Source organism: Lutra lutra, chromosome 11, assembly GCF_902655055.1.
Source record: "Lutra lutra chromosome 11, mLutLut1.2, whole genome shotgun sequence".
Classification (NCBI taxonomy): domain Eukaryota; kingdom Metazoa; phylum Chordata; class Mammalia; order Carnivora; family Mustelidae; genus Lutra; species Lutra lutra.
Genome location: NC_062288.1, coordinates 62782913 through 62890430, shown reverse-complemented (window position 1 = coordinate 62890430; position 107518 = coordinate 62782913). Strand labels below are relative to the sequence as shown.

Genomic DNA, 107518 nt, shown 5'->3' with positions numbered 1-107518 from the left:
ACCAACCAGCACCCTGATCTTAGACTTCCAGCCTCCAGAGCTGTGAGAAACAAATTTCTGTTGTTTAAAACCCACCCAGCCTATGGCATTTTGTTGTAGGAGCCTGAATGCACTAAGGGAGTAATCGTTAGAGGACTGCAAGTCAAAAGCACAACAAGAGAGCACTTCAAACCTGATTATAGGATGGTTATAACCAAGAAATAAAAAATAAAGTGAACTGAAAAGTGTTGGTGAGGACATGACATGAAGAGATTCCCACTTCATACACTGTAGGGAGGAATGCAAAAATGGTGCAGCCACTGTGGAAGACAGTTTGGCAATTTCTTGACTGGTTAAACCTAAAACCACCATATGACCCACCTGTTCCACTCCTTGATACTCATTCGGAAGAACTGAAAACAAAGATATGAATAAATTTGTACACGATGCCTGTAGCACTATTCACAATAGCCAAAAGGTGGAAATATTGTGTATCCATTAGCAGATGAATGGAGAAACAATAAAATATAACATGGACTATTATTCAGCCAAAAAAAGGAATGAAATTTTGTGTATGGTACAACATGGGTGGACCTTGAGAACATTATGCTTGGTGAAAAGCCAAACACTGAAGTACAAATATTATATGATTTCACTTACATGATTACTTAGAAAAGCCACATTCAGTGAGATAGGAAGTAGAAGAGAGGTTACCAGGGGCTGAGAGGAGGAGGGAGGATTGTTAAAAGGCACTGAATTTTGGTTGGAGATGATGAAAAGATTTGGGGTATAGATAGTGGAAATGGTTATGCAACATTGTAAATGTATTTAATGTCACTGAATAGTACACTTAACTATTGGTTAAAATAAGTAATATGTTATATATACTATGCCACAATAAGAAAAAGTTAAATGGGTTGATTTTATCAGAGGCTTTTATAATGAATTTTGAATTGCCAAAAGGGGGAAGCATAAGATACAGTGACTTTTTATTTTTTTCCAGAAAATGTTATGTTAATTTAGTGGAATATACTCTGGGAAATGTTGATCACAAATCTATAGAGGAATTTGTTAACTTGAGACTTTAATCATATTAAATGATGTTCAGTCTCTCCCACAATAAGAGTAATGCAAATTAAAACTATAATGGGATACTATTATTTTCATGAAAGATCATTATTTTTAGTTACTGGATTGGTGAATACCAAAATTAAGATAACACCATGTTGTTAAGCTGTGAGAAAATAGGCATGCTCGTAACATGTTTAGAATATAAATTAGTAGAAGTTCTATGAAGAATAATATGGCAATGTATATCAAAACACAAATGCATATTCCCTTTGACCAAGTAATTCCATTCTAGGAATTTTAATAACATATATTTGCCCATATGTGAAGTAATGGACATACGAGTTTACACACTGCTTTGTGGTTTGCAATAACAGATATAAGAAACAAACTGAATATCCATAAGTGGGGAGTACATAAAGACATTGTAGAGTATCCATACAATGATATACTATGTAGCTGGACAAGAAAAGAAAAAGACACTCATCTTGTGCTAGGTAATCGGGGATTAATTCATAACAGACCGAATCTCTCACTAAGAACAACTAAAATAGCTGGATTAACAAGAAATTTGAAGACCATAGAGAGGTACCAAAGTGGCCAGCAGGTGAAAGGCCAAAGTCCTGGATAGAAGGGAAACAGAGATGCCTCAGGTGGTCTGCCACCCTGCACAGGGTACAGGAAAAGAAGCTGGGAGATGAGCCAAAAGAAGTGACTGAGAAACCAGGGAAGCTGAGGGGAGCTTTCAGCAAACTCAAGATCTGGTGAGAATGAAAGTGGAGTAAGAGCTGCTGAGATGCCCCAGGGCTGAGGGTCTAGGAGAAAGGCAGCAGAGACGTGTGGGACTGACAGTGTGCAGCTTTCCTTTGATGCACTCACTGTTGCCTCCCTGCTTTGCGGGGCCAAGAGAGTTTTATTTTGCTCTGTGAGCTGCACAGAGTGGCAGCCAAGAAGTGTAGAGTTTTTGGAGAATTTCTTTTTACTGACATTCGGGGCCTTCCGAGAAAAGAACTATGATAAACACCCCAAGTTTTCCTTTGGGATCCCTGAAAACCACATGCTAGGAATTAAATGAAAGCAGAGATAGACCAGGCATTACAAATCACTGGGTAGAAAAACAGGACAATGTCTTGAATAGGGACATCACCAAAGAGGATATCCAAATGGCTAGGAAACACGTGAGAAGAAACTCTATATCATTATTCATCCAGGAAATGTAAATTCAGCAATGAGTCAGAAGCACACACCTTTTAGAATGGCTCAAATTAAAAACACTGATATTAAGTAATCACCAAGTTTAGGCAAGAATGTAACAACTGGAATTTTGATAAACTGCTGGTGGCAATGTAAATTGTTACAATCACATTGGAAAACTGGCCTTATTTGCTAAAGTTGAATATGTACATATACTCTAACCTAGAAATTTCATTTCTAGATTTTACACCAAACAGAAAAAAACATGTACATATGTTCACCAAAAGACATAGACAAAAATGTTATATTGGTACTTTTTTGACTATTGTCAATAGTACCAAAATAACATTATTGTCATAATGTCAAATGAAAAAGCACACTGCCCAAAAAGTAGTATGTGATGTATGGTTTCATTTACACAAAATGCAAAAACCAACTACTGATGATTGTGATTGATTATAAAAATAGCCACAACACGTTGAAGGCCTTACTTTGAGGTGGAGAATCACCCCTTGAAATTAGGCTGGCCTCCCGACTTGCTTTGACAGATACAACGTGACCAATGGATATATCCATGAAGCCTGGGCCTTGTAACAGTAATAAGCTGTTACAATTCTGCCCCTAGAAGGACAAACCTGACTTGGCCCCTCGGAGGGCTTACATGGAGGAAACCTGACATCCCAGTCAGAAGTCAGCCAGCCCCCAGGCAATCTAGGAGACACCTGCAGGAGGGTGCTCTCACCCCAAGATTAGCTGAGCCTCGTCTAGATCAACAGAAATTCCCAGTTGAGCTGAGCCAAAGCTGCCAACCCACAGAATTGTAAATGACTATTGTCTTAAGCCACTAAATTTTGGAGTGGTTGGTTACACAGAAGATTTAACTGATACAGAGAGTCATGAAGGAAGTAGCAGTAGTGATTGGGAGATTGGCTCACAGGGGCTTCTGAGGTGCTTATAATATTCTATTTCCTGATTCAGATGTTGATAACACACATGCATACAGTGTTAAGATTCATTGAGCTGTGATATATATATATATATATATATTCATGTGATATATACATTCATGTTCTGTGATATATAATTATTAATCATTATATTAACTACATAAATATTAATATTAATAATATATTATGACATATATTCTTAACATTATTAATAATATATTAAAATATTTAATTTAAAAAGTAAAATAAAATCTTCATCCCACTGAGGTGGGATAATCTTTTAGATATATTGGTAAGAAACTGGAATCCTTGAGGTCAAACCTAAACTTACTGTTCATAATCAATTGCAATCTTTGAAGAAAATGGTGCTTCTACAATAAGTAGTTTATGTCAATGCTCACTGTGAGATTTTTTTTGAAATCCAAAAATTCATGATTTTTAAATTTTAGGGGGAAAAATTAAAGCTAGGATTATCATTTACTCATTAAATTTTTTTAAATGAAGAATTTAGTTTTGATGTGCTCAGCCTAGTGGATCAAACAACAACAAACAACAACAAAAATATTGCCATATCTAGAACAGGTGTTTTTATAATTGTGATACATTAGTTGGAGCTTTTGCCATGCACACTGATTCTCAAAGCCGTGCTGCTTTTTAAAACAAACAGAAAGCTTTATTGAGGTCTGTAGGAATCGCTGATCTATAAATATTCCTCAACCAAAGTTCTTCAAAGACCTAAGCACTTTGCAAAGCCTTTGCAAAAGCCAGAATGGGAACTCCATTCCAGCTTCTCATTCCTGCCTCCTCTGGTGTCCAGAAACAGAGATGGCCAGTGTGTCCATCAAGAATCCATTCACAGCCCCCATCTCTTGCCCATCTGTCCCTCAAAACTTAGCTGAAGATCTCTCTCCTCTGTAAAGTTTATCTTGATTCTCCAAGAAACATATGCTGCTGTCCATCCCCCCAAGATAGCAATTGTCTTAACATATTATAATGGTCTCCCTGGTAGGCTGTGGATAAGTTCATGGAGGCAGAAACCATGACTTATCTGTGTAAGCCTAGAAGCATTTAAATGTCGGGTCCTAATATAAAATAGATGTTTTGTCAATATTGTTTAATGAGTGAATTTGTCCAAGTTCTAGGCTGAAATGAGAAAATATATTACCTTTGCAAAACAGAATGATTCCATACTGAAATATTCAAAGTGTGCTTTCTTTCCTAAGGATGCAAACCAACGTAAAACTTGATATATGGCAAAATAGTTGCTATTATATAAGCCACACATTATCTGAATCAAGCAGTTTGATCTTCCAACAGTGGGCACAAGACAAACAGTTTCCATCTCTTTCTAGGTTTCACATACACTGTTAGGAGAAGCTGGTAGGATTAAGCACAAGCCTGAGTTGGCAAGAAAGCTAGCAGCATGCTGGCGTACTGAGAAATCAGTAAAGAGGGTAGGAGGGTTTCTCCATCTCATTACCACTGTCAATGAGTTGTAAAGGAAATGGAAGATGAAGGAGAGGGACCTAGACCCAAAGCTCCCCTGCAAGAGGTCTCATGGTCTGCCCCAGAGGAAAGGCCACTCCCCATGCCTCGTTCCCCTCAAGCTGGAACCAGATGGTGTTTGGGGCTTGCCATAGTACCCACGGCCTCCTGCAGAACCCCAGCTGTGGCCTATCATTGGGAAGCCGCAAACTTACCTTAGGAATTTGGCCAGGAGATACCTGAGGCTTTCATCAGCTGCAGGCATCTGGCAGTGCTCCCCAAAGCCCCTCTGATCTCCCCTGCAGCCTCTCCCTGATCACCAGTAAAAGGGATGCCCATCCAAGAACCATGATTAAGCACCAGAATTTAACACACCCTACTTCTTTGTTATTACTCCTGGGCTCACCCTGCTGCTTCCAAAGAATTACACTGGCAACCCAGATACCTTACTGCTCTTTCACTGATGCATGGGATCATACAAGAGCTCACTGGGCTCCAGATTCATTCATATAAAGAACAGGCAACCTAAATCTTGCAAAGTACTTGAGCCCCTGAACAGCACAGGCAATGGCCATACCTGTTGAGAAATGATCCGGGACACTTCCCACAAGCTCCAATATGGCACGGTGTGACTATTCAGCGCGGTTTCCTCCCCATCTCCCCTCTTAATTTACCACTCCTTCCTTTGCCCACCTCTCTAGTATATTTCTTAGTTAGCCTTTGTATCTACATTGATATGTCTGTGTAGACACCATGACATGTAAAAAATATAGAAGTTTTTTTTGTGTGTGTATGTGTATTTTAAATTATATTCATGGCATTATGCTGTTAATCTGTTCCCATTTCTATGTCACCCCATAGTTGAAAACTAACCATGTTGCTACATGTAAACTCAGTCCATGACTGAGTGGTACATACCACTTTTTGTCTATGCATTCCTCGGTGATCTTCAACTCCTTCAAACCGTGCTGCTAGGAATGTGAGCTGAGTTGGCTTCCTAACTTTGAAGTCAGCCTTGGCACAGAATCATATTCAGGGATGTCCTGTTTTAACAAACTGAAATAATTGAAAGGCTGTTTAAGTATTTAAATATATTCTTTTCCCTGTTTAAATCTCTTTTAAACTCTCACCCAAACCTGCCTTTAGAAATTTGGGTGTGTTCCACTGCTACCCTCTCCCTTTTCTGGGTCATTCTTTCCTCCCTGGGTTAGTTTCTCTTCTGTTTCCAAAAGAACACATCCTTTAGTTTCTGGCTCCTTTCCGGCCCCTGTCATCCCTATAACACCACCTTAGCCAGGAGCCAAGTAGTGAGAGGAACAAAAGGGGAAAGGCTGATATTAACCTTTTCCCCAGACTTTTTTGTTTTCTTGACTCTCCATTAGCTTTCTCTGTAATAAATGACAGTGCTGACTAGGGAGTTTTGCTAATTACTAATTACTGTCCTCTCTTTTGTCCAGTTGAGAAGATATTTTAGAATGACATGTGACCATTGGTAATATGCATGAATTTATTCTTGGTGACTTTAAAAGAACTGAATGCATGTCCACTTGACATACCACAACAGATAACCCAGCCTTTCATGAGGAGCCTTGACACCAATCAGTACCTACCCCACTAAGTAATACCTGCACTGCCCTCTCCCATAGTACTCCCAAGGCCCTGACTCTGCTCTAATACTACAGCATAAAAATTCTTACTTTCTAACATACTCTATACAGTATGTATTGATCAAGTTTAGGTCACTGTCTGACACCACTTTCCTCCTTAAGAGCAAGTTTCTGTGTCCACCACATTCTCTGATGTATCCTAAGCACCAAGAATGGTGCATGCCTAGCGTGGAGTACAGATCTTTGAGAATGAAGGTATGAAGGAGTGGCTGATTTCCACTGCTTCCTGGCCATTGTATGGTTCTTTTTCTGGGACACTTTCACAAATCCTGCAGAAAGTTCTTCTCTGGGAATGCCAGCTTCTTCCTCTCTCAATTTTCCTCCAAGTGGCCACTCATGGCAACCTCCTCAGTGCTTGCAATTGGAGGGGTCCTTTCTGCCAGTTTCTTCATCTGGAAGGAAACTCTCCTTAGTGGAGTTCATTTTCAAATAACCTTCAAGCCCAGTCTCTGTCAAGGGACCTGTGATTGATCTGTGGGTACTATGACCCCAATGTGGCACAATTTGCTTTCAAGGGCATCCTCTTCCCTTGCTTGCTGCTAGGCAGATGTCTCCTACCACCTTTAAATTGAGTCTTCAGGCATGTGACCCCACCAGGTCCCTCTGCCTCCAGGGTTCAAATTCTTCAGCTCTTTCTAAGGAGGTGTTTGAAGAAGAGAGCACACCCTCCTCTTCCCCATGGGGGTTGGAGACAGTGGGAACGATACTAAATTCTAGAAAATGTCTCCAAAATTCTATCACCTGGCCTCCTCATCTTCTACTCATACATTCAAGGAGCCATTTAAAATGTTCAGACATCACCTTTTGCATGTCCTGTATATCTGGGACATACTCATACTAAAATTAGGTATTATTTATCTGAAATTCAAATTTAACTGGGGCATGCTTCATTTTACTTGGTAAACTTACATATAGTGGGTATAGACCTTGTGTTGAAATAAAGACTACTTAACACCTAATTTTCTTCTTTGGCCTTTGAGCCTCAAAGAAAGGGCAATAATACCAAATAAGTCCATCCACAGAACAACATGCTAAACCACATGGCACTCACCATGTATAATTTTTCTCATATGGATCACTCTTTGCTTCCTTCTCTCACTCTATATCCACACAGCCAGGCTATTCTATTCATTTTTTAAATTCATCTAATAGAATGGATTCATCAGATGCAATTTGATGCATCTTTACCTAAAGTTCATACCTTTAGGAGAAGCTATATTATACCTTTTTATGTAGTGGAGGCAGGCATTCATCATACAAGACTTCAGAATTGCTCAGGCAAATTTCTCTCTTTTGTGGAAAATTCTTTGCCCAAATATTCAGAGCATTCAAACCTGTTATCATTTGAGAACTGGCCTGGCTATGCCTGACCTGAGGTGTCTTTTGAAGAACTTTCCAAGCAGAAGTCCCTGTCCCCTCCAGGGCAAGAAATGAAACTGTGGCTTCTTAAATCAATGGATCAGCTTTAAGTGACACCTGGCCTTTCTCAGTGTCTCATTACAAATTCTTTGAAGACACACAAAGATGAAAATTCATAACATCAGTGAAAGCTAGAACAATGAATCTGCTTCCAAAACTAGGAGAATCTGGCTCTAACACCAGATAACTGTAACTATAATCAGACTCATAAGCACCATGCCACAAGGGGGGACACCTTGTGCTTTTCTTCTAAAGAGAAGAAATCCTGTACAGCTGAAAGAAGGGAGAAAAATCTTTTGTTTCTCCTCCACTGCATGATGCTTTGTTGAGAAACACGTGAACTGCACCTACCAGAGAACTAGCTGGCTAGCCCCTCACTGAGCTCATGTTATTTTTTTTTTAGGACAGCCAGATGGTAATTTCTCATTTCAGTCACTCCCACCTCACCCCCATCTACATCCAGAGACTTCAACTCTTCAGAAAACACCTGGGCAAGACTTGGGTTGTGGGCTACCAGCATAGTAATCTCCATAAATAAACACTATGGGCCTGGGAGTAGATAGAAATAGAAGCAGTGAAAACCAGGGCTATAGTTTTCCATGTGGTCCATCTGTTCCATGTGTTGGAGAGCCAGCGATGGACGTAGGAGTGGATCCCATTTCTGTCTGAGGGAGCAAAACTAGACAGGAAATGTGTGAGGCACTGGGCTCACCAACCTACCTACCATCTGTGACTCCAGGAAAGAGACTCAGCCTCTGCAGAAGTGGTCAGAGCACAGGGGCTGGGGGCCCCTCCCATGGTGGGTTTCCTGGGTGAGGATGGAAACAGTGAAAAGCAGGGGGACCACCTACTGGAGTACTCAGAAAAAGAATATGTCCAGACATTTTAGCTCAAGGAAGTAAAAGAAAAAGTCCTAAGTTGTTTGTGTTTCAAAAGATGATGAGATGTGATGGAAAAAGAAGGTTAGTGAGCGAATAGACCTGCAAGCAATAAGATGAGAAGAAAGTAGGGTTTACTGAAGTTGAAAATGCCGTAAGGAAACCAAAAATTTCAGAAAGCAGAAATAGCAGAATTGGCATTGACATACTGAATAAGTAATGTGGAGGACAAACTTGAGAATTCGTTATAGAATAAAGAGGAAAAAGACAAAAATGGAAATGGGAAGAAAGACAAATGATGGATACAGAAATTCAAAACAGAGATCTAACTGAAGATCTAGGTGAAGCTCTACATGGAAATATCGGTGAGCCAATTAAAAAACCGATGGATCAAAGTTCAAGAATTCTGTCTATACAGGACAGCACAGCAAAGTTAACAGGAAGGACAGAAGTTGAGAGAAGATTGTTGAATTGCTTAAACTGACAAAGAGATTATCACCCAGAAGTGCGAAGATGGATGAATGAATGAATGAAATAATAAACAAACATCCTGACCAGAAAGTGGGTAAAGGATGTGTAAACTTAATTCATTATAAGAGGAAACCGAAGTGACTAATAAGAACATGAAATGAAGTCCAGCCTCACAGGAAATCACAGAGATGTAATTCAAAACAAGACTCTTCACCTGTCCAGACAGCAAAAACAGGAAAGTTCAATTATATGTTAAAAAGTGCTGGGGTGCCTGGGTGGCTCAGGCAGTTAAGTGTCCAACTCTTGATTTTGGCTGAGGTGGTGATCTCAGTATCATGGGATCGAGCCCCAGGTTGGACTCTGTGCTCGGTAGGGAGTCTACTTGAAATTCTCTCTCTTTTTCTGTCCCTTCCCTGTCCTCTCTCTCTTTCTCTCTAATAAATAAATAAATCTTAAAAAAAAAAAAGTGCTGGTGAGGATGAGGAGAAAGGATGGGATTATAGATGACCTTCTGGAGTGCTGTCTGGCCGTGAATAACATGTGTGGTTGTCCTTTGATGCATGACTATCAGCAGAACAAGCAGGAGATGATGGAGGAGGAGAAAGACACTGGGAGAGAGGGACACAACGAGGAGCAAAGAAAATAGAAAAGTCTTAATTGTTGAGGAAGAAGAAAGTAAAAGGAGGAACAGAATTGGGAGAAATAAGCCAAAGCCGCCTTTGTTTTCTTTTTATTTTTCTGTACTTTTCATCTTTAATAATGAATTTTATAATATGTATGTATTATACATGAATTTTATAATACATTATACATTCACATCAAAAAGAAGTTATTTTTTAAGCATCCATAATCCCACCACCCGAGGTTTATAACTACTGTTAACATTTGGTATATTTCTTTTGGAACATTTTCTGTGCATAAGCACTTTCCCAATCATTAAATATTCTTCAAAAATGATTTCACCATTTTTAAAGATTGCATAGCATTACATCAATTGAATGTACCATAATAATTTCTAATGTGTTCCCATTATAGAAAATATATGCTATTTTCAAATTTTAAAACTACAATTAAATAGTTTTTACACAAACTTTATTAGCATTCCTGATCACTTTATGGATATGGAATGACTGTTCAAACACTTTTTTTGTTTTGTTTTGTTTTGTTTTGTTTTGTTTTTTAGAGGGTGGGAGCAGCTAGAGGGAGAGAAAGAATCTTAAGCAGTCTCCACACCCAGCATGGAGCCTGACGCAGGCCTCGATCTCACAACCCTGAGATGATGACTGGAGTCAAAAATCAAGAGTCAGACGCTTAATCGACTGAGCCACCCAGATGCTCCCCCACTCCCTTTTATTAGAGAGAGAGAGAAAGAGACGCTGCTTAAACATTTTTCAGTCTTTTTATTCCATATTATCCTTTTATCTTCAAAAACAATTATAGCAGTTAATACTTTCTCCTATCTTGTCAAATCTCCATGTATCATAACCAAACTTATATTTTTAAAAGTTTATGCTAAATTAACAAATGGGATCTTATAACATTGTTTGAATTTGCCTTTTTTTATTGGTAGTAAATTGTAAAATTTTACACTTGCAGGCCATCTGTTTGTTCTCCACCAAATCTGGGTGAAAGCATCACCTTCTCATGGGCCAGTGACCACCTGATACAGAATTAACATCTGCAGCCTAATCTCACCAGTCCCCATACTCCCCACTCCCTTTGCCTTTTACTTTGCCACAGAAATTACCACCTTTTGAATACTCTAAAATGTACCTATTCATTGTTTTTATTCTTCATTTTCTGTGTGTCTATCTTCTTCTACTTTTATGTAACTTTCTCAAGAGTAAAGATTGTTGTGTTTTGCTCATTGAAATACCACAAGATTCTAGAAGACGGCTTGGCCCATGGTAGGCTCTCAATAAATGTCTTATTTTGTTTAATGAATATTACCAAACTTTCTTTAAAAAGTATTTAGTCCTCCAGTATGTGAGCAGGTAAATAAGCTATGGTACATCCTCACAGTGGAACATTAATCTATGATAAAAAAGAAATGAGCTAGTAAACCATGAAAAGACACAGGAGAACTTGAAATGCATGTTGCTAAGTGAGAGAAGCCAGTATGTGAAGGCACCATACTGAATCATTCCCACTGTATGACACTCTGGAACAGGCAGAAAGTAGACGTAGCAAAAAGACTGATGGTCTCTATCAGCACAAGGGAGGGAAAGAAGGGACGACCAGGTGGAGCACAGGATCTACCTGTATGATACCGTACTGGTGAACGTATGGCATTACCCATTGGTCAAAACCCTTATAACTACCTAACACAAAGAGGGAACCCAGATATAAACTACGGACTTGAGTTAATAATAATGTATCAGTATTGGTTCACCAGTGATGACAAATGCACCACACCAATGCAAGAGGGGCTAATAGGAGGACCTGTGAGAAGAAGGGGAGCGAGGTGTATGAGAGCCCAGTACTTTTTATGCAGTCCTTCTGTAAGCTTAAAACTCTAAAAACTAAAAAAGAACAAGTATTAATTTTAAAGCAAATAAAATGTCTGCATTTTCTCCTAGTTTTCCTATGTTTTGCTTCTTTTACCTGTAAATCTTTATGCCATCTGGGAATCGTCTATAGCATGAAATGAGAAACTAAATTTAATCGAGAAATTATCAACCAACTTCTGCAGCAGCAACACGCATTCTTACATTTATGTGTGACTCCATTTCACATTAAGTCTTATGTATAAAAATGCTTGTAATATTCTAGTCTCTCTTGGATTATTCTTGCAATGTATAGTAAGGTTTTAAAATGTATAACTTTTAATATATTTTAAAAACTGACATTACTGGTTTCTTCTAATTGCTCTTCTTTATTACTTTGGTTCTTTGCTACTTTTTTCCATTTATCTTCCAGCTGAGCTTCAGAAACACTTTCTCAAGTTCTGAACTGGGGTTTTAAATAGCATTGTGTTTAATCGATGGCTTGATATGTTTTACAATATTGAATGATCTCATGCAGGAATGAAGCAGATCTCTGAACTTACACATCTTCTGTATATTCATTTTTCTTAATTTGGGCTGTTTAATTCATATATATTTTTGTGAAGTTTATTTCTAACTTGTATTTTGTTAGTCTGTTAAATGTTTCCCATATTCTTCAAAATTGATCACCATTATTCATGTAGTATATATAGTCATTTTCAATATATTTATTTTTTAGCTTCAGTTATATTTCTTGTTAGTTTAATAGGTTGTCCCAGTTGGTGCTCTTGTATTTTCAGAGCTGACTCATAGTCTGCAAAATTGTCATCTTGTCTTTTCGTTTTTGTGTGCTTCATCTTTTTCTTTCCTTTTTTTTTTTTTTTCCTTTTTGGTCTTACTGCATTGGCTCACACTTTGCAGAATAGCAGAATAATGTAAATAATCATGAAGCAGATGCCTCCTTATTGCATTTCCTAATTTAAAGTAAAAGCCCATGCACAAGTAGCTGGTGGTGTTGCTTGGAATTAGTTCCAGCAGGTACTGTGTGTTCATGCACATGCACACACACACACCAAAAAATATTAAAAAACATATAGTACACGAGTTTATTACTTGAAAAACATACAGGAGCTATTAATATTCTAATGAAATAGTGACCTTTTTTTTAAAGGTTTTATTTATTTATTTGACAGACAGAGATCACAAGCAGGCAGAGAGGCAGGCAGAGAGAACGGGGGAGAAGCATTGAGATTTCCACTAATGATAAAAGCTCAATGAAGCTCTGATGGAGGCCTCCCCAATGCACAAACCTTCAGTCTCGTGGGGGACACACACAGTAAAGACAAAATAACAGCTCTGTGGAGTAGAGTGACCAAGGAACACAGAAGAGGGGAGACTAATCCAGGTGAGCAGGTTGGAGTTGGCAAGGAAGTTCTTCTGGCCCTAGCAATGGACTTCTAAAAGGTATTAACTTGGCACTCTGGGGAGGGGCTGGGGGAATGGCGGCTGACAGCAGAGATGGCTACTCCAGGCAAAGAAGGAGAAAACATGCGGCATAGCAGAGAAACTGCAATAATTGAGACGTGAGCCATAGAAGGTTCTTGAAGCCAGGGAGTGACACAACACCGAGTTGTGTTTTAGAAATCCCCGCCCTGCCTGCAGGAGAGAGAAAGGGCATGAGGCAGACAAACCTGGCACCCAGGAGGCCCAGTCAGCAGGCTGATGTACTATCAAGGCAGAGGCGGCCAGCGTGTCTTTGAAAAGGATTAGGGAATAAACCAAGCCATTTCTCTGCTTCCTTCAGGTTGTATTGCTGCTTTCATTCATGTGATTAAAAAAATAGATGCCTTGGCTATCTTCTCTCAGCTGTCTGTAGAAACGCCTTCCAGAAACCTTGAACACAACCCTACATTCATAGCTTTTAATTTGCAGTCAGGGTAAGAAATAGGACACAGAGGCCCTTTGTCTACCACAAAATTTCTACTGTGTTTCAATGTCTCTTATAGACAGAAACATGTAATAATTCATGTCAGAATTAAACCAAAAACCTATTTCTTGGGGGCGCCTGGGTGGCTCAGTGGGTTAAGCCGCTGCCTTCGGCTCAGGTCATGATCCCAGGTCCTGGGTTCGAGCCCCACATCGGGCTTTCTGCTCAGCAGGGAGCCTGCTTCCTCCTCTTTCTCTGCCTGCCTCTCTGCCTACTTGTGATTTCTCTCTGTCAAATAAATAAATAAATAAATCTTTAAAAAAAAAAACCTGTTTCTTACCTTATAAAATTTTATTTTTTATTTTATTGTATTAAAGTAAGATGTGACTATTATATTTTGCTCTTCTTTCCTTCTTCTTTCTTAGCAGTGAGAAGCTCACTGCTAAGGTTTTAACTCAGTTATAATAGACTTTCTTAGCGTCTCTCCTCACCCTTTTACCAAGTTTTTGCTTCTTAGTCTTTTATTTTCTTTTTATTGTCAAATTGTATTTTATTTTTCTAAGATTTTTATTTATTTATTTGACCGAGAGAGAGAAAGAGAGAGCACAACCAGGGGGAGCAGCAGGCAGAGGAAGAGGAAGAAGCAGACTCCCCTCTGAGCAGGAAGCCTAATGTGGTGCTCCATCCGAGGACCCTGGGGTCATTACCTGAGCCACAGGCAGATGCTTAATTGACTGAGCCACCCAGGCCCCAAAACTGTATTTTTTAATATGATAAACTTTAATCCTTTACAGAATATTTTTGAGAAGTAAGGATGAGGGGAGAGAAAAATTTTCACCTATCATTTTTTGTGGGGAAATGATAATAATAATAAATTATTGTTAATAACAAATATTGTCCTTCTTTAAGAGTCAGAGAAGTTAAGTAACTTGCCTGTGGGCACATTCATTCACTATTCTATAGTGAATTTTGGAACCAGGATTTACATCTATGTCTTCTGGGGCACCTGGGTGGCTCAGTTGGTTAAGCATCCAACTCTGGATTTCAGCTCAATTCAGATCTCAGAGTTGTAAGATGGAGCCCCACACTGGGGTCTGTGTTCAGCATGGAGTCTGCTTGAGATTCTCTCTCTCCCTCTGGACTGCCATCAACTGGCTCCCTCACTCTCTCTCTTTCTCTCTCCCCCTCTAAAATAAATAAATAAATAAATAAATAAATAAATAAATAAAATCTTTAAAAATAATAATAAATGAATTAATCTATATCTTTGACCCCAATCTTACCCTATTCTACTCTATTCCTATTTACACTATGCCTCATAGGCAGGAGAACTTGAAGAGGGTGAATTGAATCTATGAGGTTTTAAACTCAATTATTACTGAAATTATAAAGGGGTACCTAGCTGGCTCAGTCAATAGAGCATGCAACTAGATCTCAGGGTAGTTAGTTTGAGCCCCACGCTGGGCATAGAGTTTACTTAAATCTGTCAGGGGCACCTGGGTGGCTCAGACAGTTAGGCATCTGCCTTCAGCTCAGATCATGATCCCAGGGTCTGGGATCGAGCCCCATGTCAGGCTCCCTGCTCAGCAGAGAGCCTGCTTCTCCCTCTCCCTCTGCCTGCCACTCTCCCTACTTGTGCTCTCTCTCTCCGTAAAGTAAGTAAATAAAACATTAAAAAAAGAGAGAAAACTGTCAGTTTACACAACATATACATGTATAAAATCATCACATTATACTTTAAATATCTAACAACTTTATTTGACAATTATACCTCAGTAAAAGTGAAAACATTTTTAAAAATAAAAATAAATAGAACAATTCCAAAAGGTATAATGACAGGATGAGAAAGAGCATGGCTAATGAAAATTTATCCAAAAAAAAAAATGTGAGAATAAAAAATACTAACAGAATTGAAATTATTTAGCCTAAATCAAAGAAAAGTGAAAAGTGATTTCAAGCATATAAAATATATGTTTGTTGGGCTTTTCTAGGTAGATGAGGGTTTTCCAGTTTACTTCAATAAGGAAGATGTGGTCCATATACACTATGGAGTATTATGCCTCCATCAGAAAGGATGAATACCCAACTTTTGTAGCAACATGGGCGGGACTGGAAGAGATTATGCATATAAGACATGCAGAGAGAGTCAATTATCATATGGTTTCACTTATTTGTGGAGCATAACAAATAACATGGAGGACAAGGGGAGTTAGAGAGGAGAAGGGAGTTGGGGGAAATTGGAAGGGGAGGTGAACCATGAGAGACTATGGACTCTGAAAAACAATCTGAGGGTTTTGAAGGGGCGGGGGTGGGAGGTTGGGGGATCCAGGTAGTGAGTATTGGAGAGGGCGCAGATTGCATGGAGCACTGGGTGTGGTGCAAAAACAATGAATACTGTTATGCTGAAAATAAATTTAAAAAAATGGTAGTATTGAAGTTACATTTATATTGAAATGACTGTTTTAGATATGTTGGGGTAAATAAAATACATTATTAACATTTAAATAAATAAATAAATAAACAGGGTTTCTTATAAGGTTGAACGCAGAAACTGAAGAATGCAGAAAACAGCCTCCAAGTCACACCCATGGACCCTGGATCAACTTTTAAGACACAAGCCAGGTTGAGTCACCTGGTTTCCCTTTCCTCTCCATGGCAGGTAAACTTCTGATGCTCCTTCCAGGGACCTGCCATTATGGCCACACAGCCTCACATAGCTGCTATTTGCTAAGATGTCTCCACTACCAACAGACTCTTCCTGTAGTCTCTGCCTCAAGGTTTCTGATGACTCACGGATTCTGGTCACCTACTATCTTTGTTAATCTTGAACAATGGCTGATTGAATCTTCAGCTTCTAACCAGATTCAAGCATCTCCATTTGGCAGAGGTATTTGTCAGGTCACCTGGGTGACTATTCAGCCTAGATGGCTGGGGTGGCTAGGTCACCAACCCTGGGCACCTGGACAAGATTCCTGGATACAGAGCTCTCCTTTGCATCCCACTCTGAACACTGTACAGTCTTCAGAAAGAGGTCCTGTTCTAGGTATTTTTAAGGGACACCAGAGACAAACTTTGTCCAGCTCAAAGATAGAAATACAAAAATAGTTTTTAATGGCTAAGGGAAAGATGTAAGTGAAAAAGAAACAAATTCTTCATAATAATGAGACCTGATAAGCCATACAATGAGACCCTAAGGGGTGTTCAAAAGTCTTGTCCCTAAAAATCAGTGACTGTCTGAGTGACATTATTGAAGCCTACCTTGTAGGATTCCAACTAATCCCACATATCTATAGTTTGGTCATATGATAATTATTAATGAGTAGAATATGTATCAAGTATTACTCAGAGGCATCAAAGTCCCATGCCTTTTACATGTGCACCAACATTCTGAACTTCCCCATATCCAGCACATTTCTTTCTCCCCTTACCAAGCAAGCATCCATCTCTGAGCCTGGGTCCTCACAGGGGATCAATGCTGTGGAATGTGTTAACCTGGAAAGCAAAGTAGACCCACTGTAACAGCACTGTCAGTGGCCTCCCCATATCCCTTTGTCCCTTACCATTTTAGTGGACAATGGCACAGCTTCCTCCTGCAATACCTGTATCTCTGTCAGAGGGCTTTCTCTGACTGCTGAGGTCCACTCTGCCCAGGCTCAGCAGACCAAATTAGTGACCTCATCCCATACTAGTAGGAACAGACTTCAACTAATTACTGTGCTTATTCCAACCCTTCTGCCCCATGGGTGGCATGACTCTGAGGGATGTATTCTATACCAATCCCCAGTTTAATGTAATAAGATTAAGTTCCAGGTGGCAACTTGCTTTCCTGCCTCATTTCTCCACTCTCCTACCACTGTTTCCTAGGATTACTTCCCAGTAAACTACTTTCACTAGGAATCTTTGACTCATGGCTTACTTCCAAGGGAATCCAAACCAAGATACCAAATGTCACTTCCGCCCTTGTATTTTACTCAACGATGGAGATATTAACTTGTTATTATTGATTACACAGATGGTTCCCAGCACTGGGAGTGACCAATCCTGGTCCTATTTGTATAGGACTTAAGGGATTACCAGGACTCGGGACTTGCAGTGCTGAAATCAAGTAAGTTCTGGGCAAACTGGGATGAGATGATCACCCTACCTGCAGATTGCCTGCCTGTGCTGGTGAGTTCATGCAGCAGTTTCCTTCTTATGGGCTCTACCTTCATCACCAAAAGCTTCTGAATAGACAGGAGGCAGACAGCTGGAGGTTGCTCTGAATCAACCAAGGACGGAACAGTATCATTAGCATGTGGGTTAATTAGCTGGAAAAGAAGCAGAATTCTTCACCCATTGTGCACAATAGGGATGCTGAGGAAGGAGAATAAAGGGCTCGAGAGCCTGAGTGGACCAAAAGACTTGCAATCGTTGCCTTGAGATAGGGACAAGTGGTTATCATCTAAAAGTTATTCATAGCTCCTCGCTGTGCCTAGCACAGGGATCTCACATTTTGCCAAAAGTCCTGCAATATTTCATGGGATGTGAAAAAGCAAAGATGTTCATTAAACTAAGTGTCACTAAGTGTAGTGTTCAACTCTTAAACACATCAAGGTATGTTAAGGTCTCTTGTGGCATTAACTAGCTGATTTTCTTGCTAAGTTCTGCCACGGGCTCTCAAGCATATTCTTTCTAATGGAAATAAAACATAATCATGAACATCACTTTCATGACATATCAAGGCTCTATGGCCAGGAACATCAGTCCAATACCTGGCATGTCCCAATGCTTCCATAAGGATACTTGGGTTGTAATGATGTATGAAAACATTTTGTAAACCATAAAGCATCATGTAAGTTGATTAACCCATAATTCATTCATCACACATCATTGTAACAATTGAAACTATAAAATTTTATATTAATGTGCTGGAATCATTTTAATTTGGACTGTGAACAGGGATTTTTTTTTTCTTTTTTATCACTCATTTCCAGTCCTAGAAATGTGAGTGGCACAGATCAGGTAATCAACAAATGTTTGCCTTATGAATACATAACCAGAATAGTGCTGCCTTGTGGGCTGAGATCTGTGCATCAGGCCCTAGTGACCCTCTGACTCAATGCCTTTAGAAATACTTTCTTTATGCTAGTTTTAAAGAGTGTATTTCATTACAGTTCTTGAACTGTACTACCATCTACCTCATTACAAAGACTTTAAACTGTTCCTTCTTTCTTTCAAAGGTTAATCTATGTTAGATTACTTTTAATGCTTGTGCCTTAGTGGATGCTTTTTCTTCCCGAGGAACTAATATGTTTCCTCCTTTTTGACAATGAAAAATTATGCATGCCATTTTCCATATTTCTCTTTTTGCACTGGTTTCTAGCAAGCCCAGAAACCAATTTTATATGTATTTCTTTTTTTTTTTAAGATTTTATTTATTTATTTGACAGAGATCATAAGTAGGCAGAGAGGCAGGCAGAGAGAGAGAGAGGGAAGCAGGCTCCCTGCTGAGCAGAGAGCCCGATGTGGGGCTCGATCCCAGGACCCTGAGATCATGACCTGAGCCGAAGGCAGCGGCTTAACCCACTGAGCCACCCAGGCGCCCCATGTATTTCTAATCAAATTTAACTTCTTTTGTTTAAAAAAATCCCTTTGTCTCTTAATTTTAAAGAATTATGTTTCCTTAAAGAACATTCCATATGTTTCTGGGAGATGGAATATAAACATATTTGGTGCCATGAATTTTATGAACTTAAAAGTAAGTGTCTAATTTACCAAGGCATTGTTCTAGACTTGTGGTAGTGTCATTCTTACTTTGCTCTGCAAATTTTAAAAGTTACCATGTACTGTCTACACAACCTGGTGGTAACTTCACTTTAAGGTTCATGGAATCAATGAAACTTGCCTATTTCAACCAAATTAAGAAACAGTAGTGTGGACTTACTTAGGCAATGGGAAGGTTATTTGGAATATGTTATTCCAGGTACAGTCAAAATCTGATCTAGCTAGCTCCCTGTACTACCTAATTGTTTGGACTAGTTTTTGTTGTTGTTGTTGTTGTTGTTGTTGTTTTCCTACTGGATAAGAAATTGAAGCCCCAAACCCCACATGGTGAATAAAGTGGCCAAACCCGCAGTCTGGTACCCTGTGGGTTTGTGGCCAGTATGTGGCCTCTTAAAGAATAATTTCAATATAGATGATGGGGCAGAGTGATTAAAAACATTGAGTTTGGCTTTTGAAAAACTCTAAACTCTGCCACTTAGTGCCACTTGAGCTCACAAATAACTAAGTCAGTACAACTCCTGTACAAGAAAATGGATCCATTTGATCCATGTAGTGACCTTGGCCTTTTCCTTAAGTGTTAACCTCTCCAAGGCCAATTCCCAAAATAAACCAAACTTGCTCCAGTGAAAGTGGGTCTAGCTTCTGACAATTATTGCAACTCTACACTCCTCAGGGTTGGAGCCCTTTCTATACCTGTCTTTCCAATGAACGCCTCAGAGACCAGGGAGAAAATGTCAGCCTGATGGGCACACCTGCCAGGTATCATCAGTCATGGCTGGGAGACTCGATGCCTGACCACTAGTTTGTTGGGACATATTTTCCTGCTCTGATCCTTGAGCTCTCTCTTCCTGACTAGAGTCCATGGCCACCAGTGGGTCATTCAGCCAAGTCCCCCAGCACGACGCCAATCTTGGGGCTGCTACCGCTACAACCTGCTATGGTTGTCACTCTCCAGCATTTCTCAGAGCATACTTGTGACCCACTGGGCACAGACTCTCTGGGGACATAGCTCTGAGCTCCAGCCCCAGATGGTGGAGATTAGGGGAGCGGGATGTTCTGACTTACTCACATACAGTTTTGCACCAGGTTTGTGACTGATGGAACAGGATCGACAGTATGAGGGATACCGTGGGACCACCTACCTACACTTTACCCAGGCCAAAATCTCCTTTTCATTAACTCCTCCAAGAGGAAGTCACCTCCCTGGACTTTCTGGGTGACTGACTCCCAGGCTGACATGAGAATAGGTCTCTGTGGCCCCTGGATCAGTATACCTACCTCATCACATTACAGCTGTTTTATTAGTGTATTATAATTATAGTTATAATATCAATAATTTACTATTATAATTATGCATCTATGTATTTGTCTCCTATCTTAGATTGTGAGCTCCTGGAGTACAGGGACTATATCTGATTCATCCCTTTCCCTCCATTGGCTAGCACAGTGCCTGACAGACAGGAAGCAGGCAATACATGTGGGTTGAACTGCTCTGATTTCATAGGAAGGAACAGGACTATAATTTTACAAGGGTTGTTTGTCCATGGTGAAGGCCTAAACTAATGCGTAACATTGGAAGTATAGTTTCAACAGAATGGTAAAATTGTCTAATTGTTACAGTGAAAATTAGGTCTCCCCCCGGGCCTTCCCTCAAAAAATACCTTAGTAAAATTATTTTATAACTAAAATCATTACAAGAAAACTTACATTTCCCACCACAATGTTACGCTATTGAGGAAGGCGCATGAAAAACCCTCATCACCTTTCATAGGATTCCAATAGATAACCCTTTTCCATTCTAATCCACATCCCTTTTATCTTCAATTTAAAAAAAAAAAGGAGGTGAAAAGTTAAAGTAGAATAATATTGCTGTGTACACAGTTTTTTTTTCCTTCCTAGTGTTTTTCTCCTCAATGCGCGCAATTGGTAATTAAATATATTTCTGCTGGTCTTGTGGCCATATGCCTACAATATGTAAAAATACATTTGCGCTTTTTTCCCTCCATTCCTTTTGTTCCCAGTGCTGACTGCTGTCAGAGTGAACGGTCCAGATTCCCGTGTGCTGGTATCCATGGGCTCCGTCTTGCCAAGCTGCCAGTCTGGAGCGTCACACCTTACTGCCTTTAAAGATTGCCCTGCAGAGATAGAGGGAAATGGCAATTTTTACATGATGCAGTCTGGCGACCCAGGAGATTTGAAGTCAGAACTGGTGCCAAGATTTACCCAGGAGAGCAAGCAGAGGCAAAAACAGAGAACCTGGGCCAAAAGGAAAAAAAAATAAAAGAAGAAAGAGGAGGAAGGCTGGGGGATGGGGAAACCCACTGTCAACTCTCTCTGGGGGTTCTTTCCAAAGGCCAGAACTTAAGGCCACTGAGTGGGTGATGGTTGTGTTATTAGGAGTATGTGGGTCCTAAAGAAAGTCAAAGGGAAGAGGTCGGCTTTTTTTGCATGCCCTAAATTGTAGTAGATTGCAGAATGTAAATGAGACAATTATTACACCAACGCTCATCAAGCTGGGCTGGAAAGACTTCAATAGCCTGATGAATATGCATGCAAATTTGTTAATTAAGTTAATTATTCTGCTGAAAATTCATTTGTCTTCCAAGGACATTTTCCCAATGATTTTAACATGCTAGCGCCATTAGTCATGCTCCATGCTATTTAACATTACTTTTTGTCCACTTTCTTTTCCCCCCACTTTTTTTTTTAATATTTTAAAGTTTTAAAAACAGTTGATTGGTTCTTTTAATTGACCCCTGCAACGTTGGAAGATGCCTAGAGCCAGCTCGGTAGGCATCCTCGGAAGCGCATTTCAGTTAAATATTTCCTTGATATATAAAATGTCTGCAAAGTGTCACATTGGTGGGGAGGAGAAGGGGTCTATCTGGGATCATTAAAGCCAGAATTCGAATCGTTCTCCATAGTGACTGTAAGAGGTAATCTGTCCCTGCTGTGGGCGATTTCCCCAGCTCTGAGTGTCATTTGATACATGGGTTTACCTTGCTGTGGGAATGCGGTGATTCCAGCCTTCTCTGTCTTCCCGCTGCAAGGCGAGACCCAGCGAACATGTGTGTTCAAACAGGAACCAGTACTGTGAGACTTTTCTGTCACCCATGAGGGCCCAAACCTGTAACCATGGCAACAAAGGGGAATAGTGTGTTTAAAATCACATCTAAATGGCAAATTGAGATATTTGAAAGAAACGGTTGGGTTTAATTTTGTTAGCCAACAGTAGCCAAAAAAATTGTAGCATAGTATTTTTCAAATCTGCACATTATTTTGTTGGGCAAAGCAGGTTTATTTAATTGAGACTTTCGTTATGGGCCTCAAAATTAGAATCTTTGTGAGTCGGAGTGAGCTTTATTCAACCAGATTCTTGATCTTAAGGCGCATAGACACGTACGAAGCAGCCTATAGAAATCTTTCAAAAATCTATGTGTAGCGATTATTACTTCCATCTCAACTCAAAAATCTGGACATGTAAATCTGATAAATCTGATAAATGCAAGTGTTCTTAGTGAGACAGTAGAATAGAATACTTGAAATCAAGACTTGCAGAAAATCAGAGGACTATGGTTGCCTGTGTACATTAGACAGTCATATTAAAAGAAGAAAGATTGACCAATGCATCACTCAGGGGACTGCCATATGCATTTTAAAGATCTCTCTTAAGGTCATTTATTTTCTTTGGAAAGAAGGTAAATTCAGATTCTACCCCCACACACACCACCATCAGTCATCCTAAAAGAACTCACTGATACTGTTGCAGGTTATAACCTATATCTTCAGTTAGGGTTGATCAGGCCAGCTTAGAGCCCAGCTAATGGAAAGGGGATTAAATAAGGAAGACAACATGATTTAATTGAGAGTTAAAGAAAAATTAATTGGTATGCTATCTCTTTCGAGCCATCCGTATATATTTTATACAGTATGAATGGCACTATGTGTCACATAGATCGTCAACCAATTAAAATGATATTTTAAACCCTGTAATTTCTATAATTCCATCTGTTTTAGAAGGTTTAATTAGCAAAGTTACAAAAGCCAAATATATTTGAATATTTTGAAAGCAGGCCGAACAGCAAAAACTGAGAAGTTCCCATAAACACTTAACCACACAACCATGTACATTCATGAGACTATATTTCAGTTAAAATAATATGTGTGGATTTTTCTAAAATTTACCAGCAGCAAGTCACATCCCCCCCAAATTATGATCATATGTTAGGCTGTGTAAATTAATTCAGGGTTTTTTTTTTCCTGTTTTTCATCAAACTTCCAGAGATTTCTTCTGATGAAAATCCCATACCTGTCGTTTAACCTAATTATGGGCCCAAAGGAGTGACAGCTACATAAAACTAACACTATTGAACTTTCCCTTAACTATTTTTTCGTAGGATTATAAGAGAGGCTTGTCATTTTGCAAGTAGAAGGGACTATTTTTCAGATATATCCAAAAACATATTTCAGCTACCAGTAACCTATTTTTGAGAAATAAGAGCATAAATAAGAGATGACAGGTTGTGTCATCTTTAAAATTGGAACACAAAATCCAAAGCTACAAAGTATTCAACCCATTTCTGCACTATGAAAGGAAACTATTATTTCGATCTTTAAAATAATGGGTCAAACATGAGATCTTGCTCTGTTCTTTGGTTTGGATGCTGTGCTGAGCAGCTGGGCAGGGTTCTGGGCCTCATATGGCCGCAGTCACCAATGACTGACAGAACGATGGTGACAATGTGACGTATAATATTCTCTTTTCAAAACGCTTGCCATGCCATGATTGTGACTCAGTGGGTGTCCAGCTCTGTCTTTCCTTTCTACGGGATTTCTGACATATAACAAGATGTAATTAATTTTTTTTATACGCTTGTCTTTTTCATTACCAGAGATACAGTGAGTGTAATTTATTATTAATTCTGCTCCTATTCCATACTACCTGAGCAAACTACTTTTGGTTCCATTTGTATTTGTGTTGTATGCTTTTAAGTCAGAAAAAATGGCTAATAAGGAAAACAGGGACTCAAATCTCACTGTGCTGAGGAGATATATTGTGCTGGAAAACTGCCATTTATTGAGGATCTACTACATCATTGTGTTTCATGGGCATCATCTCCTTAATCTTTGCATCTGTCAACCAAGAAAGGTATAATTATCCTCATTTGACAAGTGAACAAAGCAACACCCAAAGAATTTAAGCCCCTTGCTCCATAAAAAAGAAAGAAGTGAAAATTTCCAATAAGTGAGCAGCAGGAGCAAGATTGGAGCCAGAAAACATATCCAAATTGTTTGTTTTACCCCAAAGCTTTCAAGTGTTCTAATATACCTGATTACCACTACTACTCTTCAAAAACTCATCTTTGGAAGGCCAAAATATACGCAACACTTAATATTCTTGTAAGATCTCAGGATTTACTTTCATCACCAAGTACAACCCGGCCCTCTCAGCTTCATTTCATTGTATCGTATTGCAGGGTATTAAGGATGGACTTCCTATCTTTTAAGAGGATTACCTTTTCTACTTGGATGTATTTTGAGTTTTAAAAAAATGGGGAATACTCCCAAGAAGGAGGTTAAATAGATTTTGTTTGTAAATAGTTGAGCAGTTGCAGGAGGCATCTGTTCCTCTTCTGCTTCACCTGTGCTTCTCCTTCTTTGGATCTGCACTTCCTCCCCACCTGCCATGCGGCTGTCCTGAGGAGGCTGCATCTCCCCACCCTGTCCTTTTCATGGGGCGGTGGGTGCCTGGAGTCCTGAGAGAGGGTTAAATATGTCAGAGGGAAAAGGTTCTTTCTCCTTCTAAAATGATGAATAGGGAGGGTCTATGGATCTTGACTGCTGTGAGCAGCGAGATTTTTCTGAGAGAAACCGACATAGAGGGAAGCAGAGGAGAAAGAGGGAGAGAGAAAGAGGAAGAGAGAATCAGAAAGTTGATATCAGGTCAACTTGTCTAGGACTTCTCACTGACAGGAGCCTAAAAGTTTTCTCTCTCCCTCTCTTCCTCTCCCTCTCTCTCTATGTCTCACTATTTTGACTTGGATAATTGTCCTAATATAGACATCTGCAAGAGTCAGAAGGAATAGTATGCACCAATTGACTTTTCTTCATTCTGTGGTATTTTTATTCAAATTTTACAAGGGCAAAGTGGATCAATATCTCAGAAGATCCATATATGTTGATCTTAAAAGTGTTGTCCACCAGCCCATCTTTAATTATCTGTGTCACTTTAGTCACTGATCTGTATTTATCAAATATTTCAGTAGTTATGAGGAATCCTCCATCCATCATAGCAATGTATCAATTTGTAATTATATGCTAGAGTTGAATTTCTATACTAGAAAGATTGGCCATGAGACAAAACTGAGTCTTTTTATAGTCTGGGCCTGTTTGGTAACACTTTGAATATGACATTTGGCAATGATCATTGTGAAATGCTATCCAGATAATTGAGACCAAAGAATCCACTCCCAGGCCTGACTTGCTTAATTTGCTTGCCTATGCTAATGAATGTAACTTTTTAAAAAAAGTCTTTATGTTGTATACATACTTCCAAAGTCTTAAGAAGGGCCTGGAACTCTACTGTACCCTTGGGAGTTAATGTTCTCAGTCAGAGATATTTGAACCATTTTTTGGTAATAATTTAGAGAAACTTACAATTGATCAAAAGACTAAGTTAACATACTACAGGATCTCAGAACCTGCATTCCGATAACAGATTTACAAAGATTGAAAGCCTGGTTCTACCACTTACTGTCATTGATGTGACTTTGGGCACATTGCTTCAGCATTTTGTTCCTTGGTTTTGTCATGTTCAAATGAGGACAATAATAGTTTCTACTCCACAGAGTTGTTGTGATTGTTTATGGAGTTAATAATTGAAAAGTTCTTGAAACAGTCCCTGGTACATAAGCTAGGCTCAGGAAAAATGAAGTCTTCTTATTATTGAGTTTTTAATTTACTAATAGTTTTTTTATAGGTGGGAGAGGGGCAAAAGGAGAGGAAGAGAGAGAGAGAATCTTAAGCAGACTCCATGCCCAGTGCAGAGCCCAATGTGGGGCTCAATCTCAAACTCCAAGATCATGACCTGAGCCAAAATCAAGAGTCGGACACTTAGCTGACTGAGCCACCCAGGGGCCCCTGAAATAGTTTCTTTTAGGGAACTCCTTCTGCCCCTTGGGCAGAATACGCAGACATTAGTTAGTTAGTTAGTATAATTAATGCTAACAATGTGCAAAATCCTGGCTAAAATTCTTCCTATTTCTTAGTAGCTGTATTTGCAAGAATTATCCAAATAATTGACACCTAACCAAATCTATTTGTCTGCTGTAGTTCTTGCTTACATACCAGATGTATCTTCAAAAATTCTAATTTTTAAAATCATCTTAAAAATGTATCACATATCCCCTATATGCAAGGTACTGTATTCAGTGTTTCTGGGGTTTATATAGAAATTTGTCATGGAGCTTTCTTGGGCATGTGCTACAACAATTGGGAGAGTGGCAGGTGGTAAGGCATACTTCCAGAGGGGCACTTTCTTCGGGTATTATAGTGTGTTATCTTCTGGCCTTAGAGTATCCCTGATCAGAGCCTAGGGTCCCTGGGCCCCTTCACTCAGGATAAGTAGACCATCACCAACACACTTCTGCACAGAGGCCACTGGCTTGCCTGGCTGATTCATATGGGCGTTAGCCATGGTTTTGTGTAAGTCTAAAGGCATCACGAATGCTTGGGCTCAACTACTTCTTGTTCTACCAACTTTCATCTTTGGGATAGCATCTCTCTCCATCTTGATTGCTTACTGACCAAAAATACCAAAAACACACTTAAAGAAGATATCCAAAAGCTTTCTCTACACTTTTGACATTTGACTTCACTGTTTTGGGAGCAGGGGAGATGCTGAGTTTACTTGATCTTTCTACTTTCCAGAAATTGAAGACCCTCTAGTTATTCGTTATTCTTTCATGCATTCTGGATGAGCTTGACTAGATGACAAGAAAGGATTTAACCTTCCCAGTTCTGCAGACTCACCTACTTGGCCAAAAGCTTCCAGCTACCTTCTTGAAGTACTTGGCAGTGTTGGTGCTCTTTCTATCACCTGGTTTAAACTGTGTACTTAAACTGCTTGTTGGCATAACTTTGCTCCCACCTTCTGTCTAAGACACCATACCCTTACACCCCATCTTAGCCCTCCTTTCCCCCAATTTTTTCCATCTCTCTGAACCAAGGCAGAATGACACTTCCACGACACATCAGTTCCACACCAGGCACCTCTGAGACAGGATCTTATTCTCTCAAACTTCCATTTCTCCACCTCCACCACCAAGAAAGGTAAGGAAGGTAAGCAAGTGCCTGGAATGGGCCAGGCTGAGCAGTAACCTAGAGGCACAGAGGACACGCTGAGTACCAAGAAGAGAGGATGGAGGAATGCCGTCCTTGATGGGGCCAGCCAGAAGCCGTCTTTCCTCCACGCGGCCCCAAGGACAGCACTCTGTGGTGCGCAGGGGTCTGATGGCCACTGCTAGATGGCTCCTTCCAGTCAAGATCACATCTTAGACAGTTTGATGGTTTTCCAGCACCTGTCCCTTTGCTGGGCACACAGGAGTTCTCTCAGTGTTTTCTGAACCATGGATGGAAACTCTGAATAAACTTTCCACTTGTTCAGTATCATTCCAGTTGTTCAATGAAAACTTCAGAACCCACTTAGTTTATTCTTCTCTCAAAGAAAAGCACAGGGCTGCCTTTGACTGGTTGTCCCCATTTCTGTGGGTCCCCTGGAAGGAAACCTGTATCTTTTTCACACATGCCTATTTTTAGTCATTTTCTCCAGAATCTGTAATGTCTCCCTCCAGCTCCAGCTTACTCAAACACAGACGTTACTGGATAGAGATTCTAACTGGAAGCTAGTTACTACCTCTCCCACTCACCTGGTTAGACTTTTTTACTACTGACTTGCCAGAGCAGGAGGGTCACTGACTCTGTCCCCTGACCTTGGCAGAATGACTGTCACCTAGGAGCCCTTACAGATTCCTTTCCTGGAGGACCATCTGCATGTTATCTAGGGAATAGACCTTATTTTCCTTCTATGATGCAGTAGATGATGTTCTCTGTTTTAAACAAACATCTATAAGAGACAGTCCCCTCTCCCAAAAAAGAAGCCCCAAGTAGAAATACAACCCTGAAAGATTATGGACTATGAATTCTTTCTGGGGGAGATCAATTTATACAACTAAATCTCAGTCTTTTCTGTTTCTCTTATGATGAAGGGTTGCCTTTTGGTAAGGAATAAGATTTTTAATCATAGAGCTAAACATCATGGAAATCCAACCCAGACTTTTTTAAAAGCATGGTCTTCTCAAAAGAGAAATAGTAATAACAGTAATATTAATGGTGACACCAACGATATGGCAGGTTATAATGAAATGGATTAACTTGAATAAAATGCTGTGCATTGTCTTCTCTATTCAAAAAATATATATATATATATTTACACATACACAAACACACACACACACATATATGTCATGGAGAAAATGTGGACTGCCCCCTCATACGAGGAATACGTTAGGAAATTTATGATGTGTACACACAAAAAGGCTAGAATGCAGTGTCTAAAGTGAGACAGGCTGCAAAAGCCCCCATGTTAGGGGTTGAACTGCATCCCCCTAAACTTCATATGTTGAAGCCCAAACCCCCAGTACCTAAGAATGTGACTGTATTTAGATATAGGCTCTCTGGAGAGGTAATTAAGTTAAAATGAGGTCATTAGGATAGGACTTAATCCAATATGATGGATATCCTTTTAAGAAGAAGGGATTAGGACAGAGACACACACAGAAGGAAGAGCAGGTGAAGACGTGAAGATGCAGGGAAGAGACAGCCACTTGCAAGCCCAGTTGAGAAGCTTCAGAGGAAACCAACCCTGCCTGCACTTTGATCTGGTACATCTAGCCTCCAAGTCTGTGAGAAAATACATTTCTGTTATTTGAGCTGCCTTGTCTTTGGAGTAACGTAATATTATAGGTAAAAGAAAAAAGCATGTTGCCTTGACCAGAGCACTGGAAGTATCCTTCCAGCTGGAAGCCTTGGAGAAAGCTCTATTGAGGTGACTTGATAATGGCCTTTGGAGTAGAAGATGGGCACACAGGGCTGGAGTAGCTGGCTGCTTTTCACATGTCAAGCACAGGACTGTGGAAAAGTAGAGGTGCCAGCTGGACAGAGGGGAAGAAAGACTGAATGCAGGTTAGAACCAACATAACAAGCTTGGATTTTTAGGCTGAATGCAAAGGAAAGCACTGTAACAAAATCACAGTTGTGCTTGAAAATGGTTAACCTGGATGTGATGTGATGGTCAGTTGCAAGAGAGAGGCGTTTTGAGTTGGGGCTGACAAGCTGGCAACCCAAGGCAACAGAGTACAGTGAGGGGGTAGAGAAGGCTCAGAAGAGACAAACACAGAACAGGTAAAATAATCAGGACCCAAGAGATGGATTTGCAGTGGGAGGCAGGGGGAGGAAGAAGAACTGAAGAATTGAGTGATGACTGGAAGGTTCTGATTTTTATGGTCCGGAGGGATGGGATGATGCATAACTACGGAAGTAGGAAGAGAGTGGCAAAACAGGTGTAGGGAGGATGATGACCAGTGCAGCTTTAGAGCTACTGAGGACCAGCAATTTGAAATGGGTCGGAAATACACAATGAATAGACATATATATATGTACACACACATGTCCTATCGACACACAGTATTTTTTTGGAAATGTAGAACATATTCCCTTTTGGAAAAGTTTGCTTCTATGTATGCTTGAGACTTTTACAGTCCTAAAAGTAAGGGTGAAGCTATAAGTTTGGAAGTTTGGATCATCACTAAAGCCATGAGAAGAGATTAAATTGCCAGCGAAATAATAGAAAAAGAGAAGAGAAATTTGGGCAAAGCCCACAGAGGGCCTTTACGGGAGACAAGTCAAAAGAAAAGCAAGTGATGCATTCTTTGGAGAGCTAGAAGGAGGGCTTCTACCTGGCAGAAAACCTCTACTTAGCTATGGTAGTTGTTCTAGAACCTTGAAAAAAAAATCCTCTTCTTGTATCCTCTTTTTTAAATGATTAAAATTTTCAATGGAACAGATGAAAGGGTTTCTCTGGTTGTAAATAATAAAGTAGATCCATTTTTACTTGCATCATCAGAAAACAGGAATCTCAATTTCTTCTCAGCTATAGTAAATCTAAATAGAAATATAAAAAATCAAGCTATCTCATGACTACCAGCTATTACTTATCTCAAAATTTCCTTTAATGGAATAAATGTGTTTTCATAAAATTTGAAGAAACATATATTCAAATACTGGCTCATAGAATATTTATCTTAGAAGCAATCCAACCTTACCTCTTTCTCCCAAGAGGCGGAATTTAAATCAAAGAACTCCATGGAGTTTACGTTACTAAACATTGGCTTGTCATATGTTCATTCCATCAATGATAACATCAATTGATATAAATATCAAAGGTTATAAAACTCCTTTCTCTGGCACATTGTCTGGCCTCTTCTCTGATTTTTTTCTGAATAAGGTTGCCCAGGGCATTTACATTTAGAAATATATCCCCACTTATAACCATATTCAGGGACTGCCTAGTGTCCATCCAATCTGCAATGGGCAGAGGGACAGAATCTGCCCCATGCTATGAACATAGTTGTTAGGGGCTCACAGTATGAAGGTGATGCACATGAAGAGGTGTGCTGAGAACTCACAGGCCCCAAAAGAGAGTTTTCCCATTGATTAGAGAACTGTCTTTAAACTCTTCCTTGTCATTCCCCAAACCCCTGGGCTTGAAAGAGATAATGATATTTTATAGGAGGGGATTTATGAGCAGTTGTAAGCTTTATAGCATACTGAGCCTTCTGTGCATTTTTGGCTATTATAGAATAAAGGCAATTTACACTTAATATCAATTAGTTTAAAATTAACTTACAAATCTGGGAGAGTTCAACTTTTTTATTTTGAAGATCATAGTAATGACATCTACTTTACTTTCTAATGAATGTTAAATTTTAACATGAAACTAGTCTAAGTAAACAATCAAATAAAAGCTTTAGAAATGACCCTTAAAAGTCAAAGATTCAGATAGGATTATACCTAAATAAACTCAAACAGACGGATTTCTATCATATTGAAAGCTATTCCACAAAGAGGCTTTCTAACATCCTTCCTGAGTGTTTGTTTATCTGATATCCAGAAATAATTAACTAACCAATAGAATATCAATTTAATAAATTGAGTTTATTATTCCTATTGTACCATCTTTGCTAATTGTATCTATCAATCATTTGCCAACAACCACTTAATTGGAATTTTTGAATAAACCTTTAAAGCATTTATGAAATATGGATGTATAGGAAACACAGATTATATAATGCAGCTGAAGAAAATTTATCAGTATTTCTCTTTTGCAAATGGAAAATCATTGGCTAGTAAAAAAAAAATAAAGTTTTTATTTGTTTGGTCAAATTAATTCACAATCATTGACCTATTTATGTCTATGTATCTCCTTCCAAATAAGATATGAAAGGTACAGTCAACAGTGTAAATTCAATAAGTTTATTACAGAAATAGAAAACCAGAGCCAGGACTGAGTATAACAAGGAAAAATGGAATGGAGATAAATCTCAACAGCAAAACCAAAAAGCTGGCTGTTCTGTTTTTTTAATAAATCCAAACCAGTGGGGTTTAGGGCATGTTCCCCCTAAATCTGGCACCTTGGCATTCTGAATATTTTAGGCTGAAGGAATCTGAGGAAACAGCAGATGCCGGAAAGTCATTTTGGTCTTTCTCCACCCTTCTCACCAATCAGGTCATAAAACCTTCACAGGAAAGGAGACCTCTCTACACCTGGGTGAAAGAAGCACCTTATCGTTGAAAACGCCATCTTAACAAATAGGCCTTGCTAAATTTCCCCCCAGCTTACTATACTCCCTTTGTACTCCTTAACCTATATTCCTACATGGCTGTCCACTCTTCATCCAACCTAGCATAAATATACTCAGGCCCAACTCTTTCTTGGGTCGTCATTTCCTTATGAAATTTCCTGTGTCACACAAAACTTGGATTTAATAAATTTGTGTGCTTTTCTTCTGTTAATCTGTCCTTGTCAATTTCATTTTCAGATCCATCCAGGGATGGACCTAAAAGGGCTGAGGAAAAAAATTTCCCCCCTACAAAACCACCAAGCCAAGAGAAGCAAGCCTCAAAATACACTTGCTAGTGTTCAATTATATAACCATGCTGACCATCTCCAGGATCTGGTTACAGGAGTTTGAAAGGATTTGCTCTCCATCCGCCTCCTAGGGCATAATACTGGTGCCCCTGGGGCTCAGAGATGAAAGTGCAAGTTATTAGATTGAACATCATAATCATACCATGATCGATACCACCATTTCTTCCTGTATGAAGCCTTTCTGAATGTTTTATATCAACGAGGAGTATTTTTGGCAATAATATATCCTAAATGAAATTTGTGTGAAACCATACTATCTTTTTCAGCAGTGTACAGGCCATACAGTGTTTCTGATTTTAATTCTCCTTTTAAAAACAAATGGCAACTTTGAACTTGACGATGTGTCTACCAGCATTGGTGACTTGAAGGCAGAGGTGTTTAATTATAGCGGTACAAGAAATTAACATGCATCTGTTCTACAAAGACTAAGTTAAATTTTTATCATAAGTGCACTGATGTTACAAGAATAAAATGGCAAAAAGGTTTGCTGGAGAGGCCGTTTGCATTGGTGGTGGGAGATGGGTAATTGGGTCAGTCGAGTTCATATATTAAAGAATTGTCTGCCAGCTATTGCATGGGCTGTCACAGTCTGCCTAAATCAAGCATAACTGTAGATCTCCAGAAAGCTATTATTGATCAAAATAAAAATCCACATTTTATTTAGGTTCAAACAAAGAGCCAAGGCTAATATCAACTATATTTGATCACCAAGTGTGTGCTAGTTGAATATTCAGTTTTACTGTACTACAGCTTATTAAAATAAAAGTCTTGGTGTCTTTTGAAATACAGATAGGTTTGATAATTTATCTCAGTTTGAGGACAAAAAGTGAGGTTGGAAAGAATGAATGTTTCTTTGATGATGTTGCATATCTAGATAGAAAGAAGAAAATAAAAAGAACAAATTTATAAAAATAGTTGAACCTCATCACAAAAATTTCTGACATCCATAATCAATCAACATTTCTTGAAGATACCAGATTTTCTCCATCATCTATTTAAATAGCTCAAAAATGGTATCACAACGGACAGACTCCCTTGCGAAAGAAACAATTACTTGATAATATAGGTTATTTTAATGGACATATCCCTTTAAACAAAGCCATCACATCTGTTCCGCCTTCTAATTACAAATGCAAAAGGAATACAATTCACCAATGCCCCATAAAAAAAGTAAAACATAAGTGATTTAAATGCATATGTATGTTCCCTAGTCAATGCAGCATGCAATCTGCTATGTTTTTTACATGTTCTGGGCACAAATCAGATGGAAAACCTGTTCTCTGACGAACTGTGACTTCTTCCTGGATAAGTTTGATGCTGTATCAAAGCAATGATTTGCACAAATAGTTTGCAGTGTACATTATAGATGTAGCAAGTTTTCCAAGCTAAACTTTTCCTGGCCATTGACATTTTATAATCAGTATGATGGGTCACACGTTCTGATCCACACTGAGTATTAAAATATATTAATCTAATGTGTAGAAGAGATTTTCACTTCTTTTCATTTCTTTCTGTTTCTTCCTAAAGGAGGAAAACAACACAAGTATTTTCATAGTGTTACCTAGTGGTCCCTGCTCATGGGGGTGACTTAATGGCATTTGCCACTTCCCAATGATTATTCAAATAATTATATGTAGTTCTCACATTAAATGGTAGAATAGACATTGGTATATAATAATATTATTTTCTTCTCAAAGAAAAGTAACTTCTTTCCAGTAAAAGTAGTCCCATTTAAAGATCACATTTGAATGGGGTTCATTTTCTGGACCTCTGAGTGGGGCAGGAAAGCTGGAATTTTATTAGAGCTAGAGGTCAGGAGAGCCAAAATCCTGTACTTTATTAGGACAATGCAGCATACTCAGAGTGCTGTGTTATCAACCTAAACTCAATTTAATCTCAAAGGTTAAGAAAACGTTATTGTATCTCTTCCTCAATCAAGATTGGATTCATCCAGTTTCTTTCACTCACTTTTCTCCAGGACTGGGAGTTTGGTGGCATGTAGATGGGCCTCAGTTCTTCCCCTGCTAAGAAGGAGGCATCTCCAAAGCGGAGGTCGCCTTACCCATGAGTGTGTCCCATTACTGAGAATAGACCCGTTATAAGGAATAAATATTAGCTGCCAGTATTTTTTGAATGAATGAATGGATGAATGAATGGACCTGAAAGTATGAATAGGGAATTGACTGATCCTGACAAAATGCTGCTTTCAAAGAGTCATTTTATGTGAAAATAGTAAAATAAGTGTTAATACGCTCTTTCCATCTGAAGGCAATTTTCCCACCTTGTTAATTATTGCTAAATATCAGAAGACCCTATTAGTATCTCTCTCCTAGAATTCGTTGTGAGGATAAAATGAGATAATACATGTAAAGCACTTAAAACAGTGCCTGGTCCAAAGTAAGTGCTTGGTTAATATCGGCAATAATTATTTTGTTCACTATAACAAATAACTCAGACAGAGTCTGGTCAATTTCTCATCCCATAGAAAATTAATTATATTAATTATCAATTTTTTAAAACTTGAATTTAATGGCAGCATTGGATAGCCAAAGTTTTAAAGGTACTGAATACACACCTGCACAAGCATACACAATTAAAAGGCAACAGATAAAGATCAGGGTAAATTTTATCAAGATATGACAGAGAATAAGAGTTATTAAGAGTAAAGCCTTCAGAGCTGACCAGTTCTGCCTTAGAGAACCAACTTTGTCTCTTCCTCACTGTGTGAGCTTATATTTAATTTAGCTAAGTCTCTGTTTCGTCATTTGAGACATGGGGATGATAAAGAATACCATCTCCTAGGTTTGTTGTCAGTGACTAATAAGGCAAAGTGCATTGCCTAGATCATTCTAAGTATGCCATAAATATTAGATATTATTATTATTATTATTATTATTATTGCTACCACTCCTGGAACCAAATTTCATCACAGGCTGTCAAAGCTTTTAAATTGAATTCTGTCATTTTCATGAGCAAGAAGAAGAAAGTCCTGATGGGGTTTGACGAATAAGAACCCCAAAGTAAATTATTTCTCCTTCACATACACAACTGACTTCCTTTGATATTAATATGAGCTCTCTATGTGCATAGAAATGAGGATAGACCAAATGCTCTTCACATCTATTTGGCTTTCTAACTTCAAAAGCAGAACTCGGAGGCAATCTGCTGCTGCATGCAGTCCTCACAGCCTCCTGACTGGGTTCACTAATATAGCGTCAGATGGAAGCTCTAGTATTCACACAGCAACTCTGCATCATCTGATTGGCATGAAAGACTTGTATACACTAAATATTTTCTTTCCAAGCATCTTTACCATCCTTTCCATTCTCCTTGCAACACCTGAGTGTCATGAGCATTCCAACTGTCGGACTCCAGCAGATATTCTTCTTAAAACTACCCAAAATTCAACCACATGTTACCACTACCCTGAAACATAGTCCAAAAAATTATGTCTCAACTCAAAAAGTCGCCACGTGGTAACCTCTTTGACATTGGCCATAGCAACTTCTCACATGTCTCTTGAAGCAAGGGAAACAAAAGCAAAAACAAAGTATTGGAACATCATTGAAATAAAAAGCTTCAGGGCACCTGGGTGGGTCAAGCAGTTGAGCATCTAACTCTTGGTGTTGGCTCAGGTCCTGTTCAGGTGGAGAGATGGAGCTATGCTTGGGGATTTGCATTCAGTGTGGAGTCTACTTGAGATTCTTTTCCCCTCCCTCTGCCTCCCCCTCTATCTGTCCCCCCCACTCACTCTCTCGCTTTCTCTCTCTAAAATAAATAAATGAATAAATAAAATCTTAAAAAATAAAAAAAAATAAAAAGCTTCTGCACAGCAAAGGAAATAATCAACAAAACTAAAAGGCAACCTTCAGGACAGGAGAAGATATTTGCAAATTACATATCTGATAAAGGGTTAGTATATATGAAGAACCTATAAAACTCAACACCCCCAAAATAAATAATCTAGTTAAAAAATAGGCAGAAGACATGAATAGACATTTTTCCAAAGAAGACATACAGATGGTCAATAGACACATGAAAAGATGCTCAACATTACACAGCATCAGAGAAATACAAATTTCCCTGCATGGCTATAGCAGCCACTCTGGAAAACAGTACAGAGTTTCCTCAAAAAGTTAAAAAATAGAATTACTTTAGGATCCAGCAATTGTACTACTCAGTATTTACCCAAAGGATAAAAAAATACTGATCCAAAGGGATGCATGCATCCCAATGTTTATAGGAGGATTAACAACAATAGCCAAACTATTGGTTATCAGGCCCAAACGTCCACCGACTGATGAATGGATAAAGATGTGGTGTATATATATACAATGGAATATTACTCAGCCATCAAAACAAATGAATTTTTGCCATTTGCAGTGTTGTTAAATGAGCTGGAGTATACCATGCTAAGTGAAATAAGTCAGAGAAGAAAGACAAACACCATATGGTTCACTCACATGTAGAATTTAAGAAAGAAAACAAATGAACATGGCGGGGTGGGGGAAAGAGATGAAAACCAGGAAATAGATTTGTAGTGATAGAAAACCAACTAATGGTTGCCAGAGGGGAGGTGAGCAGGGGAATGGGTGAAATAGGTGATGGGGATTCAGGAGGGCACTTGTGATGAGCACTGGGTGTTTCAGTGTTGTATGTTAAATGTTGAATCACTAAATTCTACACCTGAAACTTTACACTGAAATATTATACAGTATGTTAACTAACTAGACTTTAAATAAAAACTTGGAAGAAAGAAAGTTTCCATTAACTCTCAGTGACTCTAGAATGCAGCCTAAGTGCTGGGTCTTCTTCATTTGCCCCTCTAGATCCACTCTCTACTCTGCTCTGTCCAGCAGTCTCACCTCCACAGAGGGGCTCTTGCTCTCTGGCTTCTAGTTGGGTTTAACCAAAGGGAAATCCCAAAAGGTCCTGATGAGGACCTTAATTGAAATGTGGGGGAAGAGAGAGCCACCTACCCTTCATTGCCAGAATATGGTTTTGGCACCATTTTGGCACCAGAGAAATGGCTGCGTTTCTCTGCCTAAGGTCACAGTTCTTGCAGGCCTCCTTTTCCCATAAATGTAGCACTTTCCAGTTTCTAGCTACAGTTTCTCCTCTTGCCCACTCAGGCCCCCTGAGGATTGCTTCCCTTTATTAAACTTTTCAATTTTATCCCATTTAAGTGTGTCATCCGTTTCTTGCCAGGATCTTGACTAATACATAATAGTTCATGGCATGTGCTGCCATCATGAATGCTCAAATTATCATCATCCCCTAAACATTTGCATAAGAAGACCTGGATGATGCTTTGTGAAGGCACTTAGAAATGCATTGGCAAGAGAAGCACCCACATCTTTGAAAGTCCCTGAGGTGTTATTATTAGGAGGTAGGGGTAGAAGCTGGCATTGAACTTCCTGATTTCAATGGAAATAATGGAATCTCAGGGTGGTAGGAATCATATGGCAGTGCTTAATCATATGCAATTAGCCCCAGTAAGCCAGGGAAGAGTTCAGGAAAGCTAAGTAGGAAGAGACTGCCTTCAAGTGGAAGGGACAACTGTATACTTCATAAGGGTTCTTCTCATTCTCTTGCCCTCTGTCATAAAACAGTCCAGAGGGATCTTGAATGCCTTGATATTCTGCAGAAGAGCACACTGGTCCCGTTCATCAATGACGTTATGTGAATTGGATCTTGAGAATGGGATGTAGCTAGAACCCCAGATGTCTTAGAAAGACATAAGCATGCCAGAGTATGGTAGAAAATCTCCACAGTATTTCAGGGGTCTACCACATTGGTACGATTCCAAGGGTACATAGACTGGGACATGGCAGGATATCTCTTCTACAGTATGAGACAGATGTTTTAACTGACCCACTGTCCACAAAGAGGCATAAGGTTTGCTGGGCCTCTTTGGGTTCTAGAAACAACATAGGTGTGTGCTGCTCTGACCCAAGTTCTGAATCTCCTGTGAGGCTGTCAATTTCTGTTAAAGCTAGGCTGCCATGCAAACTACTTACGCACTTGGACTTTATGACCAATCATATCCAACTGGACCGGAGTATCTGTGTCAGATAGGGATACTCAGTGGAGTCTCTGGAAAGCCCCACTACAAGCAGAGCAGAACACGTCCCTTGGGGGTTGTTTGGGGTACAGCCATGCCATGTTCTGGAAACAATGATTCTCCATTAGAAAGGCAGATTCAGACCTGCTACTGAGCCTAGTAGGGACCAAACACCTGACCATGGGACATCAAGTGATTACCTGTCATGCACTGGGTATTATTTGATTGACCAAATCAGAAAAAATGGATGTACACAGCAGCAACCCATTGTCAAGTGGAAATGGTTTGCTTAAGACTAGGCCCAAGCAAGTCTGAAAGAACAGGGGAAGAGCACAGACAGGTCACTCAGACTCCCTTAGTACTTGCTCCTCGTACTGTGCTAAAGAACTTATCATAAAACGAAACAGATCTACTTTATAAGACATTCTCTATTCTGTGATTAGGTCCTTCTACTTTATTTTGATTTTTATTTATTTTTAAATTTCTTTTCAGTGTTTCAGAATTCATGGTTTACGCACCACACCCAGTGCTCCATGCAATATGTGCCCTCCATAATACCCACCACCAGGCTCACCCCACCTCTACTTTTTAAGATGAAAATATTTTTTATTTGATTACATAATGGTAAGAAATACTAGGGTTTGTTTCCTTTATTATTTGTTACTCAATGTTTATACTTGGCAAAATATAATATGACTACCTTCTGTTCATTTCTGGGAATTTTATTAGTTTGTGAAAGACAAAGTTTAGAACCCACTAGTGTATTGGTTATCAACACTGTAAGACCTAGAGATAGTTCCAACCCCAACTCCACCACTAATATCTGGAGGAAATTTATTTACCCTTCCTGGGAGCTCAGTTTCCTCAGTGACTTCCTAGGGTTTGGGGCAAATTAAATGAGATATTCAGTAGAAAGTGTTTCTTTCACCCAGTATCTGGAATCTAATAAGAGCTCAAAACTTATGTTGGTATTGGTTTATTATTATTATTATTATTATTATTATTATTATTATTATTGCTAGTATTATTCCTATTAATACATTGGTCCAAATCATAGCAGGAAAGAAGCTAGTAAAACTTTCTGTACCACTTTGAGTGGGTATCTCAGACTATTATATCACCTACTCTTAGGACACAGTGTGAATTCCTAGATTAGACACAGACATAAGAATCAAGCAGCTTGGATACCAGCCTGGCCCTCTTCCTAACTTCCAGTGAAACTACCACATCATTTCTCATCCACAAGATGAAGGGTGGGAGGAAATGGTCTCTCAGGTTCTTTAAAGCACTGACCTAGTTCGGCTATAAGAACCATATCCAAAATGATCCTAAGCTCTCTGTATCGCTTCATCAGGAAAGGGAATGCGTGGAAATAGCATGATTCAAACATGTTTGCTTTCTAGCCACTTTTTTAGGTGAAATTTATATAATATAAAATTAGCCATTTTAAAGTGTACAATTCAGTAGCATCTAGTACATTCATAATGTTGTACAACCAGCACCTCTATATAGTTCCAGAACATTTCTCCTACTCATTAAGTAGTCAATCCCCATTTCTCCTCCCCCTGCTCCCTAGAATGACCAATGTTTCCTGTCTTTATGGATTTACCTGTTGTGGATATTTCACATAAATGGAATCATACACTATGTAATATTTTGGGTCTGGCTTCTTTCACTTAGCATGTTTTTGAGATTCATCTCTGCTGTAGCAAATATCTGCATTTCATTCTGTTTTATGGTGAAGTGATATTCCATAGAATGCCTTGACCATGATTTGTTCATCCTTTAATACATAATGATCATTTGGGTTGTCCTAGCCATTTCTTATCACCCATGATCTGTAATGATTTCTACTGCGGGTTACCCCTTTTTATTTTATTTTTTTTTAATTAATTTTATTTTTTATAAACATATAATATATTTTTATCCCCAGGGGTACAGGTCTGTGAATCACCAGGTTTACACACTTCACAGCACTCACCATAGCACATACCCTCCCCAGTGTCCATAATCCCACCCCCCTCCCACCCCCCCCCCCCCCCATCAACCCTCAGTTTGTTTTGTGAGATTAAGAGTCACTTATGGTTTGTCTCCCTCCCAATTCCATCTTGTTTCATTTACTCTTCTCCTACCCCCTTAACCCCCCATGTTACATCTCCTATCCCTCATATCAGGGAGATCATATGATAGAACAAGAACCATATGATACTCTCCATAGATGCTGAAAAAGCATTTGACAAAGTACAGCATCCCTTCCTGATCAAAACTCTTCAAAGTGTAGGGATAGAGGGCACATACCTCAATATTATCAAAGTCATCTATGAAAAACCCACTGCAAATATCATTCTCAATGGAGAAAAACTGAAAGCTTTTCCGCTAAGGTCAGGAACACAGCAGGGATGTCCGTTATCACCACTGCTATTCAACATAGTACTAGAAGTCCTAGCCTCAGCAATCAGACAACAAAAGGAAATTAAAGGCATCCAAATCGGCAAAGAAGAAGTCAAACTATCACTCTTTGCAGATGATATGATACTATATGTGGAAAACCCAAAAGACTCCACTCCAAAACTGCTAGAACTTGTACAGGAATTCAGTAAAGTGTCAGGATATAAAATCAATGCACAGAAATCAGTTGCATTTCTCTACACCAACAACAAGACAGAAGAAAGAGAAATTAAGGAGTCTACCCCTTTTTATTTTTAATTTGCCTCTCTTGTTTTACAATAATACATATCTCAGTCTGTTCATTATGTCAGTTAATGTTAAAGGAACCACATTTTAATAGGACCTTATTTCAAAAGATATTTGGCTCAACAGCATCCCCCTAACTCAAATCATTCTCTTTGCTCAGAGAGTGGTGCCATTTAAGATGTGTGCCCTAAAAAGAGCCCTGGTGTGTAAGAGAATACCCCGACCTCGTAATCTGCAGTGACTAACATACATAAACAACAAATATGTACTAGAGAAGGGGAAAAGAAAAAAAAAAAAAACACCAGAGTGGTTCCATGGGAACTTAGGAAGGCAGATGATGTGGTCTGTCATATCAAGAGAGAGCTTTTGTCCAGTCAATAAGATGGCAGAAGTGGTCCATCCTTATGGCCCTAGTCCCCTGTCTGGAGTGAGCTATCATGAGAGAGTTTTACCCTGGGTGTCGAAGGGCCTTTTATCTCCTCCTTTATTTCTGCCCAACCACTCAGTCCCTCATCACAGACCAATAACATGAAGAACTTTTTCCTAATTGGAGAACAATCTCTCAGGAAGATTATGAGGAGTGTGACTGCACACCAGAGATCATGAGGCCTGCTGAGTTGGCTGTGTGATTTGGAAGTAAACTAAGTCTATGACCTCTCATATCAGTTATCCAAATGTAAGAATATCATTATCACTTGCTTTGTGGTACTTTTTCCTCCCTACTTTGATTCTGCTACTTCACACAATGAGTCCTGTCTCTGAAACAGCCTCACCCAAAAAGTTGTGTCTACACCCCACTGAGGAAAATGGAGATCTGGCAATGATCCAGTTCATTTGATCAACATAGCTGGCGGAACCAGATAATTTAAGCTCCAGATTTCCCCATTAATCAAAATAGTCTGATGACGGATACATCTGCTTTTACTTTGGGTTGTATAGACACAGTCTAATTGTGCATTTCCTAAAAACAGAATTGTATCATCTGTAACATTCATAGAGCTCTTCCTGCCCACATTTCTTTCCCAGTCTGTTTGACTGAACAGATAACTCAGTAATTAAAATTCATAATCAACACATGTTGAGTATTTTTCCTCTTTCTTCTGTTTTTTACAATCCTTTTCCCTGACTTCTGGGTGGTTTGCCAACTGTTCCACTTTTCAGAAGTATATACGAGAGGTTCTCTTCCTATGGGGTCACCACATTGACCATCTTTCTTACACCTTTCCTTTTCCTTCTCGCCTCAGCACCAATCTCCACCACTTCAGAAACACTGACAGCTCTGACTAGTTCTTGAAGGCCAGTTGGGAGACTAAAGCAGAAAGTAGTAAGAGAAATAAGTAATAGAGACAAGAGACAGTTTGGTTTGGAGCCAGATGTACCACTGTGTTTACAGCCACGGTCTTCCATTTCAGAAGGTCTGTGAGTCCTAGACAAGCTTATTAGCCTTGTGCCTTGGAATGGAACCCGGCCAGGCCAACCTTGTGCCAAACAAGTGGGAAGATGGCTAGTGGGCTGCTAAGATTGCAGTTAAGATTGCTGCTAAGATTGAGGTAAAGGGGGCTTTGGTAAATGTTTGCCTGGGGACATAAAATGACTGTGTTCTGAAAAGGAAGACTAAGCTCTTGAAGCTGATTTAGGTCTTTGGGACTTGACTAAGCAAGAGCCATGTTCAGCTTTAGAGCAGAGCCCACCTGGTTTCTAAAATAAACCTGAACCAAGACTGTTACCAGCTTCTTTAACTGGGAACAGACCCCCAGGGCCAGGTCTTCTTCTGGAGACTTTGCATCTCTCTCTTCAACATGCTGGAAGCTTCTTTTTTCCTCAGCACTTAGGATAAACTTACCCATAAACAGATCTCTCTGCCTCCCTACAGCAGCCCTGTTAAAACCACATCTTACAGAGGAAGCCACCATCAAAATCACACCTCGATGGAGCTGCCAGCCCCTTCCATTTTTGATGCCCTAAAGCCTTCTTCCTGGTTGTACTTTGAGCTCAGAGAAGTTGCTGGTTCTTTGAAATTTAAAGCACTGAGATTCTAAAGCTGCTGTTGCATAACCCAATTAGAGAACCTCTTTTAACTGACTTGTGCATTCTCCCAGACGTACCTTCATCAGAGTACATAAATGAGGACGCCGCCTCACAGTTCCAGCAATCTGTGAAATCAAGATGGTATTTTTAACGCACCCATTTTAAACAATGTCTGTGCCGGACCACTTTTGTTTTTGCTGTTGGCGCAGGTGAGGAGCTCCTAACAGCTGAGCTCCGGATTCGACATGTGTGGTGCAGGGAGGGGCCCTGGATTTTTCAAAGGGTAACGTTTTCACACGTGGAAAAACACTCAAGTGTTTTCACTATTCATGGCTCAGTATAGCTCCTTCATGTGTATTTCATAGACAAACAAGAGGCATCTAACAATGGAAATTCTATCACCTTAACTGTTTTACTCTTCCTCCCATCTGGAGAACACACACACACATCCCCACCTGGGAAGTTCACTTTCTTCTTGAATTCCAGAAACTTTTATGAGTGTGCCTAGAATTTTCTCCTTAGTTGCAGAAGGGCTCTGCATATTTCTGCATACTTTTTCCCCAAGCCCTGAAGAAAATGAGGTCTAGAATTCTCTACCCCAGCCAGAGTCTGGCCTAGACACTGTAAACTTTCCTGAAATTCCCAAATAGGACCCTGACTTTCTAGTAAGGGGAAGGCCATGTGTCATATTCCATGGGCTATGTAGAAATGGTGTGTGATGTCCTTCAGCCATAATGCAGAATAGCCTAGGACTGGTCAGGACAGCACACCCTTGAAGCAGGTCCCCTGGTCATTTCTCTGTATGAAGGAAAATAGGAAACTTTAGTCTCCTTACAGTCCTTCATAGACCCTGCTACCTCTGGTGGTAGAGGAGTCCAGAAGATGCCACAGCATCATAAAAATTACTTTGAGCAGAAGGTATTTGAGTACCTAAAATCCCCTATCTGCTGAAAAGCAGAATCCCTCAAAAGAAATCAAAAGAACTCAAATGTCATATATTCTCTACTCAGGAGTTTTTGCAACCAGAGAACATTAACTCATCACTGGAAAGGGGACATTGTCATAAAACTGTCATGTCTTCCATCTTTTCTCCCAAGGTCCATTTACCTTCAAAAAGTCATTTGTTTTCCCATAAATGCCCTTCTCCCCTTTCTCTTCCCCTATTAAAATGGTATATAAGCCCCAAATTCTAACTGCCACAGTTTACTGTGAACTACCTGAAGTATGTGATTAAATCTGTCTTTTCTCCTGCTAGTCTGTCCTGTGTCAGGCTAATTCACAAATCCCCACATTCTGAAGCTAACAGGATAGAGGAAAAGTTTTTCTTCCTCTATAGTGGGGTCAGCATATGCTGGATGTTTTCCACTTGGCCCTTCAGACCTCCTCTACCCTTCTGCCCTTTTCTCTGCCTAAAGAGATTTGCTGTATGGACTACTCAACAGCCTCCCTTGTCCTCTGGTTTCCAGTGGGGCTTGGCCACTGGAGAGCATCTGAAAGAGCTCAGAGAAAGGAGAATGAAGTCATGGTATTTATATTTCCCCAAATCCCTCATCACTGCGGGGTCACTAGGGGCACTGTCCATCAACTCAAAGTCCTTGATCTTGTAAAGCATCCTGTCCCACACAAATTCTCTGGCTCCTGGTTCTGGAAACTTCTTCCTCCCCTTATTCCTTGTGGTCTAGGGGTGACAAAGTCCTACCATCCCCAAGCGCTGCAAGCACCTCTTGAATTTTCCTTTACCCTGCTCCATCTTTGGACATAGTCATATATTCAGAGTACCCAGTTTGGATGTGCTTTCTCACCAGAATCCTCACAGATACACAGGGAAGACAAAAAACAATCATGGATTTAGAGGCAATACCACTGCCTTTGAACAGGAACCCTATCCCTAGGGAGTCACCAAATGCCTCTCTCCAAGTCACTCCAAGCCCTCTCTCCTGGATTGGCAGCAAGGTCCGGCCAACTGTTTCCTGTTTTTCTGGAGCTATGAAAGCCCAATCACTGCTCTCACCAGTGGGTCACTTGTCCTTGTGCTTATTGCCAAGACAAAGGTAATGTCAGGGTACCAGCCCTCCCACACTTGTGAGAAAGACCAATCTGATCTGTGAGACTCTTTCACCAGAGAGTTTGACCCCAATGCAGGAAGGTGACCACTTGCTTCTTATCAGGTGCTAAACAAAAGAGGGGGCAGTGGGTCACCTGGTCTTCTCATAAGGCACACCTCTGATCATAAGGTACCTACTTGTCTAAAGGATTCCATCGGAGCTCCTTGGCCTAGAGTTCAAATTCCATCAGAATCTGGCCTCAGTCTATCCTGCCAGGTATGGCCGGCCAATAGTCCTGGTCAGATGTTGGGTTAGGTGATCAAGTTGGGGGGCGTCTTCATCTGCTTTGTAGGTGAGAGGACCTCACAGTAAAGAAGGGAAGATGAGGACAACAAAAGATCACACAGATGTCAGTGTGGCAGAAGACCAGATGGAGGTAGCCTGAGCAGAGGCAGGGTGGAGAGGTGGGGAGGAGAAGGTCCCACATCTTCTTTGGAATATGGCTTTCCACAAGGTCAGGAGGGCCTGTGAGCGATCCCACCCACCTGCGGAGAGGTGTGTGATAGGAAACAAGCTGCTACAAGCTCCCAAGGAAGCAAGGGGTCAGTCTCCACTGCTGTGGCAGCTCTGGTAGAAAAAGGAGAAGGGAGAGGTTGGAAAAGGAAAAGATGGGGGGGAAAGATGCATTTTTGAAAGTGAAGGCCTTTGGGTTTCTGAGCTGCCCTCATCTCATGACCTCTTTAATCTTCCTTCCCATTCCAAAAAACAAACAAACAAAACAGATCAGACCCTGGAGCTTTGGGAGTCCAGTGAGCAGGACATTCATAGATCAGAGCTGGGAGGCAGGGATTCTGGGAGGGGCTGCACTGCTGGCTTCCCTTGTCCTGCCAGCCAGTGTGCCGAGATGCTTATGGGGCCACCTAGGGACAGTACTGAGGCCCTGAGGTGAGCAGAGAGCCCAAGGGGCCTTGTTTTTTGACTTGGAAAGAGACATCACTTCCATAAAGACTTCTCTTAGCAAAGACCCAAACAGGCAATTCACAAAAGAAATAAATATTCAACAGCACCTGTAGTGTAGGACAACCTCACTATCCACCAAAGAAATGCAAAGTAAGGAAGGTATAGTTTTTCACCTATCAAACTACCTAACCCTGAGAGAAAGAATATACCCATGACTGGGGAGAGTTTAAAGAAATACAGCTTTTTATAAATCACTGGTTTTTACAGAAAGCAGAACTACCTTACTGGTACATTTTAGTAAGTATCAAAACCTTGAAAAGTGACACACCTTTCACCCATTCATCTCATTTAGCAGAATTGATCCTAGATCACTAATTAAGGGTGTAACCAAGGTACTAACTCTTTCATTGGATGATTGCCTTTTGTCCAATTCCCAGTCCTATACATTTGAGGACTGAAGATGGCATCTACCTCTTTTACCAAAGAATCCTTCATTCTGTTACCAGCCCAGTGAGAAAACTATCGATTTTTTAATAAGCACATATATGGGAAACACAGTATCTTAGTGTCCATATGAACAAAAGTCCCAAATTTATTACCTTTCTATGCTAGACTTTAGTTTTTGGCTTTGTTTCTACTGTCATTCCCAGAAATAGTTCAACTCTTCACACTTTTTATTTTAATTGGAAAGTCTTATATAATGCATATGACAAATAATTTAATATAGATTTGGCCCACAATGAGTCAGTCAGGAAAGATTAAAATACAGTAACAAAAATCCCCCAAATTTGTGTGGTTTAATCACCACAGGGGGTTATTTCTTACTCTTACTCATGTTTCATTTCCCACATGGGTCGGCTGGAGGGTCTGCTTCATGTTTCTCCTAAAAGGAGACCCAAGGGAACTCAATGGGCTACAGCCTCCATATACACAACATTGCTGGCTACCCAGGCAGAACAGAACCCAGTTTGAATTGCACCCATAGAGACGCCATCCCTCCCACACACAAGTCTTGGGACAGAGTCACGTGGCCACACAGGTAATTTCAGCAGTTTGGGGAAGCACAGTTCTACTGAGTCTGGAAGGAAGCATACCGGCATGTAAGTGAACCATCCTCGTGTTTACCCCACAGGCTGAGGCCAGGGAGTTTGTCCCTAAAGTATCAGACTTAGGTATCAGACTGTATAATTCATTCCTGAAATTTTCTGAGTATGTCGTGAGGAAAGAGGAAATGGAATCAATCTCATTAATTGATGATTCACTCAGTGATTAACTATTGAGTATTTTTTCAGCATCATGCTAGGAATTAGGAAAATACAAAGAATTATAATCACAATGTTTCCAGGTGCTTAAATCTAGCTGGGGGGATAATATATTTGGCATGCAAAACTGAATATAAAATGGAGGGAGTCAGTAGTAATGCCTGATGACAATAGAAGACTACAGTTTCTTGACCTGCTCCAGCTTTCAGAATCACTCAAGCGGCTATTTCAAATCATACAAAATCAAGGTCTAGCTCCAGAAATATTGAATCAGAAAATAGTGAGATGACGGCCAGGCACATGAACTTTGACAAAATTCCCTGGGTGATTGTGGGCTCATCTCAGGTGAAGAACACTTGAACTATAAGAGTCCAACAGTCATGCTCTTAAGGGACAAAAGAGTGTGACACACACCACATACATGTGAGGTTTAGAGGAGGAAGAACCGGTAGCCTGCAGCCTGTGGTCAGGGAATTTGTCAAAGGGAAGGTGGGCCCTAGTCCCTTGAAGGGGGGCCTACACATAGGGTTTGGCTAAGTGTTTAAAAGAGCTGAGCGGAGGCCTGAGCTCAGCGGTAAGTGTAGCTACATACAAATTATACTAGAAGGATAAAGAATAATGCAATCACTAGGGACTTAGGATGCAATGACACTTAGAATCTAAGTTTTCTAAAAAGTGAGTATTGAATTTAGGGCACTATCCAATTCTGTAGAAAGCTTTTGGAGCAGCACAGATCCTCAGCACTGCGGACAGTGCCAGGCAAATGATATGTGCTTCATGAATATTTGTTGCATTAATTAAATTATTAATTAATAAATTCTGAATTGAGTAACTGAGAATCAAACTTCAAAAGTCAAAGAAAGTAATTAATGGCTGTTTATGAATAATTTATAACCAACTTCTCCTTTGGTTCTACTTTTCCCAGAGATTAAAACAAGAAGTTATGTGGTCCTTTTGTTTTTAAAAATAATATATACATTACTCCTGCTTTCATAAAGCATTCTCAGAGCTCACCATATAAGCTGAAGAGGCCACTGAGATCTCCCAAAAGACAGAAGCGTGTCATGGAGGGGCTGATAGTGCACAATAATTAAAAATTAATAACTGTTAAACAGAAATTGTGTCCCTTACTAGCTGTGTGACCTTAAACAAATTATTTACCCTGTTTAGGAAGTTGGGATAATTATATCTAACTCATAAGAATGTTTTGAGGATTAAATAATATCATGACTGTAAAGGCAATTTAGGGAAAATCTAAGACAATGGCATGGTCACAACCACACAACCAGTAGACCTTTTTTTTTTTTTTTTTAAGATTTTATTCTTTTTTTTTTTTTGACAGAGAGAGAGAGGGCACAAGCAGGGGGAATAACAGAGGGAGAAGAAGAAGCAGGCTCCCCATTTAGCAGGGAGCCTGACCAGGGGGCCCATTGCAGGGGCTCTATCTCAGTACCATGCGATCATGACCTGAGCTGAAGGCAGACGCTTAACCAACTGAGCCACCCAGGTGCCCCACAACAGGTAGATCTTAACAATTACCTAGAACTATCACCTGTGACAGACGAGGATATCAAGATGTGCATTCAACTGAAGCAACAAAAATCCTTCACACACTAAAACTCCACAGATCAAACCACACAGAAGCAAGTGACCACACCTCATTCAGTAGTGGATTTTAGATTTTATTAATTTATACAGCTGCATGAAACATGCTAGACCATTTCCCATATGCTTAAACTACCCTGCTGAGAGATGGAGAAAACTCTGTGCATTTTATTTTCATAAGTCACTGAGACACAAATGATTTCACCAACAAACTTTCTTTGCATTGGCCTGACCCGTATTTACAAGGTTCTCTCTTGGCCATTCTACCTCGTTCCCTTCCCAGCCCTGTGTCACCAGCTTAAACAAACATGTGCATCTGCTCATAGGGAACACACTCAGGTCTTCGTCTCTTCCAGGCAAAGAAACAAAACAAACAAGTAAACAAAAAAGGTTGATATGATAAAAATTGAGCCAACCATGGTTTCTGGCTATAGAACACCAAACTGGTTAAACTAATTTCAAAAATCAAAACAGACTTGATTGAATGAATGCACAATTTATTGGATACTAATCCAGTTGAGTGGGTTCATAGCTGGCCAAATAAAAGTAATAATGAGAAAGAGTAGTTAGCATTTTAAAGCATACACCGTGTGCCAGACATCATGCTAAATGCTCTGTCTATATGGGGTATTGTGCTCTCCATAAAACAACCTAATAATATAGCACTATTTTATCCATATTTCTTAAAAGAGGCAGTACCACTGAGAGGGGTAACAATTTGCCTAAGAAAGCAACAAATCTCTAAAACTCAAGTGGTGATATACTGACCTTATTTCCTGTGCTCAGTTATTACATTTGATTACCAGGAATGCCATGGGTATAATTCATCTTGATTTTAACAAGGCCTTCAACAAAGCTTCCTGAAATCCAAATATCTCCATAGTTGCCAGGTGAAAGGGGAATTCAATGCCAGCTCTTCTCAGAGAGCAGAAAAAGTACTAATGGGAAGAGAGTTCATGGCAAGATCTTCAAACACCACCAGTGCAGCAAAGTCAATGGAAAGAAGACAGAAAAGCCTAAAGGCAGTGGTCTGTGGTTGGATTGCCCTTCTTATCACGTCTCTTGTAGGGGTGTCTGCAGAGAAAGAATGGTACTGAAGATAGTCCAAAGGAGTAAGCCAAGGGGTGGGGTGTGTGCTCTAGGAAGTTGCATTTGGATGACCTGAGCTTGAACAGCACACAGCCAACTGAGCCACAGAAAAAGAAATAAAATATCCGAAGTCTCCAGAAGGTCCTTTTCTTCTGCAGTTTGAACTTGAGGAAGGTTCTAAATGTGAGGAATTCATCCTTGTAAATGTCTCTGAGAACAGATTCTTGCTAAGACCTGTCACCTTAAAAGTTGTCACCCACCTCTGGGTCTTTCACCAAATTCCCAAAGGACATTCATTCTTTCTGCTCTTTGTATTGGGATAAGGGAAGGAACTCATAAAACGTGTTTAAATTTCGCTCTGGGAACCATGCAAAGGACAAACTGAAGGAGTAAAACTGGACTTCCCAAGATGAAATATGGGGTACCCGCCTTCCTCTAACTTCAAAAATTTCCTTTGTTATGCTTCTAATTGTAATAATTGATGCCAGTCGACATCCACTGAGTTTACCAAATTATTCCATAGGATTTCTTTTTAATGAACCGTTTCAGTTTATGCTCATTTCACAGAGTAGAACTGAGGCAAAAAGACAGGTAAGGCCCTAGGAACTCCCAGACAGTGGCCACCATTGTTCCCCTGTCCCACCCACCATTTGCAAGCAGAGAATCTCTCTCTGAAGCCCACCACCTCAGCCACGGTGCTATTTTGCCAGCTAACCACCTTAAAACTGATTTTTGTATCAGTTCATGACTTTTAAAACTAATCATCACTCATCATTTTCTTAAATAATGAATAAGGTTATGGCTAATAGAAATAACCCTCAGCTCAGACTTCCGGTGTGATATCCGGGCTGCTTCTTTGGTTTTCTTCTCTGGGCCTGTTTCTTTGTAAGATAAAGAGCTATCAGGACGGGTGTTGGCCCTCTCACACCTCTAACATTTTATAGCTCTGGATGCAATAGATTGAATGTAGCACCAGAAAAAATTAGAGGTTATCATAAAATTACTATGCCATCTATATCCATCTCTCGTTTCTTTCTTTTATTTTCTCTTTACCATTAAGAAGTGAGGCTAACCCCAGTCATTTATGAAGTTAAAGAACAATTCCACCTCTTCTGACCCTGGCTAAACAGTCGTGTTCGGAGGGAGGAGAACGGAGGTGGGAGCGGCAGGTGCCGGCAGGGCAGCGGAGGAGTCACGGGGATGGCCAGGGGCCAGCAATCTGCGCAACCCCACCCCCTGGGGGGCCTGCCACCCGCAGGTTCCAGGAAGCCCCGGTCCCGGCGCCAGCTCCCCAGCGCGTCCAAGAGCCGCGCAGATCCTGACAATCCCTGCACCACACTGACCCCTAGGGGCCGCGGGGCACTCCGCAGGCAGGGCTCCCGTGCACACAAAAGAAGTCCCCGGAGCTTCCAGCGGGAGCCCGCCAAAAAATCTGCGAGGAGTGCTCTCAGATGCAGAGACCACAAAGCCAAAACATTAACATTTTGCTTGCTATTTATTCAGCTTCTCCGTCTTTAATTCCCCCTAGCCAAGTAGCCTCCAAATGTGTCTCTTTGAGTATCAAAGTGATCACTTTGGATTAAAGTATTCCTTCTCAAAAGATACCTTAATTAAAATGTGTGTGGTGGGGGGAAAGAGGGAGGGGAGACCTCCGTACTTCTTTCTCATTCTTCTATGGGAAAGAAAAGAAATAACTAGTTAATGGAAAAGGCAGGTGGCCTTTTCGCAACACAGGATACAAAATAAGGTTTTAAGCTTTTTGTTTGTTTCTTTCCCGTCATTATTCAAACACTTTGGATAATGGCTACAATAGCAACAGTAACAAGTAACATTCACTGAGCGCTTGCTATATGCTAGGTACCTTTCTAAGTACTTGCATTTGGCATACACATTTTATTATGACACAACTAAGGCACAGAGAGGTTTAGTGACCTGGCCAACGTCACACAGCTCTAGGTTGAAGAGTTAGGATTCCAGTCCACACCCTTCTCTAACTTACTATACTGCAACCCCTTCTAAAGCTGCAGCTTAGAGGCATTTCAAACCCGTTTATCCTCTCAATGACTTCCTCTATAATTAGCAAAATCCTGCTGACACTCAGGTAACCCAGCACCTCCACTTCACAAGGAAGAGTTATGGCTTCTCTCAAAAGAGGAAAAGAAACAGGTTATCCACAGGGCTGAATCACCGCCAAAGGCAAGGACTCAACACTGAAGACCATCCCAGTTATTTGGGACATCACTTAGAAGTTCCTTTGTGGGAGATTCTGAAACTCTTGCCCTCGGTTTCCTCATCTCAAGAATGCAAATACTATTTGTCAGAAGATTCTTGGGAAATCATATGAGACGATTCATGTTAAGGGCATTAAGAGTGCCTGGTAAAGGGTAATCAGGAAACCTGACTTTGTATGGTCAGGTCAGGGTGGTGGAGAAAGAGATGTTCATGAAGTTGACTTTCACATGGAGGGTTCCCTTGGAAAGAGCACTACAGAGAAGGGAAAATGAAGATTCATACCTAAGAACCCTAATACCAGGCAAAAATATAAGTACAAGAGAATATTGTAGAGGTGGGCCCTGGAGGAGAAGTCTGCAACCTGATGTGGAAAATATGCTTCATGCCCTGTACACCCAGAACTGCGCCCAGGGCTCAGGTGCTAAGAAATGATTGCTGGCACTGTCCATGAAATATTCTTGCCCAAAATTTGAAACCTGAGTCTCATCAAGCCTGTAGACCCAAATGCCAATGATAATATGGGAGAGAGAAGAATGCACTGAACCATGCTCTAGGAATGCAATTGGCAAAAAGCAGATTGTGGTCAATTCTACAAGACAAATAATCTAATTTCTGTAACAAATCAGTTACATGAAAAGAAAAGGGCATATATAGACTAAAAGACATTTAAAAGATATATCAACAAAGTTCAATGGGTGGACTTTGAATCCTGATCTGAATAACCAACTATAAAACAAATTAACAAGCATTTATGAGACAATTGGGGAAATTTAAAAATTAACTAGATACTTGATATTAAAGAAAAGCTGTTCATTCATTAGATTGATCATGGTATTGTGGCTAAAGCAATGCGGTTTAAGCAGATGGCATTTTGCTTAAAAAGAGTCCTTGTCTTTTAAAGATACTCACTGAGGTACTTATGAACAGAATGATATGATGTATGGCAACTGCTTTAAAATAACCTTTTCGAACAAATAATCCAATCAAGAAATGGGCAGAAGACATGAACAGACATTTCTGCAAAGAAGACATCCAGATGGCCAAAAGACACATGAAAAAGTGCTCCATATCACTCACCATCAGGGAAATACAAATCAAAACCACAATGAGATATCACCTCACACCAGTCAGAATGGCTAAAATTAACACGTCAGGAAATGACAGATGCTGGCAAGGATGCGGAGAAAGGGGAAACCTCCTACACTGTTGGTGGGAATGCAAGCTGGTGCAACCACTCTGGAAAACAGCATGGAGGTTCCTCAAAATGTTGAAAATAGAACTACCCTATGACCCAGCAATTGCACTACTGGGTATTTACCCTAAAGATACAAACGTAGTGATCCGAAGGGGCACGTGCACCCGAATGTTTATAGCAGCAACGTCTACAATAGCCAAACTATGGAAAGAACCTAGATGTCCATCAACAGATGAATGGATAAAGAAGATGTGGTATATATACACAATAGAATACTATGCAGCTATCAAAAGAAATGAAATCTTGCCATTTGCGACGACGTGGATGAAACTAGAGGGTATCATGCTTAGCGAAATAAGTCAATAGGAGAAAGACAACTATCATATGATCTCCCTCATATGAGGAAGTGGAGATGCAACATGGGGGGTTAAGCGGGTAGGAGAAGAATAAATGAAACAAGATGGGATTGGGAGGGAGACAAACCATAAGTGACTCTTAATCTCACAAAACAAACTGAGGGTTGCTGGAGGGAGTGGGGTTGGGAGAAGGGAGATGGGGTTATGGAATTGGGAAGGGTATGTGCTATGGTGAGTGCTGTGTAATGTGTAAACTTGGCGATTCACAGACCTGTACCCCTGGGGATAAAAATATATGTTTATAAAAAATAAAAAATAAAATAACCTTTTCAGGGTTAAAGTTGAAACAAGGTTGGTCATGTGTTTGTTCATTGCGGATATGATGGGCACAGGAGGGTTCATTTCATTTCATTATTCTCTTTTAGTGATACAGATGAAATTTTCCATAATATCTGCTTTGAGTGACTGATCTCACCATGGATAAATAAGTGAAAGAACCCTCACGTGTTCAGATGTATAGGTGGGAACTTCCAGGCAATCTGTAAGAAACCAGGAGCCATGCAGACTCTCACATGTTATGTAAAGCAAGGCAGAAACACGTAAGTTTGGGCAGAAATAGTAAGCTTTGATTATGACAAGCCACGAATACCAAGAATAAAAAGAGCAGCTAACATTTTTTTGACAATTACAATGTGGCAAACATAGTGTCTCCTCACTCTTTAGTGTTAGATCAATAATTAGATCCATTTTATGGAAGAAGAAAGTCACGCTTACAGGAGGTGGGTCGCCTATGCAGGTGCACACTTAGCAAGCTGAGGAGCCCGGATCCAAAGCAGCATCTGATTACGCAGCCCCCACCTGGGTTTCACCACTGTATCCGGCAAGAGCACAGGTGATGGCTTGGAAGGGAGAGTGCAGGTGGGGAAACCAAAAGATACTGTCATTGTCTAGATGAGAGCTGGAGAGATTGCATGAAGGAATGAGACAGAAAATAGACTGATACCAGAAATGAAGAGAGGAAGAACACAGAAGGATCCAACAGCATATTGGATTTAAATGACCAGAAAGAGAGCATTGAAGTTAGGAGGGTATCTAGAGAGAATTCTTTTAACCCCACTGGGTGCAGGCTGGGAAAAGGGCAGATATGCTATTATATTCGATGGAGCTATGCTTGGGTGCACATTTTTTTTGCTGTGAGGTATATTCAGATGACATTTTACAAAACGATGCTTTGCCCCATGATTTATATACCATTATTGATTTAATTGCAGCTATGAGACTGAAAATAGACACATCTTTTCAAGAAAAAAAAAAGGCAGACTTTGCTGGACTCTTGTGTCTCACAATGGCAGGGCACTCTTGGATTCTAGTTGTGAAAATGGAGCTCTCCGGAGCACAGGGCCTTCTGGACAGATCTGGACAAAACAGCCAGACCACCTGGAGCTTGTTTGTTGAGGAAGAGATTAAAAAGTTCCTCAGGGACAGGAAGAACCTTCCTGTGCCGGCAAAAAATTGAATCTCTGATCCCCCAGTAATCTCTCCATGCTTGATTTATTAGAGATGGAAGGAATTCTCAGCTCCTATGAAATGAGCATGAAGCCCAGAAGAGAGAGGTGACTGGTCCAAAGTCTCACAGCTAGATGTTGGCAAGAGGCAGGCTTAGAGGTCAGGTTTCTAAAACACAGCACCTCTGGGGCAATAAAAACACTCTTAATAATTTCTCCAGTGAGCTACTAATCTCTCACATTTTTCAGATTAAGAAACCAAAAATCAGAAGCCAGCTCAGCAGCCAAGGTTACCAGTCTGCTGACTTGGTTGATAAGTGACTGGACTTTACAATTTTACCAGGAATGAACATGTTAATTGGCATTCCTCTAGGGAGGGCGCCTTAGCCTTTGGTCCCGGGCACAACACCAGATTTGCATGGATATATTCTACAGCGATTTGGTGAGCACATGGTATGTGGTTCTGAAAAAATGAACTTGACCTCCTTATATCTCTACTCCATGACATGACGATCTTAGCCAGGTTTTGTTTGTTTACTTTAAAGGCTTGTTGATAAATTAACGAGTGCAGATTTACTAGGCCCTAGGCAGACATCTAAGAACTCAGTGTTGGAAAAGTCCCTGTACTCAGGCAGGCAGGAAAGCTGCTCCAGCATCTTGGCCTGGCATCCTGATGGAGGTATGCTGGGAGAAATGGCAGTGTCTTCTGGTGCCAAGCCTGCCAGAGGCACTCAAAGACATCTGGTCACTCTTTTGAGAAGGCAGAGACTCCAAACAGCAGGGAAAATTAATTTAAAGGAGCAGGATGAGCAGCTCCATTCTGCTGGTGGTGGATCTCAGCAGAACGCATGTGTCATCCAAGACAGGCAGAGTGCACCAAGAAATGGATCCAAGCTTCCTGCCAAACCATGATTCTGCATCTGGAGCAGATTGAAGAGTAAGCCTTTGGGGTCTGCTGGGAAGTTGCCAAAATGGGAAGGAAGCACGCAGCAGTATACCTAGGGGCGATGATCAGTTGAACCAGTAGGAGCCAGTATGGCCTCTGACACCTTGGCTGCTCTGTGCAATCTTATCTCAGAGATCTGCAGAGGAAGACTCCTGGGGCCACAACCCCACCCAAGTATAGGATGGCAACATCAGACCGAGGTTAGCACATTGTGCCATGGGAGAATTTGGTCATAAAACTGGACTGGGGTTGATCAATTTGCATTACAGATGACTAACACCACTCCTGTGTCCACTCTCTGGGCCAGTCACTTGCTAAAAACACTAGAGACGAGGAATAAAGAGGACTTGGTTCCCTACCCCTGATGACTTGATGATCCAATGAAGGGTACAAACAGATGAACACTTATTTACAATATGGTGCATGTTTGCAATAGAGGCATGGAAGAAAGTACTATGGGAACTTAGAGGAGAACGTGAGTCCGTCTGCAGGGAGGCAATGGTCAGGAAGGCTGCACAATGGAAGTGTCATCGGAGTGGACTCCACATGAGATTGCTTCAGCAGGTTGAGGGCAATGTCATTTCCAGGAATGGGAGTGACACGTGCAAAGGTACAGCAAATTTGATAACAGAAGGAAGAGTCTTCAGCCTCTGGTTATGGCTTCAGAACGTTGCATATCAGGTGATTTATAGCTCTGATTGTTGTCCCTCCCAAATGTATGATTTAGGTCACTCACAAGATTTGTTGTTACTGTTAACTTTTATAATTGCTCATTTATGGGTCAGTGATGGAATGAGTAAGATGGTAGAAAAATAAGGCCTCCCTTGAACCTACAAAAGTACAAGGAAATCAACTTGCAAGATATGCAGCTAAAATAGCCGCTATTTAAAAAGCCCCTTCCACTCAGCCCTTAGACACATTAGAACTTAGAGGGTATTTGTAGCCCAGTACAGGCTTTGCTGACCATCTCTCTTAGTACTGCAAGAGCAAGGAGGTTATTGATAGCTAGGATATTCTAGTTTCCTTTACAAATTTCTGGTCACCTAGAACAATGACCTTGGATTTTTCTGTCATGTCATTTTTCAGAAAAGGCTCATTGTTTGCTTACCCTTTCTTGAAATGAAAGGTGTTATGCTCCCTGTAAAATTCTATTTTTATTTTAAATGCTCAGTTGGGAACTTTAAACTTTGTTTCACTAACTCATTTTTAACTGAAGCTGGATAATACCATATGATCTGAATTCTATAAATTTTTCTCTTAGCTTCAAAGACTTCCACTCCCAAGAGTTTGAACTCTGGCACTTTATACAGCCACGTGGTTTGAACGTGTTGGAGGGCGGTGGGTCGGACTTGCCATCAGGACAGCATTTGGGGCTAAACTAATCTCCCACAGTCACATCCGGGGCATCCCTGCCCTTCTGTCAGCACTTTGACTGCCCTCACCAGTCATTCTGTTTCCCACGGTGACTCCAGTGGGAAAGGAGCTAACCACAGAAGTGGAAAACAGAAAGAGAGGCTCCCTGTAACATAAAAATACGATGGAAGTTCCCTATGGTCTCCCTGAAAAAAGAATGCCAAATAGTAGCATCTATTAACCATATACAGTGTGTAAGTACTAGGAACAGCATGACAAAGAGAAGTCGGGGCCTCCGGGAACATGCGCTCCTGTGGGGAAGACCCAAAACATATACCAGCAAGCCGGACAGTCAGATGCAGAAACATAAAGCTGGCTACGCAGGCAGAGAATGATGGCGTGGGAGAGGTGGGCTCTTGCTCAGATGATCAGGGAAGGCTTCCTTTAGGAGAGGATAATTGAGCAGAGATCTGTCTGAAAGGAAGAAGCATCCAGCTGAATACCCGAAGGAAGTTCCTGGACCATTTTCTGAGAAGGAAGTGTCCGAGTGGCTCCCACTGGGCCAGGACCACGAAGGTGGGCTCCCGTTCCCATGAGCAGACCATCCAGGCACCGCAAGCGGGTGTGGTATGCCTGGTGGTCTCCTTACTGGGAGAACTCCCTGTCTATACCCCAGAAGTACTTTGGTTGTGACAGTGGCTTTGGGAGCACCAAAGGGAAGGGACCGAATGAGAGGTCCTAATCCCAAACATCTAGACGATGAAAGAAGAACCTATTCAAATTCAAAACAACCGCATGAAAAATTTCTTTCCGCACAAATGGATTTGTCTTCATTTATTTCTATCAATATGTATAAAACATCTATTTACAGAAGCATTTTATAGAGGCTGTATTCATCAAATATTGTACTTCTCAGGATTTGTGGCTTGGTTTATCTGAAGTATTCTCTCTTTTCGTTTTTTATTTTCGTGTTGGGGGAAATTTCTCCAACTTTATCTTTCAATCCTTCTTTTGAAATTTTTGTTTTGGGAAATAAATTCTTAATTTCCAAGAGCTCCTTCTTAATTAATGATTGTTCCTTTTCTCATAGTATTCTGTACTTATTTTATGGATACAGAACCTTCTTGAACCTCTCCAAGGATATTAAGTAGAGGATTTCTTGCAATGTCTTATGTTCTCTGCTTTAACCATTTTCTTCTAGGAGAATTAACCTATTTGATGTATCATGGTATTTATTTTCATTTATATCCAGTGATAGCTGCCTATACAACTGGGGGATGCATTTTTTTGCTGCCATATATGTACATTACCCCATCTATCCCCCAAATACTAGGTCTTTTCCAAGAAAGAAAAATCTGACTAGTGTTACACATAGGCGTGGGGCTCACTACTGGCAGAATTCTATTACCACAAGAAGGTAACAATCTGGCACTGCCATCAACATTGCAACCTTAATTCTTGGAGATTTTTACCCAATTTCTTGAGAGAGACATCTGATGTGTAGGGATGGAGGGAGGGAAAAAAACTAGACTACTTGTCCTCTGTGCAGAAGGAAAAGAGGGCCATGGAACCAGTACTGGCATTCCTTCCCATGCATCTTAAATGGAGGCAGTGCTTCCATTTTATTTAGAAAAAACTGGGGGAGGGGGGTTTGGGGTGCCTGGGTGGCTCAGTGGGTTAAAGCCTCTGCCTTCAGCTCAGGTCGTGATCCCAGGGTCCTGGGATCAAGCCCCACATCGGGCTCTCTGCTCAGCAGGGAGCCTGCTTTCTCCTCTCTCTGCCTACCTCTCTGCCTACTTGTGATCTCTCTCTGTCAAATAAATAAATAAAATCTTAAAAAAAAAAAAAAGAAACAACTGGGGGCATTTTTAGTTGTTATACTAACTGGGGGATCATTAGTACCAGCATTTAATGGGAGAGGCCAGGGACATCAAATGACCCACAATACATAGGACCATCCCATTTAATAAAATCTGATCAGCACAAAATGTCAGTAGTGCCTCCACAGAGAAAGTATTAGACAGACTTTCCGTTAAATGCTCCTCTCCCCAACACCACTCTCAGCTTTCCTTTGTGCTCACGTCAACATTTTTTTTTTCCCGAAGATTTTATTTATTTATTTGAGAGAGAGAGACAGAGTGCACACACAAGCAGGGAGGGCAGAGGGAGAGGGAGAAGCAGACTCCCTGTCCGATCTGGGGCTCCATCCCAGGATACTGAGATCATGACCGAGCTGAAGACAGACACTTAACTGACCGAGCCACCCAGGCACCCCACTCCTTATACTTGTTCCTCACCATGAGATTCTGGAGGGTCTCCAGGTCTCTGGCCTGCCAGACTGATGCTCACTGGTGTTGTGGGCCCCCTTCTGGATATTCTCAACTATAGCTCTCCTGCTCTATTTAACCACCAAAGAGTTTCCACATCTTCATTATCCACAAATTTATTAAGACCACTGTTTACTGCTAATGTCTCTCTTTTCTCTTCACAGTTGTAAGATTATTCCTATATTACCATCTCATTGAGTCCTTTAGAAAGGGAGAGGGAATGACCAGGCTTCCATACAACATCATGACTCCATTTTTCATTTTATCAACATGAGTCCAGTATCTTAATTCCCTTCTTTTTTTTTTTTTTTTAAAGATTTTATTTATTTGTCAGAGAGAGAGGAGAGCGAGCGAGCACAGGCAGACAGAATGGCAGGCAGAGGCAGAGGGAGAAGCAGGCTCCCCGCCAAGCAAGGAGCCCGATGTGGGACTCGATCCCAGGACGCTGGGATCATGACCTGAGCCGAAGGCAGCTGCTTAACCAACTGAGCCACCCAGGCGTCCCTCTTAATTCTCTTCTAAATATGAAAAGGATACTGGCACGCTTCCCATTCCTTCTAACATTTCCCCTTCCACCTTCTAACATTTTCCCCCTCCACCTTCTACCCTTCCACCTTCCACCCTATAACTTCCACTTAACTGTTGCTACTTTCATTACCATTCACATTGATTTCTCCAGCTGCAAACATCATCCATTCTTTGTCCATAAATTGGTTCTAGAAGTTGAAAGTCAATAACCTTTATTCAAATTTAAATGTCATTTACAGCTGTCCTGAGTATGATGCTTAAATATATTTCCTATAGGCCCAATGTTCTAACTACTGGACATTCAACAGCCTTTCTAGAAAAGAACTGAATGCATTATCTGCCCCCTACCTCCTTCTCTCTTTCTGATTGTAAATTTTATGTGTCAACTTGACTGGGCTATGGGGAGGAGGGAGTCAGATATTTGGTTAAAATAATTATTCTAGGTATGTCTGTGAGGTATTTCCAGGTGAGTTTTATATTTGAATTCATAACACTGAATAAAGTAGATCACCTTTCTATGTGGGCAGTGGGCAGGCCTCATCCAATCCACTGGAGGCCTCATCCAATCCACTGGAGGCCTGAATAGAACAATGTGGGCAGGCCTCATCCAATCCACTGGAGGCCTGAATAGAACAAAAGGCAGGGTAAGGGAGAATTCATAGATTTAAAAATGAATATTGAGTAAAAATAAAGTAAGAAAAAAAGTTTTAAAAAGTAAAAAAAAAAAAAAAGTAATATGTATAGCATGACACCACTATCATAGAAATGTTTAAATGGATAGGCCACATCGGTAAAGGGGAGTAGGAGGTACAGGCTTCCAATTATGGAATGAATAAGTCACAGGAATAAAAGGTCCAGCATAGGGAATAGAGTCACTGATACTGTAATAGCATTCTGTGGAGAGAGGTGATGAGCACAGCATAACATACAAGAAGCTGAATGACTACATGGTACCCCTGAAACTAATGTAACATCGTGTCAGCTCTACTGAAAAAAATTGTAAATAAAAAAGTAAAACAAAATGACAAACTCAAAACAACACTGCTGTAAGCACTAAAAAACTAGGAGTATTAGGAAATTAGATGGAAAGGACTCAGCTTGAACATAGCAGAGTGAGTACAAACAGGGCAAGGAGAATGGAACTGGGGAGAATGATTAAAGGGTGGAAACAAAACAAAACAAAACCAAGCTAAACAGAGGAGAGTAATTAAGTCAATTCTGTTCCCCTCAGGTCCTAACTTCCCATCCTTATAGCAGAGATAACAAAGCTGAGACAAAGGACAGAGCAGGAGGGTGGGCAATTGTCTCCAAGTCCTTCCCTCCAGGCCTCGCCACCCTGTCCTATCAGCTCCCTCCTGCCCTCCTCCTCTTCAAGATCAACTTGAGCTTTTTAAAAGCACCTCTGGTCAACCACCAGTTCCTGATATGTTCTTCCACCGCTGACCACTTAGGACCTACTGAGATGTCCCCAGGGGACAGCACTCCTGCTCAGGCTAGGGCCCCAGGGCACACTCTAAGCTACACTGGCGTTATCAGTCCTTATCACAGCACCTGTGACTGTGGAGCCCTCTACCTGCCTGGCTTGAAGCCGCCCTGGGGATCTCAGATCCCATGTAGGAATTTCCCAGCTATTCCTCTATCATTTCCCAACGGACTGGGAACTGTACCTACTGCTTCCTTGAGCTTGCTGCAATACCTGGCACCTCTGTAGCCGTAACTGAATTGTGGGTTTGTGGAGTGATTCAAAATACCTACCTTGGATGGACAGATTAGTAATGTTGTAGAGAAATGATAGTATATCTCCCTTCTAAAATTTTGATGCCATTGTGTTTAATAACTTTTGGAAAAGTGATTTCTGAGGAGAGAGAGACAAATTTCCCATACAGAAGAATACAAATAGTTTATGTAGAGACTCTACCCTGAAGGAGGGCAAAATAACTCCCTATTTCTCAGGTGTGGGCAGCACATAGTGAGTTTTGGGAAAAGTAACTTTCCAGGGGTGAATCTGACAGATGCCATGTCATCCAGGTGATCAAGGTCAACGTCTACAGTCAGGAATCATGTTGATAATATATACCTTTTGTAAGGGCCTATGTAGCCAGAGCAATTCCATCTTGGATTAAACAGACATTTTGTTGTTTATGCAGTAAAACTTAAACTGACCCTGCCTCCCCCCAGGGGACTTACTTAAAAGCAAGTCCGGGGAAACTAGTATAATATGGTCACCAGTCCCAGGTAACAGAGCCCAAATACAAGGGTGGGTCAGGTCAGGTGGAGATAACAGAGCCAGGATGCAGGGATGAGTCAGGCCAGGTGGAGGCATCCAATCAGTGAGGCATGCATACTGTCTTCCTAGCTACCAAGGAGTGTGGGCCCCGCCTTTTGGGCGCCAATTCTGACCAAGGTGATAAGCTAGTTCAAATAGCTACTGTGGGGTGAACTGTAATTCAATTGGCCACCCGTGTGTGACCTAGCATGACTGTGCAGCTTTCTCTGTGTGTCGCAATCTCATTGGCCACCTGTGTATGGTCAGACTCAACCACATGGCCTTTGCTCTATAAAAGTTAGTCTGTGAGGCTGGGCGTGGTCACCCTATCTGTAAGAGGCGGCCCTGAACTGTCCATTTGATTCTCGATGGTTGGCGTGAAATAAAGCTTTGCTTGACTTTCGCTTTGTATCAGTCTCGCTCCTTTGATCACGGACCTATCATTGGGGGACCTTTCACTTTGAAATGATGTGATGAAGATGGTGCTTTGCCTCCATGAACTTTCTCCCATATCCCCCATCTAATCCTGAGAAAAACATCAGATCAATACCAATTGTGGGCATCTGCAGAACACCTGACAACTATTCTTCAAAACTGTCAAGTCATCAAAATCAAGGAAAGTCTGAGAAATTGTTACAGAAAAAAAAAGAAGAAGAAGAAAGAAATTGTCACAGAAAAAAGGAGCCTAAATGTAGTAGGGCAACCTGGGTGGGATCCTGGAATAGAAAAAGGACATCAGGTAAAAGTGAAGGAAATCTGAATAAACTAGGGACTTTAGTTAATAATAACATACCATTATTGGTTCAGAGTTATAACAAATATAACACACTGATGTAAGCTGTTAGTAATAGGGGAAACTAGGTATGGGGTATATGGAACTTTGTACTGTATTGGCAACTTTTTCATAAATTTAAAACTGTTCTAAAAAATAAAGTCTATTAAAAATAAATCAGATTTGTAAAGAAAAATAATTGCTAATATTGTTAAGAGCAGTGGCTATGTGCTTCCATTATTAGCATTGTTGGTCCACAGAGCAAACCATAGGCTACTCCCTCCCTGGCCCCCAGACCCCCTCCATTAAACTAGTTAAGCCTGCATTTAATGAATATGGCCACTCATCTGTAAAACTGACACAACCTTAAAAAAACAGTCAAGAGAAACAAGCTGACCCTCTGGCTCATAGAAATTAGAGGAGGATCAAGACTTAGAATTTTCCCCATCTCCAGCAAGTGTGTAGGCTGACTCTTCTCAGTGGAAAAGAAGTCCCAGCTACATTACTGCTCTAGTAGCAAAGGAGATGTGACCTCAAAAACAGAGACAGAGAGATGATAGAGAGAGACACAGACATGGACATAGGTATCATAAGCTATCTGTTAGGATTCTCCAGAGACAATCACCTAATATATTTTGCTAGGAAAGTTGGACTTTTTTCCAAGATAACAGGATTTATTAAAATTAGAAGAGATCTGCATATGAAAGCAGTTTATAAACTGTGACAACTGTTCATACATCAATTATATTATTCCATCTTATTAGCACCTTGATGTAATCAACAGAACCAATATATACTGATCTGCAGCCTCATGGCTAACAAATCCAGAACCACCTTTGATAAAGAATAAAAAACCTTAATCTGCTAAAACTATACTGGGAAGCCTAAAGCAGGGTACATAGTAAGGGAGACGTTAGCAAGTTCATGTAGAGTGGTGATGGACATTTAGGCAAGGGGCCATCCTTCCAAAGCAGGTATGAGAATTAAGCAAGAAAAGAAAAGAAACCAAGTCAAAACAGAAGTGATCTTTTTCATTTGTTGAAAAATATTTGCTTTTCTTTCCTTTTCCTGGGTCATTTCCTGTAAGAGAAGGGACTGTTAACATAAAGACAAGTGATACTGATATCTTATGTAGTGTCAACAGAAATATGGGAATAGAATCATTAAGTGCTTAATATAAGACTAGTTAATAAAGTCAAACCCTCTCTTCTCCCAGTAGCTTTCGCAGAAGTTTTCTGTCAAAGAACAGTCTTCACAGATAGCATGAATGAGCACGCAGTTATTATGCAAGGAGAGTTTTCTTCTGGCATCAAAAGCATTCAGCAACAATGTTGAGTATCTTCAGATGCTCAGAAACAGAGATGAATTTTCTACTTGGAAATCTGATTCCTTTGATCTATCCGGTTTCCATTTTGTTGCCTTTGTTTTCATTGCCATGCGATGCTTGATGGTGTCAAGGCAAGGATCGAAGGTGGGAGAAATGAAGTTTTGTGGAAACAAAATGATCATTCAGAGACTCTACTGTTGAATATTGCAAAACCCTAGGGGAGGGGTGCTGAAGTAAAGCCAGTGAGCAATCCTCATTTCCCCAGCCCAGTTAGTTCCTGTGTTCTTCCTGCACTCCCAACTTCCTTTAGGGAAACAGCAGCATCCATTAAATGCCTCCTCACAGAGTCTGAAAGACCTAGTAAAGTGAATCCCACAAGGTTAAATCTAGATGATTCCTACAATCAGAATGAATTGGTTTAATAACTGCAATTGCTGGGGTTTTGTTTTGTGTTTTCTTTTTCAAGCTCGCTGACTCCTTTTGTGAATAAAAGTCCGTATTTCGATGGGCTCTCTCTTTTCTCCACAGAAGCTGTGGCAGGCCTTACATTAGTATTTCTTAAACTTTTGTGAGGTTATGGGTCATCCCTATAAGAACATGTTTAAAGCTACAGATCTCTTCATAGAGTGATGGACGTGAGCGTGCACATACACACACAATGTCAGGTAAGAACCCTCACTCTAAGTAATTTTCCAGAGCTCCTCACATTCCCACAGTCTCATACAGTTGGGTGTGCCCTCACATGAGCTTCTGCAAGTTGTAGCAAAATTAAACGCACTCCCACAATCCCTAGAGGTATCATTCCTGGCAGGCACCCAAGTGCAGGTTTGAGTCAAGAAATGACACAAGGTCTGAGTAAGAGAGGTGGCTCAGCCTGGAGGTCCAAGCATGTCCCCTCTGTCCCCATGACGAATGACCTGCTGTGGCTCTTTGGGCAAGTTACTTCAGCTGTTTTCCCTACTGGAAAAAGAAGACAAAATAGCTCAACCTCATCAGAGAGGTGCTGCCCTCCACTGCCAAGGACTTGGCAAACTCTCAGCAGAAGTTAGCTATTATCAGTATGATTTAGTGAACTCAAACTACGCTCCCTTTATTAATTGGCTACTTTAGCCTCTTTCCTCTCCCAAATCTTATGATTCAAAAACACACAGAGTTCATGAGAGATGGAAGGGAATGGAGAATCCTGTCCAAGAATAGCCCTGTCGTAAGTGGTCATCCTGTCCCTACCGGAATACACAGAACATCTACAATTCCTTGTCACCTACGCTACTGAACCACCACAGCAGGAAGCCTTGCTGTCTTGTAAGTAGCCCCTTGTCACTTGGGTCTGTTTATAAAGATCCTTTTCCTTCGATGAAACTGAAATCTTATCTTCCAACTGCCAGAATCAGTCTCCTTTTCCTTCCCACATGAGAGATGTCCAGAAGGCAGGACATATTCATCTTCTCCACATTCTGGGTTCCAGGCCCAGTGCTGGCCCCCAGCAGCTGCTGAGTTTTTAATTTAACTCATTGAGACTTTAACTACTTCGAAGCAACTATGTGGTATGTCCACAGCCTTAAATGTCCCCTCTTGAGAGCTAACTTTGCCCAGTTTCTTTGAAATCCCTCATTTGACATGGTTTCCACAGCGTCACCATCTCAGTGGTCCTTTGGTTTGAGCACAATGATCCAGGTGCTGTCTGACCAGGTCAGAGAGGAAGTATCCTTGTTCTTGTTCTGTTCCCTGCATTCATTTACTTCCTCATTAACTCATTCAACAAATAATGCCTTTGATCCTTGCTCCTAGAAAATTCTTGGAGATGAAAAAGGAGAATTATACCCAATACACAACTCAAAGCCCTTGACCGTTGAGGGAAGGTTATAGCTACCTCTAGGGAAGAGCCATGTGGGTCCTTCCTAAATCTGTCGTGGCACTAATTTCAGTTCATGTGGACCATTTGCTGTTCCTTATTTTCCATACTGAACTTTTTTAACATTCCTGATTGACCTAATCTTTCTCCAAAAATAATTCTTAAGAAGATTTTTTCTTTCCTCTCAGTTGTAAGTTTCTTATTCCTCTGGCACATCTTTCAGTGACCTTTAATCTTTCTGTTTCTTCTTTCCACTCAGGGGCCAACATACAACTTCACCTCCCTTTTGACCTATATAGTCACAGAAGAACATGTCAGCCACTCCCAGAGGCACTTGGTCTTCAGATACCAAGTGCCAGCAACAACAGGGGCAGGGGAAATAAAAGAAGAAATATTTTGCCAAGTAGAGATTCAAAAGAACTACTTTCATACTTCTGCAGGCAAGTCAGCTACACAAATGTCTGAAACTGTGTGATTCTCCCAAGGAACAGCCGACAGGTTTAATTTCAGCACGACCCTTGAAAGAGCTCAGGGACCCCAGGATAACTGGTTGTACTATAAATCCATGATACGACAGGACAGGAGGGGTGTGTATCCCCCAATAAATATTGATACTGGCTCTCAGATTTTCATGTGATGACTTTTTTCAAAGGAAGAGTCTTTTATCTGAAGGATGGGATTGACAGGTAATGATTTTGGAGGCTCTTTCATCAACAAATTGGGTGGAGAAACACCGGCATAATTAACTTTTTTAGTTACTGATTTTTTTTAAGACCTGTATTCCACAACTCTCAATTCACTATTCTCTTTCTGAAGTAAGTTCTGATTCTCAGGAGGATGAGGAAGGTCTACCAACTTCTAAAAGGTCAAACTGCAAACCAGTGGCAGGTTTGAAGTCAGGCTCCTCGATGATCATGGCTGAGTGAGACAGGAGCATAGGGCATGGCGAGCGTGACCTCCGAGGGCTGGGTGAAGATTTATCGGAAGCCAAAGAAGGTGCCTACATGAAGACCCTAGAGAGATGAAAATGTCCTCTAACAGCAAGTGCGCATCAACCTCTGAAGGAAAAGCTGCCAAAGTTCTTCAAACCCACAGCCTGTTCCCACCTACACAATTCCTCAGAAAACAAATACAAAGCAGGGAGAAATATGGGGTATGAAGCCAGGCCACCTACATAGAAGAGAGTTCAGGTGGGATTTTAACTTTTCTTTGCCTAGAAAGTTTTGGCTTTAGAAGAGAAAGGAGGCTGAGGGAAGTGGCCAACTGGACTGGATTCTTAAAGTACATTTACCAATGGCACGATGACTACTGGCATGAGGCAGAGGGCATCGAATGCAAACTGAGACATCTGGGGCAAGAAAGCTTTAACCTGGGCATGAGAGAAAAGTGCTTACATGAAATAGTAAAAACAGAAGATGATGGAAGACAAATCAACATTGATATATAAAAAACATTTGACTTCTCCAGACGGCATGTAAAAAATCCTAAACTCTTCATGTTATTATTCTTATAAAATCTTTGCATAAACAATTGATAGTATGAAATTCATGACTTGAATTGAACAGTGAACAGTGTACATTATCCCTTTAAAACAGAGTTTATTTTACTTTCATAGGACCAAATAAGATAATGCATAAAAGGGACTGTTGGTTAAAATTCTGTTTGTTTACTTACTGTTTCTATGAAGATTTACTACTTAGCGACTCCATGTGCTACAGGCACTGCTGCTGTGTAAGTAAACAGAACTACTACTTGCTCTTAAAAAGCTTACTAGCTAGTGAGTTCCCCATAGTACAAGCTATCAGAAAAAGATACCGCCGAAGTCAAAGACAGAGGAGAAAATATTCTGAAAAGGATTATGTGGCAGAAAGACCACAACAGAGCCGAAGTGAGAAAGCTTGCGAGTCAGCCAAGCAAGAATTAATGCAGTTCAGTGCAATGATTAAGAAGATGGTTTTGTTATCTGGTAGGCCTTCTGGAAAGATGACTTAATCTGTGTGTCTCACTTTCATTCTCTGCAAAATAGGAATAATAATGCCTGTTCATAGAGTTGTTGCAAGAAATGAGTTAGGATATTTCTCAAGAAACAAGAAAGATCTCAAATACACAACCTAACCTTATACCTAAAGGAGCTGGAGAAAGAACAGGAAATAAGACTAAACCCAGTAGGAGAAGAGAAATAATAAAGGTAAGAGCAGAAATCAATGAAATAGAAACCAAAAGAACAGTAGAATGGATCAACAAAACTAGGAACTGGTTCTTTGAAAGAATTAATAAGATTGATAAACCCCTGGCCAGACTTATCAACAGAAAAGAGAAAGGATCCAAATAAATACAACCATAAATGAAAGAGGAGAGATTACAACCAACACTGAAGAAATACAAACAATTATAAGACCATATTATGAGCAACTATATACCAACAAGTTAGGCAATGTGGAAGAAATGGATGCATTCCTAGAGATGCATGAACTATCAAAACCGAAATAGGAGGAAACAGAAAACCTAAACAGACCCATAACCATCAAGGAAATTGAAACAGTAATCAAAAATCTCCCAACAAACAAGAGACCAGAGCTGGATGGCTTCCCAGGAGAATTCTACCAAACATTTAAACAAGAATTAATATATATCTTCTGAAGCTATTTCAAAAAATAGAAATGGAAGGAAAACTTCCAAACTCTTTTTATGAGGCCAGAATTACCTTGATCCCAAAACCAGACAAAGACACCACCAAAAAGGAGAATTACAGACCATGGTGATATCCTGATGAACATGGATGTAAAAATTAGCACCAAAATACTAGCCAACAGGATCCAACAGTACATTAAAAGGATTATTCACCACGACCAAGTGGGATTTGATCCTGGACCCCAAGGATGGTTCAGCATTGGCAAATCAGTCAATGTGACACACTATATAAATAAAAGAAAGGATAAGAACCATATGATCCTCTCAATAGAGACAGAAAAAGCATTCGACAAAGTACAGCATTCTTTCTTGAATAAAACTCTTCACAGTGTAGGGATAGAGGGAACATACCTCAATCTCATAAAGCCATCTATGAAAAGCCCATAGTGAATATCATTTTCAATGGGGAAAAACTGAGAACGTTTTCCCTAAGGTCAAGAACACAGTAGGGATGTCCACTATCACCACTGCTGTTCAACAGAGTACTAAAAGTCCTAGCCTCAGCAATCAGATAACAAAAAGAAATAAAAGGCATCTGAATTGGCAAAGAAGAACTCTTTGCAGATGACATGATATTCTATGTGGAAAACCCAAAAGACTCCACTCCAAAATTACTAGAACTCATACAGGAATTTAGCAATGAGACAGAAGACAAAGAAATTATGGAGTCAATCCCATTTACAATTATACCCAAAACTATAAGATACCTAACCCAAGAGGCAAAGGATCTGTACTCAGAAAACTATAGAACTCTCATGAAGGAAATAGAAGAACACAAAAAATTGGAAAAACATTCATGGCCATGGATTAGAAGAACAAATATTGTTAAAATATCTATGTTACCTAGAGCAATCTACGCATTCAATGAAATCCCTATCAAAATACCATCAACTTTTTTCACAGAGCTGGAATAAATAATCCTAAAATTTGTACAGAACCAGAAAAGGTCCCAAATAGCCAAAGTAATGTTGAAAAAGAAAAAGAAAACCAAAACTGGTGGCATCACACTTCTGGACTTCAAGCTCTATTACAAAGCTGTAATCATCAAGACAATATGGTACTGGCACAAAAACAGACATAGATCAATGGAACAGAATAGAGATCCCAGAAACGGACCTTCAACTCTATGGTCAACTAATTTTTGACAAAGCAGGAAAGAATATCCAATGGAAAAAGGACAATCTCTTCAACAAGTGGTTTGAGAAAATTGGACAGCCACATGTGGAAGAATGAAACTGGACCATTTCCTTACACCACACACAAAAATAGACTCAAAATGGATGAAAGACCTAAATGTGAGATAGGAATCCATCAAAATCCTGGAGGAGAACACAGGAAGCAACCTCTTTGACCTTGGCCACAGCAATTTCTTATTAGGCACGTCTCCAAAGGCAAGGGAAACTAAGGCAAAAATGAACTGTTAGGACTTCATTAAGATAAAAAGCTTTTACACAGCAAAGGAAACCGCTAACAAAAACAAAAGACAACTGACAGAATGAAAGAAGATATTTGCAAATGACATATCAAATAAAGGGCTAGTATTTAAAATCTATAAAGAACTTATCAAATTCAACACCCAAAGAATAATCCAATCAAGAAATGGGCAGAAGACATGAATAGACATTTCTCTAAAGAAGACATCCAAATGGCCAATGGATACATGAAAAAATGCTCAACATCACTCAGCATCAGGGAAATACAAATCAAAACCACAATGAGATACCACCACACACCAGTCAGAATGGCTAAAATTAACAAGTCAGGAAATGACAGATGTTGGCGAGGATGTGGAAAAAGGGGAACCCTCCTACACTGCTGGTAAGAATGCAAGCTGGTGTAGCCACTCTGGAAAACAGTATGGAGGTTCCTCAAAAAGTTGAAAATAGAGCTACCCTATGACCCAGCAAGTGCACTACTGGGTATTTACCCCAAAGATACAAATGTAGTGATCTGAAGGGACACTGCACCCCAACGTTTATAGCAGCAATGTCTACAACAGTCAAACTATGGAAAGAGCCAAGCTATCCATTGACACATGAATTGATAAAGAAGATATGGTATACACACACACACACACACACACACACACACACACACACACAGGAATATTATGCAGCTATCAAAAATGAAATCTTGCCATTTGCAATGATATGGATGGAACCAGAGGGCATTATGCTAAGCAAAATAATTCAATCAGAGAAGTACAATTATCATATGATCTCACTGATATGTGGAATTTGAGAAACAAGGCAGAAGATCATAGGGGAAGGGAGGGAAAATAAAACAAGATGAAACCAGAGAGGGAGACAAACCATAAGAGACTCTTAATCATAGGAAACAAACTGAGTATTGCTGGAAGGGAGGGAGGTAGATGGATGGGGTAACTGGGTAATGAACATTGGGGAAGGAATGTGTTGTAATTAGAACTGGGTATTATGTAAGACCAATGAATCACAAACATCTGTACTTCTGAAACCAGTAATAGCTTATATGTTAATAAAGAAAAAAAAAGAAAAGAGTGAGATTTTATATATATATATATATATATATATATATATATATACACATGTATATATATATATATATACACATCATAAGTACCCAACAAACTGTGTTTTTAAATGAAAGAAACTTTCATGTTCTATCATTTATTTCTGTATTATTTGCATTTTTAAATAAATATGTATTATGGTAAGTCAGAAAAGGAGGAGGGGAAAGAGAAAATGCCAAAAAATTAATCCTCAATAAAGCTGATTTTAAAAAAATAAGGAACTATGTAGGTGAACTGCTGATCTCAAAAACAAGGACAGAATTAGAATTACCCAAGCCATATTCTTTCTCCTGGAGGTCACACTATGGATTCAAGCTCCTACCCAATCAGGACCATTACTTGAAGTGGAGCACAGTGGGTGCTGGAACGCTGGCCTGATTGCCTGCCACACCAAGAGCTTAGCAACATCACACACCAAGAAGGGAAATCCCAAACCTACTTCCAAAGGGGCAAAACATGAATTCTCTGGGAAGTCAAGCTGCATGGAGACCTTTCACACAGGAACCACCCTGGATAAGAAATGTTCTCTTTTCTGATACCCACAGAACCAGGCATTAGGGGATATCTGAGCCTCATAAAGAGGAATGAGCTTCAGAAAACAGCCCTTCATCTCAACCAGTACAGATTGGCTCATGTGAGTCATTCAGACCTTTAGACATTTTTTCCAGGCCATGCATTGAGTTTTCCAAATATTCTGTGTTCTGTAGTGGAAAGATCAGGGCTTGGGTTTGGACAGATCTTACTATCCTCTTTCTATCACTTTTAAGATGTGGTCAACTGTATGTTCCTTAACTTATCTGTTTCTATGTGTTCCACTGTAAAAAAAGGGAGAATACTACTTCCCTTGCAAACATCTTGTAAAAAATAAATGATCTTTCAGTCTGTGAAATCTCCTAATCTAATGTCACTTAAATAGTACATGCTTAATAAATGGTGGCTATTACTAATTTCTGGATTATTATTATTTGATAAGTCAAGTAAATTAAAAAATTTCCCCATCTTTACTTAAGTTTATGTGGACTGAGTAGGAGGAGAATGGTATTATGAAAAAAATATTAAATGTGGCTATTTCATAGCCCCAGAATAATAACCAGTGACTATTAAGAAGTTGGCCCAACTTGTTTAGACCTCTTTATATGGATCTTATTCATATTTATTTTGCCACAAGGGCCAATTATTAAATAAGTAGTAGCTCCCAAGCAGTTTTTATGCATTTTATATTCTCAAAAGTTTGACAAATATAAATAAATAATGCACATACATGTATAGACAGACATAGAGCAAGTGTAAAATCTTGACAACTGGTAAAATCTTGACAACTGATGAACTGTATATGGATATTTGCACTGATATTCCTTCAATTTTTCTAGACACTAAAAATTTTTTAAAATAAAAAGTTGGGGAAACCTTTACAGAAACATTAAAATAAAATTAACTAAATTGAAAAATGTATAATTCATATTGAAAGGACATACCAAATGTTGGAAAAATTTGCCTGGAATGGCCAAACAAAGACATATTCTACTAGTTCTACCAAACTTAAAAAAAAAAAAAGAAAACATGTTTTAGATATTCAAATGAAAGGACTAAGTCCCTGATAGGGGAAAGAAAATCAAATTATCATGTATTTTTGTCAGTAATGTGACATACCAGAAAATAATACAGTAAAATTTACATATTCAAGAAAATAAAATATAAACCAAAGATTTTATATCTGGCCAAACTGACCTCAAGAATAGAGGACACAGTGCCCTGCCCCTGGCTAGCTCAGTTGGTAGAGCATGCAACTCTTGATCTTGGGGTTGTAAGTTCAAGCCCTGTATAGAGCTTACCTTTAAAAAAGTAAAAAAGAATACAGGACTTAGAAATGTTAACTTTTTATTTTGAAATCATTCCACAATTACAGAACAGTTGCTAAAAATAATACTAAAAGAGTTCCTGTATGTTGTTCACCCTGGTTGCTCTAAGAGAATATGATTGTGTCCTTATAAGAAGAAGAGACATCAGAGATGCACATGGACAGAGAAAAAGCCATGTGAGGACATAGCACAAGGCAGTCATCTTCAAGCCTATGAGAGAGGTCTCTGGAGAAACCAATCCTGCCAGTACCTTAGACTTGAACTTCCAGCCTCCAGATCTCTGAGTAAATAAGGTCCTGTTGTTTGAGCCACCATCTGTCTGGTGTTCGGAGCAGACACACAAGGAGTGATATGGTCTGACCTCCATTTTTCAGATAACAAGTCATTTATTTTACTATATGTCTGCCAGAATCTTCACCTCTCACATGCTAGGCTCTTAGGTTCCTTGGAAGGGTCCGCACATGAACTGATTCTTTGTTATCTTCTTGCAAGCTGGTATTTAAATACTGCATACATTCCTTCGTGTTTCTGGCATGGAAAGCCATCATCTCCAACTTCTAGTACTGCTATATTTTTTCTCTATTTTATATTCAAATAGCCATTTCATTGAGAATCTGCAAATATGGTATTATAGACACATACTGATTCTTATATCAGCTCTCCAGGAAATCTGATGAACGGTCTTCCTAAGTGAATATTGGTTAGAGTAACAGATTTGTTAAAGATTTCTTAATGTAACAAGGTTATGCATTTAATAGTCTTTCTAGTTTATGAAAATCTTCTAACCTACCTGGTAATGAAGCAGCAGACAAACAACATCTGGGCAGATATTTATCTTGTTAAGTTAAACATGCACCTGGCCCCTTAATTATCAACTATAATTGACAACTTCATCATTGCAGAGCACTTTTCTGTCCATGCCACAGTGGTGCAAGTAATTAGGTAATAATTAATGATTCTTTAAGTGCATTATTTCCTACGAGTTCAGTTTGCACTGTATGTATATTTAAAGAGCAACAACTCTGTTTATTTTGTCCATATAGACAAATGTTAGAATAAATGAAAATTGCCATGCTTATCATGGGTAAGTCAAAGTATCATCTATAATCATTCCTAACCTTTTTTCTACTCCATAGAGTGCTTATTTTATTTTCACTCAACCTTACCAAATAACCATAAAGTTTTAGAGCTAATTATAGAATCCAAATGAATACACATTCACAAAGATACTCAACCCCATGTTACTCATAATAAGGAAACATGTAAATATATAAATGACCAACACTAGGGAAAGGATTAGTAAATTATGGTACATGAACTAAACAAAATATCATGCTAAATTTGAAGATAATTTTGAACATTATAAAAATATGAAAATTTATATTTAATAATAACATAAAATTCTGGTTATAATTATATAAAATATGTATATTAGTAGAAAAATAATGGAAGGTAATAGGTAGTATAATAGGTGGTATAATAATGTCCACAAATGAAGATTATTTTAGAGTATAGTAAAGTGAATGTTTCCATCTAAAAAACATTTTATTTCCATTATTGAATAGGTTACACCTGCCCATAGTACAATATTCAAAAGATAAAGAGTAATATGCATTGAAAATTTAATGTCCCTCTGAGACCTGTCTCCTAGTGGCCTCATCCCACTCCCTAGGAGTAACTTTTTCTAGAAAGTAGCAAATTTTACAAATTTTTGTATATTATTCAAAAAACAATTTAATTACTTACAAAAAAATGCATAAACATTTTTTCCCACACAGATAGTAGCACACATATTGTTCCACATCTTGGTTTTCTCACTTAATACCTCTTGGAATAGTTCCATATCATTACATAGAAAGCTACCTAATTATTTTTAATGGTTATATTTCATTATATGGGTTTATCATAATTTATTTAACCATCTTGCATTCATGTACATTCAGGTTCATGCCAATCTTTTACTATTTGAAATAATGTTCCAGACAATAGCCAGAGTGATACATCTAAAATGAAAATGAGATCAGACTTCCAATGTGAAGACAGCATTATAAAGTTAGAATTTTTCCTTCATTTCCTTGAAAGTCTTTGTAAAGTAAAAGGAAGAATGAGAAACATAAACACAGAAACCATAAACATTTTCTTTTAGTGAAGAAAAAGAAAAATCCCATACATGTTTACCCAGTTCACAGAAAAGAAATAAAAGTTAAATGAGCTTATATACCAAACCCTGCATCATAAGAAAAATATCACCTCACTTCACACAGAACACTTACCATTCTTCTACCTCTTATAAATGCTCCTCTGGGAAAACTGTGCATACTATGAAAATAAGTAATCAGAAATTAATCCTTCTGGTAATTACAGAGTAGCTGGTTTGAGAACAACTCTCTCACTAAAATCACCTAGAAATGCTCAGGAATATGTTTTTAAATATGTATTTGAAGACATTGGAGAACTACAAAGCCAATGAGAACTTGAAGAAACAAGATTCTGGAGAGAAGGAACTTACAAAGGGGTGAGCTGGGCATTAATTTCAAACTACTTTTCTGATCAAGGAATTTGATGATTCACCAATGGTTATGAAGATACAGAGAAGCTTAGCAAGGATTTCCTGCATTCTTACAAATCTTAAGGGAAATAAGTGGAGGAGGAGCCCTAGTAAACTCCTGAGGATTTCCTTTGAGAGACCTAAACGACCTACATGGCAGGAATGGGGATGAACCAGAAATAAAACATCCCTTACAAAGACCGAAGCCTGGGGCGCCTGGGTGGCTCAGTGGGTTAAGCCGCTGCCTTCGGCTCAGGTCATGATCCCAGGTCCTGGGTTCGAGCCCCACATCAGGCTTTCTGCTCAGCAGGGAGCCTGCTTCCTCCTCTCTCTCTGCCTGCCTCTCTGCCTACTTGTGATTTCTCTCTGTCAAATAAATAAATAAAATCTCTAAAAAAAAAAAAAAAATTATTAAAAAAAAAAAAAAAAAAAAAAAAAAAAAAAAAAAAAAAAAAAAAAAAAAAAAAAAAAAAACAAAGACCGAAGCCTGACTTCAAATTAACTCAATATCTGATTGGATTAAAATGATTGTATCCTACTCTAATTTCCTTCCAGAGGTGAAAATAAACCCTCTCTAGGTCTAGATAACACCATCCAGAGCATCTCCAAAGTGTTGTGTTCAATAAAGGAATTTAAATTATTATAAAAAATTATTGTTACATCAGGAAATAAAACCAGATGATTTCTATCATGAGAAAGAAAGAAAGTAAAACAGGGTGCCTGGGTGGCTCAGTTGTTAAGCATCTGCCTTTGGCCTAGGTCATGATCCCAGGGTCCTGGCATCAAGTCCCTCATCAGGTTCCCCCCTCAGTGGGGAGTCTGCTTCTCCCTCTGCCCCTCCCCACTGCTTGTGTGCTCACTTGCTCTCTCTCTCACAAAAATAAATAAAACCTTCTTTAAAAAAAAAAAAAAAAAAGAGGGGCATGTGGGTGGCACAGTAGGTTAAGCCTCTGCCTTCAGCTCAGCTCATGATCTCAGGGTCCTGGGATCGAGCCCAGCATTGGGCTCTCTGCTCGGCAGGGAGGCTGCTTCCCTCCTCTCTCTCTGCCTGCCTCTCTGCCTACTTGTGATCTTTCTCTCTGTGTCAAATAAATAAATAAATAAAATTTAAAAAAAAGAAAAAATCAAAAAAAGGAAAAAAGAAACAGATAATAACCCCTGAGTCACAGGTGATTCAATATTGGTTTATCAGATATGGTCTTTAAAATAAGTGATTACTGCTGTTCAAGAACTTAGACGACAAGATGGTAGATTTCATTAGAGAATATAAATTGCACAATAGAAAAATAGAATTAAAAATGCAAAACTTGGGACGCCTGGATGGCTCAGTTGGTTAAGCAGCTGCCTTCGGCTCAGGTCATGATCCCAGCGTCCTGGGATCGAGTCCCACATCGGGCTCCTTGCTTGGCAGGGAGCCTGCTTCTCCCTCTGCCTCTGCCTGCCTCTCTGTCTGCCTGTGTTCGCTCTCTCTCTCTGACAAATAAATAAAATCTTTAAAAAAAAAAAAAAGCAAAACTGAAATTAAAAATCTCAACTGATGTGTCTAACAGCAATGTACATATATAGATAGAGCTCTAGGTCTATATCTAAAATAGATGGAGAGGGTGCCTGGGTGGCTCAGTAGGTTAAGCCTCTGCCTTCGACTCAGGTCATGATCTCAGAGTCCTGGGATCGAGTCCCACATCAGGCTCTCTGCTCGGTGGAGAGCCTGCTTCCTCCTCTCTCTCTCTGCCTGCCTCTCTGACTACTTGTGATCTCTCTGTCAAATAAATAAATAAAATCTTTAAAAAAATAAAATAGAAGGAGACAGAGATGGGGGAGGGAGAGAAAAATTAGTTAGCTGGCAGTAGATAAGAAGGAAATATCAAAAGTGAAGCCTGAAAAAGAAGGAAGGATGGAGTAAGAGACATGTAAGACATGGCAAAAATATATGTAGTCCAGGAGGGAATGTAGAGAACAAAAGGCACTGAAGCAATATGTAAAGTAATACCAGATAGAAATTATCTTCAATTGATGAAATACATCAAGCCACAGGTTTGAGAAATATTATGAACCTCAACCAGAAAATTCCCCAACCAGGAAAATACAAAAAAACAAAACAAACAAAAAATGCCACACCTAGATTTATCACAGTAAAACTGCTGAAAACAAGCAAAAAAAAATGTGTTGAAAGTAACTAGAGAAAAAAGAAGACATTTTCTTCAAAGAAACAAAATAAGAATGACAGCCTACTTCTCAATTTCCATAATGGAATACAGAAGACAATGGAATGACATCTTCAAGTACTGAAAGAAAATAATTACTGAACTTGAATTCTTCCCCAGAAAAAACACCCTTAAAAAAATAAGACAGTTCAGACCATGGAAAACAGAAAATTCATTAGCAGATCTACAGTAAACAGAATGCCAAAGACATAAGGAAAATAATTCCAGATTAATCCTGGTAATGCAGAAAAAGATAAAGAGCAAAAATAAGAAAGGTCCATATGACAGTGAATCTAAGTAAATATTGATATTGATTGTATAAAAATAATATTTGTTTACAGAAATTAATAGGTATGTAAAATTAAAATATGTAATTCCAGGGGGTTTTTGCATTAACAGAAGTGTGGTAAAAGTACCATTTTATGTTGCATTTTATTAAGTCAGGATTTGCAGACAATATGATTGTGTGCAGAAATGTTTTTAAAATACAGATAATGTATAATGCTTAATAAATAAATTTAACAAGGTTATTTTATGCAAAAAAATTAACTATTTCTTTAGACACGCAACGAAAGATGGAAAATAAATTTTTTAAATAAAATGTCATTTTCAAAAAAATCAAAATGTTAATCACCAGAATAGCTTTTTAAGAAGATGTTATTTCTTCACAGAAAACTATAACACATATTTTTTAAATATGTTTTTTAAAAAACAAAGGGATGAACATTACCACGTTCATTGACTGGATGACCTGATACTGTTGAAGATGTCAGTTACCTCCTGCATGGATTTTTAGATGCAAAGGAATTTCAGTCAAAAAAAATCCTAGCACCAGTTTTTGATAAGCTGATTCTAGAATTAATAAAGAAAAGTAAAAGGGGGAAAAGAAGCTAAGACAACCCTGGAAAAATAAAAAGAATTACCATAAGACGCCATCAGATGTCAAGATATATAATAAAATCAGTATAAAATAAAATCGCCATAATGTGATAACAGCACAAAGAGAGATAAACGGATCAGTGGAATAAAACACAAAGTCCAGACACACATATATGAACACCTGATTTATGATGGTTGGTGACTCTACTGGGCTGAAAATGTACCCCCAACAATATCAAATCTTAGTCTCTAGAATCTGTGAATGTTACTTTACATGGTAAAATTTTTGGAGATGTGATTAAGAACACTGAAATGAGGAAATGATCCTGGGTCATCCAGATGGGCCCTAAAAGCCATCACAGTGTCTTTATATGAGACAGGCAAAAGGAGACTACACACACACACACACACACACACAGAGGAGATCATGTGAAGATGGAGGCAAAACTGCAGTGATATGTCCACGAACAGGAATGCTGCGGCAAGGAATGCTTCTCCCTTGGAGTCTCTGGAGGGAGGGCCGCCCTGCCAACATATTGGCATACATACAACATACAGCCCAGCAGTAGTGATTTTGAATTTCTGGCCTCCAGAACTGTGAGAGAATAAATTTCTGTCTTGGTGACTGAACTCACCAAGTTTGTGGGAATTTGTTACAGTAGCCATAGGAAATGAATACAGAAGTACCATGGAACACTGGGGAAAGGATGGTCTTATCAATAAATGGTGCCAGGTCAACTGAATAGCCATATGGAAAAAAATGAATGTAGCCCTTGACTTCACCTTTTACACAAGTATAAACTTGAGACAAATCAAAAACTTAAATGTAAATGATTTTTAAAAGAACATCAAAAATATAACATAGGGAAACATTTTCATGAACTTGAGAAAGACTACGATTTCCTAACTAGAACCTCAACAGAACTAACTAAAGGAGAAAAGACTGGCACGTTGGGCTACATTAACATTAAGGACTTCTATTCATGAAAAGATTATATCATGAGAATAAAATTAGAAATCAGGTAGTAGAAGAAGCTATTATCAAATATCTATATAACTTTCAAGAGAGTTGTATACAGAAAATATTTTTAAAACATTTCCAAATCAGTACAAAAAAAGACTGTCAACTCAATAGAAAAACAGACAAGAGATTTTAGCAGGCAGTTGACAAAAGAGAATATCCAAATGTCCTAGTAAACCTATAAGATGCTCAGTGTCATTATTTAATAGAGGAATAAATACTGAAACCATAATATAATACACGGTTCCACAGCCACAAGAATAACTAAAATTTAAGAGATTGATAAATCCCACTCTTGGTGAGGAAACAAAGCAGTTTTAAATTTCATACAAAGCCAGGGGAAGCATAAAGTTATACAGTAAGCACCTTTGGAAAAGCTTTTGGCCCCATCTCCTAAAGCTTAACATAATACCTATCTTATGACCAACTGTCTGGGCACTGTGGTCCAGCCATGTAGACACATTAATCATCACACTTCCTAGTTGTAAAAAAAAATCCAAACATTTTTGGAATAAATCTGTATTAGTTGTTGAATATTATTGGCATTAATCTGCCACTGAATTCTGTTTACTCTTTTGTTTCCTAATAGTCAAAATAAAGATCGGTCTATAATTTTCACTTTTATCTTGATACTAAAACTTTTCACATCATAAAATAAATGTGGAGATTTTCTTGTTTCCTATTCTAGAAGTTTAAACAACATTGGAGTTTCAATTTCTTCAAAGATACAGTAAACTATTTCCATGAACCCATCTGGGTCTGGAGCTTTTTGTGGGAACTGATAGTACCTCTTTGGGAAATTTCTCTATTTCTTCTATTGTACTTGAGCTATATATTCTCCTTCTAGGATTGGCTTTGTTACTAGATATGTTTCTAGAATATCAACTAATTTCATATCACTGCTCAAATGTAATTCCATAATATTAAGCAAAAATAGTATTCTTCTTATTCTTTTAATTTCCTCTGGTTTTGCAATTAGTACTACCTTATCTTTTCTAATATGTGATTTTATGTTCTCCTTTTTGAAAATTAGATTAACAGTTTATCTATGTCTCTAGTTTTTCAAATAACAAAATTTAGAATTTCTAAAGATTTTTGTTTTCCAATTTATTAATTTCTGCTTTTAATTTTTTCTGCTTTTCTTGGGTTTTATCATTTCCTCACTTTTGAAACAATGCTTAAGTCATTTGTTCTCATCATTTATTTTTGAAGACCATAAGTGTTTGGGGTATGTGAAATGTTTTCCCAATTCTTTTAAGCTATTAATGGATTATAGTATTTAAAAATAAGTACACATATGCAAAGTTGTCCAAGAAAGGACATGAAACCCATGTGTTATTTTTCAAGACTACTGTAAATATACAAAAGGTGAATGACTACTGACTTCTCATTTCTCTTTGGAAATATGGCAAAATCGTACAATGACAACATAGCTTCTGGTTAAGAACCTGAACTGTGTCTTGCAGCTCTGGGTGAAAAATCTTGAACTTACTACCAACCTGTTATGTGACATTTGGAAGGTGATTTATCTCCTCACAGCTTCTGTGTCCCCATCTGAAAAAAAGCAAGGATTTAAAAGCAAAATTTACAAGGTCCCTATTGTATAAGGGTGTTGGGAGGATAAAAGGTAAAAACCTTTATGAAACTTAGAACAGTGCTTTAATATATAAATTCAATTCATCTGTTTGTTTAGTGAAATAAATGAATATAATTACTTCCAGTTTCTTCAGAAGTATCATGGCATTCCAACATTTATTCTACAGAGGTCTGGACAAGGATGCCTTGTTGACACCAGTGACTGAAACTGTGCCTTTTCATTCACTATTTCCAAGGCTCCAGTGGCTCTCAATGACCCTTAGAATAAAGTGTGTGGCTCCAGTTGCTGTAGGGAGTCTCTGGTGGCCTGAGGACAGAGTCTACACTCCTGAGTGCAACTCTGCACACTCAGGTCACTAGCCATATCTCCCCACCATGCCTTCCCACCATAACAAGACTATCTAGTTCCTCAAAACACATCCCTGTGCTGCTTCCTCTGGGAGTTCCTCAACCCAGCACTATTGACATTTGGGGCCTGAATAATTCTTCATTGTGGGGGTTGTCCTGGGTGTTGTGGGATATTTAGCAGCCTTCCTGGACTCTACCCACTGGATCCCAGTACACCTACCCCTGGTTGTAACAACCAAAAATGTCTACAGACATTGCCAAAAGTCCCCTGCGGGGCAAAATCCAGGGGCGCTGGGTTAGGAACCACTGTTCTATGGAGAATGTTTTTACCAGGCTAACTTCCAACTCACCCTCAAGATTTTTTCTTTTCTTTTCTTTTCTTTTTTTTTTTTAAGATTTCATTTATTTATTTGACAGAGAGAGACCAGTAAGAGAGGGAACACAAGTCGGGGAAGTGGAAGAGGGAGAAGAATGCTTCCTGCTTAGCCGAGGGCCTGATGTGGGGCTCGATATCAGGACCCTGGGACCATGACCTGAGCCAAAGGCTAAGCCATCCAGGCGCCCACCCTTAAGATTTCGGGTTAAACGTCGCTGCTGTGGCCCCAGTGTCAACACCACTGCTATGTTCCAACACACCGCGGTGTTCGGGGCACAGGGACGAGAAGGTTAGGACGGCACAGGTGGCCGTCAAGTGGGGCCACATTAACCGGGGGCAGGTTGGATGGGACCGGGAAAGCTGGATAGGCCGCTGGACGGCTTTTCGGGGCAATGACTGGGTTACAGGGCTGTAATGAAGGGGGAGGGGGCTCCACAAAGAAAGAGTAGGCTAGGGTGCGACAGGAGGGAGAGAAGGAAGGAATGGGTTCAGACTTTGAAATGGTAGTAGGCTCAGGTGCCTGCGGGGCAGCCCCGGGGGGGACACTTGAGAGAGAAGAGGAAGCAGTTGCCGTACCTTCTTTCTCGCCCAGAATTAAAGCTGTGCCTTCAGAGAGGCCGTCCAAAGATCTGGTGGTCCCGCAAATCCCCTCTCCCTCCCCACTCAGCGCCATTCCACACCAAACTCGCACGCTCGCACGCACACGCACGTGCGCGCACTTGTTTCCTCTGCTTCGAAATCACGCGTGCACAAGCTGCTGCCGGGAGAAAGAATTTTCTCCATGGGGTGGGGAATAGGTGAGAAGGTGGAGAGAGAGGGAAGTGGGAGACTGAGAAGGACAGCGGCAGAGCGGAGAAGCCACCCTCAGTCAGACCTTGCGTTCTCAGCGAGGACCAGCGGAGCTAGCGAAGGAAAGCACTGGAATCTAAGCAGCTGGCGCCATCTAGTGGCTGATTCTTATAACGCGTGGAACTATGGTCTGCGGTGAGGACCAAAGCCAGCACAGGCAGACAGAGGGGAGTGAGGGAGTTAGGGAAGCAAGGGAAGGAGAGAGAAAATGACTGAAAAGGCACATGCAAGCTGTCCTTCTGGGACCCAGGAATCACAAATCCGGCTTGGAACAGGGCATCTGAACTACATTCAGGCTGCCCGTTGGCGGTCCTCCATCTGCAGCAGCCCCTCTTCTGGGAGGCTGGCTTCTCAGAACCACATCATTCCCCCTACAATCCTCTCCCGATCCCTGGCCCCTTTTCTTGGACTGACCAGAAGATTCCTCACGTCTGGTTAATGTCGTCCCTTGCTGACGTTTTTCTCCTAATTATTAGCAGTCTTTATTGCTAGTGCTGGGATATAGTATTTCTTATTTGGAAATCCAACAAGCTTTTAATTAGAGAAGCAACAGGAAGAGATATTAAGCTGTATTAATGCATCTGAAAACCCAGCACAGTTAAAAGAAAGACATCTCATAGATAACAGCACTACTGAAAATTACAGGAACAGCTTCCAGTAAATAACTAAATGGAAAATCCCAGAGAGGGTCAATTGTTGTTAGTTAATATTTGTTGCAAAGTACAGCACTTAATAATGCGGCTGTTTCTTATCCTTATGGGAGGCAAATAACAAGAATTGGGATTTCCACATTAGATTATAATTCTGGCTCATTTTTAAGGGCCCCAGATTTTGCAATAATGAATCCAATGAAAGTTGGTCTTAGAAATAATCCCTTCACCATCAACTCTCAGAGAAAAGGTCTCTAGAAATTTTTTTCTTTCCAAAAAAAATTCACAAAATGACCTTAGGCCAGGTCAGAAGACAGACCCTGAAATAGCTTGAAAAACGGCCACAACTACTCTCCTCCTTGCATTTACTCCTTGAATCGGCCTGGGTTTGACTTTTCTTTTTGGTTTTTGGTTTTTGGTTTTTCCCTAATAAAGCACAATGGAAAACACTTACCAATTCTGAGCCTGGATCCCAAGAGACCTTGCATACTTCAGCTCAGTCTCTTGGAACACTGCCAGCTGCCAACAACCCTAAGCAAACAACCCCAAACCAGCTTTGTGGAACATGCAAGGACATACAGAGCAGAGACACCGTTGTAGCAAGGCACTGAGAGATGAGGGAGAGCCCAACCGAGATGAGCAAAGCCAGCCACAGAGGTGCGAGAGGACCCACCAGGTACCGCAAGAACCACCCAGCTGATCCCAGCCCATATTGCTGGTCTTCCCAACCATGAGCTAAATAAAATCTAAGTTTTGGGTTGGTTTGTGATACAGTAATAGGTGACTGATATAAACATCACGGTTAAAACACATATAGAAAATATATTTCCGACTGCATAGGAAATCACGATACAAAAAAAAGGGGAGGAGGGGGAGTACATTTGAGGGACAAGTCTAATGGAATTAAGGACGTTGATCCTTCTCATGTTGCCAGTCAGAGGACTCTTGATCTCCTTCTGGATGATCTAACCCGGACTGAGACTAACTCTGTTCCATCATTAGTACATTCTAGTTAAGCAGCGGTGAAATTTTAATAAACTGCAATTCCTGTTGTTACCGCATTGTTTAAGTCCTCATTTATTTCACACCTAATTTATTATAACAGCTGATTTTTCTTACTCTAAATTTATTTCTACTCCAATTCATATTGTTGTCTTCAATCAGATCAAGTGGTTTCTTTCATCTTTTTCTATACGTCGCTCCCCTGCTCGAAATGCTTCAAAAATATTTGTTTCTTATTGCATAAAAAGTCTCTGAAAACAGAAGTAGCAAAATAAATTTTGAAAAATTTAAAAAAATGGTAAATTGAACCTTATAAAAATTTTTAAAGGTCTGTTCTTCTAATGACACTGTTAAGAAAATGAAGACGAGCTGCAGACTAGGAGAAAATACGTGTCAAACACACATCTGGGGAAGAACTTGTATGAAGATTTTTTTCAAGAAACTCTCAGAACTCAATAGGAAGGAAAAAAATCACCCAATTGTTTTTGAAAAATGGTTTACATGAGCAGACATTTAACCGAAGCAATGATACAAGTGGCAAATAAACACATGAAAAAATATTCATCAGCATAACTCATTAGGAAAATACAGATTAAAACTGCAACTTTAGTTGCACTACGTGCCTATTAGAAAGGCTTAAAAAAGAAAAAAACCTATCACGTGCTGGCGAGGATGGAGGGCAACTAGAACTCCCATCAGTTCCCACTGGCTATGCAAAAGAGCACAAAGCCTTTGGAAAACAGTTTGATGATTTCTTACAAAGGGTAGGGAGAATTATGACCTAACCTTCAGCATATTTGCACCTCAAAATTGCACACAGCTTTTTAAAAAAACAAATCACGAAGGGTAATATAAAATATTTTTTAAAAAAATGCTAAAGACAGATCAAGCATAAAAATCTATGATCAGGGCGCCTGGGTGGCTTAGTTGGTTAAGCGACTGCCTTCAGCTCAGGTCATGATCCTGGAGTTCCGGGATCGAGTCCCACATCAGGCTCCCAGCTCCACGGGGAGTCTGCTTCTCCCTCTGACCTTCTCCTCGCTCATGCTCTCTCTCACTGTCTCTCTCTCTCTCTCAAATAAATAAATAAAATCTATTTTTTAAAAAATCTATGATCATATTTATTTACACAGAACAAGTACAGCTTAAGTTGAGTAAAGTTAAGAAAAACTAAACTTCTATTATTTACGTTTATTGGTAGTAGTAGTAGTTAAGCCTGAATTTACAGATCCACCCAAATATGTCTGGTCAAATGTAGTCGAAGCTACTTAGAGCAATGTTTCTCTTTTATTAGTGGTGTTTCATTTTTTAACTTAAAAAAAAAGTTTTATTGAGACGTAAGGCATATACCAAGAAATTCACCTATTTAAAGTGTACCATTCAGTGATTTTTTTTTTAGTGTATTGACAGACATTTCCAACTATCACTACAGTTTTAGATCATTTGTCTCGTTTCAAACAAACAAACAAACACCTCCAAGTGTTATCACTATCGTCCCTCTGTGCTCACAATCCTCCCCCAGCCCCCAAAGTAAGCATCATCTCCTTTATGTCTCCATAGATTTCTGTGTTCCACATTTCATATGAATGGAGCCAGGTAATCCGGGCCTTTTGTGATTGGCTTCTTTCACTGGGCATGTTTTCAAGTCCATCCACATTGTAGCATGTATCAGTACTTCATTCCTTTCTAAGGCCAAATAAGATCCCATTATATGGCTATACCACATTTTGTTTACCTATTCATCAGTTGCTGAACATTTGGCGGGGGGATGTCCATCTTTTTGTGATTGTAGATAACGTTGCTAGAAACAATCATGTATAAGGCTTTTTTTTTTATAAACATGTAATATATTTTTATCCCCAGGGGTACAGGTCTGTGAATCGCCAGGTTTACACACTTCACAGCACTCACCATAGCACATACCCTCCCCAATGTCCATAACCCCACCCCCCTTCTCCCAACCCCTCTCCCCACCAGCAACCCTCAGTTTGTTTTGTGAGCTTAAGAGTCACTTATGGTTTGTCTCCCTCCCAATCCCATCTTGCTTCATTTATTCTTCTCCTACCCCCTTAACCCCCCATGTTGCATCTCCTCTCCCTCATATCAGGGAGATCATATGATAGTTGTCTTTCTCCGATTGACTTATTTCGCTAAGCATGATACCTGTATAAGGCTTTTTAAATCTTCGTTCTTTCTCAATATAGAAATTTATAACGATAAATTCTCTAAGCTTTGGTTTAGCTGCATAATATAAGTTTTTGGTATTTTGTATCCTCGTTTTCATTCATCTCGAAGTAGATTCTGACTTCCTTTGATTTCTTCTTTGACCCATAGGTTATCTAGGAGTGTGCTGTCGAATTTCCACAAATCTGTGAGTTTCCCAATTGTTTTCCGGCTATTGATTTCCGATTTCATTCCACCAGTGGCTGGAGAGCACACTTTGTACTATTTCTCTCCTTTTACATTTATTGAGGTGTATTTGATGGCCTAACAGATGGTGTCCTGTGCACCTGAAGAGAATGTATATTCTCTTGTGAAGTGGAGGGTTCTATACATGTTAGGTCTAGTTTGGTTTTTTGTGTCATTCAAGGCTTCCATTCTGTTATTGATCTTGTCTAGTTGCTCTGTCCATTATTGAAAGTAGGGGTATTGGGCACCTTGGTGGCTCAGTGGGCTAAAGCCTCTGCCTTCGACTCGGGTCATTATCCCAGAGTCCTGGGATCCAGCCCCGCATCTGGCTTTCTGCTCAGTGGGGAGCCTGCTTCCCTTTCTCTCTCTCTGCCTGCCACTCTGCCTACTTGTGACCTCTCTCTCTGTCAAATAAATAAATAAAATCTTAGAAAAAAAAAAAAGGAAGGAAGGAAGAAAGTAGGGGTATTGACGTCTCCAACTATTGTTGTTGAAATATTTCTCTCTGCATTTCAGTCCATTCTACTTCAGTCCCTTTAGTGCTCTACTGTTAGATGCACATCTTCTTGATCGATAGACCCTTGTATCATTATAAAACCTTTATGTCTATGTTTTTCTGATATCAACAGAGCCACTCCAGCTTTCCCGTGGTAGCTGCTCACATGATGTCCCTTTGCTAATCATTTACTTCCCATCTACTTATTGCCTAGATTCTGAAGTGTCTCCTGGAGGCAGCATAGAGCTGGATCGTGTTTTTTAATCCAATCTGATAATTTCTGCCTTTTGATAGAATGGTTTATTCTAACTTTTTTATTTTAAGATAAATACAGATACAGAAATGATACAAAAATGTACAAATTATAAGGTGAAAACTCTCATTGCCAGCACCCAGAACTTTCCTTAGCTGCTTCAGAAGCCACCCCCCCCCCCCCGCCATGTGGCATTCCAATCACGGTCTTGTCCCCACCCCCCAAATTAATGACTATCCTGACTTTTATAGTAATCGTTTCCCTGACTTCTTTAAAGTTTTATTACACCAATGTATATCCACAGATACTATAGTTTAGCTTCTATTTTTTTTTCATCTGGTAAGTTTCTTCTTGAAAGCTATACGCTTTGGTTCAAGCCAGCCTATCTGAATAAGAATGGAAGCAGGATTCAGCCTTGTTAAGAGGAATCAGAGAATCAAACACCTTGTAGAACCGCAAAAGCTGAATGTTTGCCACGTGTGTACTAAATCCTGTTTGAACAGAGGCAGAAAGTTGAAATGTGGCAGAAGGAAAGATTCAGGCCAGGGAAGAATCCAAGAAATGGGGGACACGATATTCTCAGTCCCCTCCTGCCCCCTGCTTGTCTGCCTGAGGTAATGCGTGTTGCCATCTGGGAGCACCCGCTGGAAATGGGGTCTGGAGGCTGGAACGGATGGGTTCTACTCTCCCCTACAACACACAAACCTATTTCCTAACCTTTGGATACAGAGGTCAGGAAAGTAGCCACCAAGCTGAGACCTAACACAGAGTGAGAGCCTGTGCTGGGAGACAGGAACCCCACAAGATCCTGAGTGGGGGCCACTGTCCATGACTTAGGACATTGGAGAGCAGAGCACAGCCTTTCCAAGAATCAGATGGTCAATAAGCCTTTTATCAATTCCCCAAAACTGGTAAATGGGGGTCAGGGATTACTAATTCCCAAGACCATCAGACTAAGCATTTACTATCTAATTACAGTGAAAGGAAAAAAGGTGCATCTCCTATTCCCCCTTTCCTTCTTTTGGCTCCCTCTCTTTCTCCTGACACCCAGCAGCCCTGGCAGAGGAGAATGCTCCTGGAGCTTGCTTTCCAAGGTAGCTATGGAAAGCAAGGCAGGAGGGAAATCCCTCCAGGGTGAAGATGAGGACAGCTGGGAATGGTGAATGGTGGGTCGGGAAAGGAGGGCACAGAGAACCACAAGAATCTGGGAGCACCATAATTTCCAGAAGAGCTGCCTGCGGTGGATGTGAACAGCTAGTTTCCGTTCAGCCAGTCCCACCCAAGTACTACTATCTCCTGCACCAAGGCTGGGTCATTCAATGCTCAGAAGGCACTGGAATGGGGTAAAAATGCCAGACAGCCTCCTGGGAGGTGTGGAAATGACTTGTATGATGAACTCTAACAACCAAATGAGTAAAAGGTGTGGATGTTCCAGAAAAGTCCCTGGCATTTGGCGGTGCTGGCCAGGAAGTTATGGCGTACTCAGCCCTCTGGGCAGCAGTGTGCTGCCCTGTGACCCCGTTCCTAGTGCTGCCATCAGAGACAGGGTCCTGGAAGATCTGGCCCTAGGAGCAGTCCTTCAGTATGTGCTAATAAGAAAAACTCAGTTGAACAGAATCAGCTTTAGAAAATCAACTCAACAGGTGGAGGAGTCAAGATGGCGGAGAAGTAGCAGGCTGAGACTACTTCAGGTAGCGGGAGATCAGCTAAATAGCTTATCTAAAGATTGTAAACACCTACAAATCCAACGGGAGATTGAAGAGAAGAAGAACAGCAATTCTAGAAACAGAAAATCAACCACTATCTGAAAGAACTCTACGGAAAGTGCTCAGGGAACAGAAGCTCCCGAAAGCAAACCCAGCAAACCCGAGCGGATTACTCAGCCCGGCCCCGGGTAAGGGCGGTGCAACTCTGCCTGGGGCAAAGACGCTTGAGACTCACTACAACAGGCCCCTCCCCCAGAAGATCAACGAGAAACCCAGCCAGGACCAAGTTCACCTACCAAGGAGTGCAGTTTCAATACCAAGGAGAGCGGCGGAATTCCAGAGGAGAAGAAAGCAAAGCATGGAACTCATGGCTTTCTCCCCATGATTCTTTAGCCTTGCAGTTAATTTAATTTTTTTCTCTTTTTCAATTTTTTTTCTCTTCTTCTGCTAAATTTCTTTAACTTTTACCGTTTTCTTTTTTAACGTTTTTTAAATAGTTTATCTAATATATATATATATTTTTTTTTTCCTTTTTATATTTTTTCTTTATCGGCTTTCTTTTTTAATAGTTTCTTTTTTTTTTTCTTTCTGAACCCCTTTTTATCCCCTTTCTCCCCCCTCACGATTTGGGATCTCTTCTGATTTGGCTAAAGCATATTTTCCTGGGGTTGTTGCCACCCTTTTAGTATTTTACTTGCTCCTTCATATACTCTTATCTGGACAAAATGACAAGGCGGAAAAATTCACAACAAAAAAAAGAACAAGAAGCAGTACCAAAGGCTAGGGACCTAATCAATACAGACATTGGTAATATGTCAGATATAGAGTTCAGAATGACGATTCTCAAGGTTCTAGCCGGGCTTGAAAAAGGCATGGAAGATATTAAAGCAACCCTCTCGGGAGATATAAAGGCCCTTTCAGGAGAAATAAAAGAACTAAAATCTAACCAAGTTGAAATCAAAAAAGCTATTAATGAGGTGCAATCAAAAATGGAGGCTCTCACTGCTAGGATAAATGAGGCAGAAGAAAGAATTAGCGATATAGAAGACCAAATGACAGAGAATAAAGAAGCTGAGCAAAAGAGAGACAAACAGCTACTGGACCACGAGGGGAGAATTCGAGAGATAAGTGACACCATAAGACAAAACAACATTAGAATAATTGGGATTCCAGAAGAAGAGGAAACAGAGAGGGGAACAGAAGGTATGTTGGAGAGAATTATTGGAGAGAATTTCCCCAATATGGCAAAGGGAACAAGCATCAAAATCCAGGAGGTTCAGAGAACCCCCCTCAAGATCAATAAGAATAGGTCCACACCCCGTCACCTAATAGTAAAATTGACAAGTCTCAGTGACAAAGAGAAGATCCTGAAAGCAGCCCGGGAAAAGAAGTCTGTAACAATTTTAACAATGGTAAAAATATTCGATTGGCAGCAGATTTATCCACAGAGACCTGGCAGGCCAGAAAGAGCTGGCATGATATATTCAGAGTACTAAATGAGAAAAACATGCAGCCAAGAATACTATATCCAGCTAGGCTATCATTGAAAATAGACGGAGAGATTAAAAGCTTCCAGGACAAACAAAAACTGAAAGAATTTGCAAATACCAAACCAGCTCTACAGGAAATATTGAAAGGGGTCCTCTAAGCAAAGAGAGACCCTAAAAGTAGTAGATCAGAAAGAAACAGAGACAATATACAATAACAGTCACCTTACAGGCAATACAATGGCACTAAATTCATATCTCTCAATACTTACCCTGAATGTGAATGGGCTAAATGCCCCAATCAAAAGACACAGGGTATCAGAATGGATCAAAAAACAAAACCCATCTATATGTTGCCTACAAGAAACTCATCTTAAACCCGAAGACACCTCCAGGTTTAAAGTGAGGGGGTGGAAAAGAATTTACCATGCTAATGGACATCAGAAGAAAGCAGGAGTGGCAATCCTTATATCAGATCAATTAGATTTTAAGCCAAAGACTATAATAAGAGATGAGGAAGGACACTATATCATACTCAAAGGAACTGTCCAACAAGAAGATCTAACAATTTTAAATATCTATGCCCCTAACGTGGGAGCAGCCAACTATATAAACCAATTAATAACAAAATCAAAGAAACACATCGACAAGAATACAATCATAGTAGGGGATTTTAACACTCCCCTCACTGAAATGGACAGATCATCCAAGCAAAAGATCAACAAGGAAATCAAGGCCTTAAATGACACACTGGACCAGATGGACATCACAGATATATTCAGAACATTTCATCCCAAAGCAACAGAATACACATTCTTCTCTAGTGCACATGGAACATTCTCCAGAATAGATCACATCCTGGGTCCTAAATCAAGTCTCAACCAGTATCAAAAGATTGGGATCATTCCCTGCATATTTTCAGACCACAATGCTCTAAAGCTAGAACTCAATAACAAGAGGAAATTTGGAAAGAACCCAAATACATGGAGACTAAACAGCATCCTTCTAAAGAATGAATGGGTCAACCAGGAAATCAAAGAAGAATTGAAAAAATTTATGGAAACAAATGATAATGAAAACACAACGGTTCAGAATCTGTGGGACACAACAAAGGCAGTCCTGAGAGGAAAATATATAGCGGTACAAGCCTTTCTCAAGAAACAAGAAAGGTCTCAGGTACACAACCTAACCCTACACCTAAAGGAGCTGGAGAAAGAACAAGAAAGAAACCCTAAACCCAGCAGGAGAAGAGAAATCATAAAGATCAGAGCAGAAATCAATGAAATAGAAACCAAAAAAACAATAGAACAAATCAACGAAACTAGGAGCTGGTTCTTTGAAAGAATTAATAAGATTGATAAACCCCTGGCCAGACTTATCAAAAAGAAAAGAGAAAGGACCCAAATAAATAAAATCATGAATGAAAGAGGAGAGATCACAACGAACACCAAAGAAATACAGACAATTATAAGAACATACTAGGAGCAACTCTACGCCAACAAATTTGACAATCTGGAAGAAATGGATGCATTCCTAGAGACATATAAACTACCACAACTGAACCAGGAAGAAATGAAAAGCCTGAACAGACCCATAACCAGTAAGGAGATTGAAACAGTCATCAAAAGTCTCCAAACAAACAAAAGCCCAGGGCCAGATGGCTTCCCAGGGGAATTCTACCAAACATTTAAAGAAGAACTAATTCCTATTCTCCTGAAACTGTTCCAAAAAATAGAAATAGAAGGAAAACTTCCAAACTCATTTTATGAGGCCAGCATCACCTTGATCCCAAAACCAGACAAGGATACCATCAAAAAAGAGAACTACAGACCAATATCCTTGATGAACACAGATGCAAAAATTCTCGCCAAAATACTAGCCAATAGGATTCAACAGTACATTAAAAGGATTATTCACCACGACCAAGTGGGATTTATTCCAGGGCTGCAAGGTTGGTTCAACATCCGCAAATCAATCAATGTGATACAACACATTAATAAAAGAAAGAACAAGAATCATATGATACTCTCCATAGATGCTGAAAAAGCATTTGACAAAGTACAGCATCCCTTCCTGATCAAAACTCTTCAAAGTGTAGGGATAGACGGCACATACCTCAATATTATCAAAGCCACCTATGAAAAACCCACCGCAAATATCATTCTCAATGGAGAAAAACTGAAAGCTTTTCCGCTAAGGTCAGGAACACGGCAGGGATGTCCGTTATCACCACTGCTATTCAACATAGTACTAGAAGTCCTAGCCTCAGCAATCAGACAACAAAAGGAAATTAAAGGCATCCAAATCGGCAAAGAAGAAGTCAAACTATCACTCTTTGCAGATGACATGATACTATATGTGGAAAACCCAAAAGACTCCACTCCAAAACTGCTAGAGCTTGTACAGGAATTCAGTAAAGTGTCAGGATATAAAATCAATGCACAGAAATCAGTTGCATTTCTCTACACCAACAACAAGACAGAAGAAAGAGAAATTAAGGAGTCCATCCCATTTGCAATTGCACCCAAAACTATAAGATACCTAGGAATAAACCTAACCAAAGAGACTAAGAATCTATACACAGAAAACTATAAAGTACTCATGAAAGAAATTGAGGAAGACACAAAGAAATGGAAAAATGTTCCATGCTCCTGGATTGGAAGAATAAATATTGTGAAAATGTCTATGCTACCTAAAGCAATCTACACATTTAATGCAATTCCTATCAAAGTACCATCCATTTTTTTCAAAGAAATGGAACAAAGAATCCTAAAATTCATATGGAACCAGAAAAGACCTCGAATCGCCAAAGGAATATTGAAAAAGAAAGCCAAAGTTGGTGGCATCACAATTCCGGACTTCAAGCTCTATTACAAAGCTGTCATCATCAAGACAGCATGGTACTGGCACAAAAACAGACACATAGATCAATGGAACAGAATAGAGAGCCCAGAAATAGACCCTCAACTCTATGGTCAACTCATCTTCGACAAAGCAGGAAAGAATGTCCAATGGAAAAAAAAGACAGCCTCTTCAATAAATGGTGTTGGGAAAATTGGACAGCCACATGCAGAAAAATGAAATTGGATCATTTCCTTACACCACACACGAAAATAGACTCAAAATGGATGAAGGATCTCAATGTGAGAAAGGAATCCATCAAAATCCTTGAGGAGAACACAGGCAGCAACCTCTTTGACCTCAGCCGCAGCAACATCTTCCTAGGAACATCGCCAAAGGCAAGGGAAGCAAGGGCAAAAATGAACTATTGGGATTTTATCAAGATCAAAAGCTTTTGCACAGCAAAGGAAACAGTGAACAAAACCAAAAGACAACTGACAGAATGGGAGAAGATATTTGCAAATGACATATCAGATAAAGGGCTAGTGTCCAAAATCTATAAAGAACTTAGCAAACTCAACACCCAAAGAACAAATAATCCAATCAAGAAATGGGCAGAGGACATGAACAGACATTTCTGCAAAGAAGACATCCAGATGGCCAACAGACACATGAAAAAGTGCTCCATATCACTCGGCATCAGGGAAATACAAATCAAAACCACCATGAGATATCACCTCACACCAGTCAGAATGGCTAAAATTAACAAGTCAGGAAATGACAGATGCTGGCGAGGATACGGAGAAAGGGGAACCCTCCTACACTGTTGGTGGGAATGCAAGCTGGTGCAACCACTCTGGAAAACAGCATGGAGGTTCCTCAAAATGTTGAAAATAGAACTACCCTATGACCCAGCAATTGCACTGCTGGGTATTTACCCTAAAGATACAAACGTAGTGATCCGAAGGGGCACGTGCACCCGAATGTTTATAGCAGCAATGTCTACAATAGCCAAACTATGGAAAGAACCTAGATGTCCATCAACAGACGAATGGATAAAGAAGATGTGGTATATATACACAATGGAATACTATGCAGCCATCAAAAGAAATGAAATCTTGCCATTTGCGATGACGTGGATAGAACTAGAGGGTATCATGCTTAGCGAAATAAGTCAATCGGAGAAAGACAACTATCATATGATCTCCCTGATATGAGGGAGAGGAGATGCAACATGGGGGGTTAAGGGGGTAGGAGAAGAATAAATGTAACAAGATGGGATTGGGAGGGAGACAAACCATAAGTGACTCTTAATCTCACAAAACAAACTGAGGGTTGATGGGGGGAGGGGATTTGGGAGGGGGGGTGGGGTTATGGATATTGGGGAAGGTGTGTGCTATGGTGAGTGCTGTGAAGTGTGTAAACCTGGCGATTCGCAGACCTGTACCCCTGGGGATAAAAATATATGTTTATAAAAAATAAAATTAAAAAAAAATGAAAAAAAAAAGAAAATCAACTCAACAGAGTCAGCAAGCTACCGTTGATATAGCTCAGTGCTGGGTGGTATTAGGTAACCTGAAGAAGTGTAGAACAGGATCCTTCTTTAGAAAGACAGGAGAGCTTTCAAGGAAGGAAAAACCCAGTCTTGAAGTCTACTTTGGAAATTTCGGGGGACCTTTTTGATCATCACGATGATGAGAGCTGGAGTACAACCGGCATCCCTTGGGCAGGAGCCAAGAACAGCGGACATCCTGGGATATACAGGGCCGGTCCACACCCTGAAACCCTGCCCCACCCCCTGCAGAGCTTTCCAACATCCTAACAGACCTTTGTGTAGGCAAAACATGCAGGTTTTTACTTAAAACCTGGGCCAAAAGAGTTCGACATCTAAACCTGGACTGAGAACACAACTCCTGTTTATACTTATACTTAAATGAAAAGTATTAGGGGTATAGTTTTAAAATACGTTGCATTTCCTGGAAACTTTTTTAATCAAGGGAGAAGTAAATAAACCCTTGTCAAAAACTCTCCTGAGACAGGGGCGCCTGGGTGGCTCAGTCATTTAAGCATCTGACTCTTGATTTCAGCTCAGGTCACAATCTTGGGGCCCTGGGAAGGAGCCCCCAGTCGGGCTCTGTGCTCAGCTGGGAGTCTGCTTGATGATTTCTCTTCCTCTGCCCCTACCCCTGCTTGTGCTTGTCAAGCACACAATCTCTCTCTAAAACAAAACAAAACAAAAACCCTACTGAGATGCGTTCCTAATCTTAGATAATCTTGCAATGGCTGTATTCTACTTTTGTACAACTGCTAATGTTGTCAGCTAAGGGCATTTGCTTATTGAATATATATCATTACACTTCAATGCCCCTTTCTTTCTTCTTTATATAGCAGTTAGACCATTCTATTGCTTCTTAAAAATGTAAGTAAATATAGATGCATATACATATAGACACATACATACTATGGATTTCATTTTAGGAAAGTAAACTGCGTCCATCAGTCATAATGCATTTATTAGGCCACAGAAATCAACAACGCTGTGCCAATCTCTGTGATTTAAAATAACCAAGGTTTCTTTCTGGCACAAAGGGTGTTTCCACATTGATCTTTGCTCCAGCAGAGGGAACAAGAACATGGCAAATCTCCCACGGCTCTTGAATGCTTCAGCAGCAAAGTGGCCCGGCTCAGTTGTGTTCATGGGTTGTTGGCTAGTGCGTGACACTTGGCCATGCCTGACGTCAAGGACTGGGGTGAAAGCCATCCAATTTCTTTTCCATAAAGAGAAGGATCAAAATATTTAGGAACGCCTTAATAGCTCCCCAAAGCATGATGAGAAAAGAATGTTGGATTTCATAGGATTGGTAACTGCTGCATTAAGGAGATTCTATCCCATGCAAATTACAGAAGACAAGAAAACAATTAGTTCTAAGATCAGTCAGCCATCCCAACGATCATGAGAACCTCTGTGAAAGAGGTGACACTGGAAAGGCGGGTGCCTTTTGGTTATTGGGAACAGAGGAGAATATTTCAAAAGCAGACTGGGTGGAAGATGGGAGCTGGAGAAAGAAATATGTCAAGATCTACTCCGTATAGACAATAGTGGGACACTCTATGTAAGATTCCTGTGTAGGAGCCATTTGCCCTAAGTCACACGCTCTGGGATTCCAGTGCAGGCCAGAGGTAATTCCCCAGGCAGCCACTGAACAGAACAGGCTGAGCAAAGGCATCGTGCTGGAAAGGCCATAGGACTTGTCAAATGGAGAAAGGACTGTAATCTGGCCTTTGGGAATCATGAGTCAGGCAGGCAAGCAGGGATTAAAAAGTGTCCTGGAAGTCACTTATTTCCACGAATGTCAGTGGTTAATTCCTATGCTGTAAGATTTGTTTTGTGCCCATCAGGCATAGAAAGATGATTGAAACACACCCTGCCTGGGAGAGCTTCCAAGCCAGTAGGAGATGTTAGCTCCTAAGTCTGTATGTGTTTGTGGAATGAACGGTCATCTCTAACTTGCTTGACTTTAACCTAACCTTCCAAGCACGTTTTCCTGATCCAGAGAATAGACATGGTCTTTCCTGAGTCTTTATGATGGCCTCTGTTTTTGTCTGTATTCTATAAAAGCAGAGCCTAAAATGGAGAATCTGGGGGCACCTGGGTGGCTCAATGGGTTAAAGCCTCTTGCCTTCGGCTCGGATCATGATCCCAGGGTCCTGGGATGGAGCCCCACATCGGGCTCTCCTCGGTGGGGAGCCTGCTTCCTCCTCTCTCTCTCTCTGCCTGCCTCTCTGCCTACTTGTGATCTCTATTTGTCAAAAAAAAAAAAAAAATCTTAAAGTGGAGAATCTGGAGCAAGTAACTTATCAAGGGGGTACCCTCGGAGAAATCGTAGGGGAATGAGGAAAGCAGAGAGTGGCAGAGGAAGGGGCTGGGCAGAGATGTCTTTTCAGCTAAATTGGTCTCTTCCCAGCCCTGCAGGGAGCTCTGGCATGTACCTCACCCCACGGAGCTTGTCCCTCCCAGAGGTTAGGGGCCCGGGCTCTCCTACCGTAGGCCACCCCAGATGGGAAGTGTGGAGGGAGGGTGGTGTTACCCGTTGGGTATCCCTCAGCAGTCATCTGGGGAAGGGGGCGGATGAGCGCCATGAATACCCCACACCTGCAGCTGCTGAACCTGGGTAGGCAGAAATAACACCCGCCAGGGCACGTCTCCCTGCGTGCTTTCCTCCGGCAGATTTATTAACTTCCTCACAACCAGCAAACTCCTAGCAGTCAATCCGTATCGCTTTCACATTGGTGTCCTTGAGGGAGGACGTAGCAAACACCTCAGTGGCAATCTGAGGAAAGGATGAATGAGTAAATGAGTACATTCATGTTTACGATTGAGTGTGAAAACCCTCAGGACCATATTCACTTCCTAAGGGACACCAAACATATGTTTCTTATATTTATGTGGTTTTCAGAAATAAACTTTCTGTATGATGGGGAGTGGGCGGGGGGTTGCGGGGTAGACGGAGGCGTGGGGAGTAAGCTAATACTTCACAACTGAAAATGCAAAGAGCGAAACCCACTGCTAAATCTTCTTTGGGCTACATTCTCTCCACAGGCGGATTTAAGATGTAAGTTTTTCCTCTTGATGTTAATTATAGTAAATATTTTAGCTTGCTCTTGCCCCTCATTATCTCATTTATGAGTCACTGTGTGGAAACAAGCCCGGATGGCCGAGAAATAGGCGCTGGGAAGGGTTCCTGCAAGTTCCAAAAGGGAGCACTGTGCTGCCTTGTTGATAATTGAGTGACCAGCAGAGGGCAGTGCAGACCCACGCACTGATTTTCCTCTCGCCATTTTGGCTGGAAGAGTTGGCTCTCAGTGCCTGGACTTTTTATATTTGCTGTTGCCTCACCTCCTCATGTAAATGACAGGTTGGGTCATGACTTGTTTTAAGTATTTCTCTACTCGAGATGCAGACGTATGAGGAGGGAGGGCCACCCACCGGGTCATTTGCAGAGCCCAGGACACCTATCTTCTGCGCTCTGTGCTTCCATGTTGCCCGCTCTGTGGGACAGCGCCCAGTCTTGGATTCTGTTGTTGCTGGGAGGGCTCAGTCCAGCCTGGATCTCACTCTTCCAGCCTTTCCAATGGTTCTGTGAGCCTCTAATGCCCCCTGTTAAAACTCCTCATGCTTGGAATACCCACAATAGCTTCTCTTTTCCTGACTCCCTAATGATGGCCAGTGACATTAAAAGTTGACCCTTCTGTACAAGAACTCTTCAAGACTCCTCCCCAGTCTGCCCACCTGTCCTCATCTCCATGAATGTCACCCCCACCCCAGCCATTGCTCCAGCCGAGAACATAATCATTGTCTTTCCCTTATCATGCCCAACCCCAAAGCAACTCCCGTCGATTTGAGCTCTGAATGCCTCCGATTCAGTCATTTCTCACCATATCCGGTGCTACAGCTCCACTCCAAGCTACAAGATCATCTTTTGCATCTGGACAATGGCAGCAAGACTCCGGATTAGCCTACGTTCTGTTCTCTACAAGGCATCCAGAGTGATTTGAACATATAAACTGCACGACCTAACTCTCCAGTTTAAAATTCTCTCAAGACACTCCATTGCACTTGAGAAATAGTCCAGATTTTTTTTTTTTTTATCATGGCCTACAAGATGCTACTTGACCTGGTCACTGCCTGCTTCTCAAACGGCATGACCCTCCCCCTCACTTGCTGCACTCATTGCTTTATCTTTTAGATCTCTCCTTATTTCCATCACCTGGAGATCTCCTTTTCTTTTTTTTTCTCCTTTTCTTTTTTTTTTTAATTTCTTTTCAGCATAACAGAATTTATTGTTTATGCACCACACCCAGTGCTCCATGCAATATGTGCCCTCCATAATACCCACCACCTGGCTCCCCCAACCTTCCACTCCCCGCCCCTTCAAAACCCTCAGATTGTTTTTCAGAGTACATAGTCTCTCATGGTTCACCTGAGATCTCCTTTTCTTATATTGGTTCTGCTAGATTTCTAAACATATACATAAGTATGTGTGTGTGTGTGTGTGTGTGCGCGCGCGCATGCGCGTGTGCATAACACAATTAATTCAGAATTTCTATGTATTTGAAATTGAAGTTTGCTTAACAGTCTTTTTGACCAGACATTCTAGCCACACTGGTCTTTTTTCTGTCTCTAGAAACACCGCTTAGTCTGCACCTACATCAGGATTTTTTGCACCTTTCAGCATATTACTCTTTTGATCTTTGAATGACCATATCCTTCTCCTTTAGGTCTCAACTCAATTGTCACCTTCTTTAGAGGCCTATCTGGAGCACCCTATTAAAATCTTCTCTATCCCATTACCTTCTTTTGTTTTCTATACAGTACTACCTGAAATTATTTTATTTGTTTGCCTATATACTTTCTGCTTTCCTGATTAGAATGTAGTCCCTGCAAGAAAAAAACAAATCTTCTTCTTCACTCATGGTTTTATCCCAGGCATCTAAAGCACATAGAACTTAAGACTTGCCATTAATATTTCTGGCACGAGTGCTCAAAGTCAGTGCGACTTCAGTACAAAATTCTATGAGAAAACATCAGAGAGGCATTTCGCCAGATTTGGGATCATGGGAAGCTTTTCAGAAGAAAGTGAAGCAGTCTTTGCTAATACTATTTTCTCTGCTTCTAATGGCTCCCCCCCCCTTCATAGCCATTTGCTCATCAGTACTTGGGCTCAAGAGCAATTCTTTTGGAAAAGTTTACTTACCAAACCCCTCCCCTAGCTATTATCAGGTGCCTCTAACAGTAAAGATACTATATGTTACAAGAGACTGAAAACCTGACACCATCTCACATATTGGGGAGACCGTGAGAATTTGGGGGATCTAGCTAAAGGCAAGTTAAGTTAGAGATACATTCAGTTTGGCTTACAATTAAGTAGCATATTGTTGCTTCATTATATAGATTACTAAGTCATCTCGGAATGCTCCTATATTTCATTCAGCATTACATGCAAAAACAGAGAACTAGAGATCACATCATAATATGAAAGTGTCTGGCATTGTGATTAATTGTGGAGAAACAAAGTTTGACATATATGGAGCCAGGCACTAGTCTATGAAAGTAATCTTCCAATTTATCAGGTATGTAAAATTTTAAGTGGGAGATTCTGTTCTCATTGGTACTGAGTCCAAATTATCAGTACTAAAACACAAATTTTGATGAACCGTGACTGAATTATATTTCAATTATCTGTATAGAGAATGATAGAAAAATTATTATCCAATAAAGGCAGAATCAAAGAGTGAATTGCCAAAAAAAAAAAAAAAAAAAGACAGAAAGGCCATAGAGTAATTAATACACATATTATAAAATTTGGGGGGGTTTTGAAACATTTGTGATAGTTGTCAACTTTTCTCATTCTCAAAAGTCATTTTTATACGTTTTAATTTAAATCTTTGCATATTTTCTCTTTTATTTTTATTTTATTTTTTTTAAAGATTTTTTAATTTATTTATTTGACAGACAGAGATCACAGGTAGGGAGAGAGGCAGGCAGAGAGAGAGGAGGAAGCAGGCTCCCAGCTGAGCAGAGAGAGCCCGATGCGGGGCTCGATCCCAGGACCCTGGGATCATGACCTGAGCCGAAAGCAGAGGCTTTAACCCACTGAGCCACCCAGGTGCCCCTCTCTTTTATTTTTTAAATTAACATATAATGTATTATTTGCCCCAGGGGCACAGGTCTGTGAACCGTCAAAAATCTTTGCATTTTTTATTAAAGAGAACCCCCTCCCCCAAATTTTGTGTGTTTCATACCCTATAAATCCTAGATCTGCTTTCGTTCAAGTTGGATAAATTGGCCACACAAAGATTTGGCTCTCAAGTAGGTATAGTATCTTGGAACTGTCTGTGGTGCTGGACCTGAGGTTCACTCAGCTTTCCCCAAGGTACTTATTGCACAAACCCCGCCCCCCTCCCTTGCTCCCCACAGGCCTATGCCAATAGATTGTGCCTGGAAATGAAGAATCAGGGCTATCAACTGAGGTCATGGTTAATGAATACGAATGAGTGCTTTTGCCCATGGAGAGAGTGTCTAAAAATAAGAGGGTTGAGGAGAAAACCACAGATGACTCTCAAGTGTCAAGGAAACACAAAGGACCAAAGGACAGGGACACCAAGAGGGTATCAGGTCAAGGAAAACATTGAGCACCAAGCCATGCCTGAATCTAGATCAACGGCAGAGAGGAGGGACCCAGAGTGAAGGAAAAGTAAAGAGAATAGAATAAATCAGGGGTTGGACTATCAGGAAGGGGAACAAGAGAGAATGAGAGGGGTTGCCTGAGAGAAAGCCTGGAAGGCCAGAACAAAGACCTTTTCCAATGAGTTGGTGGGACTTCACTCCCAAATACCCACGTGAAGATCTGTAGGAGTTGGAATAGATGTAAATAATGGTTTTGTACAAGTCTTCTGGCATCCATGAGTATGTGTAGCTGACTATCAGAATATTTTTTCAGTTTGCCTTTGCTTCTGCTTTGGAAAGGAGACTCAGTGTCTTTGGATTCTGGGGTTATTTGGCGAATGAAAGGTCAATGTTTAGCCTTCCTCAATGGATTTCATCCAGCTTCACCTGCTGAGACTGGGCCCCCTAAGCATTTGGATGCTTCCGTGGGAATTGTGATCTGGAAGGCAGTGGAATCCTAGAAGCCAGCCAATTTCCACTGGAAACATGAGAAATGCTCAACAAAGGACCAGACCAGGGCTGGCTGGGCCAGCACTGATGCACATTTATTACAGTGGCCTGGGAAGAAAAGACGATGGCCTGGGAAGAAAAGTCAATTAAAGCTTATGGTGCTGATGTCTGTGCTTGTCCTCCCCTTCTTAGGAAGTTAATCATTGTTCAGGTCCAAGGTTCACAAAAAGGGACTGTGATGTCCAGCCAGTGTCCTCAGTAGAATATCCAGAACAATGGTTCCTAAAGTATTGTCTCCAGACCAAAAATAGCCATAGCAGCAGCACCTGGGAACTTTTTAGAAATGCAAATTATCAGGCAGGCCTTACCTCAGACCTACTGGACCAGAAATTTTAGTCCAGCAATCTGTGTTTTAAATACACCTCTGGTGATTCTCATGCATCCTAATGCTTGTGAACCACAGGGAACCCGAGAGGGATTGCTCACACTACCATCAGCAAAGAGCATCATCAGGAGTAACCAGGGTTGAAGGCATTCTTTTAGGAGGCTTGGGAGAAAAGGGGACTGGAATAGTTGAGAGATGTGGCGGAAGGGATAAGATAGGATTTAGTAAGTGTTCATAGACTGAGTAGTTTGATAACTTTCATAGCTGCAGGTGCCAAGAAGTTCAAGTCTAATACAGAATTCAAGGCTTTCAGCTTGCTTTTGGCTCCTTATCTTTGCTTCTTTAATGTGACCTCCCTCTAAGAATGAAGCCTATGGAACCTCAATGTATCATGGTCAAACCAGTGAGGATATTTTTCTAAACACTAGAGAAGTCTTCTGCCTGAGCGGTCAGCCATCTGACATGCAAAGAGATCGATTTCCCCCTGTTGAGGGTGGGTTCCATTTTGGAAGCAGCTTAAGGTACCTGCTAAATGGGTCGAGTGATATAGGTGGTAATAGCCTTTAGGGCTTTAGGTGGACCTGGAGAGGAAAGAGAAGGGGCAATCTCAGGAAACAGAAACACCTGGGGAACAACCCCACTAGATACCTGGTGCCTTTGGCAAGTGGCCTATCAAGTTGTAGGGCTCCCATGTTATCTGGTTGGGATGTATCTTTTCATTGCCTTGACTTTGTCCTCATAGCCACTGATCACTGTGGGAGCTGGCTCTGCAACAGGCCTGCTGGGATGGGCATTTGTTATTTTAAGGCTTTCTAATACTATTGTTAAGTTCCAAACATCTCCAGATTTAGGAGCCTGAGTTCCCCAATGTAGAATCTGGAAACGTGAAATTTGCAGCCTCCTTGGCAACCAGAACACAGCTAACCTAATGGACTTGTGTGGGCTGCTGGCCGCAGCAGACAACAGCTTCATCACCAGCTTCTGCAGCATGCTCGGGCTTGAGCCACCCTTGCTGGTTTCTGCAGCCCTGAGAGAATTCTAGGAGATGCCCAGTATCTTTCCCCTAAATGCCATCTTCGCTCTGTCAGCCAAAACTACCTTCTGTTGCTAGCAACCGTAAATTCCGACGAATACAAGAATGGGCACTAGAGGATATGACCATCAGTAGAAACTCGAGGAAATGGAGGTTACCTGGAATTGGTTAACTGGTCTGGCGTGGGCTGATGGCTCAGAATATCCAGATGATGGGGTGGGACTCTGGCAGCCAAGATGCATCTGTGCTTACCTGGGATGAAGTTCTCACTGTAGACCAGCTCCGAGATATCCGGTAACCATGTTCATAAACAACATCAGGCCATAGGGCATCGAAATCCTGGCATGAGCTACTTCCATTTCTAGGAACTCAAAATATCCAACAGACCTTGTTTCCACTCAGTTTGCATGATGCTTGGAGGTCCTTTTGAGGCCATGACTTTGCTTTTCCAAGCTCGTAGTTCTAAGCTCATTTGTGCTTGTTCTCACACCTCTCCCTTGGAATCCAGAAGGCCACAGGACTGTGTGGACTGGATCACTCGGAGTGATCAGATTTCCTCCCCTTCCACCTCCTCAACTCCCTGCCCGCCACTTCTGCCAAGTTACAGCCACCAGGGAAAATGATAAGACATTTATTGAGTCATCTACAGCACGGTGACATCCTTAAAATCCCGGACAAGATCGTGAGCACAGCGTTAACGGCGGCAGCGGTAGCAGTGAGGTCTTTGGGGCTTATTTTTATTGTGGGAGATGAAATATGGGAGCGGGGGTCTGGTTCCATAAGTGAGCCTAGAGCCACATCTGGGATGCTGGGGACTGGCCAACTTCAGCCCTCGGCAGGAGCAAACCACACAACACAGACATAAGACAAGACACAAATGGCCAAGCACGGACACATCCCAGGACCTCACATTTAGGGAAAGAATAAAAGAGTCCATAGCCCACTTGCGGAATGTCCCAGAACCTTGAAGGATTCCCATGGAGGTGACAGGGAAATCACCACCCACGTGAAATTCTCCCCATCCTAAGCCCAAGAGCAAACTGAATCCGTTGACAGAGATAAGCCTGGAACCATGTGTCCCTCACAGCCCACTGGCCTCCCTCTTGCCCTCAGTGCTGGTGGTTTTACAAATGGGGCAAAGGTTAACCCAGGATGGCTCAAAGCAGTTGACAAATAGCACAGGGTCCCTTTCAGGGGTCTCCACCCCAGTACCAGCCCATACCTGTGTAGTATCCAAAGCCCTTTTACACACAAGGATGTCTCACTTCAACCTCATCTCTGGGCTGGGGAGCAGACTGCAAATCATGTCCTCCCATTGGTCGGATTAGGAAGCAGAGGCTCAGAGAGGCTGAGTCTTGGGGCACAAACTCAAAGAAAACCCCAGGCTAGAACACGGTTTTCCCCATCCCACACTGACTCTATTGCTCTTCCTGCGATTTGAAATCCCGAACACTTCGGTAGCCAAATCCACTTTCTTGCACAGTGACTGAATGTTTTCTGTATGGATGCTCTCTTTGGGCTCACATGCAGGGCTGGGCACATGCTGGTGGGCCCCTGCCTCATTCAGGCTTGTGAAGCATCTTGGATCCCAGCACAGTACAGGCACTGTGCTAAGCCTGCCAGTAAGGGATTTCTCATCAGCCCAATGGGGAGGTTTGACCTGCAGATCTCTGTTTTTCTTCCCAGCTCTAGTGCTTTGTAAGTCTCCCCTAAAGAATATGGGAAGGGGTCAAGGCCAAACAGCAGGTCACTGGCAAAGCATGAGAGAAGTCCAGGTTCCCCATTCCCTGCTCAGAGACCTCCTGGCAGGTTTCCATGGTCACTGTGCTCAAGGAGGAATTTATGATGGCAAAGCACTCACTGCTTTCACTTTGGAGTGGTCTTGGGGGATCAAGGGTACTCACAGAATCACAAAGGAAGCTTCTGCTAGCTTTCCTTTTAGGAAGGGCAATGGTCAGAGGGAGGAGGTGAGTCAGAACACTTGATGGGTGATGATGTTTATTTCAAGCCTTGGGCCCGGCTCCAGATCCCTGGCCCTGTTCCCTGAAGAAGCTGGTTTGGGGAGGGGTGAGGGTAAGAAGAGGAATCACTGCAGACCACTGGACAGGTCAAGGAGAGTCACAGGGCCACCCACTGAGACAGAAAACGTGGCCTAGCCTCACGTATGGTAGGGAATTAAGAAGCCCCCAGTGCGGGGACCACCAAGAAGCTACTGAACCCTCCCACCCCCCAAATCGCACCACTCTGCCCTCTCACAGGTTCCTTGGCAGCCTCAGTATCCCTAACTTGGATTCCCACTTCCCCCCTGGGTTGGGAGACTCTCTTCTAAACATGGCCTGTCCATGGCGGAGCATTCATAAAAGAATCTGAAAATCTCTTCATTCCAAGAACAACTCAGCCTCCTCTGGGTGAACTGTTGACCTTTAGGATTGCATAAAACTAGAAAAAACCCCTCCTGGTGATGATCTTTCTAGAGTCATGAAGATGGAGAACTCTGTTCCTTTCCAGCATGACCAGTCCCGAAGACCTCAAACCCCTCCCAGCTCACAACTCTTTCTTAGCCCTTCCTGGGGAGGCAAATGTAACTCTGCCTGGAGCCCATTCCCAGTAAGTAGATGGCTGGTGTTCAGACAGAGAATGCAATGGGCTCTACGGATCACCTAGTCCTACTGCCCATTTTACGGATTTGAAAACAAAGAC

The 107518-nt window shown here is 40.5% G+C and overlaps 1 long non-coding RNA gene across 3 annotated transcripts; it reads right to left on the bottom strand.

Moving 5' to 3' along the window:
* Positions 1-5621: 5621 nt before the first annotated feature.
* Positions 5622-83859, bottom strand: LOC125081374 (uncharacterized). Of its 3 annotated transcripts, none has more exons than XR_007121662.1 (7): positions 83607-83859; positions 82210-82264; positions 22284-22411; positions 20992-21419; positions 17666-17779; positions 16950-17013; positions 5622-5729 (listed from the first exon to the last, which is right to left on the bottom strand). It is a non-coding gene; the product is annotated as an uncharacterized LOC125081374 (long non-coding RNA). The 3 variants fall into 3 exon arrangements; XR_007121661.1 differs by lacking the exon at positions 5622-5729 and adding an exon at positions 16044-16601; XR_007121660.1 differs by lacking the exons at positions 5622-5729; positions 16950-17013; positions 17666-17779; positions 20992-21419; positions 22284-22411 and adding an exon at positions 74070-74744 and having other exon boundaries at positions 82203-82264.
* Between the last annotated feature and the right edge of the window lie 23659 nt (positions 83860-107518).